The sequence below is a fragment of the Phytophthora cinnamomi genome (assembly GCF_018691715.1).
Source record: "Phytophthora cinnamomi strain GKB4 chromosome Unknown Contig0, whole genome shotgun sequence".
Classification (NCBI taxonomy): domain Eukaryota; phylum Oomycota; class Peronosporomycetes; order Peronosporales; family Peronosporaceae; genus Phytophthora; species Phytophthora cinnamomi.
The window spans coordinates 80-125,174 of NW_027150933.1; the positions used below are offsets into that span (position 1 = coordinate 80).

The 125,095-nt window shown below is 55.1% G+C and overlaps 21 protein-coding genes across 21 annotated transcripts; 9 read left to right on the forward strand and 12 right to left on the reverse strand.

The window, feature by feature from the left end:
• Positions 1-19,718: 19,718 nt before the first annotated feature.
• Positions 19,719-20,570, reverse strand: IUM83_01698 (uncharacterized protein; the record flags this gene model as incomplete). The annotated part of the gene is made up of 5 exons (XM_067925572.1): positions 19,719-19,747; positions 19,820-19,916; positions 19,986-20,201; positions 20,270-20,318; positions 20,389-20,570. The coding sequence occupies 5 exons, from the start codon at positions 20,568-20,570 to the stop codon at positions 19,719-19,721; spliced, it is 573 nt and encodes a 190-aa protein (XP_067800697.1).
• Positions 20,571-20,716: 146 nt separating this feature from the next.
• On the forward strand, positions 20,717-23,326 carry IUM83_01699 (CMGC/DYRK protein kinase; the record flags this gene model as incomplete). The annotated part of the gene is made up of 5 exons (XM_067925573.1): positions 20,717-22,099; positions 22,168-22,404; positions 22,485-22,766; positions 22,836-22,974; positions 23,052-23,326. The coding sequence occupies 5 exons, from the start codon at positions 20,717-20,719 to the stop codon at positions 23,324-23,326; spliced, it is 2,316 nt and encodes a 771-aa protein (XP_067800698.1).
• Positions 23,327-23,418: 92 nt separating this feature from the next.
• IUM83_01700 (cmgc dyrk protein kinase) lies at positions 23,419-24,317 on the forward strand (the record flags this gene model as incomplete). The annotated part of the gene is made up of 4 exons (XM_067925574.1): positions 23,419-23,484; positions 23,670-23,916; positions 23,994-24,078; positions 24,152-24,317. 4 exons carry the CDS (start codon positions 23,419-23,421, stop codon positions 24,315-24,317), a joined length of 564 nt encoding a protein of 187 aa, XP_067800610.1.
• A 179-nt stretch (positions 24,318-24,496) lies between these two features.
• IUM83_01701 (cmgc dyrk protein kinase) lies at positions 24,497-29,519 on the forward strand (the record flags this gene model as incomplete). The annotated part of the gene is made up of 10 exons (XM_067925575.1): positions 24,497-25,051; positions 25,122-25,259; positions 25,322-25,699; positions 25,770-26,107; positions 26,162-26,615; positions 26,687-26,880; positions 26,952-27,046; positions 27,140-27,594; positions 27,666-27,872; positions 27,939-29,519. The coding sequence occupies 10 exons, from the start codon at positions 24,497-24,499 to the stop codon at positions 29,517-29,519; spliced, it is 4,395 nt and encodes a 1,464-aa protein (XP_067800611.1).
• A 65-nt stretch (positions 29,520-29,584) lies between these two features.
• IUM83_01702 (uncharacterized protein) lies at positions 29,585-29,971 on the reverse strand (the record flags this gene model as incomplete). Its single annotated transcript, XM_067925576.1, has 1 exon — positions 29,585-29,971. One exon carries the CDS (start codon positions 29,969-29,971, stop codon positions 29,585-29,587), a length of 387 nt encoding a protein of 128 aa, XP_067800609.1.
• Positions 29,972-30,139: 168 nt separating this feature from the next.
• On the forward strand, positions 30,140-31,249 carry IUM83_01703 (zinc finger (chy type); the record flags this gene model as incomplete). Its single annotated transcript, XM_067925577.1, has 5 exons — positions 30,140-30,313; positions 30,394-30,518; positions 30,598-30,721; positions 30,790-30,878; positions 30,955-31,249. 5 exons carry the CDS (start codon positions 30,140-30,142, stop codon positions 31,247-31,249), a joined length of 807 nt encoding a protein of 268 aa, XP_067800811.1.
• Positions 31,250-31,478: 229 nt separating this feature from the next.
• Positions 31,479-31,835, reverse strand: IUM83_01704 (DNA replication licensing factor; the record flags this gene model as incomplete). The annotated part of the gene is made up of 1 exon (XM_067925578.1): positions 31,479-31,835. The coding sequence occupies one exon, from the start codon at positions 31,833-31,835 to the stop codon at positions 31,479-31,481; it is 357 nt and encodes a 118-aa protein (XP_067800614.1).
• A 1,337-nt stretch (positions 31,836-33,172) lies between these two features.
• On the forward strand, positions 33,173-36,706 carry IUM83_01705 (isoleucine-tRNA ligase; the record flags this gene model as incomplete). The annotated part of the gene is made up of 2 exons (XM_067925579.1): positions 33,173-34,384; positions 34,466-36,706. The coding sequence occupies 2 exons, from the start codon at positions 33,173-33,175 to the stop codon at positions 36,704-36,706; spliced, it is 3,453 nt and encodes a 1,150-aa protein (XP_067800700.1).
• Positions 36,707-36,982: 276 nt separating this feature from the next.
• On the reverse strand, positions 36,983-37,915 carry IUM83_01706 (Mitochondrial Carrier (MC) Family; the record flags this gene model as incomplete). The annotated part of the gene is made up of 1 exon (XM_067925580.1): positions 36,983-37,915. The coding sequence occupies one exon, from the start codon at positions 37,913-37,915 to the stop codon at positions 36,983-36,985; it is 933 nt and encodes a 310-aa protein (XP_067800612.1).
• A 2,311-nt stretch (positions 37,916-40,226) lies between these two features.
• Positions 40,227-41,525, forward strand: IUM83_01707 (molecular chaperone DnaJ; the record flags this gene model as incomplete). The annotated part of the gene is made up of 4 exons (XM_067925581.1): positions 40,227-40,379; positions 40,476-40,652; positions 40,726-41,136; positions 41,217-41,525. The coding sequence occupies 4 exons, from the start codon at positions 40,227-40,229 to the stop codon at positions 41,523-41,525; spliced, it is 1,050 nt and encodes a 349-aa protein (XP_067800613.1).
• Positions 41,526-41,629: 104 nt separating this feature from the next.
• Positions 41,630-42,948, reverse strand: IUM83_01708 (serine racemase; the record flags this gene model as incomplete). Its single annotated transcript, XM_067925582.1, has 5 exons — positions 41,630-41,773; positions 41,845-41,951; positions 42,029-42,458; positions 42,524-42,706; positions 42,790-42,948. 5 exons carry the CDS (start codon positions 42,946-42,948, stop codon positions 41,630-41,632), a joined length of 1,023 nt encoding a protein of 340 aa, XP_067800808.1.
• A 182-nt stretch (positions 42,949-43,130) lies between these two features.
• Positions 43,131-44,966, reverse strand: IUM83_01709 (subunit of the ccr4not complex; the record flags this gene model as incomplete). Its single annotated transcript, XM_067925583.1, has 1 exon — positions 43,131-44,966. One exon carries the CDS (start codon positions 44,964-44,966, stop codon positions 43,131-43,133), a length of 1,836 nt encoding a protein of 611 aa, XP_067800809.1.
• Positions 44,967-45,153: 187 nt separating this feature from the next.
• On the forward strand, positions 45,154-45,793 carry IUM83_01710 (putative Serine/threonineprotein phosphatase 4 catalytic subunit; the record flags this gene model as incomplete). The annotated part of the gene is made up of 4 exons (XM_067925584.1): positions 45,154-45,243; positions 45,322-45,371; positions 45,453-45,543; positions 45,617-45,793. 4 exons carry the CDS (start codon positions 45,154-45,156, stop codon positions 45,791-45,793), a joined length of 408 nt encoding a protein of 135 aa, XP_067800875.1.
• Positions 45,794-45,925: 132 nt separating this feature from the next.
• On the reverse strand, positions 45,926-47,246 carry IUM83_01711 (BolA protein; the record flags this gene model as incomplete). Its single annotated transcript, XM_067925585.1, has 3 exons — positions 45,926-46,252; positions 46,325-46,413; positions 46,493-47,246. 3 exons carry the CDS (start codon positions 47,244-47,246, stop codon positions 45,926-45,928), a joined length of 1,170 nt encoding a protein of 389 aa, XP_067800874.1.
• Positions 47,247-47,664: 418 nt separating this feature from the next.
• IUM83_01712 (putative histone acetyltransferase) lies at positions 47,665-55,385 on the forward strand (the record flags this gene model as incomplete). Its single annotated transcript, XM_067925586.1, has 11 exons — positions 47,665-48,322; positions 48,420-49,228; positions 50,672-51,841; positions 51,984-52,133; positions 52,219-52,941; positions 53,968-54,027; positions 54,092-54,217; positions 54,285-54,441; positions 54,512-54,679; positions 54,746-55,173; positions 55,251-55,385. The coding sequence occupies 11 exons, from the start codon at positions 47,665-47,667 to the stop codon at positions 55,383-55,385; spliced, it is 4,584 nt and encodes a 1,527-aa protein (XP_067800877.1).
• A 51-nt stretch (positions 55,386-55,436) lies between these two features.
• IUM83_01713 (Carbohydrate esterase) lies at positions 55,437-56,396 on the reverse strand (the record flags this gene model as incomplete). The annotated part of the gene is made up of 1 exon (XM_067925587.1): positions 55,437-56,396. The coding sequence occupies one exon, from the start codon at positions 56,394-56,396 to the stop codon at positions 55,437-55,439; it is 960 nt and encodes a 319-aa protein (XP_067800876.1).
• An 833-nt stretch (positions 56,397-57,229) lies between these two features.
• IUM83_01714 (Actin-depolymerizing factor) lies at positions 57,230-57,903 on the reverse strand (the record flags this gene model as incomplete). The annotated part of the gene is made up of 3 exons (XM_067925588.1): positions 57,230-57,389; positions 57,495-57,763; positions 57,901-57,903. 3 exons carry the CDS (start codon positions 57,901-57,903, stop codon positions 57,230-57,232), a joined length of 432 nt encoding a protein of 143 aa, XP_067800873.1.
• Positions 57,904-58,183: 280 nt separating this feature from the next.
• IUM83_01715 (uncharacterized protein) lies at positions 58,184-59,386 on the reverse strand (the record flags this gene model as incomplete). The annotated part of the gene is made up of 1 exon (XM_067925589.1): positions 58,184-59,386. One exon carries the CDS (start codon positions 59,384-59,386, stop codon positions 58,184-58,186), a length of 1,203 nt encoding a protein of 400 aa, XP_067800665.1.
• Positions 59,387-59,410: 24 nt separating this feature from the next.
• Positions 59,411-64,012, reverse strand: IUM83_01716 (putative vacuolar protein; the record flags this gene model as incomplete). Its single annotated transcript, XM_067925590.1, has 1 exon — positions 59,411-64,012. The coding sequence occupies one exon, from the start codon at positions 64,010-64,012 to the stop codon at positions 59,411-59,413; it is 4,602 nt and encodes a 1,533-aa protein (XP_067801125.1).
• Positions 64,013-64,241: 229 nt separating this feature from the next.
• IUM83_01717 (putative Ca2-dependent phospholipid-binding protein) lies at positions 64,242-65,314 on the reverse strand (the record flags this gene model as incomplete). The annotated part of the gene is made up of 2 exons (XM_067925591.1): positions 64,242-65,095; positions 65,179-65,314. 2 exons carry the CDS (start codon positions 65,312-65,314, stop codon positions 64,242-64,244), a joined length of 990 nt encoding a protein of 329 aa, XP_067800666.1.
• Positions 65,315-68,167: 2,853 nt separating this feature from the next.
• Positions 68,168-68,896, forward strand: IUM83_01718 (Retrovirus-related Gag-pol Polyprotein; the record flags this gene model as incomplete). Its single annotated transcript, XM_067925592.1, has 1 exon — positions 68,168-68,896. One exon carries the CDS (start codon positions 68,168-68,170, stop codon positions 68,894-68,896), a length of 729 nt encoding a protein of 242 aa, XP_067800667.1.
• Between the last annotated feature and the right edge of the window lie 56,199 nt (positions 68,897-125,095).

Sequence of the window (125,095 nt, forward strand, 5' to 3'; positions counted from 1 at the left end):
CGTAACACCATCCACTGTCCGAAGCTTGGCAAGGACTGAGGTCCCTCCGGTGACACAGCAGTACACGCATGTAGAACCGCTCCATGTCCCGAGGGGTCACATGAACCATCCGCCCAAGCGCCGCTTGGTATTGTTTGCGACGAACCCATTTCTTTGCCTTGTCATCCCATCGGAATAGCTTCGGGATGTCTTGGTACACCATGGTCTTTGCAACTTGGTTCTCCGGAGCCTCGCTCGCACACAATTCGAAGAAGCGGGTCAACATCGAGTGGCGACCGCGAGTGAGAACTCGATCCGGGTTGTCGCTCGAACGGAAGGTCACAATTGCTCGTTCTCCAGGTGGATCGTCAGCTGTACGATGGAATGCGTCTTGCCTTGAACGGAGAAGTCGAGAAGCCGCATACATGCCTCTATCGGAGATATATACCTTGCGTTCAGGTACCGAAGAATCTCGTTGGGATCCATCCTTGCACCGTTCGACTCCCCGCCCACCGTTTCCACAGTGATTACAGCCTTGTCGGACCCCTTGTAGACGTACTTGTACAGATATTTGACCGCCGTGAGGGCCGTACAAACCTCCACGTTGATATGGCAGTTGTACTTCTGCGAAGGTAGGGATTGTACGGGACCACCCATTGGTTAATGGTGGCGTTGTCGTACTCCCTTCCTTGAACTTGAGTACTCCCGGTGGCCGGCGGCGACGTCTGCAGACAGGAAACCCGTTCACGTTTCCTTGGGTAACCTCTACCAACGGCTTCGGGTATCCCTTCGTGCACTTTCCGTCCTTCATGCAGGGGCTGGAGGGGTTCGCCGCGCCACATGGACCATGCATCATGCAAGTGAGGATGGTCTCGTACAGCTGGGGGTTGATCTCGGCGTCAGGAAGCTCCGCGCAGCACAACTTGTCGATGATTTGTCTTGTACGCGGCTTGTCTTCGTCTGCGAGAATAATCAGAATGTGTGCGTGTGGGAGGCCCTCTTCTGGAACTCCACCACGTAGATCCTCGCCAGAACACGTCCCAGTACGCCTTCATCCAAGTCTTTCAGCATCGCCGCCAATTTCTGCTGCCAAACGCGGGCTACAATGTCCGGGCGGTCTTGTGCGCTTTGGTTTGGCTCCGGTATCTTTTCCTGGATCTCGTCCCACGTAGGGTTGCACGTCATAGTAACGAAGACGTCCGGTTTCCCGTACTCCCGCACGATAGCCATGGAATCTTGGTAAGACTTGTACATGGCCCGCGGACTCCCCGAATGCGTAGCTGGTAGAACGATGCGCTTGCCGATTTGGTCCAGGAAGTGTCCCGAGCGACGCTGCGGTTCATCGGGGTGCTGGAGCGCCCCAGTTTCGCGGTTGTACTCCGTCAATAGGGCTTCGCCCTCGCGCAGAACCGCCGTGTTTTCACTTAGAAGCGCGTCTCGAACCCCGCTGTACTGATCGGCGCGAAGTTCAGCTTGATGGGATGCCACCCAACGCAGTTGCTCTTGCTCGCACTTGGCTCGTTGATCTACGCAGTACTGCTGGAATAATCGCCCACCTTGGTGCAGTACCGACTCGTCACCGACTTTCTGGAATAACCGGTAGGCTACATGCTCTCGGAGGGACATTTCACGCTTCTTTCTGCGCACCACGTTGTTCGCATACACGTCTGTGTAGGTCCAACCCAGTTCTCCATGCGGAAGAAGTAGTGGGTACTGCAACGGGTCATACACAGAGTGCGTCTCGAAGAGCCGAAGCAGCGAGTGATCTTTAGTACGCAGAAGGATGTCGCGCGGGCTGTCCAAGTTGCCATCCTCGATAAGAGTCGCCCCAACTTCCGAGACCGTTGGTAGGTTGTGGGTTCGTGGGTTTGACCTCTTCTCGTGCAGCCGGAACACCATATCAACCACCTCCTTTCCGCCGCCTGGTCGGCGCGCAGCTTCTCCGCGAAGTTGAGATATTGTTGCGCGAACGGATTGCACTCCTCCATCATCTGCTCCATCTCCAGCAGCGTCCGGCGTGGAGGTCAGCGAAAATACCTCGGCGACGCTCCGCTCGCTGTTGCATGTCTGGATCGACGATGTAGATCTGGGCAAACTTGGGGGCATGGGCTCGTTTGTGAACGTATCGATACGCGGAAGTAGAGAGCCAAGTAGTGCCCCATGGCTCCTTGAATACGATACGTGTATACACCACGTTGTCCAGCAACGCTCGCGTCTTGGTTCACGTCCCTGAAGTTGGACCGGTTGCTACAGGAAGCCCCAATCGACGTGAAGGCAAAACTTGGTTGTAGGCACGAATGCGGCGCCGAAACTCGGCATCCGTGTACAACTGGTGCAGTCGCGGAGGCGCAGCTCGTAGTGAAGGTAGCTGCACCGCTCCCTCAAACAACAGCCTTTTTTGGACTCTGCAGGCCATTTCCACGCGTTGCAATGAGGGCAGATCGTAGTTGGAGGCAGTCTGTGGCGCCCATTAACGATGTTGTCGCCGCTGAGCATGGAGACTCTGAAATCCTCCTGGTTTGCGAGTGCATGACCTCTGCGAAGAGTGCTGCGCCGTATACGCTCCTGTTGTCGTCGTTCCTCTCTCACCTCCTCCTCTTGAGCGTCTCGAACCGTGGCTTGATACTCCCGAAGAGCCACTCGCTCTGCTTCCGCTTCTTCTTGCGTCAGATTAGCCCGACGTTCTTCCTGGCGAACGCGTTCGCGTTCCTGGCGTTCTTCACGTTCATCTGGCGTTTCTTGCTGGCGTTGTTGGGCGTGTTGTAGACGATCGGTCTCCTGCATGATCTCCGTTGTTGCTCGGTTTGGTTAGCTCTTCTAGCGGCCTGTAGTAAACGGCTTTGCTCGCGCGCTGTGCTTCGTTCGGCCTCTGTTAATAGAGCCCTACGTGTCCTTTGGCGTTCTGCATCTCTACGTCTTTGACGCTCGCGTTGGGATCCCGTCATGTTCGCCCTTCTAATTCGGGCTCTCTCTCTGTCTCGCGCGCGGCGTCGTTCTGTTTGAGACGCCGTCATTGCAGCGCGCCTCCTACGCGCTGCCTCCGCCGGGGTCGAGCCAGGAACTTGCTCCGTTGTGCTGACATCAGTTGCTACAACTGTAGAATCAACAGGCGCCGCTGCCTGGACCGGAGGTTCTTCTCTGCGGATTGGTGGAGGCCCAACAGACGTGTTTCCGGCCGCAACATGACTCTCGACAGCCGTGACAGTAGCGGCCGTGTCTGTCACGATAAGCGATTGAAATTCCTTGTTTAAGTTGTATCGTTTAGCCCTCCGACGCGCTTGGCGGCGCCTTTTAGCAGCAGGCTCCTCTGGAGCAGCCGGGGTTGCGTTGATACGCTCGTTGTCCCGCAAGGCCTGCTCGATCTCCTCGCGCGTCCATTTCCTTTTCGTTCGAGCCATTCTGGGCTGCGTACACGCAACAGAGTCACATGACGCGTTAGACATAAAGTCTAAGAACACCGTCGCCATTTCCAGGGTCCTATACACGCGCCCGCCGCGGACACAGAAGCGCAAATAGGTGCGTCCACCTAAAGCGCCGGTCCCATACACGACCACTGGCCCGGAGATGAGGCAGGTCACCCGGCTTCGCCGAGATCTGCCCATTTACCCCGGATTGGTATGAGATTTCCCACGCCGCTGGCGGGCGGACGTGGGCACCTCAGGGTCGCGGCTCCCAAGAGCGGTCGCTGCGGCAAGGGCACGCGCAATCCTACGTCGGCGGCGGGTGCCAGCTGCAGTCTTTCTTATCATCTTAAAATGGGTATTGCTACCCACTTTAGAGAAAGTAACGGTCAGTATAGTGGAGAGCTGCAGTACCCAAATGCCATTCTCCAAGGTAATTAAACCCGGGATGCAAGCAAGAGAGCAATGTTGCAGATTCGGGACGGCCTGCCTGGCATCTGTGCGCCAACGGGGAGTCTCGACTACATGGCCGTGTCGTGGAACCCACTGCAACTCCCCGTGGCCCCACCGGAGTAGGCACCAGGCCGCCCTTAATCCCACACTATAATACCTCGACTGCCCTGAAGGTACCAGTTATCCCAACAGGCGGAACTCCCGAAACCGACACTTCTATTACAGTTAGGAAACTATGTAGCTAAGCGTACCTTAGTCCTGTGCGGCGCTCGCGTCCTGTGGGGCTCGCTGCAGCGCCCGACGTCCGAGCGCTTCCTCGCTCCGCCGCGCGCGGAATTCAAAATGTGAGCGCTTCCTCGCTCCGCATGGCTATGTTGTAATATCGGGGCAGGTTACTAATGCGCTAATGCAGGGCGGTAGGACAATGCGCTACGGCAGGCTGCGACGAACTTACAGACAAACTTACAGGATACTCGGTTAGTTGTGGTAGACTAGCCGAGGCAAAATCGGCCAATCACAGCGTTATAATTATACGCATGGCGCTGCTATGTTGTAATATCCAGGCAAACATAAGCCAGTCCGGAAGATGGTGAGATGCCATAGGGCAGGTTACTAATGCGCTAATGCAGGGCGGTAGGACAATGCTACGGCAGGCTGATAGCGCTCGGTACTTGCCCAAGGGCGGAACACGACGAACTTACAGACAAACTTACAGGATACTCGGTTAGTTGTGGTAGACTAGCCGAGCGCCGCCGCTTCGCGGCGGTGCGATCGTGTGGGTTTGGCCACAGTAGTGTGGGCCGCCCGCCTCCACTCGCTCCGGCGGGCTGGTTGGCGAACTATGGCTAAGCGTACCTTAGTCCCTGTGCGGCGCTCGCGTCCTGTGGGGCTCGCAGCGCATCGCCGACGCGTCCGAGCGCTTCCCTCGCTCCCGCCGCGCGAACGATTCAAAAGGAAATGAGCGCTGAGGCAAAATCGGCCAATCACAGCGCGTTATAATATACGCATGGCTATGTTGTAATATCGGGCAAAACATAAAGCCAGTCAGATGTGGGATGCCATAGGGTGGGCTACTAATACGTCGCCAGGCGGGAAGGGCGCTCCCCGACGATACGGCAGATCAGTAGACTATTGAGCGCCGCCGCTTCGCGGCGGTGGGTGGGTTTGGCCACAGTGAACAATGAGCCGCCCGCCTTGCCCGGCGGGCTGGTTGGTTTTGCATACAACGCTTGACGTTGGGGTAGGTATGCCCTCCGCTTCGCTCCGGCGGGCGATGGTTTCGTCAAGGGATGCATTGCTAATGTGAAACGCACTTCCAAAAAGACATGTATTTATGTAATTATGAAGTGTGTACTGCTGAATGCCTACTCCGCCTAAGCATCTTCGAATATCTGCCTGTACACAATGTTGTCAGTGTATGCACCGTCGTCTTCCTCCAGCTCCGGATACTCGATCAAAGCCTTGAACTTGGACCTGGATGTAACTCTCGACAGCGCCACGTAGAGCTGTCCGTGGGAGAAGCAGGGTGTCGCCAGATACAAACCTAGGTTCTGGACGGTTTGGCCTTGGGCTTTGTTGATGGTCATGGCGAAAGCTGGTACAACTGGAAACTGCTTGCGTCGCAAGCGGAAGGGGAACTCGCGCGCGTCCCCATCGCTGACGAAGACGATCCTTGGAATTAGAACGTTTTGGCCTATGCGCTCGCCAGTCATGATGGTAGCATGAATAACGTGGGGCTTGAGCTGGACAACCCGTAGTCGCGTTCCGTTGCAGAGGCCCAAGTCGGGGTTCAGGTTTCTCATCATCATAATTGGGGCGCCTTCCTTCAATGTAAGTTTGTGTGGAGGAATACCGTTGATAGTCACCGAATGCAACACCTCCGGCTCGAAGAAGTTTCCTTCGTTGTCGTCATCCACTGAATCCACCGATAGATACTCGCGGGCCTCCCGGAGAGTCGTTCAGAGACAGCTTGGTTGATGCGGTGCACCACGGCGTTGGTAGTCGTCAAGATGGTCCTGTTGGCGAAGTACTCGTCCGTAGCAACCTCGGGATCGTTGATGTCGGCGTACATCTTATCAATAATGTTCTTCAAACCCCGTGGAACAGCTCCAGGTGTGATTTCTTCGTCTTCAATGTCGTCTCCTTCTTCGTAGATGTTGTCGATCAGCATATCGCGCGGAATCTTCACAAAGTCCCTGCCCAGGGACCTGTTGACCTCGTGTCTACCCTCTCCCACTTGTAGGAGAAACTCCGAGAAAGCTGCGAGCTCTGCGGCGGTGCTTTCGTTACTTGCCGATTGTACACGCATGTTTTCCGTGAGATGCAGCTGCTTGAAGTGTCGCCATAGCGTAGATGACTTCAGACACGCGCCGATGGTCTCCGCTGGTGTGCCGCGCACTACCACCGGCAAAATCTGGCGGAAGTCACCGGAAAGTACAAATACTTTCCTCAAAAGGCTCCTGGTCGTTACCCATGATGTCACGCAAAGACCTGTCCACCGCTTCGAAGGCGTGCCTGTGAGTCATTGGAGCTTCGTCCCAGATAACCAAACTGGCTCGCTCGATCAACATCTTGAGGCGCGATTGTTTGTAAATCGCACACGTCGACTTGTCGTTCAGCTTGAGAGGTATCTTGAACGTCGAATGCGCTGTGCGCCCACCATGAGCAACAGCGAAGCAATTCCACTCGAAGCCACAGCAATCGCGATCTTCCCGGACAGTCGCACCTTCGCCAGGATATGCCGCAGCAGAGTTGACTTTCCTGTACCTCCCGGGCCGTCAATAAAGAACAGCTTGTTGCCTTGAACTGGTGCTTCGGCCGCCTGGATGATTTCGTCGTAAATAGCTCGTTGGCCGTCGTTCAGCTGGCTTTCTTGGTCCACAATGGCTTGAAGGGTAGAGTGCTGGTACCCCTCCAGTTCGCGTCGAATGAGGTTGTTCCGCAGCAGCGAATCCAGCACCAGCCGCGGGTAGTCATCCAGCTGAGGGAGGTCAAAGTCCGCCACTACGTAGCCATTGATTTGGAGCAGGTCGTTAAGGTCCTTGAGTGTGTGGAACCTGATCATGTCTTCCTTCTCCTGTCCTTCCAAGCCCCGGTATGTGTGCGCGAAGTCTTCAGAAAGAACGTCGTAGAATCGATTCCACAGAACGCGAACCTCCGAAACTTGAGAATAAACAATGATCGTCGCGAAGAGCTGGCGGAGTTGGTACGGCATCTTGAAGGCAGCGGCTTCTTCCATACACGCAATCCATTCTGCGTCGTCTTCAAGGTAGCCCAGTTTGAGTGCGGCTTGGCGGTACGACGCATACGTAACACCATCCACTGTCCGAAGCTTGGCAAGGACTGAGGTCCCTTGCGGTGACACAGCAGTACACGCATGTAGAACCGCTCCATGTCCCGAGGGGTCACATGAACCATCCGCCCAAGCGCCGCTTGGTATTGTTTGCGACGAACCCATTTCTTTGCCTTGTCATCCCATCGGAATAGCTTCGGAATGTCTTGGTACACCATGGTCTTTGCAACTTGGTTCTCCGGGGCCTCGCTCGCACACAATTCGAAGAAGCGGGTCAACATCGAGTGGCGACCGCGGTGAGAACTCGATCCGGGTTGTCGCTCGAACGGAAGGTCACACATTGCTCGTTCTCCAGGTGGATCGTCAGCTGTACGATGGAATGCGTCTTGCCTTGAACGGAGAAGTCGAGAAGCCGCATACATGCCTCTATCGGAGATATATACCTTGCGTTCAGGTACCGAAGAATCTCGTTGGGATCCATCCTTGCACCGTTCGACTCCCCGCCCACCGTTTCCACAGTGATTACAGCCTTGTCGGACCCCTTGTAGACGTACTTGTACAGATATTTGACCGCCGTGAGGGCCGTACAAACCTCCACGTTGATATGGCAGTTGTACTTCTGCGAAGGTAGGGATTGTACGGGACCACCCATTGGTTAATGGTGGCGTTGTCGTACTCCCTTCCCTTGAACTTGAGTACTCCCGGTGGCCGGCGGCGACGTCTGCAGACAGGAAACCCGTTCACGTTTCCTTGGGTAACCTCTACCAACGGCTTCGGGTATCCCTTCGTGCACTTTCCGTCCTTCATGCAGGGGCTGGAGGGTTCGCCGCGCCACATGGACCATGCATCATGCAAGTGAGGATGGTCTCGTACAGCTGGGGTTGATCTCGGCGTCCGGGAGCTCCGAAGAGCACAACTTGTCGATGATTTGTCTTGTACGCGGCTTGTCTTCGTCTGCGAGAATAATCAGAATGTGTGCGTGTGGGAGGCCCTCTTCTGGAACTCCACCACGTAGATCCTCGCCAGAACACGTCCCAGTACGCCTTCATCCAAGTCTTTCAGCATCGCCGCCAATTTCTGCTGCCAAACGCGGGCTACAATGTCCGGGCGGTCTTGTGCGCTTTGGTTTGGCTCCGGTATCTTTTCCTGGATCTCGTCCCACGTAGGGTTGCACGTCATAGTAACGAAGACGTCCGGTTTCCCGTACTCCCGCACGATAGCCATGGAATCTTGGTAAGACTTGTACATGGCCCGCGGACTCCCCGAATGCGTAGCTGGTAGAACGATGCGCTTGCCGATTTGGTCCAGGAAGTGTCCCGAGCGACGCTGCGGTTCATCGGGGTGCTGGAGCGCCCCAGTTTCGCGGTTGTACTCCGTCAATAGGGCTTCGCCCTCGCGCAGAACCGCCGTGTTTTCACTTAGAAGCGCGTCTCGAACCCCGCTGTACTGATCGGCGCGAAGTTCAGCTTGATGGGATGCCACCCAACGCAGTTGCTCTTGCTCGCACTTGGCTCGTTGATCTACGCAGTACTGCTGGAATAATCGCCCACCTTGGTGCAGTACCGACTCGTCACCGACTTTCTGGAATAACCGGTAGGCTACATGCTCTCGGAGGGACATTTCACGCTTCTTTCTGCGCACCACGTTGTTCGCATACACGTCTGTGTAGGTCCAACCCAGTTCTCCATGCGGAAGAAGTAGTGGGTACTGCAACGGGTCATACACAGAGTGCGTCTCGAAGAGCCGAAGCAGCGAGTGATCTTTAGTACGCAGAAGGATGTCGCGCGGGCTGTCCAAGTTGCCATCCTCGATAAGAGTCGCCCCAACTTCCGAGACCGTTGGTAGGTTGTGGGTTCGTGGGTTTGACCTCTTCTCGTGCAGCCGGAACACCATATCAACCACCTCCTTTCCCGCCGCCTGGTCGGCGCGCAGCTTCTCCGCGAAGTTGAGATATTGTTGCGCGAACGGATTGCACTCCTCCATCATCTGCTCCATCTCCAGCAGCGTCCCGGCGTGGAGGTCAGCGAAAATACCTCGGCGACGCTCCGCTCGCTGTTGCATGTCTGGATCGACGATGTAGATCTGGGCAAACTTGGGGGCATGGGCTCGTTTGTGAACGTATCGATACGCGGAAGTAGAGAGCCCAAGTAGTGCCCCATGGCTCCTTGAATACGATACGTGTATACACCACGTTGTCCAGCAACGCTCTCGTCTTGGTTCACGTCCCTGAAGTTGGACCGGTTGCTACAGGAAGCCCCAATCGACGTGAAGGCAAAACTTGGTTGTAGGCACGAATGCGGCGCCGAAACTCGGCATCCGTGTACAACTGGTGCAGTCGCGGAGGCGCAGCTCGTAGTGAAGGTAGCTGCACCGCTCCTCAAACAACAGCCTTTTTGGACTCTGCAGGCCATTTCCACGCGTTGCAATGAGGGCAGATCGTAGTTGGAGGCAGTCTGTGGCGCCCATTAACGATGTTGTCGCCGCTGAGCATGGAGACTCTGAAATCCTCCTGGTTTGCGAGTGCATGACCTCTGCGAAGAGTGCTGCGCCGTATACGCTCCTGTTGTCGTCGTTCCTCTCTCACCTCCTCCTCTTGAGCGTCTCGAACCGTGGCTTGATACTCCCGAAGAGCCACTCGCTCTGCTTCCGCTTCTTCTTGCGTCAGATTAGCCCGACGTTCTTCCTGGCGAACGCGTTCGCGTTCCTGGCGTTCTTCACGTTCATCTGGCGTTTCTTGCTGGCGTTGTTGGGCGTGTTGTAGACGATCGGTCTCCTGCATGATCTCCCGTTGTTGCTCGGTTTGGTTAGCTCTTCTAGCGGCCTGTAGTAAACGGCTTTGCTCGCGCGCTGTGCTTCGTTCGGCCTCTGTTAATAGAGCCCTACGTGTCCTTTGGCGTTCTGCATCTCTACGTCTTTGACGCTCGCGTTGGGATCCCGTCATGTTCGCCCTTCTAATTCGGGCTCTCTCTCTGTCTCGCGCGCGGCGTCGTTCTGTTTGAGACGCCGTCATTGCAGCGCGCCTCCTACGCGCTGCCTCCGCCGGGGTCGAGCCAGGAACTTGCTCCGTTGTGCTGACATCAGTTGCTACAACTGTAGAATCAACAGGCGCCGCTGCCTGGACCGGAGGTTCTTCTCTGCGGATTGGTGGAGGCCCAACAGACGTGTTTCCGGCCGCAACATGACTCTCGACAGCCGTGACAGTAGCGGCCGTGTCTGTCACGATAAGCGATTGAAATTCCTTGTTTAAGTTGTATCGTTTAGCCCTCCGACGCGCTTGGCGGCGCCTTTTAGCGGCAGGCTCCTCTGGAGCAGCCGGGGTTGCGTTGATACGCTCGTTGTCCCGCAAGGCCTGCTCGATCTCCTCGCGCGTCCATTTCCTTTTCGTTCGAGCCATTCTGGGCTGCGTACACGCAACAGAGTCACATGACGCGTTAGACATAAAGTCTAAGAACACCGTCGCCATTTCCAGGGTCCTATACACGCGCCCCGCCGCAGACACAGAAGCGCAAATAGGTGCGTCCACCTAAAGCGCCGGTCCCATACGACCACTGGCCCGGAGATGAGGCAGGTCACCCGGCTTCGCCGAGATCTGCCCATTTACCCCGGATTGGTATGAGATTTCCCACGCCGCTGGCGGGCGGACGTGGGCACCTCAGGGTCGCGGCTCCCAAGAGCGGTCGCTGCGGCAAGGGCACGCGCAATCCTACGTCGGCGGCGGGTGCCAGCTGCAGTCTTTCTTATCATCTTAAAATGGGTATTGCTACCCACTTTAGAGAAAGTAACGGTCAGTATAGTGGAGAGCTGCAGTACCCAAATGCCATTCTCCAAGGTAATTAAACCCGGGATGCAAGCAAGAGAGCAATGTTGCAGATTCGGGACGGCCTGCCTGGCATCTGTGCGCCAACGGGGAGTCTCGACTACATGGCCGTGTCGTGGAACCCACTGCAACTCCCCGTGGCCCCACCGGAGTAGGCACCAGGCCGCCCTTAATCCCACACTATAATACCTCGACTGCCCTGAAGGTACCAGTTATCCCAACAGGCGGAACTCCCGAAACCGACACTTCTATTACAGTTAGGAAACTATGTAGCTAAGCGTACCTTAGTCCCTGTGCGGCGCTCGCGTCCTGTGGGGCTCGCTGCAGCGCCGACGTCCGAGCGCTTCCTCGCTCCGCCGCGCGCGGAATTCAAAAAAGGAAATGTGAGCGCTGAGGCAAAATCGGCCAATCACAGCGCGTTATAATTATCACGCATGGCTATGTTGTAATATCGGGCAAACATAAGCCAGTCCGGAAGATGGTGAGATGCCATAGGGCAGGTTACTAATGCGCTAATGCAGGGCGGTAGGACAATGCGCTACGGCAGGCTGATGCCCCAAGGGCGGAACACGACGAACTTACAGACAAACTTACAGGATACTCGGTTGGTTGTGGTAGACTAGCCGATCGCCGCCGCTTCGCGGCGGTGTGTGTGTCGGTTAGTCATAGGCGGTTACGCTCGCGGTTCCAGCTCGCTCCACTATTTGTCATAGCCCCCTCCGCATCGCTCCGGTGGGTTTACAGTTCGGCGCAACCCGTTACGCTACTTGGCAATCCTTTCGTCTCAACCCGTTACGCTCGCTGTGCCAGCTCGCTCCACTACTGAACATACCGTTGCTCGCAACCCGTTCCGCTCGCTGTGCCAGCTTGCTCCACTACTGAATATACCGTTCGTCCCAACCCGCTCCACTACTGAATATACCGTTCGTCACAACCCGTTACGCTCGCTGTGCCAGCTCGCGCCACTACAACGGATAGCGCTCGGTACTTGTAGGTCCTGCGGCCTTGCAGGTCCGAAGTGCTTGAAGGTCCGGCGTACTTCATCGACAATTTATCGCAACCCGTTACACTCGCTGTGCCAGTTCGCTAGGCCACTACTTACCATACCGTTCATTGCAACCCGTTGCGCTCGCTGTCCCAGCTCGCTCCACTACTTACCATACTGTTCGTCCCAACCCGTTACGCTCGCTGTGCCAGGTCGGTGCTTGAAGGTCCCGCAGGTCGCGCTTGAAGGACCATTCATCGTAACCCGTTACGCTCGCTGTGCCAGCTCGCTTCACTACTGGATATACCGTTTGTCCCAACCCGTTACGCTCGCTGTTCCAGCTCGCTCTACTACTACGCGATCGCGTTCGGTGCACGAATGTCCAACATGCTTGAAGATCCTGCGTGCTTGAAGGTCCTGTGGAAGGTGCTTGAAGGTCCGGGATCACCCCTGTCCAGCGCACGTCTTGTATTTCGCGCGCTGTATCGCGAAATGTGTGGCACCCCGAATAGCAATATATTCTAACAGAGAGGATTTCGGCCAATCACAGAGCAGTAATAATATATTATGTATTTAGCTCACGCCCAGAAGGTCGTCGTCTATTAACTTTATCGACTTTAGGGCGCATATACGGGTTGCTATATCGCGCACGCAGCGCACCGTCGTCGCTGTGCGGCGCTCGCGTCCTGTGGGGCTCGCAGCGCTCCGCCGTCCGCGCCCTGCGTCGCTCCGCCGCGCCCGAATTCGAATTCAAAACGGAAATTTTAGCGGGGTGGCAATTTCAGCCTATCACAGCACGAATAAATATAACGCAAGGCTATTTTTGTAATATCGGGCATAGATTAGCCAGTCAAAGGATGGTGGGATGCCATAGGGTAGGCTACTAATACACTGTCGCCAGGCGGGAAGGGCGCTCCCCGACGATGCTCTACGGCAGGCTAAGCCCCAAGATAGAGAACGGACGGACTTACAGACAAACATACAGGATACTCTGTTAGTTGTAGTAGACTAGCCGATCGCCGCCGCTTCGCGGCGGTGTGTGTCGGTTAGTCATAGGCGGTTACGCTCGCGGTTCCAGCTCGCTCCACTATTTGTCATAGCCCCTCCGCATCGCTCCGGTGGGTTTACAGTTCGGCGCAACCCGTTACGCTACTTGGCAATCCTTTCGTCTCAACCCGTTACGCTCGCTGTGCCAGCTCGCTCCACTACTGAACATACCGTTGCTCGCAACCCGTTCCGCTCGCTGTGCCAGCTTGCTCCACTACTGAATATACCGTTCGTCCCAACCCGCTCCACTACTGAATATACCGTTCGTCACAACCCGTTACGCTCGCTGTGCCAGCTCGCGCCACTACAACGGATAGCGCTCGGTACTTGTAGGTCCTGCGGCCTTGCAGGTCCGAAGTGCTTGAAGGTCCGGCGTACTTCATCGACAATTTATCGCAACCCGTTACACTCGCTGTGCCAGTTCGCTAGGCCACTACTTACCATACCGTTCATTGCAACCCGTTGCGCTCGCTGTCCCAGCTCGCTCCACTACTTACCATACTGTTCGTCCCAACCCGTTACGCTCGCTGTGCCAGGTCGGTGCTTGAAGGTCCCGCAGGTCGCGCTTGAAGGACCATTCATCGTAACCCGTTACGCTCGCTGTGCCAGCTCGCTTCACTACTGGATATACCGTTTGTCCCAACCCGTTACGCTCGCTGTTCCAGCTCGCTCTACTACTACGCGATCGCGTTCGGTGCACGAATGTCCAACATGCTTGAAGATCCTGCGTGCTTGAAGGTCCTGTGGAAGGTGCTTGAAGGTCGGGATCACCCCTGTCCAGCGCACGTCTTGTATTTCGCGCGCTGTATCGCGAAATGTGTGGCACCCCGAATAGCAATATATTCTAACAGAGAGGATTTCGGCCAATCACAGAGCAGTAATAATATATTATGTATTTAGCTCACGCCCAGAAGGTCGTCGTCTATTAACTTTATCGACTTTAGGGCGCATATACGGGTTGCTATATCGCGCAGCGCACCGTCGTCGCTGTGCGGCGCTCGCGTCCTGTGGGGCTCGCAGCGGCGCCCGCCGTCCGCGCCCTGCGTCGCTCCGCCGCGCCCGAATTCGAATTCAAAACGGAAATTTTAGCGGGGTGGCAATTTCAGCCTATCACAGCACGAATAAATATAACGCAAGGCTATTTTTGTAATATCGGGCATAGATTAGCCAGTCAAAGGATGGTGGGATGCCATAGGGTAGGCTACTAATACACTGTCGCCAGGCGGGAAGGGCGCTCCCCGACGATGCTCTACGGCAGGCTAAGCCCCAAGATAGAGAACGGACGGACTTACAGACAAACATACAGGATACTCTGTTAGTTGTAGTAGACTAGCCGATCGCCGCCGCTTCGCGGCGGTGTGTGTGGTTAGTCATAGGCGGTTACGCTCGCGGTTCCAGCTCGCTCCACTATTTGTCATAGCCCCTCCGCATCGCTCCGGTGGGTTTACAGTTCGGCGCAACCCGTTACGCTACTTGGCAATCCTTTCGTCTCAACCCGTTACGCTCGCTGTGCCAGCTCGCTCCACTACTGAACATACCGTTGCTCGCAACCCGTTCCGCTCGCTGTGCCAGCTTGCTCCACTACTGAATATACCGTTCGTCCCAACCCGCTCCACTACTGAATATACCGTTCGTCACAACCCGTTACGCTCGCTGTGCCAGCTCGCGCCACTACAACGGATAGCGCTCGGTACTTGTAGGTCCTGCGGCCTTGCAGGTCCGAACGAAGGTCCGGCGTACTTCATCGACAATTTATCGCAACCCGTTACACTCGCTGTGCCAGTTCGCTAGGCCACTACTTACCATACCGTTCATTGCAACCCGTTGCGCTCGCTGTCCCAGCTCGCTCCACTACTTACCATACTGTTCGTCCCAACCCGTTACGCTCGCTGTGCCAGGTCGGTGCTTGAAGGTCCCGCAGGTCGCGCTTGAAGGACCATTCATCGTAACCCGTTACGCTCGCTGTGCCAGCTCGCTTCACTACTGGATATACCGTTTGTCCCAACCCGTTACGCTCGCTGTTCCAGCTCGCTCTACTACTACGCGATCGCGTTCGGTGCACGAATGTCCAACATGCTTGAAGATCCTGCGTGCTTGAAGGTCCTGTGGAAGGTGCTTGAAGGTCCGGGATCACCCTGTCCAGCGCACGTCTTGTATTTCGCGCGCTGTATCGCGAAATGTGTGTGGCACCCCGAATAGCAATATATTCTAACAGAGGATTTCGGCCAATCACAGAGCAGTAATAATATATTATGTATTTAGCTCACGCCCAGAAGGTCGTCGTCTATTAACTTTATCGACTTTAGGGCGCATATACGGGTTGCTATATCGCGCACGCAGCGCACCGTCGTCGCTGTGCGGCGCTCGCGTCCTGTGGGGCTCGCAGCTCCGCCGTCCGCGCCCTGCGTCGCTCCGCCGCGCCCGAATTCGAATTCAAAACGGAAATTTTAGCGGGGTGGCAATTTCAGCCTATCACAGCACGAATAAATATAACGCAAGGCTATTTTTGTAATATCGGGCATAGATTAGCCAGTCAAAGGATGGTGGGATGCCATAGGGTAGGCTACTAATACACTGTCGCCAGGCGGGAAGGGCGCTCCCCGACGATGCTCTACGGCAGGCTAAGCCCCAAGATAGAGAACGGACGGACTTACAGACAAACATACAGGATACTCTGTTAGTTGTAGTAGACTAGCCGATCGCCGCCGCTTCGCGGCGGTGTGTGTGGTTAGTCATAGGCGGTTACGCTCGCGGTTCCAGCTCGCTCCACTATTTGTCATAGCCCCTCCGCATCGCTCCGGTGGGTTTACAGTTCGGCGCAACCCGTTACGCTACTTGGCAATCCTTTCGTCTCAACCCGTTACGCTCGCTGTGCCAGCTCGCTCCACTACTGAACATACCGTTGCTCGCAACCCGTTCCGCTCGCTGTGCCAGCTTGCTCCACTACTGAATATACCGTTCGTCCCAACCCGCTCCACTACTGAATATACCGTTCGTCACAACCCGTTACGCTCGCTGTGCCAGCTCGCGCCACTACAACGGATAGCGCTCGGTACTTGTAGGTCCTGCGGCCTTGCAGGTCCGAAGTGCTTGAAGGTCCGGCGTACTTCATCGACAATTTATCGCAACCCGTTACACTCGCTGTGCCAGTTCGCTAGGCCACTACTTACCATACCGTTCATTGCAGCCCGTTGCGCTCGCTGTCCCAGCTCGCTCCACTACTTACCATACTGTTCGTCCCAACCCGTTACGCTCGCTGTGCCAGGTCGGTGCTTGAAGGTCCCGCAGGTCGCGCTTGAAGGACCATTCATCGTAACCCGTTACGCTCGCTGTGCCAGCTCGCTTCACTACTGGATATACCGTTTGTCCCAACCCGTTACGCTCGCTGTTCCAGCTCGCTCTACTACTACGCGATCGCGTTCGGTGCACGAATGTCCAACATGCTTGAAGATCCTGCGTGCTTGAAGGTCCTGTGGAAGGTGCTTGAAGGTCCGGGATCACCCCTGTCCAGCGCACGTCTTGTATTTCGCGCGCTGTATCGCGAAATGTGTGTGGCACCCCGAATAGCAATATATTCTAACAGAGAGGATTTCGGCCAATCACAGAGCAGTAATAATATATTATGTATTTAGCTCACGCCCAGAAGGTCGTCGTCTATTAACTTTATCGACTTTAGGGCGCATATACGGGTTGCTATATCGCGCACGCAGCGCACCGTCGTCGCTGTGCGGCGCTCGCGTCCTGTGGGGCTCGCAGCGGCTCGCCGTCCGCGCCCTGCGTCGCTCCGCCGCGCCCGAATTCGAATTCAAAACGGAAATTTTAGCGGGGTGGCAATTTCAGCCTATCACAGCACGAATAAATATAACGCAAGGCTATTTTTGTAATATCGGGCATAGATTAGCCAGTCAAAGGATGGTGGGATGCCATAGGGTAGGCTACTAATACACTGTCGCCAGGCGGGAAGGGCGCTCCCCGACGATGCTCTACGGCAGGCTAAGCCCCAAGATAGAGAACGGACGGACTTACAGACAAACATACAGGATACTCTGTTAGTTGTAGTAGACTAGCCGATCGCCGCCGCTTCGCGGCGGTGTGTGTGGTTAGTCATAGGCGGTTACGCTCGCGGTTCCAGCTCGCTCCACTATTTGTCATAGCCCCTCCGCATCGCTCCGGTGGGTTTACAGTTCGGCGCAACCCGTTACGCTACTTGGCAATCCTTTCGTCTCAACCCGTTACGCTCGCTGTGCCAGCTCGCTCCACTACTGAACATACCGTTGCTCGCAACCCGTTCCGCTCGCTGTGCCAGCTTGCTCCACTACTGAATATACCGTTCGTCCCAACCCGCTCCACTACTGAATATACCGTTCGTCACAACCCGTTACGCTCGCTGTGCCAGCTCGCGCCACTACAACGGATAGCGCTCGGTACTTGTAGGTCCTGCGGCCTTGCAGGTCCGAAGTGCTTGAAGGTCCGGCGTACTTCATCGACAATTTATCGCAACCCGTTACACTCGCTGTGCCAGTTCGCTAGGCCACTACTTACCATACCGTTCATTGCAACCCGTTGCGCTCGCTGTCCCAGCTCGCTCCACTACTTACCATACTGTTCGTCCCAACCCGTTACGCTCGCTGTGCCAGGTCGGTGCTTGAAGGTCCCGCAGGTCGCGCTTGAAGGACCATTCATCGTAACCCGTTACGCTCGCTGTGCCAGCTCGCTTCACTACTGGATATACCGTTTGTCCCAACCCGTTACGCTCGCTGTTCCAGCTCGCTCTACTACTACGCGATCGCGTTCGGTGCACGAATGTCCAACATGCTTGAAGATCCTGCGTGCTTGAAGGTCCTGTGGAAGGTGCTTGAAGGTCCGGGATCACCCCTGTCCAGCGCACGTCTTGTATTTCGCGCGCTGTATCGCGAAATGTGTGTGGCACCCCGAATAGCAATATATTCTAACAGAGAGGATTTCGGCCAATCACAGAGCAGTAATAATATATTATGTATTTAGCTCACGCCCAGAAGGTCGTCGTCTATTAACTTTATCGACTTTAGGGCGCATATACGGGTTGCTATATCGCGCACGCAGCGCACCGTCGTCGCTGTGCGGCGCTCGCGTCCTGTGGGGCTCGCAGCGGCGCCCGCCGTCCGCGCCCTGCGTCGCTCCGCCGCGCCCGAATTCGAATTCAAAACGGAAATTTTAGCGGGGTGGCAATTTCAGCCTATCACAGCACGAATAAATATAACGCAAGGCTATTTTTGTAATATCGGGCATAGATTAGCCAGTCAAAGGATGGTGGGATGCCATAGGGTAGGCTACTAATACACTGTCGCCAGGCGGGAAGGGCGCTCCCCGACGATGCTCTACGGCAGGCTAAGCCCCAAGATAGAGAACGGACGGACTTACAGACAAACATACAGGATACTCTGTTGGTTGTAGTAGACTAGCCGATCGCCGCCGCTTCGCGGCGGTGTGTGTGGTTAGTCATAGGCGGTTACGCTCGCGGTTCCAGCTCGCTCCACTATTTGTCATAGCCCCTCCGCATCGCTCCGGTGGGTTTACAGTTCGGCGCAACCCGTTACGCTACTTGGCAATCCTTTCGTCTCAACCCGTTACGCTCGCTGTGCCAGCTCGCTCCACTACTGAACATACCGTTGCTCGCAACCCGTTCCGCTCGCTGTGCCAGCTTGCTCCACTACTGAATATACCGTTCGTCCCAACCCGCTCCACTACTGAATATACCGTTCGTCACAACCCGTTACGCTCGCTGTGCCAGCTCGCGCCACTACAACGGATAGCGCTCGGTACTTGTAGGTCCTGCGGCCTTGCAGGTCCGAAGTGCTTGAAGGTCCGGCGTACTTCATCGACAATTTATCGCAACCCGTTACACTCGCTGTGCCAGTTCGCTAGGCCACTACTTACCATACCGTTCATTGCAACCCGTTGCGCTCGCTGTCCCAGCTCGCTCCACTACTTACCATACTGTTCGTCCCAACCCGTTACGCTCGCTGTGCCAGGTCGGTGCTTGAAGGTCCCGCAGGTCGCGCTTGAAGGACCATTCATCGTAACCCGTTACGCTCGCTGTGCCAGCTCGCTTCACTACTGGATATACCGTTTGTCCCAACCCGTTACGCTCGCTGTTCCAGCTCGCTCTACTACTACGCGATCGCGTTCGGTGCACGAATGTCCAACATGCTTGAAGATCCTGCGTGCTTGAAGGTCCTGTGGAAGGTGCTTGAAGGTCCGGGATCACCCCTGTCCAGCGCACGTCTTGTATTTCGCGCGCTGTATCGCGAAATGTGTGTGGCACCCCGAATAGCAATATATTCTAACAGAGAGGATTTCGGCCAATCACAGAGCAGTAATAATATATTATGTATTTAGCTCACGCCCAGAAGGTCGTCGTCTATTAACTTTATCGACTTTAGGGCGCATATACGGGTTGCTATATCGCGCACGCAGCGCACCGTCGTCGCTGTGCGGCGCTCGCGTCCTGTGGGGCTCGCAGCGGCGCCCGCCGTCCGCGCCCTGCGTCGCTCCGCCGCGCCCGAATTCGAATTCAAAAACGGAAATTTTAGCGGGGTGGCAATTTCAGCCTATCACAGCACGAATAAATATAACGCAAGGCTATTTTTGTAATATCGGGCATAGATTAGCCAGTCAAAAGGATGGTGGGATGCCATAGGGTAGGCTACTAATACACTGTCGCCAGGCGGGAAGGGCGCTCCCCCGACGATGCTCTACGGCAGGCTAAGCCCCCAAGATAGAGAACGGACGGACTTACAGACAAACATACAGGATACTCTGTTAGTTGTAGTAGATTAAAAGAAGCAGCTGGGCCGCCATCCTACCGGTGGGCGTGATCCCCGAAGCCGTCTGGAAACCGGCAAACAAGTCGCACAGCGGCCCGAGCGCCACGAGCTGCTCCGGCGCCCCATCCTGCCCAGCCTGCTCCATCTCAGAACCGCCGGTCACGAATCTGAACGTTTCCATCACCGCAATAGCACGCGTCGTTACCTGCACGCGATCCAGCTCGCAGAGCAGCTCGTAGACGCTTCGGCACTGGCGGAAACGCACTCGGTGGAGACACTCGGCCGCTAAATCCGTCGGCACCGCCGCGGTGGGACTCGACACCGCCGCCGCCAGTCGTTTGGTCACGAGCTTCGGGTCTCGCACCAGGAACAGCACGCGACCGCCGTCCTTGGTCACCATCAAGGCGGCCGTCACGCATTTCTGGCAGTAGTGAACAACGTGTCAACAGCCACGAACGACATGCAGTCCAATGGCGGTAGCCTACACACCTCAATACTGCACGTTGCAGCCTGCTCCAGCAAGTTGCCCAGCTCCGACCTGCCCGTAGACCATGGTCAGCACCTCTCTAGCATCGCCTAGTACTCTTATGACCAACAGCAGCGTCGACCTCGTGTCATTCCGCCGCGCCGCCATGGTCTCCAACGGGGCACTGCACCGCGCCGCAGCCTGCTGTCGCTGCGCGCGCAGCTCCTGCGAGTAGATGCTCGACGCGAAGAGCTGCTCGGCCGTGGCGCTCGCGGGCGCGTCGCCCAGCTCCTCCGCGCGCAGCAGCCTCCGCAGCAGCGGCATCGTGTCGGAATGATTGCGCGCTATCGAGCCACCCCCTTTCCATTCCAATACCCTTAGAAAAGCGGGAACTAATGAATTTATACAATTATCAACATCGAGGGGTCATATCCGCTCCCAAGCGGTTGCGAGGTTGAACCAGTTCCGCCATGTCCTCGCCGCCTCCGCCGCCTCTGGCCGCCGCCGCTGGCGCGTTCCGCCCGCCCATGTCGTTCCTGCGGCGCGTGACGTCCGCGCCCAGCGCCGACGACCGCCACCGGCGCAAGGAGCTGGAGCGCAAGGAGCTGCTGGAGCTGATCCTCGAGTCCATCGCCAACGTGCCCAAGGCCGTGGAGCGCATCCACACGAACGAGCGGCTGCGGCAGGCGCTGCACCAGGAGATGGGCGACGAGAACTCGCTGCTGCTGCGCTTCTTCGACGCGGGCCAGCAGCAGCAGCAGCAGCTGCCGGAGGTGCAGGAGGGCGCCACGCTGCGCGGCAGCCTCTCGGAGGACAATCTGCGGCGCTGGAACCTCGGCCGCCGAGCCGTCAGCGAAGAAGAAGAAGACGCAGACGCCAGTCCGCCTCCTGCACGCCCCGCGACGTCGCTGGGTGTCTACGACAACTACCGGCACAGCCAGGAGGAGGACGGCAGCAGCGACGACGACAGCAGCGGCGACTACGGCGAGCAGTACGAGAACGACCTGGCCGAGGCCGTGAACCAGCTCTGCATGACGGACGAGACGCTCACGGCCATGGACGACATGATCTCGGACCCCATCGGCATCGTGCACGCGAGCTTCGGCGGCGGCAGCTCCGCCAGGATCTCGAACTCGCCCCGGTCGTCCTTCGGCCTCGGGGCGTCCCCCGGCACGACGTCCATGGACGGGGAGCCCGTGTCGGCGCTGTGGCCGCGACAGCCGAACCAGTTCGCGTTCACGCAGGAGGAGGATAACACGGTTCGAGCGGAGGACGAGGTCTACAGTGAAATGGTGAGCTCGGTCTGCGAGGACGACACTTTCCAGGATGAAGAGGACGGGGGCGGGGAGAACGAAGAGGCGGAGGGTTTAGAGGGTAAGACCGAGGAGAAGCTCTTTGAAATGGACGATGACGAGGATGCGGGGGGTGAAAGTGGCGGCGACGCTGACGATAGAGAAGGGCTGGTCGACAACATGGCACAGTTTAGCACTGACGTCGCGGAAGGTGGTGGTTTGGTCCCCAACGGCTTGGCGCACTTTGGCGATAAGGAAACGCTGCCGAACACGTTCGAGGTTGGCTCTCCGATTGAAGGCCAGGTGACGACATTCCAGCATGACCTTGATGGCAAAAAGAAACAGAAGGCTGACGCCGTTCACACGGTTGATATCAAAGAAGGAGACGACGTATGTGACGGTGAAGAGAGTGATGGGAGCCATGACGACGAGGATGATAGCGAGCCAAAAGATTACGAAGTGTTCCAGTTGCGAATTCTTCGCGAGAAGAATCGGACTGGATTTGAACCCAATCAGGACTGGCGTCCTCGTGCGGGGGCCCTGATCGGGAATCGATACAAGGTGTGTGGTGGCTTGGTGTGGCTCTGAACGATAGGTAATCTAATTTCTGAATTTTCTTGACCTTGTAGGTGGAAATGGCTATTGGAGAAGCTGTGTTCAGTCGGACGTACAAGTGTATTGACACCACCACTGAGCAGGCGGTATGCCTGAAAATCATCAAGAACAACAAGGAGTACTTCGACCAAGGTGTGGACGAGATTCGCATCCTAGAGTACATTGGCCGCAACTGCAAGGTGGACGAGAAGCATCTCGTGCGCCTTCTGGATGCGTTCTACTTCCGTGAGCACCTGATTATCGTCACGGAGGTGCGTTACAACAGTTGCCTACATCTTCGTGGTCCCATGCTGATGCATCCCTTTAACCGTGGTTGATTTCTATTTTGCAGCTCCTTCGAGACAACCTGTATGAGTTCTCGCGCTTGCTCCTGCAGCGCGGCGTGATCAACTACTTCAACATTTCTCGTCTGAAGAAGATCACGATCGAGGTGCTTGAAGCGCTTGATACCCTCCACTCCCTTGGACTTGTGCATTGCGATCTCAAGCCAGAGAACATCCTTATCCAAAACTTCAGCGCATGTACCGTCAAGGTGATCGACTTTGGATCTGCGTGCTTCACGACGGATGAACTCACGTCCTACGTTCAATCGCGTTCTTATCGTGCCCCCGAGGTAAGGTGTTGGAAGTTCATTTCACTGGAAAGAGCCAAACGTATCCTAACGCGTTCATCTTTTTCGCAGGTAATCCTCGGACTCTTGTACGATACAAAGATCGATCTGTGGTCACTCGGGTGTGTCATCGCCGAGATGTACACTGGCGAGGTTCTCTTCCGCAACGACTCGGAGCAGACTCTGCTGGCACGGATCCTCGCGACAATAGGTGCGTGGCTCCGCAAAACCCGCTCGTTCACTGCCTGCACCACTGATATCTAACCTGCTACTTGTTGTCGTGGTCAGGTCCCATTCCAGCGTCTCTGCTGGACGACCGCGAGGACCTGCAGAACCAGTTGATCGACACGGGGCTCTTCACCGTGGACCACCTGGGCAACGGCGTGCTGGTTGCAAGTCTCCAGATGCCTCCGCTGGAAGCGGCCGTGCACACGAAGGACCCGGAGTTCCTGGACTTCCTGCGCGCGCTGCTGCAGATCGACCCGGCGCGTCGGCTGTCGGCTCGCGAGGCGCTGGCGCACAAGTGGCTGCAGCACGGCGTCTTCGCCGAGAATCGCATGTGACTGACCGACCACTTCAACATCGGGATGGCTACATTTGGCCACCAATTGGTGTAAGCTCTTACACCAATTATCATTTTCAAAAGGCCGCCGCTATGCCGCAGGCGGGTAAATCGGCGGCAGGGATGGCGCCTCAGGACGGCAACGACGGCGTCTCGGCGGTGCGTCGGCCTCTGCGTGTTGCTTGCGTGTGTTGTGCTGGCCCAGAGGCGGCCTAGAATCCATAGAGAAAGCTGCTGGGGAGCCCCCTCACTGCTCCGTTTGCCCGGCGACTGAGTGTGGACCTCTCTCTCTCTCTCTTCTCTCTCTTGGCACTTGCCTCGCTCCGTGTGCGTTGGTTGCCCAGAGCCAGGAGATGCAGAACCAAGTGGAGGCCCTGAGTCTGGAAGCGACGCACAAGCAGGGCAGGAGGCTCAGCAGCTCCACGGCCTCGGCCTCGTCGTCGCCTGGTGCAGCGGACAACCAGGAGAGCACGAGCGGCGTCACGGCGGACGGCGTGGGCTTCTACACCAGCGACAAGTGGGCCAGGTTCTACCCGAACCAGGAGGTGGCGGTCGTCACGAGCATCGGGCAGCCGCCGATCCCCCCGGAAGGTGAGGGACGAGGTCCTTGCGGTTGGGTGCAAATAAGTAGCGGTGACGAACGGAACTTGTCGGGTGTCGACTTGTAGGGTATGTTCCGCTGCGTCATGGGCACCTGCGTGAGCAGTCGAGTCTGGAGGTCTCTCCGGCCGTTGGGGACGACGTCCCGAGCGGGTGAGTTTGTCCCCGATGTATCGTGCTGCACGAAAGCGATGAGGTTGATGGGCGTTTTGTGGTTGGTGTGAAGGTTCTCGGTGGACACGCTGCTGTGGAACGAGAAGCTGCTGGAGCAGCGCATCATGCAGTTGACGGCGTGGACTCGGCGGTCCCCGATGCCGCGGCGCCAGAAGATGGACCGCATCAACCGCATGGTCAACCAATGTAACACTACTACTAATAGCAAGACGTGCTGATCATGCAAAAAAGGCTACGTGATCGTTTGTGGCGGGCTGTTGACACATTGCCAAGAGAATGTTGCCGAGCTCTTTATGCCTAGATTATTTGATTCACAGTACGATCGCTTCCACTTGGACGCTGCAAAGCGATGGGGTATTTCTGTAGTGTCGGTTGAAGCTCACTAGCCGATAGGGCCATGAGCGCCTTGGTGCTGCGATGGCTGAACGACGAGCTCAAACTGCGCCAGAAAGTGGAGGTGCTGGAGCGGGATGCCAGCAACGGGTATATCATCGCGGAGGTACTGCACTTGCAAGGTCTGGAGCCTCACTTCGAGACCTACGAAAACTTGTCAACCACCGCAGCCAAGATTCACAACATGGAGCTACTTGGCCATAAGTTCGAGGCTCTCGGTGTTCCTTTCCCAGTGAATATCCGCCGGGCCATCATGATGGAGGACCGTTCTGCTGTGCTTCAATTTCTGTTGCAGCTCAAGGACTTCCTACGCCGACGCCCGAAAGGCAGACCCGACTCTGCCAAGGCAAAGGTGGCTTTGTCTGAGGAACCAGCGAAAGTGACGTCGTCTACTACCAACTCAGATCTCCCTCCGCGCGATGTTGAAGAGCGTTTCGTGGTGGCCACAACGAAAAAGTTCCACCCGAAAGAGGTTCGCTTTCACAAGGGCATCGACATGGCCGTGCACCTGCGCAAGTTTGAACAAGCTCAGTGGGAAGCTGAAAACGAGTTGAACGATGTACGATCGATTGCTCGTGGGAATTACTTCATGGTGACTACAACTTAACTAACTTAATGCCTGGTATTAGTTCCACCAGCAAGCGAAAGCCGATAATGGCGCGAACTCGGCAGCAGGGTATGCTGCTGCTCGCGCTCACCTGCAAGAGAAAGCGAAATTCATGCGTGATTGGGACCGCGAACACCAAGAAAAGTGGAAACAGACCCAGGTGAGTTAATGCATCGAGCTAAAGCGTGAGAGCATGACCGACAATTTATCTTCGTGCTGTAGCGTCTCTACCTGGCAGGAGAACGCGACGACTTGCGACTCGAGTTGGCCTTAGAAGCTCGGCGACAAATCTATGCAGAAGTGAAGTTGGCGGAAAGTCAGGAAGATGCGGCAGTTGGTGTTGTTGAGTTCGAGAAGAACATGAACAGGCTTGGGCTTGCATCGGGTGGTGCTGAACAAGCTCTGCGTGCAATCCCAGCAAATGATGCTGGTTCGCTCGCACATTTTCGCAGCCTCGAAAAGCGTGTTGATGATCTCGATTTCCGTCCTTCGAATAACGTCAAAATGATGAAAGAGCTGCGAAAACGGCGTAAGGCGCAACTGGCAGCGGAAAAGGATCGCCGCATGAGGAGACAGAAGGCACTAACAGACCAGAAGAAGGTATCGTCCTTACCTAAATGATATTGTGCTGAGTGGGTTTCAGCTTACGTGTGTTCTATGGACGCTGTAGTCAACTGAAGCTCACGACACAGGAAGACTGCAGGGTGGCGGCCCAGACAACATCAACAATTCCTTTGATGCAGACTCAGCATTGGCACCAGAGATACCTGTGGAACACGAGCCTATCCTAGATCCCCGTCAAAAATACCTAGATGACAAGCGAGCCGAGTTAGAGGAGAATTACGCTCGTTTACGGGAATCTGGAAGTGCGAAGCGTGAAGAAAGCATGAAGGTGCTGGAGGATCTTCGATCGGCGTCGCGGAAAAAGGAGCAGCTCCGCAAATGGGATGTATGCTCGGATGCAGTTGATGGATTGATTTCGTTAGCGATGGCTGTCGTGTCGTCCAGGTGAGCTTTGCAGTTTTAAAAGTGAATTAACTGATCTAATAAGTGTTGTTGCAGCGACAGAGAAACACTTAACATTACACAAGTGAAGAAGCAAACCTTTCTTCACGTCACTCCCTCACAACCAACACGCTGCGATCAGGGCGGTCAGGAGGTATGCTACGAGCTGGAAGCATCGATTCAAAACTTTTTGCTGTGCTCGGAAGTATGGACCACGCTTCCACTCCAATCCCGGCTCGCCACGTTCGACGTCAAATCCGATATTCTAGCTCTAGCAGAATGTTGGAGCCGCCAGGATGAACCGTTGAATACGTCTTGGGGTCGTTCTACTCCGTTCGTTTTCCTAAGTGTCTTCACGGAGGACGAAAGTGGCATCGAACTTGCTCGACGGGTCTCTACAGAGCACCGTCTGGCTTTCCTACAACTTGATCCACTTGTAGACGAATGTGTAAAGATGAGCTATGACCCCCAGAAAATTGGAGATCAGGTGGTATCACTCAGCGATCGTGAGGTATGGAATAGTTTGACTCCGGTTGAAACGCCGTGAAGGACTCATGAATGTCTGTGATGATTCGTTGATAGCGTGAACTAGGTGCTTTCGGCTTCAAGATCTCTGCTCTCCGACAGAAAAATACGGCGCTTCCCGACACTATGGCTGTCGATATCGTTGCGAAAGCCATCTCTCTTTGCAGACGCGAAGCAACAACTCCGCTCGATGATACAGTAAATCCACCACCTAACTTGGTGGGTGGTTGCGTGCTACACAATTTTCCAAGGTAGGTAAGCTTTCAGGGGATCGGTGTTTTCTTCCAGTGTAGACCTCGCTCAGCTGTCATCAATGATACAGAACTCTGGACGAAGCCAAACTTTTAGAAAAGGTTATCCTGGCAGACCTACCCAGCGAGGAGAGTGATCCAAATACCCCGGCTTCCCAGGAAAGAGGTTCCGGAATACCAGAGGAAGAACCAGTTCTTGCTGTCATCTCTGCATGGGATTGTGTAGTGTCAATATCCCTCGATTCACCTCCGCAAACAGAGCCTACAATCGATGGAGACAAAACTCTGCAAGCTTCAGATTCGACATCTGGACTGGTGAGACCTTCATCTTCGAAGCTTCAATCTGCCGAAATTCAGCGGAAACTGACACCAGAAGAGGAGCAGCGAATTCGTAACGAAGAGCAACGCGCGAACCTCGAGGCTTACTGGTGCCAAACCACTCGCCACATCCAGATCAAGCGAGTGGGGATGCACCGTGACGTGTTAGCAGAACTTTTTCACTTGTGCATCGACATTTACACTCAGAATTCGTACAAGACAATTCCTGCTGTGGTCGAGTGTGCCGTGGATGTGCTCCCTGAGCAGCTGAAAGAGGAACGCAAGAAGAAGCGCGAGTCGATGAGTTTTGTAGACCGAGTGATGTGGATGAGAGCCTCTAAGGACATTGACATCCCGGAAGATGCCTTTGTCAACCTCATGGGTATGCTGCAGAAGGTGAGTGCGACGGGCTGGCTTGGAATTGCTTTCCAATGCAGTACTCATTGTATTGTGCTTCCCTCCCGTAGTTAGATGAGAGTCTGCGCCAGAGAATCCGTGAGCCGATGGCAACAATTCGATCGGTTGTACAAGCTGTCTCAACACTGGCTATCACTGCCGAGCAGGACTTAGAAAATGAACTACTGAGTGGTGCAGACTCTTTCACGGCCCTTTTGAAGCAGACAGAGGCAAGGTTGGACGTTGCGAAAGGATCCGCTAGCCAGGGGCTTCGAGAGGTAGGCAGATGGAGTATTTCTGTGATCACATTGTGAGTTGTTCAGCTAACCTGTTTTCTGCTATAGCGCATTTTGACGGAGCTGGAAGTCTCTCTCGGCGACATGGCAGACTTCAACCGTGTAGCAGGCAACGACTTTGTGAACGCCTTCACACAAGACCCTTTCCCAGAAGTGATCAGCGCAGTGGACATCGTGTACCAGTGTCTCCCTTCCATTTGCTGTATTCTCAAGGACTACACCATGCAGAAGCTAGAGCTGCTCCGAACCAATTTGTACGATCGAGTACCGTTCCTCAGCGAGAGCTTACAAGATTCCGGGCGGAAGGTGGTTCTTTCGAAGGTGCTCACACGGGAAGCAATGACCGCCGCCACAGAGCTGGGCGGTGACAAGGCAGGAGGTGGAGATGTGGCCCAAACTGCTGGAGGAGAGGTGCTAAATATCCTCGGACAAGTGGCATCAGAGTATTCATTCCACATGGCTGATGAAGCTCCCGCGCAGCAGTACGCTCTGAGCGAAACCAACGTGACTGCGCAGGAGATCACTCGGTTGCTCCAGCAAGTGGCGTTGCTTTGTCGGTTTGCTGACCGGCTGAGGCAAGTGGCTGGGCAGCTTTACGCGAGTGATGCACGACGATTACAGCAGGCTGTTCAGGACGATATCCGCACGAAAGACAGGGCTATCGCCGATGTGATGAAGGCAATGAGATCACGCGGGCACTCCACCTGGCCGATTCGGGACTTGGAGCTTGATTCCATGCCAGGGATCGCAAAACGCTTGCCGCGAATTCAAAAGGAGAACTTCCTGACGGTAGTGCAGCTAAGTTCCCTAGTGAATGCCTGCCAAAACTGGGAGCAGTCGGATCCGATCGCAGCAGGGGCGTTTGGAGGCACAGCAATTGGCAGTGAAGTCTTCGTTGCGCTAGTCCTCGAGGTGGCAGCCAAGCAAGCATTCCCTTCGCGGTGGAAAGACGCAAGCGCGGTTGCGGCGCTCACCCTGCAGCAATGCTCCACGCGTGGGGCAGTGTCTTGGCGGAAGTTCGTGTGGCTTCTGCTGTGCATCCAGTTTGCAGGGATGCCTTCACTGGAAGACATTCTGGCGTACGAGAAGCGCGCCATGGCGCTACCAGCGACAAAGCGGCAGCTCGCAGCTCACCGCGAAGTGGTCCTGTCGGCTGCAGACTTTTTCCATCTCCCGTTGTGGTTCGAGGATCGCTGCAACACGCAAAACGGCCACAACGCTGACAAGCTGAAGGAGCTCGTGTTCCAGCTCTTCGCGGCTACGACCGACAGCAGCAGCACGTCCGCCCAGATAAATCTGTCGTCAATGCTGCTCGTCTGGTGCGTGCACCCGTCCTGCTCCTTCAGCGTCCGCCACGAGCTGGAGGAGTTCACCCCTCGCTATCCCCGCGGGTTGTTTCGCGCCTTCGAACTGCTCCACCAGCACTGCACAGCCAGCGCCAACGCGCCACAGTGCATCTCGTCCCTGTTGTCCGTCGCCAGCACCTCCTCTCCAGGAGAAGAACAGCAGCAGCTCCTAGCCAGCCTCCTCACGTCCTCCAGCTTCACCTCGTTCTACCACCACTGCCCCGCCGACCTGCCCCGCTTCTTCCTGCTGCAGAACCCGCTGGAAGCCTTAGTGCAGCCTTAAACCACCCAGCACCAAGGCAAAATAGTAGCAGAATACAATAATTATTGGTGCTTCTCCCTGCTCTCTCAGCTGCTGCAGTCTGTGGCGGATTCCTCCTCCTCTTCCTCCTCTTCTGCCTCTTCTTCTGCCTCCTCCGCGTCCCCTAGCGGCCGCTTGTCGCCCCGTCGCCGCCGCTTCTTGCGCAGCACGTCGGCGTACAGCGAGTGCGCGAACAGGCCCGAGAGCAGCCCCAGCACGCAGGCCGAGCGCAGGCTGCCGGCGTAGCGCATGGCCAGCAGCGCCGCCACGGCGCCGCCCGAGAACTTGACGCCTTCCTCCAGCGTGGGCGCACGCGCCAGCACGCCGCTGCTGGCGGCCAGGGCCGCGATGGACGAGAAGCGCGAGCGCAGCGTCAGCTGGCGGTCGGCCGGCGCCGCATTCGCCGTCGCCGCCTCCTGCCGTCGCTGCTCCATTTGTAGACGATAGTGAGACCAAGTCACAGACTGCAGTACCGTGGAGCACGTGGAATAGCGGCTGGTTGTGTTATAAAGTATGTGAGGATAGCCAATCACAACCACGGTACGCGTTGCCTGTAGGGTTCAATGTCAGTGCGCGATTTGATAGGCAAGAGGAAGACGAGAATGGAAGCGGACAAGTGTCCGCACTACGGGCGGCGCTGCCACGTGCTGGCCGAGTGCTGCGAGAAGTGGGTGGGCTGCCGCCTGTGCCACGACGAGCAGTTCGGCGAGCAGCACCAGATCGACCGCTTCGCCATCAAGCGCATGCGCTGCGACCTGTGCCGCACCGAGCAGCCCGTGCGTCCGTCCAGCCGTTGAGCTGTAGGCGAGGAGAGAGCTGACGCCGCTGTTTGCGTTCTGTTCTACGCACTACATAGTGCGCGCAGGAGTGCAGCAACTGCCGCGAGAACATGGCCGCGTACTTCTGCTCCGTGTGCAACCTGTTCGACGACAAGGGCCCGGAGAAGCAGGTCTTCCACTGCGACCAGTGCGGCATCTGCCGGTGCGTCCGCTGCTGGGCTGGCTGGGGCGTGGAGGGTGGAGGGGTTAATGAGGGAATGTGGTTGTACTGATGGCTGCAGCGTCGGGGGGCGGGAGAACTACTACCACTGCGTCAAGTGCTGCGGGTGCTACCCGCACTCACTCGAGGCCAAGCACAAGTGTCTGGAAGGCTCCATGCACCGCGAGTGCCCCATTTGCCTCGATGTGGGTGCTGCCTACTACTTGTCGGTGGCTTGGGCTGGTGCTCATGCTCTGTTGGGTTGTTGCTGCAGGTGACATTCGACTCGCTGGAGAGTGTGAACGTGCTGCCGTGCGGCCATGTCATGCACGCGAGCTGCTTCAAGGCATACGTCAAGCACCAGTACGAGCAGAGTGTGTTGCAGCTGCGTGTCTTGGTGGTCATGGTCCTCACGTGTTGTGCGATGTCCTTGTGGCAGTAATATCATATGCCCGACGTGCCGAACGCTGATGTTCTCCGAGGACGAGATCAACGGCGAAGGCGACGGTGAAGAGAACGAAGAAGACACAGAAGACGAAGAAGACGGCGGGGAAGAGGATGGCAGTGACGACGATGACGATGAGAATTCTAGCAGCAGTGAAGAAGAGGGGGAGGAAGGTGTCGTGGTCCAGGTTGAAGCTGGCGACGAGGACTCGGAGAACGACAGCGGCTCGGAACTGGACGCGGCGCACGACGCAGAGCGCAACGTGTGGCCGGCGGCACACCGGCCGTAGACTAGCTAGGCTGAACAGCAATGACAGGCGGCTTGAAAGGCTTTCATTTGTGTGTTAGGAAGTGAAGAGCTCAGGAGCGACGCGACACACGACGGGTCCGACTACACACGACGACTACAATACATGGCCGTGTCCCGACCGGCCCTGCGCTCCGCCTCCACATGTAAGTTAATAGTGGCCGCTCGGAGTATCATATTCTTCTTGTTGTTGCTGCTACTGTTGTGCTGGCTCAGGCGTCTCGGTAGCGGCCCCGGTAGACGCGCGCGGACTGCGTGTAGAGCGACGCCGACCTGCAGTCCAGCGAGCAGAAGCCCGTGTAACGGCTGGTGCCGGCCACGAAGCTGCGCGTGCACATGCCGCACTGCTCGTAGTTAGCGCAGCCCTCGCTCACGGCCTTCCGCCGGCCTTCGAGCTCTTCTCGGGTCACGACGGTCGCGGCGAACGAGCTGCAGAGCTCCGAGCGGTTCGTGCAGCGCTTGCTGGCGCCTGCGAGCGCCACGGGCTGCAGCTGTTCGACTTCCTCCTGCTTCCTGTCACGCGCGCCGAGCTTGCACAGGAGCTTGCGGGTGGAGTCGCGCAGTCCCATGGCGGAGAGGCTGGAGGAGATGCTGGGGGCTTGAGCGCGGCGATTCGAATTCTGGAGTGGCGACCGCTGCACGTCGGCGCTTGCAGTTGTTGCGCTGGACTCGGGGAAAGTCGGGACGCGTCCTGTCCTCTGTCTTGGCGGCGCGGCGGCGGTCTCCGCTACGATGGAGGGAAAGAGCGGCGCGGCTTTCCATCTGGCTGATGGTCCGCTGGGATCAGTCAAGCCGTGGTCGGCGTGCTTCCAAAATGGCAGCAGGCGAGTTGAACTCGGGTGCTGCTTCTGCTCGACAGCCGGCGGCGAGTATCCATCGCCATCGAGCGAGCTCAAGTGAGTTGGCTGGACGTCGACGTTCGTCATAAGGAGTGCCGTGCACCACCCAGCAGCCAGTTGGTCACTCGTGGCTGTTATTTGCACGAGACAGCTATCCGGGCTGTCCCGCCAGCACTGCTGTCTCGCACCGAAAATTGTCAAAGAGAAGCAAGCTGTGGAGCTCTCATACATCCACGGTGGATGATTGCAATGGCTAAGGCAAATGCGAAGGCAGAGGCTGGACCAGCCGCCATGTCAGGAGCAATGCACGCTGGAAGCGCGCAATGTGCGCCTAATCACTCGAGAAATTCTCACCACCGGCATAAGAAGCAATGCCGTCCATCTATCGGTCTCAGGTGCGAATCCAGCAACAGCGTTCTTGTCGAGGAACACTTATTAATACACGCTTGCCCTAATAAGTAGGGGTGATGGAGAACCAGCTTCAACTTCGGAGCCGAGTACCGGTAAAGGTTTTGCTGTGTTTCTGAAAAGGTTTGGCGGTGGAGTGAGTCGGCCTTTGGTCCTCTTGGCTCTTCGGTCCGTTCTGTCGGCTACAACACGCTATGTTTTCGAAGGGAAGAATGAGCACTTAAGTACATGTGACATTCTTCCATCGGAGACTATCACTCACGGGCTCGAAAAACGCTTTCACGCGCAGCAGCGAACGCCACCACGAGTTTGTTCGGAGAATGCAATGTGGCCGACAAGGACAAGGTCTCCGCATTGAACAAACCGGGAGAACGATGGCGGCGGAACACGCAGCACTCCACTAATCGCGGTGAATAATGCAGCTACAGTTCATGTAGGTATTAATAACGTTGTCAACGCAGTCGCAAAAAAGGCAAAGCAAAATGTAGCCATCTCGTAAGTGTATTTCGCAAACCAGGAGATCTTTCGCCAAGTGTACCCTAAAATCGGTACCGTTGTGCGTGCCCTCTTCCAGGCCAGCCAACGACGTCATCCCTCCTCTCATATCGCATCTGCCCGCGCCGTCCGCACCCCCGCACTGCTCGCCGCCGCCCGACACGATGGCGCACGACTCGGCCGCCGCGTCGCGCTCGCTGCCCGAGCGCATCTCGTTCCCCGACGAGGAGGTGAAGATCCTGGAGCTCTGGGAGCGGCTGGACGCCTTCCACAAGTCGCTCGAGCTGTCCAAGGACCGCACGCCCTTCACCTTCTACGACGGCCCGCCCTTCGCCACGGGCCTGCCGCACCACGGCCACATCCTGGCCGGCACCATCAAGGACACGGTCACGCGCTACGCGCACCAGACGGGCCACTACGTGGAGCGCCGCTTCGGCTGGGACTGCCACGGCCTGCCCGTGGAGAACGAGATCAACAAGAAGCTGGGCGTGACCACGAAGGAGCAGGTGCTCGAGATGGGCATCGACAAGTACAACGCCGAGTGCCGCGGCATCGTGCAGCGCTACACGAGCGAGTGGGAGCGCGTGGTCAAGCGCATCGGCCGCTGGATCGACTGCGAGAACGACTACAAGACCATGGAGCCGTGGTACATGGAGTCGGTCTGGAACGTCTTCCGCACCATCTTCGACAAGGACCTGGTCTACCGCGGCTACAAGATCCTGCCCTACTCGACGGCCTGCACCACGTCGCTCTCCAACTTCGAGGCCAACCTGGACTACCGCGACACGCCCGACCCGTCCGTGGTGGTCAACTTCCCGCTCGTGGAAGACCCGGACGTGGCCTTCCTGGCCTGGACCACCACGCCCTGGACGCTCCCCTCCAACCTGGCGCTGTGCGTCAACGAGGCCTTTGACTACGTCAAGATCAAGGACCTCAAGACCGAGAAGGTCTACATCCTCGGCGAGGCGCGCCTGTGCCAGGTCTACCCCAAGATGACCAAGAAGGGCTACAAGGGCGGCGAGTTCGAGGTCCTCGAGAAGTTCAAGGGCTCCACGCTCGTCGGCAAGAAGTACGTGCCGCTGTTCGACTGCTTCAAGGACTGGCCCAACGCCTTCCGCGTGCTCTCAGACAACTACGTGTCCGACTCGGGTGGTACCGGTATCGTGCACCAGGCGCCCACCTTCGGTGAGGACGATTACCGCGTCTGCGTGCGCGAGGGCGTGGCCGATAAGTTCACGCTGCCGGACCCGCTGGACGACAACGGTGTCTTCACGGACGCCGTGCCGCTCGTCAAGGGCCTGCACGTCAAGAAGGCCGACGACGTCATCTGCCAGGATCTCAAGAACCGCGGCCGCCTTGTGTCCAAGGGCACGGAGGTGCATAGCTACCCCTTCTGCTACCGTTCGGGCACGCCTCTTATCTACCGCGCTATCCCCGGTTGGTTCGTCAACGTGGAGCGCATCCGCGACCGCATCGTGGCCAACAACAAGCTCACGTACTGGGTACCGAGCTTCGTGCAGGAGAAGCGTTTCCACAACTGGCTGGTTGACGGCAAGGACTGGAATGTGTCGCGTGGCCGCTTCTGGGGCACGCCGCTGCCGCTGTGGGTGAGCGACGACTACGAAGAGGTTATCTGCGTGGGCTCGATTGCTGAGCTCGAGGAGCTGACGGGCGAGAAGGTGACGGACCTGCACCGTGAGTTCATTGACCACCTGACGATCCCGTCCAAGCAGGGCAAGGGCACCCTACGTCGTGTTCCGGAGGTGTTCGACTGCTGGTTCGAGAGTGGCTCCATGCCGTACGCCCAGCAGCACTACCCGTTCGAGAACAAGGAGAAGTTCGAGGCGAACTTCCCGGCTGACTTCGTGGCCGAGGGTCTTGACCAGACCCGTGGTTGGTTCTACACGCTGATGGTGCTGTCGACGGCGCTGTTCGACAAGCCGGCTTTCAAGAACCTGATTGTAAACGGCCTTGTGCTGGCCGAGGACGGCCGCAAGATGAGCAAGAGTCTGAAGAACTTCACGGACCCCGAGGAGATTCTGCAGAAGTACGGCGCTGACGCCCTCCGTCTGTACCTGATCAACTCGCCTGTCGTTCGTGCCGAGCCCCTTAAGTTCCAGGCTCCGGGCGTGCTAGGTGTTATCCGCGAGATCTTCCTGCCGTGGTTCAATTCGGCTCGCTTCTTCGCCCAGCAGGCCACCCGCCTCCAGCTCGAGACTGGCGTCGCCTTCGTGCCCGACCGTGAGGCTGCCCTGGCCTCGACGAACGTGATGGACTCGTGGATCATTGCCGCCCTGCACAACCTCATCAAGTTCGTACACGAGGAGATGAAGGCCTACCGTCTGTACACGGTGGTGCCGCGTCTGGTGAGCTTCATCGGCCAGCTGACGAACTGGTACGTGCGTCTCAACCGCCCTCGCCTTAAAGGCAGCGCCGGCAGCGCGGAGGCCGCTGTGGCCCTCTCGGCGCTGTACGAGGTTGAGTACAACCTCGCCAAGCTTATGGCTCCCTTCACTCCGTTCTTCACGGAGTACATGTACCAGTTCCTGCGTCAGTTCCACCCGAACGTTGTGAACGGCGCTGGCAAGGACCTGGCTGAGGACGCCGACGGTGTGTCTCCCAGTGTGCACTTCCTCATGCTGCCGGACTTCGACGCCAGCCGCGTGGACGAGGAGGTTGAGGTGCTCATGAAGAACCTGCAGAGCGTGGTCGAGATGGGTCGTGTTGTGCGTGAGCGCCGCACGATCTCGCTCAAGAACCCGGTGAAGAAGGTCATCGTGGTTTCGAACGACCAGAAGGCGCTGGATGGCCTCCGCCGCCTGGAGACGTACCTGCACGACGAGCTCAACATGCGTGACCTCGAGTTCTCGACGGACGAGAAGGAGTGGTGCGTGCTGAAGGCCGAGGCCAACAGCCGCGCTCTGGGTCGTCGTCTCGGCAAGGCGCTGTCGGGCGTGAAGAAGCAGATCGCCCAGATGACGCACGACGACGTTGCTGCGTACGTGTCCAGCGGCAGCGTGACGCTGGAGGGCCACGAGCTGACCGGTGACGACCTGCTGGTCAAGCGCGAGTTCAAGGGCGACAGCAAGATCTTCGAGGCTGACGTGTCGCCCGAGGGCAACCTCATGGTGATCATCGACACCCGTGAGGACGAGGAGCTGAAGATGCAGGGTTGCGCACGTGAGGTGATCACTCGCGTGCAGAAGCTGCGTAAGAAGGCCGGTCTGGTGGTCCAGGACAAGATCCACGTGTACTTCGAGGAGAAGGGCGGCGAGCAGGGCCCGATCTCCACGGCCATCCAGTCGTTCCTGCCCATGATTGCTGCCACTCTGGGCACGGCCCCCGCCCCGCTGTCGCTGCAGCCTGCGCACAGCGTGCCGATCGTGTCGGAGGAGGCCCAGTTCGCCGACTCGAGCGTGAAGCTGGTGGTGGCTCGTCCCGCCGTGCTGTTCGCGTCCGCAGATGTGCTGGCCAAGCACGAGGCGACCGTGCCGGTGGAGCAGTTCACGGCGTACGTGGCTTCGATGAAGTACGAGGACGTGAAGGCCGCGCTGGAGTCGGCCGATGCCTCGGTCTCGGTGCGCAACGCGACTGCGCAGGTGACGCTCAAGGCCAACGTGGAAGTGTTCCTGGACGCCAAGTCATTTGCTAAGTCGTCGGGCAAGCCGGAGCTGGCCTGGCTGACGAAGGAAGCGTAAGCGAGATCAACGCAGCCCTCGCATGACGACTTCCGTCATCTTTAGATAACTGCTCGTCAGAAAATACACTTTGATCTGCATTACCGCTCTGGATACGAAGCTCTTGCATTGATGGGATGGGATGGCTGGGTGGCTTTCGTGTTCACACGCGGCACTATGGCTTCGGTGTATTATTTTCTCATAGGTTAACATGAATAGTGTTCGTAATGATATGCTATCTGTGTGTGTGTGTGTGTGTGTGGAGCGGAGGCCGTAGCTGCGGCGTCAATTCGGTGTTCAGTGGTCGGCGTACGAGTCTGCGTCAGTCGCCTCCGGGAGGTGCTCAACGGCGGGGCTGAAGCGGTGCGACAGCCAGTCGAACGAGACCAGCACGATGCCGAACTGCGGCGCGATGCGGCTCACGCGCGGCCCCCAGCCGGAGAAGAGCGCGCCCAGGCCGCCCTGCGCCGTCACCTGCCTGTACGTGTTCATGAAGCCCTGCACCGTGGCGTCGCGCGACTGCATGCGCGTCTTGAGCAGGTCCAGCGGCGTCGAGAGGAAGGCAGCGGGGATGCCGGCCGTCGAGGCGGCGACCATGGACCAGCCGAGCGACGTGCCGTCCTGCACGCCGAGCTGCGTCTTGGCCAGGTCGTAGAGCGTGAAGTAGGTGGATGCGAACATGACGTCGCGCGCGAGGCAGGCCGAGTAGCCTCGGTAGAGCCCCTGCAGGCCGAGCTCGCGGACGACGCCCAGCGGCTTGAGCGAGCTGTCCAGCTGCATGCGCACCTTGACGACCTCGACGGGGTTCATGACGATGGACTGCATGACGCCCGAGACGGCGGCCGAGGTGAGCGAGGCCCGGAACTCGTTGGGCTTGTCGAAGAAGCTCTTGACGAACTCGCGCGTGGCGAGCGACACGGCCTTGTCCGGGATGGTGCCGCAGAGCTGCGGGCCCAGGCCCTTGTAGAAGGAGCCCACGCCTTCGGTGCGGAAGATGGCGGTGAGCGTCTGCACGGCGCTGGTGGCCACGCGGCTGTTCTGCATGCGCGTCTTGACCACGTCCACGGGGTACACGGCGATGATGCCGCCCATGCCGGCGGTGGCGCCGATCCACATGCTCTGGAACACGCTCTGCTGGTGCGCGCGCGCCACCTTGGGCGCGGCCACGAGCAGCTCGCGCGTCTTGTGCGGACGCAGGTGCGGCACGGCGGCGGAGTCCATCTTCTCCATGGCGGGCGCTTCCGAGGGGCGGGCGGGAGGGCGGGCGGGCGTGGCGTGGCTTGCGCGCGAGGCGGCCGATTCAAGAGTGAAGCGCTCGTCCTCGGATGCGGAGCTCGAAGTGCCGCCCATCGCCTCGAGACTGACGTTCTCCTGGCCCTTGCGCGTCATGCGCCGACGTCACCGCCGCATGTACTGACGTGTTATATCGTTCGGGTTACAGGGTTACCCCCTTCATATTCGTTTTTACCGATGAAAATTAATATGGAAGGACATTATATTTAGAGTGCTCGTAGACGATAAATTGAAAAAATATATAAACGGTTATGAAAGGGTATGTATTGAAAGGAAATTATAGCTACTGCAGTTGTAAAGTAACATAGTATACGATGCGCTAATATAATGTTAAGACAGTAGATTGGATGTCTGGTGCATCCAATCGCTGCGCTTATTCAGTGTGCGACACGCAATGTCTCTCGTTTAACAGTTCGGCCGCACCATGAAATGCTGTGTCTTGCCTTGCCGGCGCTCGGGGGCTCGAATGACGCGATTTGCACCGCGCTTCGCTGCTGTCCACGCGTCCGGTGACGCCAAGTGCCGCCCCGCGCTCTGCACGCTTTCCTGGCTCAGAGATCGCCACCGTCGAAATGGCGCCGGTGTCCGCCGCAGCGGAGGAAAGTGATGATGACCGCCCGCCGCGGAAATGCAAGATTTGGCTGGAGCATGCCGGCTGTTCCGCCGCTTCTCCGTAGGTTTTCTGCGTCTTTGAAGCCGCCAGTGCTGGGCTGCAATGAAAATGGAGGCTATCGCCTTGCACCTTCGGCCAGCCAGCCAGCCGAGCGAGCTCGGAGTGCAGCGTTCCACCGCCTTCGGGGCGTAAGCGGGCGCGGCGCAATGTCCATGCAAAAGACATTGCGACGAGCCCGGCGCGTGCACCGCCAAGCAGCCATCCAAGCAGCAAGCATCAACCGAGACCGGCAAGGATGCGCTTTCGGTCCGCCGAGAGGGCTGAAGCTGCTGATCGAGAGGCCTGACGCCTCCTGCCTCCTACATTTTGTGGTTTGCGCATCGGAGCCCAAGCGGTCAAGCAGCAGGCTGCATCCACCACCGCCTTGGACCAGAAGGGGTCAAGTTGTGTGACGCACCCCCGAAATGTCCTTGGGATCACGTTGAAGCGAACGTGAGGCTGCGGCGCGCCACCTGGGACTCGTCCTCGTCCTGGCGATCTACATCTTCTCGAGCCTGGGTTGCCAGCCCTGGTCCATCTATAGCTGCTGGGCTGAGTCTGGGCGAATGGCGGGGGTGACGCACGCGCAGCGCCAAGCAACTTTCACCGCCAGGTGGTGGCATAGGCAACTGGAGCCCGACGTGTAACGGACGTTTCGGTGCGCGAGTGGCGTTTAATGGCAAGTTGTTTTAAAATGCTGCTCGAGTACATGTATCGTGTTCGATGCAACCAAGCACTCCTAGCGTTGATCGGTGTCCATCGATTCGGCCAGTGCTAAAGGGATGGCGGCGGGATCCCTTGCGTGTTAACGTTCACGATCTCAGGGTGTCGCTGGGGTCAGCACTTTTGCTAGTGGCGTAGCGCTGGTTGCTGAAGGTTTGCCATCGGTAGTGGTCCATTACCTGTCGTCTGCGTGCGTCTACCTCCCTACCCGCGACGACGATAGGTCTGCCGAAGCTCTCAAATCTTGGGCCGTTCTCGACGAGAACTTCTCGCCTGGCGGGAGCATCCAAGCAGAGCAACCATGGTGGCACCTCAGCAGCGTCTCTGATGTCTCTAACGTCGTTGTCTCAGCCACGAAGAATGCATTCTGCACAACCACTCCAAGTGCCACTTCCTCCTGCACCTTTGTTAACTCCGAGTACAGATTCGCCGTCGCTCAAGTCATCGGAGACATTGAAAGTGTAGTTCAAGTTGTGGTTGGACCAGATTGTTTGGCGTCTACAGGTTGTTGTGCTGTACAAACCTTGATGAGACCTGCTTGAAATCAAAACTCGCGCCACGAGCGTCGGCATTCATCTCCACTCACTTCTGACGCCTGAAACGCACATCCAGCTCCTGTGCAACCGCGCCGTTCGTGTTGAAGTGCGACCGCACCTAGCCGGAACCTGGTCGACGACCACCGAGAACACCTTCCATTGGTTTATATTCGGTCCAATCACTAGGCTCGACTAACCCTCCTTTTCGGCCAATCGACGCGGCCTTGCCCATCACGCGCTTCATCACTGCCGCGGGCACAGTGCGAGAGTTCACCCAGGTGTCCACGTAGCCTCCAAGCTCCGCCGCCCAGCAGCCCCAGTCCGCCCCGCAGCAGCCATGGGCAAGTCCGACTCGTCCCAGGGCATCCTCGTGCAGATGTTCATCATCTCGCCCGCCATCTCGTGGATCCTCAAGCCCGGCCGCTTCCCCAAGCGCCGCGCCTTCTTCTACGCCGTCGCCTTCCTCGTCGCCATCGCCGCCGTCACCATCGTGCGTCCTGCGACCGGCGACAATTAATTAATTGCCAACCGCCTGATTCGTTATTCATTTATTGTGAATATTGTGGTGATGCTGCTGCTGACGCAGGGCATGGACCTGCACGAGCAGGAGAACAACTTCTACCACGTGGTGGGCATCGACCGCGAGGCGTCCTACGCCGACATCAAGCGCGCCTTCCGCCAGCGCTCCGTGGAGCTCCACCCGGACAAGAACCCGTCACCCACTGCCACGGAGGAGTTTAACCGCCTCCGCCTCGCCTTCGACGTACGCTCGCGTGCCTGGCTGCTGAGCTGTGTTGTTGATTGGTGCTGACGCGTTGTTGTTGTTGTTATTGCAGATTCTGGGAGACGCCAACAAGCGCCCGCTCTACGATCTGTACGGCGAGAGCTCCGTGGATAAAGACCTCTTTTCCCTGCAGATCGAGACGCTGGTCGGCTCGCTCACGTACTACGCCATCTGGGCCGTACTGACGTTCATCCTGACGCTGGGCGACAACGCCCGCGAGGCCCGCGCGTGGTCGCTGGCTGGAGGCGTGCTCTGCTTCGTGCTGGAGCTGAACTTCATCTACGGCGGCGCGCGTCTGCCCACGTACTTGTTCCCCATGATGACGATGCACGAGTTCATCCACGTGATGCACTCGACCTTCCCGCCCTTCCTGAACGGGTGCCGCGCAATTGGCGGATACTTCCACCATGACTTGGCCCGCGAGAACTTCGCACTGAGTGTCGAGCTGCTGAAGAGCAACCAGGTATGCGACGCATTATCATTTTTATTGCCGCACGCGATAGAGTATCTTATGGACGTTTGTGCTCGGTGTTGCTGTTGCAGGCTATTCTGTTGAACATGCGCGAACTGCAGGGAGAGGTTGCGTCGTCCTCACGCCGCCGCCCGGAACCGTCGAAGGCGGTGAAGGCTGACGCCATCCCAGCTGCTGCTAGGAAGCGCTTGAAAATGGAGAAGCACCCGGCTGTCTCTCAGTCTGATGCTGATGCGGGTGAGAAGGCTGCGGCGGAAGAGCTCCGCAACATCGCAACTCCCGAGCCAGAGGTACAGCAGGCTGAAAGCGGTCTTGGCATTCCGCGCTGGGCGTGGGGCGTCGGCATCTTCGTGGCACTCAACTACTTGTTCAGCGATTAGAGAACTAGACAAACACGGCAACGATAAAGCGAACAAACTCAGTTGATGTTGCGTGACAATTCTGTCCAAGCCAACGACCAGGCTGCTTCACAGCTCAGAGTTTCTTAGGCGGAGGTCTTCTGAGCCCACGGCAGTTTCTCAAGGTCAACATTGCCGCCCGAAAACACAATCCCCACATTGGTGATTCCTGCCGGAAGCTTGTGGGCGAGGACAGCGGCCGTCGCCACAGCTCCGCTGGGCTCCACAACCTAGCAAACCATATCAACTGCGGTGAGTTTCGATCTAGACAACAGCCAAAAGTAGTGAGCAATCCCCTTACCAGCTTCATGCGCTCCCAGATCAGCTTCATGGCCGAGACGATCTCGTCGTCGGACACGAGCAGGATCTCATCCACGAAGTCGCGGACGACGGGCCAATTGTTGCCACCTGGTCCAGTTGAAGAAAATGCTTTCATGTTAGATCTATGCCAACCAGAACTTCATTATTGTCGACACGATACTTACCCAGTGTGGTCCGGAGTCCGTCGGCCACGGTGTTAACGGGGCTAGTGTGGCCCGTCAACTCGCGCTTTTGGAAGGAGTTGTAGGCGTCGGCTGCACCAGTAGGCTCCGCCGCAAAAACCTTGATACCGGGCTGGACAGACTTCGCAGCCATCGCAACACCCGAGCAGAGGCCAGCTCCTCCAATTGGCACGAGAATCGCATCAAGCTCCACGCCATACTCCTGCTTCGCCTGCTCCAGCAGCTCCAGTGCCACCGTGCCCTGGCCGCTCATGACGTCCGGGTCATTGGACGGGTGCACAAAGCGAGCTCCTGTCGCCTCGACGGCATCGTTGGCAGCCTTTTCGCGTGCCTCGTTCGTCGGCGCACACAGCACCACCTCCGCGCCGTAGCCGCGAACGGCGTTCTGCTTGACACTCGGCGAGTTGTTCGGCTGCAACACATACGACCCTGTTAACGCTGTCATAACAACCCAGAGCTCTTGATGCAGCCATGCACCATGACGATCACCGCCTTGCAATGGGCGTCTCTGGCTGCCAGCGCCAATGCTTGCGCGTGGTTCCCGCTCGAGTGCGTGACGAACGTCGTGTCTCCGTCCTCCCCCTTCTCCTGCAGGTACTTCTTGACGGCATTGAGGGCGCCTCGATACTTGAACGCGCCCACCTTCTGCAGGTTCTCACACTGCTCACAGAGCAACAGGGAGGGCGTTCTACATCAATGCACGTGTACCAGCTGATGAGGACGGCGAACGGATTAGCGGATACCTTGAAGAAGAGGCGCTTGGGAGCTCCGTTCTCCCCAGCTGCGATCGCCTCGAGCGCGTGGCACGTGAGCACCGGCGTGCGGTGTGCGAAGCCGTTGATGCGCTGGGCGGCGGCCTGCACGCTGGCCAGCGAGATGGCGTAGTCGGTGGAGGAGGGCATGTGGCTGCGCGCTACGTCAGACTTTCGGGAATGGCACACGATTTGACAAGCATCGCGATTGAACTGGGGGGTATCATAGGACGAACAACGACGGTGATGAACATGGTTGACGACAAGAACGCGCCTGCGGTGGTGGAAGGAAGGGAAGCACGAGTTAACTTTACTGGCGGGGCCCACAGAGCTTACTGCAGCTCGTCCTCGAGGTAGCTGTACTCGAAGGTGAACTCCGTCTTGATGCGTTGGCACCAGCCGGTCTCGTAGTCGAAGTAGACGAAGGTGCCCTGCTCGTAGTCCTCGCCTGTCACCTGCGGCTCCTCGTGGCGCTTAAACCACGTCTTGTACTTCTTGTGGTAGCCCCATGTTCGTCGCTTCAGCTCGCGCGCTGCCAGGTACTGCTGGTACGAGCCCTGCTGGTAGTAGAAGATGAAGAAGAGCGTGTCCACGTCCAGTTTCTCGAAGATGGGGGCGCTGGAGAAGAGCGTGGACGGCGTTGCCGGGAAAGACGCTGGCGTCGGGTACAGGTTGCGCGGTACGTAGCGGTTGGCCTTTTCGGAGTCGCGGCTCTCGGGAATGAAGTGAAAGCTTTCGTCGATCAACCGCAGAACCTGCTTCTGCTCCTCAGTGAGTTGAGGCGATTCCTCCATGGGCCGAGGTTTGGATGCAGCAGCCGTGGGAGTAGGTGCTGCGGATCCCGTGCTGGGTGAAGATGCTGGTACAGATACTGCCACCGGTGCAGTAGCATTAGGTGCAGGGACCGGTGGGGGCAACGAAGCATTAGAAGGCGCGGGTGACGGAGCTGCAACCGATGGAGGCTTGATTGCTGTCGGGGACGTGGACGAAGATGACGAACTCGTTCCTACAGTCTGCCCCCTGCCGATGTTTGGAGACGGGGAGCGCTGCGGAGTAGGCGGAGACACCTTGCGCGCTGGCGTACGCTGCTCGCCCACGGCAGGAGACGACGGCACTGGGGTAGATGCCTTGTTTGAACTCTTATCTGACGACCCGCTCTTGGCCCGCTGTGGCGTGGTGCGGCCCTTGCCGATCTTGAGCTCATCCGTCTTGATCGCGTTGGGCGGCGATGTATCACTTTTAGTCGAGCTGCTGGAGCGACTCGGCGTGGACGTCTTCAGGTCAATAGGCTTCACCGCACCCGCGCGACCGATTCCTGTGATCATCGAGGACGTGGCACTCTTGCGCGGGGTCTTGCCACGCCCACTGGGGGTGGCAACAGCGGTCGCTGACGACGCAGACGTGGTGGAGCTGGCGTCGTCGATGCCCACGTCCTGCTCCGTGGGCAGCGCCACCTGTGCCGCGGCTCCGAGCGTGTCGAGGTCCAGCATCTCGTAGATGTCGTCGTCTCCGTAGGTGTCCATGAAGTCGGGCTCCTGGTTGGCCTCGAGGTAGTACTCGACGTCCTCCTTGAGCTCGTCCACCTGGTCGGGCTCGAGCGCCGAGTTGTCCAGCAGGCGGTTGATCTGCTCGAGCTTGAGGATGTGCCACTTGTGCCTGGACAGCAGCTTCTCCTTCTCGTCGATCTCCGACTTGTTGCGGTTGCGGCCCTTGGCCGAGTGCAGGCGCTCCACGTCGCTCTCCAGCGCCTCAATCTGCACGTTGAACTGGTTGAGGCAGTCCTGGATCCAGGCGTGGGACTGCTGGCGCGCCTGCTGCTCCGGGTCGAGGCGCTCGACCTGCGCGAGGCCCTCCTTGCTGTAGGCCTTGGTCTTGGTCTCCTTCTCGCACACCTTGAACTCCTCCATCTTCTGCTCGATGAGCTTGCGCGCGTCCACGAGCTGGCGCTTGTCCTTCACGTCCGAGTTGCCGATCCACGTCTTGATCTGGTCGCGGAAGCGCTGCAGCTTCTTGATCTCCTTCTTCAGGTCGGCCTCGTGCTTCTCCTTCTGGTTCTGGGCCGTGGCCGCGTACACCTTGTCCCAGATCTCGTTGAACACGTCCACGCCCTCGCTCACCTTCTTGAGCGTGCGGTCGATCTCGCTCAGCAGCTTGCGCTGGCCGGCCATGCTTGCTGCCTGCTGCGGTTACTCGCCCCCTATTGCCTCAGCTTCCTGTGAAGTGAAGGGGGATGGAAGGAGACCCGCTGGGATTGGCTGAAATGAGGTATCCCGGTTTTAACCAATGAGAGAATAGCAATGGCGCCGGAACAATGGGCCGCAGCCATTTTGCCAATTGAATTGAATCGAGTTGACCATGGCCAATGTGATGCTGACGAGCGAGGCCGCCAAGGACCCGAACAAGCCCTTCGCGTTGCGCGTGGAGGACGTCTGCGCTAAGTTCGACGTGCGTGCCGCTGATGTGGACTGACTGCTGGCTGTGTGGTTCGCCCTACTGACTGACAATGCCTGCGTCTCGATGCAGGAGCTGGTGTCCGAGTGCCTCACACTCGTGCAGTCCGAGGAGCAGTTCCCGTGCGTAGATGGCCATAGTCTATAGGGGATTGCTGTGGGTATATATCTGACTGCATGTGAGTATGTGTGCAATTGCTGCAGTGAGGGAGAGGGCCAGGCGGGCGTGGAGGACCAGGTGGTCAAGAAGCTCGAGCAGTTCAACTCGGTGTGCGACGAGCTGTACAAAGAGATAGTACGAACTAGAAACGTGCAGGGCTGAGACGGTGCGGCGGGGGACTAATTAGCTGCTGTTGCAATGTGTGCAGCTCCGGCGGAAGGAAAAGCTGCTGAACCTCATGGAGAAGAGCCCCAAGAACGTGGACTTGCACCGGCAAATCCAGACGGCGGGCAACCTGGCGCAGGTGGTGGGCGACTTCCGCCACTTCCTCGAGACGGGAGTCAATGCCACGCCCCAGCAGCAACCACAGCAGCCCAAAGAGTAAATTCACAATAAGAGAGAGCGAGCCACACACTCGCTGGTGTATTTTCGACCTAGCCGAGAGTTCTCGTACGCGAAAATGAGGCAGTACCTACGGTCTCAGCTACCTACGCATACATTAATGGGCTAACGCAGCTCAAATATCGCCGAATGGAAGCGTAGGTTTCGTCATCTCGCTGGAACGTACGTCCGAAAGAGTTGTCGTTGTCGTTGACGTAGTTGAGGGGGTCACAACTGGGTGGGGAACCGGCGCTGGCGTGAGGTCGACCTCCACGCCATGATACGGCTCGTCCGCGATTTCAAAGTAAGGCATGACCGCATTCGGAAACAGGTGTGGCTCGGGTTTCGGCCAAGGGCCCTCATCCACAGTATTGGACCGAAGCAATAATTCGAGGATTGAGCTGTCGCTAGGGGGACAATGCACCATCGGAGGCACTGGTGGCAGGTTATGCTTGGTCTCGTTCTGGGTACGCACAATGCGCACGTTCAGTAACCACGGATAAGCCCAATTCCATTAGGACAATGCCAAACCAACCTGCTTGTGGATCAACTGGATTAAGTGGTGAACCTGCGCTGAGATTCCATCAATCTTTCTGTTGAGCCGCTCTTCCATCGAGGTTAAATCTGCTAGTATGCACACGCAAACACAACTTGGTGATCACCATCATAACACCAACCTGTCAAGCACAAAACACATATTTACCTCGCTTCAGCACCTTCGGAGGAGGTTCCCGCACGCGAACGGACGAATCGGAATTGTACGAGCTCGGGTGCTTGCGCTTCGACAGCACGCAGATCGCATTTGTGAAGACTGGGGTGAGGTCTGCGACGTTAGCGGTACACTGCTCTTGATCCACTTCAATGCGTAGCTTGAATCGCTGGCCGTCCTTGCGCCGACTCACCTTCTCGAGGCGAAACTGCACCAAAGCCTTGCGTGTTGAGGCCCGAATGACCACGGAATCGTAGTCGTTGCCCACGAAGCGGAAGATCTCCTGGTCCGTGTCGTCCACGCGCTTCCCCGACTCGAAGAAGAGCAGGATGCGCAGCGGGATGTCGATGAACTCCTTGTCCGGGGAGCGTGCAGACTCTCCCAGCTCGTTAAACTCCACCAGCGTCACCTCCACCTCCAGCGCGTTGGCCTTGCCGCCCTCGTCCTTGTAAAACTCGGACGCAGGCTGCTTGGTGATGACCAGTCGACGCGTCCAATTGAGTCGCTTCGACGGGAAGCCAGGAAGCACCGCCGGCTCCGCAGTCGAGGCCGCACACGTCACAGTCGTCGGTGACGGCGTCGATGTCGGGCCAAGAAGGTGCGGCGGCGGGGCCAGCGGCCAGCCGACAGTGTCCGCTGCGAGATGCCCGGTAGCCGCCACGAGATCGGGCAGGTGGAAGCTCGTCTCCGTCGTCGGCGGCGGCTCGCGCTTGGGCACGGGTCTCGCAGCCGCGGCAGTGATGTGCATCTCTCCAGGGCAGAGCAGGCAGCGCAGGCGGAGCAAGTTGCAAAGTGAAGTGAGCCCAAGAAAGGCAAGCAAACGCAGCCAGCAGGCAGGTCGTTCTCGAGATGAGGCCCATCAAAAGGTGTCGTCACTGGCTGCCGGCGGTTGGGACGGGCGCCAAACATGCAGCTGAGACCCGCGGCAGGACGGGAAGCGACCGCCAACGCCCGCGTGTCAATGGCCCATCAACCTCGCGGCGATGGAGAGCGACGGCGGCATCCGCTCAATCATCCTGCGTGCCCCTTGGCGGCCGTGACGGTACTCACATGGCTACATTTGTTTTTACCTACGCCTGAAGATCCAGCCAATGGCGCGCGCCGGGCCCTCGCCAGTGAAAAGCACCTGTTTTTTGTATGCAAGTCTGGGCATCACCGAGCGAGCGATGGAGGTGCAGGAGGCCGCGAGTCGCCTCTTGGCGTGCCCGCGCCTGAGCCGCGAGCGCGAGGCCGAGCGCCAGCGCGCCATCCAGCGGCCGCTGGCCGTCAGCTGGCGCGAGAAGGTGGAGGCGAACGGCCAGGTCTACATCAGCATCAGCAGCGACGAGGAGGAGGACGAAGAGGAGGAGCAGCTTCAGCCACAGCCTCAGCCGCAGCCGCAGCCTCGGGCGCAGCGGCTGCTGGACGTCAAGACGGAGTTCATGGCGCCGCAGCCGGAGATCGTCACGATCGACAGCGACAGCGACGAGCAGCAGGAGGAAGAGGCAGAAGAAAGAGAAGAAGTTCCGTTCGAGGCGGAAGAGGCGGAGGAGCCTGTGCGCGTCAAGCGGAAGCTGGAGGTGCTGGAGATCGAGGACGAGGGGGAGGAGGAGAAGGAGGAGGAGGAAGAAGAGGAAGCGGAGCGGCCCGTGGCTGTGGAGGAGGAGACGCCCAAGAAGAAGAAGAAGCCGCAGCGCCAGGTGGCGACGCGGCAGAACGTGGTCTGGGAGCAGCACCATGTCGCGGGCGTGCGCAAGCGGCGGATGGACGAGGAGGACGCGGCCTTCCTGCTCTTCTACGGCGAGCGCGAGACCCCGAGCGCCAACATCCTCCGCCTCATTGTCGGTTCGTTCAGAGATGGCTACATTTGGCATTGAAGTTGATCGAGCTGGTTGGCTGACGTGACTGCTGACGATGCCTCGTTGTCTGTTGCTGTGTTCAGAGCTGATCTCCACGGGCGTGGGCGCGTCCGACGCGTTCCTGTCGGAACTCGTCAAGTACATGCTCTGGCGCAAGCTCAGCTCGGCGGTGGAGGCTGGGCTGGCAAGCGAGCGCGTGGTGCAGTCGGAATGGACGAAAATCGTCTTCAGCTGCCCGGTGCCTGCGCACCGCCGGAGGTCGGGCCCCATGCCTCGACCAGACCTGCTGCCGCGCCCCGTTACCATTACCGTGCGACCCTTGCAGTTTGCGCGCAAGCAGCCTCAGCGCCGCAATCTGTGCGTACCCACCGGCGTCGTGGACTTTGTTACGAAACAGGAGCCGCTGTCTCCACGCGCAACACCGGAGGAAACAGCAGTGGCGTTGGCGAACAGGTTAGCTGGAAAAGGAGTTCGATCAAAGTCAAGCGCCAAGAGTCCCAAGAAGAGCACCAAGACGGCCCAGACGAAATCTCCGCGGGGTGAGGTGCGGAAGCGCCCGCTTCCTGCAACGTACACTGCAGGCATGCCTACTAGCAATGGCTACGCGAATGGAGCAGAATTCTCTCCACGCAAGCAGCGGCGGCGTAACGGCGAAGTGGGCTTGCCACCCGTAACACCGCGTCAGGTTGTCCGTGCCAAGAGCAGCAATGGCCAAAGCATCAGTCAGAAACTCATGGAACCACTTCCGTATGATTGCCGGACGCTTGGTGACAACAGGAGTTTGCCCATTGGGTGGAAACCACCAGGACAACAGGCACAGATTGTGGATCCTGTAGAAGTAAATCCGACGCTGCAGATGACAGCGGACGAGATCGCACAACACATCGCATCGGTTCGTCGAGAGGGCCGTTTCACAAGTTTTGAGAAGGTGACTGATATTTTATTGAAGCTCATGTCTGACCCTCGGAATCGTCATGGTGTGTTCAACACGCCTGTGGACCCTGTGGCACTGGAGCTACCCACATATACGACAATCGTGCAGCACCCAATGGACCTCGGTACTATTAAACGCAATCTCGCTGCTGGAGAATACTTGGAGCTTGAAGATTTCGTTTCCGACGTCCGTTTGGTATTTGAGAACGCAATGCTCTTCAACCCCGAGTCACATTATATTCACGTTGATGCCGGAATTCTGCTGAATCGCTTCAATGAATCAGTAAAAGCCGAGCAAAACCGGCAAGCCAAGCGCCAGCGTGTGCAGCATGTATGCCTCGTGTGTCGTGGAAATACCTGCATTGTGTGCAATCAGCAGTGCTTAGACGTCACTCAGCCGCATTTACAGTGTGCAGCAGGCTGCAGCACTGACATTCGGAAGGGCTCAGTTTATTTTGTTTCGGAGGACGGCACCCGTGTTTGGTGTCAAAAGTGCAAAACTCGTCTGGCGAGGGATCGCAACTCCGCAGATCGTGAACCTGATGATGATACGGATGCTCTGCAAGACTCTCTCATTAAGAAGAAGTCCGAGCCCGGCGTCGAGCCGTGGGTCAAGTGTGGCGAGTGTGACAGGTGGTTGCACCAGGTTTGTGGTCTTTATAATCCGGTGGTTGGGGCCTATGAATCTGAGAAGGTCCGAAAAAAAGAAGCTGAGGGCTTGTCCATTGAGGCAGACCCTTCATATGTATGTCCTCTGTGTCGCTGCCGCCGTAAACGAGCAACACCACCTCCCGAGTCTCCAATGCGTAAGATCCTGAACGCTGATCCCGATGAGCACGCGCAAAACAGTTCGTGTCTCAATATCCCGAGTTGTGAACTAAGCATATTTATCCAGAACTTTTTGCGTCGTGGGCTAAACGAAATTGGCGAGCACGACGCTGCTCAAACCCTGTACGTACGAGCGCTATCATTTCCAGGCGAACGGATGACTGTTCCAGAGGCTGTGGTGCGAACATTTGACGAGAACTCCCAGTTGCTTTCTCAAGTACGTCCGGGGACTAACGCGATCGCACAGCGTATACCAGCTCATATTAGCTATCTATCACGTGGTCTCTATCTCTTCCAAAAGCACGAAGGAATGGAGGTTTGTCTCTTCACGATATACGCACAAGAATTTGGCGACGATTGCGAGTTGGAGTCGAATCGACGCGCTGTATACATCGCCTATTTGGATAGTGTGCGATATTTGAAACCTGCAAGTGCTCGGACAGCGGCCTATCACCTAATCTTGCTTGCTTACTTCGACTACGTGCGGCGTCATGGCTTCTCCCGCGTACATATATGGTCGTGCCCACCTCAGAAACGGATTAGTTACGTGTTTTGGTGTCGCCCGCCATTTCAGAAAACTCCTAGTGCTGAGCACTTACGTCGATGGTACAACAAGCTCTTAACCAAGGCTAAGGAGTATGGGATCGTCAAAGATTGGACTACAATGTATGATCGATACTTCAGCGACAGCGTCTGCGGTACGATAGCTAAGGACGATTCTAAACCGTCAGCCTCGTTCGTGTCTGTGAAGGAGGAAAACGGCGTGGGCGTGTCGACCCGCGGCACGACTGTGCAGTCTGTGAATCCGGATGAGCTCGTGTGGCCAGCTAACCAGCTTCCGCCTATCTTTGATGGAGATATCATCCCGTCTGAACTTGAGCGTATCCTTGGACGCATCATGTCGAGGAACGAGAAGCAAAAGCGAGCAAGCGAAAACAAGAAACTCGCAGCTCGCGGCAAGAACAGTTCGGTTGCTCGTGCAGGTGGCAAGCTGTCCTTGGGTGGCGTTTTTACGCGTATCAAGGAGGAAGTGCCTACCGTGCCGCCGTCTGCACCCCTATGCACGCAAAATGTCGATGTGAAGGTGCGCGAGGTATTCTCTAAATGCCAGTTTGCAGTCCAACGGCTGAAACAAGACTTGCTGGTGGTTGATCTGGTGGCGATTGACGACGACGAGGCAATTCAAGACGATGGTTGTGTTGGAGATAGGCCACAAAAGATCTGTCGTCCAGAAGCACTTGTGCCGTCATGGTGTAGTCAAGTGCCGCGCTTCTTCGGCAGCCGCTTCATGTTCCACCAGTTGTGCTCGTACGCGGGCTACCAGTTCGACTCTCTGCGCCGCGCCAAGCACTCGACGATGATGATGCTGCACCACTATTTCAACGAGCAGGTGGCTCAGCTGAACGTCTTTTGCCGCGAGTGCAACCTCCTGGTCACGCGCGCCAACTTTTGGTCGTGTCGAAGCTGCACGCGCTACGCGTTGTGTGACACGTGCTACCGGCGCCAGGGCAAGGAGCACGAGCACGCGCTGATCTTCGGCCCCGCCCCACTGCCGACCCTCGCCGCGGGTCCAGGAGATCTCCGAGCAAGCAGCTCACCCAGTCCAGCCCCATCAGCAGCAGCAACCACAGGCTACGCAGCCGCCACTCGCTCAAGTCCAGGTCGAGCAAGAGCAAGTCCCGCCTGGTCCGGCGGAACCGCAAGCCATCCACGTATTCGACCTGTGTCCATCCACGTCCTGAATGTAAGCCTCTACCTGATAATAAAGATATTGCCCTCCACTTCAACTTGCACTGGGAACTGCGTGTCGACTCTGATTGGCCAAAGCTTAGTAAAAATCGGCCACCCTCAGTAAAAAAATAAAAAAAATGGAGCTGACGCTGGAGGCCGTGGCCAAGGACTCGTTCCGCCGCGACTTCTTCCTGCGCTGCTTCACGGAGCGCGAGGCGCAGGCGCTGGAGCTGCGCTTCGCCTTCCTGCACCGCGTGCGCCAGTACAAGCGGCTGGTCGGGCGGCGCGACCTGCTCCCGCGCGCCGTAAGCCGCGCACAATCCCCAAACCAACGCAAATAAAATAAAAATCCTTCCATAACATTTTATTATTTTTATTGTATCTCTGCAGGCGAAGGACATCGTGGCCTCGTACCTGCAGCAAGTCGAGTCCACCAACCAGCTGCTGCTGCCGCCAGCCGCCGAGCCGCTGCGCGCGCGCGTGCTGGCCGCGGCGGCCGCGGGCCACTGCCCGCTGGACCTGTTCAATGGGGTGGAGACGCTCGTGCGCGAGCACATGACGCGCGACGCCTTCCCGCAGTTCCTGCGCAGCTCCGAGTACACGGAGCTGTGCGAGGCGCTGCGGGCCAGGCGGGAGCTGCCGCTGGCCGAGGTGCTGGTGGACGCCAGACGCACGCAGTTCCTCATGAGGTTCCTGGCCGAGCGCTTCCCGGGGGAGGAAGGCAACCTGCGCTTCTGGGTGCACGTGCAGACGCGGTTCCTGCCGCTGATCCAGACCACGCTCTTCTCCGTGGCGCTCTTTGAGGAGGTGCAGCGGCACGTGAGGCACGTGTTCAACAGGTTCCTGGTGGGGGAGAACGAGACCAGCAGCGCAGCCACGCGCGTCCCGGAGACCGTCCGCCGCGCGACGCTGCAGCAGATCATGAAGCTGCAGAGCGAGCCGTTCTCCCCGCCACGGTATGCCAACTTGTTTAGGGCCGCACAGGACTGCGTCTGGGAGTGGCTGCAGACGGGGGTCTACCCCAAGTTCCGGACGTCGAGCTTGTATGTGGTGCTCGTGGTGGATACGGAAGACCTGGAGACCGACCAGCAACTGCGACGACTGAGTGAGCATGTGCAGGCAACTGTGAAGAAAAGCGCTACAATTCGACAAGAAAGACAAAGCGAAACGATACCCAAACTATCGAGGAAGAAAAGCGAAGCGCAGCTTAAGGCCAACGCTGTGCTCGTCCCTATTAAGCAGCCTCCGCCGCCAAATTTGTGGGGCCAAGGGACGCAAAGCAATCGCCACAGTTTCGAGCGTGTGCTCGTAGTTCAAGAGCTCGCGCGCCATGGAATCCACAGTGTCTCGGTTGCTTCGGTATCACTTCCATCTGGCTCCGTTGAAAGTGCAAATCAAGCCACCTATGAAGTGTTTTGTACCGGAGAACAGCAGGAAGCTGCAGCAAAATCACATCCGACATACCTGGTAATGCATTTGGATCACTGCGCTGCGATGAGGAGCTGGCTCTCACGCATTGTTATCGTGCGAATTTAACCGTGACAGAATTACTGGATGAAGAATGTGCATTGTCTAACGAGTGCGAACCCTCTTTCTCCATCAGGACGTACTGGTATGTACACCTTCGTATTCTTGATACATCATTCTGAAGTACTAATCACGTTGTACATTAGCCACAACTCCGAAGCCTTCATTTCATGACTTTGTTGTACTCGCGGAGGATGAAGTTCTGGTTTCCAGTGACAAGGCAAATGCCCGATACTTGTTTGGGGTTTGCCTTACTCTGTGGCGACAGAAGTCCACACCCACGATGTCAACCAGTGATCTCGCTACCGATCCAACTGAGAAAGAGGCTTCCACGCAACACCACCCGCAATTTTTGACGGTCTTGGCGACCGAGCCGATGCAAATGAGAAGTCGTAGACTTCTGCTACAATTTGTGTCTGACGGATTGGTACGCTTGAAACGCACAATATCAATGTGCTGCACCTTACTAACTGGCTGCGATTGTACTGACTGCCACAGGATAACTTGACTGAGGACATTGTTTCCAAACTAGTGTCATCGATATACGTTGTTGAGGTTTCTACCAAAACCCACCGATTGCTTAGCCCCAAATACAGGGGGTTTTGTTTGCAGCCATATCTCCGCACGGCTGATTTGCCCTTGAGTACGGTATTCAAGGAGATCAGCTCTCAGGTACGCGTTGTCTTGTTCTTGCTTTGAAGTGACGCTTTTGACAAAGTGTTTCTTGTATTCATAGACGCTCATTAGTATTATAGCGACAATTCTTGTGGGCAAATCCATCCTACTGGTGTCAGAACGCTCTGCAGCTCTTGTCGCTGTTGCGGAGGCCACAAGAGAACTCCTCAAGCCATTCGAGTGGATTGTACGTTGAAGTCGAACTGATCAATTCGCTGCTTACCTCTAACGTTTCATCCTGTATTTGCGCGTAGCACTTTTACATCCCATTTTGTCCTGTACGAACATGCTCTGAGCTGAGTGCTGCGGGTCTCTTCTCCGATGTGAACACATCGCCATTTTTTATCGGTTGTGAAGGAGCGATAGTGTATCAAAAGAAGGACTCCGGAACGGATCAGCGTTTTCGAATCCGTACGCTATCATTATACATTTATCTGTATTGGTTTTCAAGCTAACACTGTTGTTTGGTGCAACTAATCAGGAAACAGTATTTATACCACTCACAAGGTTTCGCTTCACGTCCAGCCTCCGGCTACGGCGACACCAAGTGAATACCCAGCTGAGATTCTCCAGACAGCGGCGATCATCATCGACATTGACTCAGATGACATTTTCGTTCCGGAGAAAGTGGATATCCCCGAACTTCCCCGTGAGTTGCGTAAATACCCACGATATCACATACCGTGCTAACGTGATTGTATATCGTGATTGATAGAGTCGCTTCTTCGATCTCTAGAAAACATACTAAGTGATGCGCTTCACAGCTCGCGGATTACTCAGGCGGATTCGCACCTGTTTGGTCCAAGCAAAACTCCTAGCTTTGTCAGTGAAATGCTTCAGCAAGCAGACGAGGATGTTCAGCACGTTACATCGGACGAACCAAGCGTGGAGATAGAACCCAACCAACCTGAGCAGCCGACTCCGTCACTTGACGACAAAGCTCGCCTTGCGCTCGTGTGGTTCCTCGAGGCCCTCTTCGGTGATGTCGTGTACTACTTTTGCTCTTTCCACCAGAACTTCGCGGTCGAGTCTCCGACAGCAGTCGACGCCGATGAGTTTCTTCTGTTCGAAGTGGACTCGTTCCTTGATGCCCACACCGAGCTTGGATGCCGCGACTTCTTCCGCCAGTGCTTCCACACCGAGGTGAGCTAGCTTCCTGCAGTTGAAACTGTACGCCAACTAGCGACTGAAGCCCGTCTTGTTTATCGTTCTCCATGCAGCTTTTCCGTAAATTCATTCTAGCGCAGCACATGCAGTTTGCTTTTTCCGCCGCCAGTGAAGCTATCGAGTCAAGCGAATCGCTGCAAGTGGATCCAGAAGTGCAGCGAGACAGCGCGCCCGACGCGTTCATCTAGCCGACGAGTACCCGGGTCTAATGTACAGACAGCATCTCGGTCGGCCCCGCCTTATATCGTCACTTTGGTTGCCGGTTTGCGCTCGTTGTACGTCACGAGCTCGTCCAGACTCACGAACGAGAACTTGCGCGTGAGCTCCGGCAGCGCCGTCTTCAAGACGCCGACGGTCCACGAGCGGTCGTGCACAATGATGACGGAGCCGCAGCTCGTGCGCGCGCGCAGGTGGAGCGAGTTGACCGTCTCGGAGCGGATCTGCGCGTCGTGCGGATAGACGCTGCCCAGGCAGATGCGGTAGCCGTGGCGCGCCGTGATCTCCCTCATGGGCGTGGTGAACCAGCCCGAGGCGGGGCGCATCCACTTGCCTCTGGGTCTGTTGGCGCCCACGTCGTGCTCCTTCACGTCCAGCACGGGCTGCACGGCGTCGGGGCCGAGCGCCTTGTGCTGCAGCAGCAGCTGCTGCGTCTCGAGCGGCTCCTGGTCGTCGGGCGACGGCTGGAACTCGGCGATGGCGCGGTCGCACTCCTGCAGCTTCTGCTCGAACACGTGCAGCTCGTCCAGCACGCTGGCGCGGTCCTCCGTGAGGTGGTTGGCCAGCGCGTGGCCCTCGCGCACGATGCGGCGCAGCACGTCCTCGTGGCCCGGGATGCGGCCCGAGATGACGAAGAAGGTGGCGCGCACCTGGTGCTCGCGCAGCACGTCCAGGATGGCGGGCGTGGCGGCCGACGGCGCGTCGTCGATGGTCAGCGCGCACACGCGCGCCGACGTGCGCACGCTCCAGAGCACGGACGGGTGCGAGTTCCACTCGACCAGGCGCAGCAGCCAGCGCGGCAGCAGGTACACGGAGGCCAGGAAGGCGCCCGCGGCCGCGAACACGCACAGACCCGCGATCTGCGCGGCGGCCGGGCCGGACATGGCGCTGCTGGGCGCGTCCACGGGCCCGGCGACGCACGTGCACGCGGCCAGCGAGAGCGACAGCAGCAGCAGCGGTGGCGCAGGTGAAGAAGTCGCCATCTTGCGAGTTGAAGGCGGTCTGTCGGTTGCGCGGCCGAAGAAGCCCGAAAATAATGGCTGGAACACTTATTTTCGGATATCAAGTCTCAAGACCCCGAAAAAAAGCGGTCGGCGCCCGAAATTAGGAGTTAGCAAATGGCTCGGTTTCGAAACTCAAAACCTAATTCCCGAAAATCAGAAATCCGAAATTAGGCAAGAACTCTCTCAAACAGGCGGACACAAGATCTCGCCAAAGGTCTTTCTGGATCCGGAAGAAACTGTTTTGCATACTTCCGCCGATATATAAGTTTGTGCGTAGTGATGAAAGATTTTTTCGAGTGATATCCGTTTGTAAAGGTAGGTGCTAAATCGAAAGTACCCGGTATCGGTAGATACCGGTATTATATAAGATAACACAGCTATTTTTGCCTGAGTATGCTTAGTGAGAGAGGTAGTTGAGTAGATATTCTGATTGAGAACTGATTACGGATTTGTTTGAAGACACCGGTTTACCGGCATCAATGACAGAGATTTTGCATCCCGGTAAACCAGTATTTGGATGGAGGTTGCAAAGGCACGCAGCGCGCCGGATTGTCGCGATAGACGCTCTCGCGCGACAACCTGACGAGGTGTAGCGTCGAGAGGGAGGGGCTGCGTTTGCGCTGTGTATCTTGGCTGCAATGGCTGCGACGGTCTCACTTGGCTGCACACTAGGACGAAACAGCAACGGGTAGGTGGGGAGGGGGGCGGACGCAGCTAGAAAGAAATGCAAACGTGCTGGGATTACTCGAGCATCACTTCGCGCGACGGGGACGAGGCGAAGCCAATCTACCAAACGCATCCATGCGCTCTGTCTACAGGAACTTGGCCACGCCGTCCTCGATGGACTCGAGCGAGAGCTCCGAGGCGTCGGTGGCCGTGAGGTGGATGCCCACACCCATGAGCACGCGCTTGATGGCCTCCTTGGACGAGGCGTAGAGCATCTTGGACTTGATGCGGGCCGTGTCGGGCGACCTGCGAGGAAAAAAACAACAACAACACGTGGCGGTTGGTTAGAGGCGGCTGCTCAGTGTGAAGGGGGCAAACGGGGCTCTGTTGCTGCTGCTTTGAGGCTCGTACCAGGAGAGGAAGACGATCTTGCTGGTGGGGCGGCCGTCCTTCGTGGTCAGGTCCAGGTCCACCAGGGCGTACCGGCAGTCGTTGGTGATCTGCGCCAGCTTGTCGGCCATGTCCTGGTACGACTCGCTGCTGGGGCCCGTGGACTCGATCACGATCTCCGAGTCGTCCACGATCTTGTAGATGAAGTAGCGGAAGTCGTGCGGCGCGCGCTTCAGCTTGAAGTCGTTGAACTGCGTGATGACCTCATCATCGACACCGACACCGGACGACTGCGCACAGGAGACAAGTGGCAAATGGGGGAGAGCGAGGAGAGGGACAACGTCAGCGTCTGCCTGTCTGTCTATCAACAGCAGCTACTGCAGCTAGAGGGGGAGGGGGAGGAGAGGAGAGCGGGGGATGAACGCACCATGGCTGACTGACTGAGCGACTGGGGGAACTGGAGCTGGAGCTGCTGAGCCTTGAGCTGAGTTTTGGTGAGTGGGGAAGCGGAGGCGGGAGAAAATCAATCCCCCCGCTGCGCGGTATGGGAAGTTTTACACTGGGTTAAAGTATGCAAATCAGATGTCAACCCTCCCGCAATGGTGTGCGCCACACGAACGTATCCATCTCAGTTTCGTTGAATCGTCTGACGTGGCCGCAGCATTAGTCGAGGTCTCCGCTATCAGTCCCTCGCTCCTAGTCCTCAGCCTCTAGGCGCGCCACTGCACCGCGGCCAGCGCCACCTTGGCGCTCTTGGCCAGCAGCGCGTTCTCGTCCTGCATGAGCGTGCGCAGCCGCAGCGTCGTGGCCGGCACGTCCAGCAGCCGCCGCGCCGCCGGCAGCGCCGTGACCACCGCCACCAGCTTGGCCGTGTGCAGCTGCAGCGGCACCTTGTTGGCCTGCAGCAGCTGGTTCACGGGCGCCAAGCCCTCGTGGGCCACGATCTGCCGCTTCACCTCGTCGTGCGCCGCCAGACTCATGAGCGCGCCGGCGCTGGCCGACGCCACCTGCCACTGCGCGTCCGTCAGCAGCGCGCACAGCTTGGGCACCACGCCGCCGTGCTCCACCACCGCCTTGCGTGCCTTGTCCGCGAAGCCCAAGGCCGCCAGCGCGTCGCACGCCGCCGCGCGCACCTCGCAGTTGGGCGAGTGCAGCCGCTTGGCGCACTGCGCCACCGCCCCCAGCTCCAGCGCGCGGAACGTCGTGGCGTCCACGCCGTCGTTCACCAGGTTCTTGAGCAGCTTGAGCGCGCGGATCCGCAGCGCGTCGTTCAGGCGGCAGCCTTTGAGTTGGTCCAGCACCACAGGGAGGTATCCGGCACTTGTGAGCTGACGGGCTCCCGCGAACGAGGCAGACAGGAGCAGCAGCGCGTCGTACAGGTGCTGGCACGTACGCTTGTTGGCAGCGGCCGCGAAGACGGGCTGGATCCGCGTGATGGTCTCGCCCTTTAGAAGCTCCGCCTGGCCGCAGGGAGACTCTGCCATGACACTCAGTACGTGCGCAGAGAGCGCTTGTAGCTCAGCGTCACTGTCGCTGAGCTTCGCGGGGGCTGCTGAGCTGACCCCTTCGTGGGAGCCGCCAGTGATCCCGCTTTCAACTAGCTCCAGAAGACCGTGCTTCATCGACACAACGAGGTCCTGCGGCAGCTTCAGCACAGAAGTCAATGCCTCCAGCACGCGGCGACGAAGCACAGGCTCGCCTTCTTCCAGCGCGTGCAGCAGATGCGGGTGGTTCTCGACGCCGAAGGCCTCGCTGACGCGTTCGTACGGCGCCTCCTTGACGTCATCTTTCACGGACACGAGCGTCAAGTGCTGCGGCGTCGAGCGCTTGTACAGCAACGAGCCCTGCGCTCGCAGGTGCTTCACAGTCCCGGCTGAGGCGGCAGCTACAGGTGTCTGCGATCGCCGCTGCATGTTGGTCTGTCTGCTTGCGACGCTTCACCTGGAAGGTTTCAATGAGCTTGAATTGCTAGGGCTCATGGCACGTGACCCGGCGTCCATGGAGACAGCAGCAGACGCGCGTGGAGGCAATGGGGCCACCAACTTAGAGTGCCGCGCTTTGAGGGGCATCGGGCTTTTGACCTGGCCAGGAGTTCCGCCGGGCACAGCTAACGCGGTGAGAGATACCAATGACAGAGGCGTGAAAGGGGTCTTCATCTTGGGGAACATCGGTGGTGGCGTGAACTCCGCTGATTGCAAGCGAGCATCAGCTTCCTCGGCCTGATCATCGTCCAGTGCGTCACTTGGCGGTAGGATCGGCTCGATGGTTCCCATCTCGATGTAGCTGGCACTCGGGCTCACTTCAACGGCATATCCAGGGTACGAAATCGTTCTTGGTGCATGAGGCATCACTGGAGCAGCACTGCGTGTCAAGACGAGCACGGAGGAAATTTGTGTCGGGGGTAGCGCTCCGCCTTGTTCACGATGCAGGAAGCTGCGGTCGTTCTGCCAAGACTCGACACCGGTTGAACGAGTTGTTTTGGGCAGTGAAGTAGCAACGTTGGCGTCCTCTTTCTCGACAGCTCGGAACAGCAGCGACGACAGGCGTCGTTCACGCGGGTCGCTCGCATTGGCGAATTGGGCGAGCTTGGAGAGCAGATCTACGCACATGCTCTCGACACATGAGCCTAAGATGGCATCAACGTGCTGTTGCTGCTCCAAATGCTCAAGAAACTCTAACACCGAGGCTAGTACGCCCTGTGACGCCAACAGAGGTGGAACGCTAGGTTTTTGAGCCAGGAGACCGAAGGTGGCGACGCAATTCATCTTCACGAACAGCGAAGAGCTAGCGCCCATGAGCAGCACAAGGTGGCGGACAGCTCCACCACGCAGAAGTAGCTGGGCGTTTCCTGGAGCAATGGCCAGCTTTCGCAGCACGGCCGAGCACATCGCGTGGTCTTCGGAAGAGGCCAATTCAGGTAAACACAGCGAAAGAACAAGCTGTAGAACACCCCGTGACAGCAGCACGTGCGAATTTACCCGCCCGAGGAAGAGGTTGCACGTTGCCAGCGCCACATTCTCTCGGCACAGCCTCCCTCCCAGTGTAAAAAGCTCGCATAATAGCATCGTCGCAGGTTCGGAACTCAGCACGTCGTGGCAGTCGGTAGATGTCGATATATTGCGTAGAATTCCCGCACAAAGGGCTGTCGTCGTCGGTTCATCTTCTGGTTTTGCACGGGTACTTGACTCATCCTGTTGGCTGGTTATCGCCACCTTCAGTGCTGGAATGACGACGTTCATCGGGATGTGTGCGAGCAGATTCGAGTCACACGTGAGGTTGTACAGGCATCGCAGCAGCAATGTCTGCGCGCTCCCCTTCGCCTGCAATAACAGAGCAGGAAGTGCAGTACCTAGTGGAGGGTGAACAAGCAGTAGTGCTGGCCATGTGACCTTGTCCAACGATAACAAGTGCAGTAAGACCGCACAGCTCTGGGAACAGCTCGCAATTTCATTGCTGCTAACGGCACGGCTCTCATCGGCACGGTGCAGCTCTTCTTGCTCGGCAACATGTACAAGATACGTGATGGTGCGCATTGTCGCTGCCTCAGCATACGCTCCCGCTGCTGAGTCGTTATAGTCTGGTGGGCAGTTCTGAAAGATGAGCACAAGCAGCTCGGCCACGATTCCACACATTTCCGCCTCCTTTTCAGCTTCAATCAGTGCAACGAGATGAGGCAGCACGCCAATTTTGAGGAGAAGTACTGCACTGGCTGAGTCTGCGAGAAGGTTGACTAGCCCTTTCAAGACGGTAGTCTTGGAGGAGCATACATCGTTGTGGCGAAGTATTTGCAATAGCGAAGCAACTGTACTAGGCTTGGCAATCAGTCCAGCACGCGCTGATGAATGCATCGCGAGCACGCAAAATGCATCTGAGAGGATAGCGTAGTCTCGGGGCTCCATTGAATCCGTGAAGATTCCAAAGGCCCAAAGCAGTCCATCATCGCACAAACGCTGTATCGCTGGTGGCTTGGCAACGCGCAACAGGTTTAATACGGTTTTCAGACACACACGTCGTGTCTCGGGGTCGTTGGATTTGACACACGCAAGCACAAGCAGAGCCCGAAGAGCGCCAAGCTTCACCAGGGATTCCACATGTGCGGCTTCGGCAGACAGGTTGCAAAGGGTAACCGCACACGCTCTTCGCACAGCCTCCTCAGGAGCGGCAGCCAGCAGCGTCAGAGCCTTGATGACACCACCGCGCAGTAGTGGGGTACCAACCGCTCTATCCTGCGATAATAAGGCGTACGTGTGCACACACAACCGTAGTGTTTCGTCATCCTCCGATCCAGCTAAAACTGCTAAAGCGTTGAGAAGACCGTTCTCCACCATCACAAGCCGGTACTCTGCCACGCTTGCGAAACGAGTGAGGCACGCAGCACACGCTGCTTGAAGCGCTACTCGGTTAGAGTTAGCATCCTCGTCCTCTGCGATATCATTCCTCTTGGCGTGGTTCTTGCGAGTACAAACCTCGACCACAACAGGGAAGATGCGATCGATGAGCTTCAGCAACTCGTCCCGAGTAAGCGAACGGCCATCGAAAAGAATGCAGACCGTGTTAAAGCACATACTTTGCGCTTCAACGTCTCCATCTCGAGCCAAGCGTTGCAGTAGAAACCCGCCTTTGTCATCTGTAGTCGCGTAGGCAGCAGCGAGGAGCAAGTGGTGCACCTCGTATTCCATGCAGAGGCTGAAGAAGCTTCCACCAAGCAAGGTGAGAATGTGCCGGTCTTTTGAGATGGCACCGACTTGGCTTAGTCGTTCATGGGCTAGCTTTGCAACATCCGCCTTCGGGTACCGGAACGATAAGTTGTACAGGAGCACCATCTGTAGACGCACTTGTGCACTGTCAACCGGAAACCCTGGATATGCTACGTGTCTGTAAACTTGTTCCAGGAGCTGAGGCTCGTCTAGGAATTCATCCAGTTCCAACGGGCTTGATCTAGTCGACAACGGTGCATTGTGATTGCTCTGTGAAACAGTGGCCTCCAGATCTGACTCGTCCTCTTCGTTCCACGACAAAATGCTGGCTAGTGCAAAGAGCACATATCGGGACATGGCTGCGGACGAGGTATTCGTGGTAGGAGAGATACTTCCAGCATCTGCGTGCTCGTGCTGGAAAGCGAGTAGGAACTGGACAACACTTTCGTTCACAGCCTGGATGTTGTCGGGCGCTGATAGCAGAATGGCGATTAAACGGTATATCAGCAGCAGTACTCCTGGTTGACGTTTAACACCCGTGCCAAGTGCTGCCAATGCATCCAGAGCCCCAGCGTTGCCCATTAGTTCTCGAGCATGTGCCTCTCGTGTAAGACAGATCAGGGTTCCTAGCGCACAGATCACGTATTCCTCACTGGCAGCTAGACCCAGACGAGGAAGCTCCTCCACTACAACGCGCACACAATCGCCAGTCCGAACCAGAGCACGACGGCACGCTCCACTTTCGACAAGGTTCCACAACGCAGCGAGCGAATTGAGACGCGCAGCCTCACTCTGCTGACAGCTAATAAGAACGCGCAGCAAGGATGCAGCCTCGGGCTCAACCAGCTTTATATGGTTCATCCTAGTACACGCTAGGTTGTACACCGCGCGGCTGATCGTCTCGCGGTCACGCGAATCTTTTCCGTGCTCCGCGAGTGCATGAACAGCGTCGTCCACACGAGGGTATGCGTACTGTGGACACGAAAGGTTGAAGACGGCGAAGGTGCAAGCACGCTCAGCTAAGGCCGACGTTCGTCGCTGCTTCAACAGGCAGTCGAGTGCCTTGTCCTTGATAAAACCACCCTCGCTTCCATCCTCGATGGTGAGGTTAGCCAGAGTACCCACACAGTTCGGCAAAAGTATCTTTTCGTGAGTGCGCGCTGACGAAAGCGCAAGTGCTGACAAGAGCGACAACGCGTTGTGTGATAGTAGCATAGCTCGACCCTCAGGCTCGCAGGACAAATGACCCAGCGTGGCCACGCATGCCCCAAGCGTAACTACGTCCTTCGAACGGCACAGCGCCATCACACTCGGCACAACGTTGTCACTGAGAAGCGTCACATGAAGAGAGTGATTGGCCGCCATAGCCTCCACAGCCAGAGCATACTGTCGCTTGCGGTTGTTCTTGGGCTTCAACTTGTTCGAGCTCGCATCTACTGCCTTCGGGCTAACAGGTAGCACCATCGGGCTGCTTTCTCGTTCGGACTGCTGTTGCGATGCTGGTTTCGTCGGCGTCACAGGTGCTAACTTGACGGGGTGGAGCTTATAGTTCACCCCAACTCGGGCAGACAAAGGCTGCTTCTCCTTCCGAGACGCCGGCAGCCGTGACATGTAGAGACCTGCGTCAGTGTACTCGCCATGCTGTGCAAACACGTCTCCATGGTACTGGAAGGGCAACTTGCGCTGGAGTTCGGGCTTTGCGCGAGGCAGGTCTTCATCTGCCACGAAATAGTCGCGCCTGCGCTGCGGAGAAGGCTGTTCGAGCACGGGTTCGAGCGAGTGGCGGGAAGGCGGCCTGAAGGAGCTAGTGCCCGGCGTGCGCGTGTGCCCGAGCTCGGCCATGGCGTCAGGTTAAAAGCTGTTTGCCTCTCACCGCAGCAACACTCAAAATAGTCAACCACAGCGTGGGGAATGACAAGCATCGGGGAAATACAACACGCAATGCTATTTAATCGACGTTACCTCGTTTGGTCTCGTGGTCAAGTAAGTCTGCGCCAGCACCTGACAACATGTCGAGGGAGTACCCGTTCAGCCGGCGAGAGTGGCAAGTTTTGTGTGGTCTTCACGCAGCTTAGTCGAAGACGTCGTCCAGTGCCTCGCCCAGCAGCATACCACCCAGCACGCCGGCACCGACACCCATGGCCACCTGGCCGGTGCTCATGCCGCCACCGCCGCCGCCGTAGCCGCCGCCATAGCCACCGCCATAGCCACCGCCGTATCCACGCGGAGAGCCGTGGTGGTGATGGTGGTGGTGGTGGCCGTACGGAGATCCCTCCACGACCATGACCGGAGGGCCTGCGGCGTAGGCCACAGTGGTCGGAGGAGCGTAGGCGTACGCCGGCTGCGGAGGCGGTGGGTAGTACGGCTGCTGGGCGTATTGCGGCGGCGGAGGCTGGGCGTAGTGCGGCGGGGGAGGCTGCGAGTACTGCGGGGGCGGCTGCTGGTAGTACGGCTGCTGCGGCGGGTACTGCTGGGACGCGGACGTCGCGGCCACGGCGGCGGCGGCCACGGCAGCTGTGGTGGCGGCGCTGCTGGCGGCCGGGTACCCGCTGGAGGCCGCATACTGCGGCTGCTGTGCCGCTGGGTAGCCGGGGGCGGCCGACTGCTGCGGGTACGGGTAGGCCGACGCCTGCTTGGGGGCCTTCTCGACGGAGGCCACGGGCGCGGCGGCGGCGGCGGATGGCTGCGCGCCCGGGCCCTTGTACTGCACGCGCAGGTTGATCTCGCCCGCGCGCTTGGAGCCGTTGTTGAGCGTGTACCACTGGTCCACGACGCTGCCGTTCAGGAACATGCTGACGGGCAGGCGGCACTCGCCGATGAGCGTGCTGGACGTGAAGTTCTTGTCCTTGACCTCGACCACGAGCTGGTCCAGCTGCGGGTCCACGACGGAGAAGACGAACACCTCGTTCCACACGGGCGTCTTGTCTGCAGGAGGGAGGAGGGAGGAGAGGGAGGGGTGAGAGCTCAGAGCTGAGAGACAGAGAGGCAGGCAGGGGAGGCGCACGCACGGCCGTTGTCGTGCACGCGCGTCTTGAAGCTCTTGCCGCGCAGCGCCAGCTTGCAGTACGGGTCCTGCTTGCCGAAGGTCTGCTTGTCCAGCAGGTTGCGCGCCGAGCACGCGCGCACGTGGAGCTCCATGGCCATGGCGGTGGGGCGGAGGGGGAGGAGAGAAGAGAGGGCTGCGCTTCTGTTCAGAGTGTGAGTGAGAGAAACTTGCGCCCGTTGTGGGTACGCGGAGGTGTGTGCCATAAGCAAAATCCGGCTGCAAGGGCACAATTGCGAGAACGAGGTCACAATTCCGAAACAACGATTTTCTTTCCTATTAAATATCCTACCCCTAATATGGGTAGTCAATGTCCGCAGCAGCAGCTTACTTTTTTTCGATTCAGCAAGTCGGATTTTTTTCCGGGGCTGTGATTGCCCAGAAAAAACACCGCTAACGGAACGAAAAGTAGTTTCGGTCGATCGGCAGCAGCTGCTCACTTTTTTTTTTCTAGCAGCCCAAAGGTCCAACAGGACCGCAATGGCAACGTGTAAGGTGAAGACATGCCGCCGTGTGGAGAAGATCACCGCTGAAGACTCCTGCGATGTCAGCAGTTGTGAGCAGAGCATTCATAAGGTCTGTCTATCCATTCTACACGTGTCATTCGACGCCAAGAGCTCGGTTGATCGGGTTGTGTGCAGCTAGCGTTGCTACAACGCGATTCTAAAGGCGCACCGCACGGCCTCAGCGCAAGCATCCGAAAGAGAGTCCTCTGGCACAACGACTAAAACTACGCGCAGCTCTCGCAGCGCCTTCTGGCGCGCTGTTGGGCGTGGCATCCGAAATCTTGATCTGCTGCTGCGCAGAGCAAAAAGGGGTGGTCAAAGCTCTCTGCTCGCGATTGGTCAATAAACATTTTGACAATTTTTTTAGCTGCTGCTGCGGATATTGACTACCCCTAATAGCGCAGTGTGAGGCATAAATTTCTGATTTCAAGTGCGACATTTTACAACGAGTGTTGGTAAATGAGACTGCGGCGAACATCTGATTACTAATCAACCTAGGTACGAATCGCGATTTAGACACACCGATGGAATAAGGGGAATCTCCAATTACTTTTGAGCCGACACAGCTTCTTGAAGTAAACTCCACAAAAGTTCTGGTTCTTTAAAAAAAAAGATTATCTATCTCAAAGTTGGAAACTCATATGTAGTGTCGGAGCTTGTAGTGGCAGATCGAGCTCCGCTGTTTGGCAGAGCTTCAATGGTTGACTGTACTTTAGTATGGAACTGCCAGTTGGAGCATTGGCTCTCCTGAACAACACGCCCGCTTTTTAGATCACCGGTTTCTAAATTTTCAAAAATAAGAAATAGCATTTAGGAGATTCTTATTCATTTCTGATTATCTATGTAGCTAAGCCTGGCAGATACGAAGCTGCGTTGGCACGCACTGGGAAAAAACAAGAGCGCCATATAAACTCGTCCAAGCGATTCTTCGTCATACCGCGCACGCTTGATGTGGCGCTTGATGCGCGTTTCCCAGTGCCATGAAGGCACTCCATAGCCTAAGCTTGGACTGCTGGAGAACGAGTTGGTCAGCAAGCCCAGACGACCCACCTTGTCTGTAGCATGGTGCGTACGGCGGCGGCAGCGCCACCGCATTCGCTCGAAGCTGAGCCACATGGTCCATCCTGCGCAGTGGAGAGATCTTGTGGCTAGCCGAATTTGCTCTTGTCTATCAACCCACTTCCTTGCATCACTCCGTACAGTCATCCTCCTAGCTCGTGATCCCCATCACCTTTGCGAGTGAGAGGAGGCTCTAATTGTCGACATGGTGCTGATGCGCGGAGGACAAGGAGGCGGGAGGCGGGGCTTCTGCGTGGGGTGGGGTGGGGGGGGAATGGCACTTGGTGGTCGCGTGAGGGCGGTCGCGTGAGGGCGGTCGCGTGAGGGCGGTCGCGTGAGGGCGAGGGCGCGACAGCTACAGTGAGACTGTGCGGAGGACAGGACTCAGCGGGCGTGTATTTCCATTGCATAGTAAAATCTAGTATAGCGCAAGATAGCTCTGTCCGGAAATTGGCACAAAAGCGGGTGTATCGTGCCTGGTGAGTGGCGTGGAGACGATATCTGGCTGTGTTGTGTGCGAACACATCGTATTGTGTTTATACACAATTTCAGTTCCGCCCGTTTACGATGGTTCAAAGTTAGATCTGAAGATTCAAATTAGAAAAGCGGGCATGTTGTTCAGGAGACCCGGAGGATTGACTCACGCTCACACTGAGCTTAGTATAGTATAGTCTAACTAAGAGGGGGTTGTCACCTGCGAGGTTTCCTCCTCCTCAATCCCATTCTTTCCGTGGACAAGCAAGCTAGTGTTCCTGCATTCTCGTGTCTAGTCTTCCTCGGCCATCGATACTACGTGTTCGGAAGCACTACAGTCCTACTGCGCAAGCCCTCAGGTTATGAGCCCAACCCGTTGGGGCTTCACGAACTACATTCGTCGAGCTCTGAAGAACTATGGCTGGACCGAATTCGTCGTCGTCTACCTCGAGTGTGACCTCGAGTGGCCAAGGTGGATTGACGGCTGGTGTAGCTGCGTTAACTACGGCTGGTGTTACCACGGTGGCCTCCGCGGCAACTACGATGGTGCCTTCTACGACAGCTCCTGCGTTGCCTACTGCGACTAGTGTTGTGAACCCTGGTGTCGTCAGCTCTGGTGCTGTGGCTGGTCTCGCTGGTACTGGTGCTGTACCTGGAGCAGCAGGAAGTGCTGGTGGAGTTGCTGGCAGTGTTCTAAGCGCTGACATGACTTCTGGCGTGGGCATTCCAATTGTACCGAACCTAACTGTATGTGGAGGTGGCTGCAATTCTAGTGGCTTCAACTTTGGTGCTTTTCCGCTTGGAGCTGGATATGGCTACCCTCGCGCAGGAGTACCCGTAAAAATGGATAATGTGCCACGAATGAAGGGAAGTTTTGACCTCTATGCAGTACAGCTTCGGACCTTCTTGACTCGCATGGATTGTTGGAGTGTTGTGGATGGAACCTTCGACCAGAATGACCTGATGCTGAGATCGAGTTTTGCACTGAAAGATAATGTCGCGTGTGAAGCAATTTTGTCTGGTGTGCCTGCACATGACGCCGAGATGATCTGCCAAGAAGACACGGCACAGGCGATGTGGAATCGATTCGTCGATAAGCAGACGAAGCGAGAGTACTCTAATTACATATTTGCTCGTGCTGAGTTCTACTCTAACGTGTATACATCGGAGAAAAGCATGGATCAGTGGTTGAGTGAGATGGAGTCGCTGCACCGACAGCTACTTCACTACGGCAAACGCGTGACTGATGATGACTATGCGGAAACGCTTTTGGGTCATGTGGCTCGTACCCATCGCGATGTGGTTCGCCAATTTTCGAAGCATTACGTTGTGCGGCGTGATCGTGGGGCAGATCGCCCTGTGCCTACAGCTACCCAAGTAATGAACGCTCTACGTGCTGAATCGGCGCTGGATGAGAAGATAGGTGCTGAAGAGCAAAACCCTGCTGATGTTGCTGCGTGCGGAAAGAAGTCTGCACCGCAGAAACAGCAGAAAGATAGCCAAGGTCGTAGCAAGCGTGAGAGAGCTGGTCGCGGCAAGAAGAATCAGAACGAAGGAAAGCAAGGCAGCAAATCGAGCTCGAAGAAGAGTGAAAAGGAAGAGACTCGGACTGCTTTCACTGCGGTGAAGTCGGACACGACCTAACTGCCCTGATCGTGCTGATTCTTCTGATAATGAATTTGCTGACAAAGGTTTTTCTACGTCTGAACGAAAGCGTTGGCAAAACAAGTCCAATAACCAGAGTGACAATAAAAAAAGCGAGTGAGTGCTGTTGGCTGTATTTCTCGTGAGACGTTGGTGGTTAGTTCTGTAAGTGATTCAGATGGAGGTGATGTCGAGTGGGCATTGGACTCTGCAAGTGATGTACACGTATGCAACCGGTCAGATGTGCTCTCACAATTGCAGAATGACCCAGCACATGTCTTTCAAGGCTACGATGGTGGCATTTCGGGTGGTGAGAAGGTTGGAAATGTGTAGATTCGTGTCCGCAATAACAAGCAGCCACACCAGGATGTGTCGTTGCAGTTGACACAAGTTCTGTACAAGCCTTCGACCCCTGACAATTTGTCAAGTCTTGATAAGATGGTTGGAATATGAAAACTGGTTTTCGCGATACTCAACGTGTTGCCTGGTTATCTAAAGGACGTGTACAATTGTTGCTGTTGAAGTCTCGCGGCAGATACCGCTTGGTGACTACAGCTAGTACTGTGTATCGCGTACCATCGCTGCATCAACGCACTGGGCATGCTGAAACTACCGCTGCCCGTGATGCTGGTAGTGTCGCTGCTCGTGATACGGAGAGTGCTGTTGCTCGTGGAGCTGAACGTGCTGTTGCTGGCGGTGCTGAGCGCGAAGCTGCTCGTGGTCGTAAGCGTGGTGGTGCTTCTGATGCTAGGTGCTGTGATGCAGATTCGTTGGTGCGTTGGCATCTTCGATTCGCTCACTTGAATTTGCCTATGCTAAAACAGATGGCCCATCAACAAGTGACTACTGGAATGAGCGACGATTTGAGTAGCGACATCGACACTCCGTGCTGGAGTTGCGAAGAGGCAAAGATGACCAGAATGTCCTACAAGAAGACGAAGACTCGTCGTGCCAAGAGACCATTTCAAAAGATTATGTCAGATATGTGTCATATGGGCATTCGCACGTACGATGTGGGGATTCCTGATGCGAAGAAAGGAAGATGCTTCAGATGTCGTGTTAACCCTTTCGTGACCCTCTTACCTAAACTATACTATACAAAATATAGTTATTTTCATGTAAAAGGGCGCAATAAGCGCCCTTTTAGTAAATCACTGTACTTTGGCAACTGGACGATGTCTTAAACAATCCTAACGGAGCTGTGATATAGACAGCCAGAGTTCTAATAGGGCGCTCTCCGCGCCCTTTAAGAAATTGACTGTACTCTCAGAGGTGTTTTTTTATTGGTTTGATTTTTTCATTATCGTGCGACTAGCAAAACTATTTAGGTACCACGTACCAGCGTCGATATTTTACGGGGTAAGATACTACCTCCGTTCGGAAATAGATAACCATCTGTTTTTTTTGCGCAGCGCTCCGCCTCGTTCATTTTCCTGATTATAAAATTGTGGGAGTGCTGGAGATCTAGAGTTGACACCAAGCGAGGCACAGTCCAGAGAGGCGCAGGCGTTCTTGTTCCGCCGCACTACATACACAAAAATGGATCTAAGATCTCACTACTACTAGTAGTACATACTTGAGGGGCACTTGATTTGGCTTCGGGTGCTACGAGGATCCCACTTGCTGAGAGATGTTGCATCGCATGGCAATGACGTTGGAAGACTGTCCGTTCGCATCAGTTTGTACTTAACAAATGTTCGAGCCGGTAATCATTTCCACCATTAGAGTTCATGATATGCTCCATGGGCGCTGGCAGCGGGAAGCGCGAGTCCTCCGTCCAAGCGTCGCTCTAAGCCTTCGCCTCACGCTCATCGTCCCTCTATCGTCGTCGGATCCCGCATCGCTTCCAGCACACGACGCGCACCAAGTCGAGCGTTCGGCACGTAGGGCATGTACACGCAAGACACGGGGGCAATCGGTCCGGGCACGAAAGGCGGGCGCTCCTCGTCCACCCAGGAGAACTCCAGCGGCAGCCTCAGGTTCAGCTCCATCGTCTCCGTCGAATCCGTCGAATCAGGCGTTCCAGGCCTCGGCGCAGCAGCGTCAGCGCGTGGCGTCGGCGTGGTGGTGGTGGTGGGGGGGGGGGGGGGGGGGGGGGGGGGGAGAGTCGTCCGGTCGGTTAGCAGGGCAGCAGGGCGGCGGTCCATCTTGCACTCTTTCTTGACTTGACCACAGCTGCTACTCGATCTCCCATCGAGTTAATTCCACGCTTCCAAATGCGCTCGACAACTTGGCGGCCCACGTGGAAGCACATTGCAACCCGGACGATCTCCCCACGTGTAAGAACGCCTCCTACGTTGCGAAGCAGTAGGGTTTCCCAGACGGCCTGGCGTTCACTACCCGTATCCGTAATCTCCCTCAGCCGCCAACTTTCGAATTGAATCCAGAAGCCAGTGTGCGGTGGCCAGTGAGCGGGGGAGAGCGCGGGAGATTCAGAATTCAAACCCGATTGGTTTAGAAGGGGAATTATTTTGAGTAGGCTGACATATGATGGGAAACGGTTATCTATTTCCGAACGGAGGTAGTAATTATCTTCTTTTGTAGCTGGTTCCCGTCGCTGCGCTCGTGCTTGACCCTTCGGTAATATCTTCGCGAACACTATCGAGTTCGAGTTGTCCGTCGTCATTGCGCTTGCGGTCGTAGACACCAGTCGCCGTACGGGTTTCCTTCAGGCACTCTTCCATATACATGACAGCACTCCATCAGTGATGACAGCACAGCGAGTAATAAGCGTAGGAGAATTCTGAGACGAACAGCAACAACGAGAAACATACCTGAACGTATCACTACTTCTTTTCCACACGCGAGACACTCACGAGGTGGTACAGCAAAGACTCTGCCGCGCGATCGATCTTCGCACGCGGAACACGCGCCGGTGATCCCTTCCATGGATAGCAAACTGCAGCTTGGACTCGACGAAAATCTAATGGACTTCATACTGGCGGAGAAGATACGAAGATTCGCCAACCGCCGGGTGATGAGAAGGAGGCTGCTTCCCCAGCTGAACTCTGGTCCTGGTGCAGGGTCATACTAAGACAGCCGTTAGCCTTACCCCCAGCAGCATGTTGTTACCCTGTGGACGCTCCATATGCTGCTTTAGGCGGCCCACGGCGTGGCAGATCGTTCGACTCTCGTTCACCCCTCGCTCAACGAGCGTTGCATCAGTGTATCTCCATGATGCCAGTTGGTGGGCCTTCAGGTTGCAGGACACAGCCTCGTTCTGCTTCGTAGTACTCTCGTATCCTGTCGGTCCAGAGGTACGTTATTGAGTGAGTCATTTAGCAAGGATTTTTGTACTTACAAACTCAATCCCCTCTCTAATTGATAAAAAGATGAATGTTTCATTATAAGATGTTACCTTGAAAAAACATATAAATCCGGGTGTGCAATACCACAAATTCCAAGGCAAGGCGGCAAGGTACAACACACCGAGGAAATGCCTGGCAAGCGGCGGCGCGAAGACGTGTCCCTCTCGGATCGGAAGCGTCAGCGATTGACCCGGGCGGATGCCGCAACGATATCGGCTAATATCGAGGAGTCAAGTTCCCGCTGTGGTGTTATTCAGTTTAAGGAAGCCTGGGCTTTACTGCGCAAGGAAGGTTGGACGCAACCCCCCCTCCAATTTGTAGTCTAGATGGTCGCTATCGCTATATCGAACCGGGCGGTGACGCGACCGACACCGAAGGCGTCGATTTTTTAACTGGCGAAGAAGCGGTGGTACGATACGTTTGTGCTCTGCTCGACGGGCAACCTATACCTTCTGGTACGTGTGGTGTTGCATTATGTAGTACTGTTGTGCGTGCGCGGTGTTTTTGAGTGCGATATTGACATTATAGTGGATGTCTGTGTATTTGGGTAGGTGCTACGAGAGTGGGGGTTGAAAAGGTGGGTAGTTCAAGTATTGAACTTTGTGGTGGTGGATATGGTCATAGTGGACCTGGCGTGACAGGCAATATGAATGACACAATCGACGGTTTGTTGGGGATGGGATTTGACACTGCACATCCAATCACCCCAGCTAGCTCAGGTGAAGCTGAAAGGAGACACATCGACTGCTCGACTCAGGAGGGCACCACTGGTAACAGAACACCGCCGGTGCTATTACAAGATGTGTATCTCGATCAGTTAGTAGCGTTTGCACCTGAAAAGGAAGCTTGAATGAAAGCGAAGGTGTACAAGACGATCGGATCTGCTTATATAAGTGGTCGTGTGTGCCGTCGGCCGAGAAAAGGGAAGTTTGCGTCACTTTTTCAAGTACGGTGGTTGGACTCGCAATTTCAGTCGTCCGTCGAGCACCTTGGGGTGGGATTAATTCAGAGCGGAATTGAGAATTATCGAGCTTTGGTGAGACTAAAGAACAACCCGGCGTGGAAGCGGTTGGTCCAGCCGGATGAGCTTGCCGTCGACGATCCTTTGAATTTGGAAACAGCAGAGATTTGTGAGGAGTATGAATTTGAGGCCGATCCTGCTAGCAGCTTGCAAGAAATGGAAGCAATCAGGAATATGCGTTTCGATCCAGAGGGACAGATCGACGGTCCGCAAAATCTCTTCGAGCACCATGACGGATCCACAGTAACCTTCGTGCGCCCGGAATTCAGGCATTTATTCGAGCATTCGGCTAGCTCCGCTTTTTTCGCCTATCTACCTTTGTATTTTTGGCGTCAAGTGTTGTACCAGACGAACGAATATGCCGTTGTAAAGGGCATTCAAATTACACAGCCGTTTACACTACGGGAGCTGATGGTATTTCTCGGTATATTTTTTTTATGCCACTAAATGACAAAGGTGAATACTCGAACTATTGAGGGCCCCAGCCTGAAGACTTGATATTCGGTGGAAGAACGACAGCGTTAGATGACATTATGAGTCTCAACAGATTCAAACTGCTGCGAAGATGTCTGAGTTTTAACGTTAGCCCCACGACTTTGGACATTGACGCAGCAGCACGAATCCGCTCACTACTGAATATGCTCAAAGTGACGGGCAATAAGTACGTAGTCGTTGGACGTGATGTTGCGCTGGATGAGGCAAGTGTGGCGTGTCGCTCGCGTCAAGGACGGCATCTCGTTGTGTTTAACCCCATGAAGCCAACAGGAAAATACCACTTTCGGCTATACGATGTTTGCTGTTCGTCTACGTGGATTGTCCTCAATTTCCGACTGCACTGCAATAGAAGCGGTATTGCGGACCGCCTCGGCGGAGTTGTAAGCGTCCAAGAAGCCCAAGGATTGGCACAAGAGCTTGGAAGCGTGTCGAAGATTAGGCAACTTGTTCTGGAAGTTGTTCGACCTCTTTTTGGAAGTAACCGCGTCGTGAATATGGATAACTATTACACATCTGTACAGCTCCTGCAAGAACTTCGTCTGAAAGGTCTGTACGGCCGAGGAACAATCCGCGCCAACAGCAAGCATTTTCCTGGACATACGATTCTCGACAAAGACCTCGATAGTTGTGTGCGCGGAGATCTTCGCAGTGCGTAGACCGGTTGGACCAGCTACGAGGGCAGTTTTCAATCTCGGATGGGCACTCATTCAAGCGCTGGCACAAGAAGCTGGCATTAGCGCTGATAGATATTGCTCGAGCAAATGCGTATTCGACTAGAAGACTCGTAAGTCGTGATTCGAAAACCCGGGACCCACATCGATCATTCATCACAGAACTTGTCGGTGAGCTGATCAATGGAAAGTGGGCTGAAGCTCCTGGCGAGGGGCGTATGCTGTACACGAGCGGAGAGTCGCGCGCGGAGGATCCGGATGGGGAAGCCTTTGCAGGAACAGTCCGGTCAGATCGTAATGAAGGCACCCCCGTAATACCGTGCGCGTCCATTGGATCGAAGCAGACCCATGCCAAACAAAATCGTAAGAAGCGCCGCTGTATCGTGTGTCGTTGGGAGGGTCGTTACCCCACTGAAGTGACAACCTACTGCTTGACGCATGATGTCTGTCTGTGTCGAGTTGTTCATGCACAAGCCGGATCCCCGTGGATATGCCCGGAGACGACATGGACTTGCTGGGAAAAATATCACCGCTATTACTGGGAAAATAATTTGTTCTCATACAAGGGCAACATTAACCGTGGGTCAGAACTTGCGAAGCTGGGCCTAGAGACTACTGCAAACATTACGAGCGTCAGTGTGCCCGATACATCTGAAGTGGAGCACAGGTGAGGCATCATTGTGATGTACGATAACGTCATCTCTATTGCGTGGATATTGCAGCGCTTAGAGCTTGTAGCAAACTACATGTCTGACAAAACCATACGTAACACTCACCACACGCATGTTCCAATCGACTTTGTCCATTATTGTACCTCAGCGGACCGAGCTCGTGCGTGGCCGCTCCTGCCACTGTGTCACTAGAACGCGCAGTTAGCATTGTGTCGCTAACCGAGCCTTCGTTCACAATGATGCTAGTGAGCACAGAGTCCCGCAGTCTCGTGGGCCGATTAGATGACAGCGACGACGTCTTGGATGCCGACCTCCTTCGGTTCATTACGGGATGCTCGATCGTCGTGTCGAAGCTGGCATCACTGACAAACGAGCGATTGCTGCTAAGGCTGCCGTCACCGTCTCCCCGCGTCTCCTCGGGTGGCGTGAATTAGTTGCTGAAAGATCGGTTGAGTCTGTTTCACTCGAGGCTGCTTCCACTTCGCCTCCGACGTGAGCGAGACTCCGCCTTCCGTTCATACTGAAACGCTGTTATCATCGCGACTTGATCGAACATTCTGCGAGCTCAAACTCGCACTGTTTATCCTTCTCGAGAATAGTTTATCATCCTGAGTGATCTCCGACGCAGGGAGAGGAGGAGGAAGGACCGGAGACGCAGCCGTACATCGACATACCATCTTGTTCTCCGTGATGGAATTCCTCGACACTGTCTTCCAGAAAACCCGTAGCAACGCGATGGAGTTGGCCCCAGAGTCCTCTTGCTCCACCCACTGCACCATAAAGCGTTCCGATGATTGGTGGGTAATCAATTTCCGCGGGTCTATCACGACCACCTGCAAGATCGCGCCGGGCGCCAGCACCCCGCGGATCGGGCTCACTTTGAACGCGTCCTGGTAGCCTGTCCGCACGCGGAAGACGTTGTCATTATGCGACGAAAGGTTGCTCAGCGTGAGGCAGCAGCGGCGACACCACTCCGACGCGGCGTCGGGCAGCGGGAACAGCAGCGCACGCGCAGGACCCAAAGCCCACACCCACAGACGCAGTGATCATCGTCAAATACCCTCACAACGCGATTCGTGGGCTTCTGGACTACACATGTCTTTAGCCGTTGAAAGCTTTTGTCGTCACTGTCTCCGCACACCAGGCATGTTCGTTCTCTCGGAAACAATGTGACTGTAAGAGGAAAGCAACATTTGCGAGTGCGGTTTGTATAAGTTCGCTTACGTTTATTGATTCAGAGATAGCACTACTTACCTGTTCGCTTTTGGGCTGGAGACGTCTGTATTCTCTCAGTAGCAATTGGTATTCTTCAGAGAACCTGGGTGACTCCTTGATTTCCTTCGTCATCCGTGGGGAATTGCCATAGCAATATGGGCAATCCTTCTTCAATTTGGAAACCGTCCGGTTAACCAACCTCAGACAGAGGAAGAGTCATCATGGCTTGACATGCCACCAGAACTTGGTGAAGAAGAAAGTAAAACCGAGGACGCAACTCCTCCACAGCTGAACCCACTAGAAAATATTAAAGCACCAACGAGCAACACAGATGCCCAGCCAATTGCAGTTCTAAACCAGTCAGGTCTTCCAGAGGGTGGTCGACAAGAGTCGAAGAAAATTAAAGAACCAGGTGGACCACGAACAAAAGAATCGCTAGAGTTCTCGAATGTGGGAGCGTTTGGCCTTGCTCCAGTAGTACAAAAGTTACTGCTACAACTTGATTGGAATAACACGTCACAGAGACAGGCTTTGGAAACAATGACGGGTGCCGACGCTGAAACTTTACAACACTGGCAACAACAACTTCATGCCAACGGAATATCTAGCGCAAGCACACCAGAGGACAGCGACGTTGAAATGGATGAATCGCAAGAATCATTATGGTCGCCCCCACCGGAGATGGCAAGAAGCGACGCAAAGCACGACCCAGTCCCTCCAGATATACACCGAGACCATTTAACCACTCCAAGAGGAGGAAGATTGACAAGCCATCAGAAAACGGCTTCTGCTGGTCGGCGGGGGGAGATTAGCCAACGGGAGCAATGGAATGCGCTGGAACCTGATTGGAAGCAGATAAGCAGCCTGAATTTTCCGGGTCTTCCAGCAGACACTACCACATGGAAGAGTGCGGTTAAAGCTCACCCTGTGAAACTATTGCAAAGCTTGTAAGCAGTAGACTCACCCGAATATATTATTCGCTCAATAAATGCAAGTGTTCTACAAGACTGGACGAGAGGATTTCGAATCGACTGTCTAATTCAAGGCCTAATCGAGGTTCGCACTGCTCAACATGACGAACTGGCACAAACTGAACTAGACAATGAGATTAATTATCTGAAGACGGAACGCGACGAAATGATAAATGATTTCTATATTCATGGGCGGGACTACTGGATCAAGCTTCGAAAGTATGACGCTGACAAAAATGAACTACTCAAGATCTGCAAAAAAGCTCAGGCAGCACACCTCACTCGATTGATAATTGCAGCCTTCGCTTACGGTCCTGAGCTAGCTAGAATCAGTGGGAGGCCATTCCCTACAAACGCCATGGTAGTACCCTTGATCAAAATCTTACAGGGTGCACTCAAACAGGATTCCAGGCTAAAAAAGGCATTCTATGGGCAAGATTCCGACTGTGACCTAGCTAGCTTGGAATCGACGTTAGCGCATAGGTCAGTCGACCCACCGCAACAAACCCCGAACATCCAATAATTATTCCAGCTCAGTCAACCAAGACGGTAACAGAATTATTCCCGGATCTGTATGCAGACCTGCATAACGTTGCAGAAATGTTTTACACTCCAGGGCATTTGAAGCGAAACGGAATAAAAGGGAGAACAGCACTTCAGGTTATTACACAAAATTTACAAGGATTTATTAGCAAGCGTCGGGAGGTATGGTTGCGCGGGTGGACACAACGCACCGACGTAGCTCCCGCAGAAATTATTTTTGTTCAGGACACACATTTGAAGACGAAGGCAGACATTGCAGAGATGACCGAAATGTGGAATCACGTTTGTGGAGCAAAACAACCGCCTCATCCTCTTAGTTACTGGACAACTACAGCAACCAACTCAGGAGGAGGAGGAATACTATTACTACCACACGTTGCCGCACGAATTCATCCATGGCAACAGAATGATTGGAATGACAGAAGAATTGCGGTACAATTTGATGACTGGTGCTTGGCAAACATATACGCACGACAAATAGAATCAAAAGAAATTATTTCTTCTCTGACTTGAACGATTGGATGGACTCAAATATATCGACATTACTTGGTGGGGACTTCAATGCGGTACTAAATCCTCGGGTGGATCGTCTTGTTGATGGACTACCGAGTTTAGGTGCCTGTGAAAGCGAAGAACTTCATCATCTAATTGATAATCTTAATTTGATGAATGCCGTGACACTTTCATCTCACGCAGATGAAGACAATATCTTAGACCCCCTTACTCACTACACATACTGGCGAAAGCTCTCAGCTAGCAGGATCGATCGGTTCTACGTTAGCGGTGATATTGCCGGAACAGCGCAGTGGGTTGAAGCACGTGAACCAGTTGGCTACTCCGACCATCAGGAGCTCCGGTTGTGGCTAATGATGCAAAATTCACAGACTCGAAAACGCAAAGGGGTTACGCGATATCCATTCAGTTGTTCGAGGCCAGAATGGGTGCAAACTCAAATACAAAAGCGACTAAAAAGTTTGACCACTGAATTCCAGCGCCAAAGTAGTCCCGCCGTAGCCTGGGATACTTTTGCGAGGCAACTTTCGTTAATGATTGGTGAAGTAGCCCGTATGGACCGTGAACACACCGAACATTATTATGACCGTTTACAGACAAATCTCTGATCGCCACCATCAACAAGAACTGAAATACTACTAAAAACACAGCATCGCCGAGTACGACAGAGTAGTCGATCTTTTGGTCGATCTATACAACCTACTGCTTCTAATTTGAAGAATTTTTACAAGAAACACGCTAACTGGCAGCGGGACCAATACGTAACAGGCATTGATCCATCTCCGGGACACTTCTATACTGAGAATATGTCTACAGCAGAAAGAATGGCATCAGAATGGAACGATATATTAGGAGCATCTCATGCAAAAGTTAGCCCCGATAACATTCAAGATGCTCTGAAAAAATTCCACGAAGTACCAGAACAAAACCGACTACAACCAGAGGAACAAACGAAATTGACAAGACCAATTGAAGAACAGGAAGTTCTAACCGCAATAGATCAGCTTCCACGGGATAAATCTGGAGGCTCCTCAGGACTATCTCACGATTTCTTCAAGGATTTCAAAGACGAACTGGTAGGAATCCTCACAGCGGTTTACCAGGATATTCAGAACGGTGCCGCAGTCCCGAAATCGTTCCTGGATGCGGTGGTAGTACCGCTTCGCAAAAAAGGTGATTCAAAAAGCGCAATGGACTATAGACCAATATCTCTGTTGAACACAGCATACAAGATATTGGGAAGAATTTACGCTAATCGAATTCACCCCTTCTTACCACGACTAATTAGTAGTGGGCAACAGGGATTTGTGAGGGGAAGATTACTAACAAGGAGTGTAACAATGGTTCAAGCGCTGTTACGAACAGTAATAGATGATCCTACTATTGATTGGGCAGATTCCCCTGCGATTCTTTGTGTTGATCTCCAGAAGGCGTACGACACACTATGCAGAAACTTTATGGCGGCTGCGCTGGAGCAATATGGATTCCCCCAGCAATTTCTTGATGTATTTCATAATCTTCACAATGGAACCATGGCTAGCTATACAGTAAATGGAGAAGAATCAAGTAAATGGGCTGTGAACTCCGGCATACGACAGGGTTGTCCGTTAGCACCTTTACTTGTCGTCCTTGCTGTTGATTTTCTAGGGAGAGCAATCCAAGTACATCCTGCCATCAAAGGAGTGGAAATTCCGGGATCAGGAGGAAGACGAAATACATTCAGCGGATTTGTAGATGACAGTACAATATTTCTTTCGGCAACGAGAGAATTAGCACCTGTCAACGCAATTTTAAATCGTTTTGGTCAGCTCTCGGGGTTGAAAGTCCAACCGAGCAAAAGTATATTGATACCGCTCAATACAGCTTGGCATCAGACTAAACGCCACGGATATCCAGTATTGGCTCAAACGGCTACAACACGGATATTGGGGTACCATTTCGGAGTAAAAGATACTACTGACCTAAATTGGGAGCTTCGAGTGGAAAACATTAAAAAACGACTGCAAGTGGCAACACAAGTAACCAACTCTGTTAAACAACGAGTGGTTTTATTTAACACGATAGTACTGCCAGCGATCCAATTTACAGGCCAGCACATTTTGATCACTTCAAAAATGCTTCGCCAATTAGAGCAGCTGCAGAAACGATTCATTTGGAAAGGAACAATAGGAGAGGAACAAGCTCGACATAAGTTAGCCCCCGGATTGGTATTTGCTCCTGAAGAACAAGGCGGTTTAGGTCTACAAAAGATCGAATTGGCGCTCCAAATCACACGTATGAATCAGGCAGAATATTGGATGCAATCTACACCAGATAGCTACACAGCGGCGTGGCACTCCCTTGCTCATCCCGACCAAATCAACTCGCCTGACTGCTGTGTATTTACACCTACGTTGAGGAATCGGATACGTTCTTGTCAAAGAAAATGGAATAAAGGAACTAGAACAACTGTCCAAGAACTGGGACGATATGAGGCTTGGGCAGATCAAACAGAACGGCTGCAACTTCATCCATCTTCAGGAACTGCTGATAGAGTCGCAAGCAACAAAGGTACTATGATCTGCTATTGGCATCACAGCGGATCTCTCCAATGTGCGCTACAGGCACCTACTCCAGGGGAACCGGAAGGCGGGACTGTCGGGTTTCTACGAGCAGGAAGCTGGTGCGACAGTGCGTGTGTTGTTGATCACAAAGGAAAACCACTGCAAGCGAGAGGTTTTCCGTTGATATATCCATGCTCATTATTACATCTCCAAATATCAAGCTTAGGACCTGGCGAATTTATTCTGATTCCACCTATTCGCTTCCGCCCATTCAAGATACAGCACCATCGTCAAATACGTAAGTGGTGCGCAAGCATATTTTCGAGTATTCCCGATAAGGTTTGGTCCCAACTACCAAATCCAGTAACCCGATGGTATCTCCCCACTTTGAACAAAGAGTATCAATGGGTATCAACGTGGTATCATCAGGTGACGGCATTTTCTCTCACAGTACCACGAGGAGAAGCTTTTCAACCTAGTCAATACAACGATGGATGGACATGGAAAATCACAGAGCGAAACCATGACACTCGATTTGATGAAGATTTCGCAACGCTGCTGTATGTCGAAAGAACTAGCGGGATTGCCTTCCAAGACAACCCAAGTCTGTATGCAACACCATGGGAAGCCCCGCCAAAAACATGGGCACGAAATCTACGTCAAACTATCCGAAAAATCCGAGCTAAACGCCTTCGGCGAAAACCCAAATTCTCTGTACAACATATCCTCAATCGAATGAGAGATGCCGCGGAAAAACACCCATGGATAGAAGCTACACAGCGGCAAAGCCCAGCCGTAATTTGGAAACATGATGGTATCTTGACAGACTACCAGCGATGGACGATCTACAGAATTTGCACTAGAACTTTGAATTTCTTTCATGCCGGATGGCCCAGTAATCGACGTTGTTCGTATGAACACTGCACAACATCACCGGAGACTATTGAACACATCCTCTGGGATTGTGCAAGAGCGCAAGGTGTTTGGCTAGCCTGGATTCCATCATGGCTTGGCCACCATCCAACGCATCAGGAGATGACCGAGTTGCGGAGCTTTACAGCAGATAGATCGACCCCATCAACCACTCCAGACTTTTTGGCAGCTGCAAGAAGCTCAATCTCTGAATGGTCGCACGAGCTTACCGAGGCGATGCAAACGCTGTGGCGTATTTGGACGACAAGCACACAATGCATGTTATGGAGAATACGTAACAAGGAAATCTTTGAAAATGTCCAGATACATCAGAAAGAAGCCGAAAAGATAATGTGGAAGGCAGCAGACTTTCAGACAACAGCCGTAATTCTGGCGTGGACATCCAATACGGCAACCTATAATCAAGGATTTGGACTGGTCCAATGCTACAGTGTATTCAAGGGAGTGTCTCCTTTGCAGCAAGCGATATTTCTACAAACATGGATTATTCAATATCACATAGTAAAACAGCCGAATGAATATCGCGGGGCCTGGATACTCCTAGGACCCAGCCAAGTGAGCAGGATCACAATCGAAGTCATTGGAATACAAGAACGACGTGTTTACTGTTCGACTCAGGAGTGGATAAGAGAAATCCTTCAAGTAGCCCTGCAGAAGCTCCGTCAAATCACACTCTCCAGCACAGTACATGTCACGATTCAAGGTGCTGTACCGGCGACCCAACGCCCAGATGATCCAAGCATCTTCAACAAGTTCAATTCATATATGTGGGAAACAACCAGAATTCAAGAGGTGTCAGGCCCGGCGAACTTAATCAAACTGTCGCGACGAGGTATAATTACCCCAGGGATGTATGAGTTCAACAGCTTACCTCCAAGGCTTAAGGAAACATTAAGTCGGCGTTGTATTCGAGAATCTAGCCCAAAATGGCCACCGGATAACGCAACAATTAGGCAAAGCCTACAAAAATTCCAGGACTCTATAGTTAATTCCTAACAAAATAGAGGTTCTCTGACCCCCCCCCCCCTGCGCTTGTCAACTCACGTTAGATGCAACCGGGTCTACTACCGGACTGGATATCCACTGCTAAGCACATAGCTCACAGAAATGCCGATGTCGATATGGCTAATCAAGAAAGGATTTATGCCGCGGCCGCAGCTACAGTGCACATTGCCTCGCAGCACTTTGTGCAGCAAAACCGCTTGGCCTCGAAGCGAGATATTCCTGCCTGGTACTGTGCTGCATCGAAATGGACGAAACGCCCGCGTTACTTTTAAACGACGCGAAAACTCCAAATTCAGATCATGATAGAGTCGTCGCAGACGCGTTAACGCTGTGGGATGGAGCCCCTGCAACCTTAACGTTCAACATGGCCCAAAGTGCTGGTCTCTGCAATGGTACAAACGGAGTGGTCTACGATTCCATGTTTTTATCTGACAGTGCACTGCCTATTGTGCTTATTCAGGTGACAGATACGTATTTAGGGCCATATCTGCTGAATGGACTTGCGAGTATCGTTCCTACTGCCCCTAAAGAAGTGTCATGGGAAAACAGTTCGAGTGATCTACGCGTTGTTCGAAGAGGGGTCCCATTAAGACTGGCTTATGCGATGACAGTTCATTAGGTGGAAGGACTAACGTATAATAAATTTGTTATCCATTCCAATTCAATTCCTAACGTGGAGTTTGCGTATGTGGCTTTGTCTCGCATCACGCACAGGAAAATCGATTGTTATCACGCATCGCCTCACCTTAGATAAGCTTAATATTACACCTGAATAAACAGAAGAGTTCAAGCGCGAAAATGAACGCGTCGAGGAGGTCGTTGCCAAAACATTTGCAGCTACCGAGTCAACCGTGACGCCATGCAAGGAATTGCACTAGCGCACAATAGAGCACTCTCCTCTAGGTAGATAGTCGGTGTTGTATTAGCCTCCGGCTACGACAGCAAGAGCCATCGAAGCTGGAAGCTGAGAAACTACAGCGTTTTTAAAGATCTGTCGTGGAAATGCCCAGCTTCAACTTACCCAACAGAGTGGCCCGTTACCGCTTTGCTGAACGAGAATCGGTCTTGATACCTGTCAAGACGGACACTAGAAACCATGTGCTCAAACTGGATCCACGTTGTGTGGCGACAAATTGGTGTGTTGCCACTTGTTTATCTGACAAGCGTGAGGACGACCACCAGCGAGCTACTGCTGTAACTTAAGCTGCTTTGAATCGATGCTTTGCATCAACACGAATCCGTTCCCAAGTACAAAAGCTCTTCCGTCGATGCTGCCAGCACACACCATGCTAAGCTACCGTCAGCGAGAAGTAAAACCCAAGGAGTGAATCTACCAAACATTAATGTTAGTGTGACGTTTTTTCTTAGAAGTTCAAAATATCTGTGTTATGTTCCAGTAGAATTTGTAGCAATGTGTTTCATCCTACCTAATACGAGCTGCGCTTCTGCGTTTGGCCCATGTCGTATGAAGAACTGGCTTGAACTTGTTGCACTGCGAGTGCCTCGGTGATCGCCTGAAAAACAGTGGAAGTCACAGTGTTTTCTGCCGTTGGATACGGTCGCTGTAACCCCTCGTCAGTGATGCCGGGAACGGGAGTCGTCTGGACCACCACAACAATGGTGTGGAATGCTTGTCCCGTCGAGGATTCCCCACGGCCTCGATTTGTCGCTGATGTGCACTTTGCTGCCGTGGTGCTTGCAATGCCAGCTGTCGTCTTGTACCGGATCAGTTCCGCGCAACCTTGAGAAACTCCAACACTATTCGAACACTCTCCGAACCCGTCCGCTTCGGCGTCCGTGCTGCCAGGTGCACTTGCAGATGTCAATTTCGCTGTGCTCAGACATTCACGGCTGGCAATACCTTTGGGGCACTGCGACATTGAAGCTTCTACCCTCGGGTTATTAAGCTGTGATGCTGGTGGCAGATTTGACTTATCTGTCTTGGAGGTCTCCTGGGTTTTCGGATGTGTATTGCTCTATTTCACACCTTCATCATGCTTTTGCAACACAACTTTATCGGGCTCCTCGTGTTTTTTCCAGCTTGGCGCTGCTTTCGCCATGCTTTTCTTGCGCTTCTGTTTGTGTGCATGTGTCACCGGCGCCACTGTGCTTGAATGAGTCATGAAATTTGTCGATGCAATCTTTTGCTTCTTCGCCTCCGAGATGCGCTGGTGCCGATCTCGCTGGGTGGCATTCTAACGTTTGCGGTGACTCTCGCACAGCCAATGCCGGTCTCCGTTCGGCTTAATAGCTCGCTCATTTTCGCAGACGCCCGGATATTGGCACATTAGTTCCCCCAGCTCGCGGTGTTTCCGCCGAGCACGCCTCCCGTGATCCCTATCCTCCGAATATTAGGTCGCACTCCTCGCGTCGCCACGAGTATCGGCGCCGACCTGGGGATTCCTACGTGTAAAATGACAGCGTCGATGAGATACTATGTCGCTAGGGTTGCGTGCGTCGGTACTGGAGTGCGGCGCAACGTACATGAGTGCGCAGTCCGCGGTGGCGCTCTGCTGTTGCTTTCTCTGTTGATGAGGCCGTAGCCAATTGATGCAAGCAAAAAAATACGAGCAAAGCTGCGGTTGAAGCACGTAAACCTGTGTAATGCCATTTTATATTCGATTTGGGGGGCGTCTCGGAATGTATTTTGACAATTATTGTGAAAAGCACTCAGAATGTCTAATCGGATAGTAAATCGGCTGATTTAGTGCCTTATTTAGATACGGGAACCCTTATTTATTTCGACCCATCCCTTATTTAGAATTGGGTACCCCTAATTATAATTGGTCTTATGCCGCATCGCGTCAAAGCTATTTTAAAGTCGGAATCGATTTGGTCTCTAAATAGGCTGAAATGTCAGCTCCAACCTCGGCATTCCGAGGAAGTCCGCACAAAAAAATCCACCGAGCAAGCGGCTATGCAAACACTAGCCAAGATATCAGTCAAAATAGGAGGAATCAACAGGACGAACAGAACCAGCGTCCGTGTCGAGGACGCGGAGTTTCGCTTCGACCCAGAGGGCAGCTTTGATGACGTCGCCGTCACGTTTGAACTGCTGATACCATCGAAGTACCGTCGCGAGCTGATGCCAAATATGTGGCCGACACGCTTACATGGCACACCATACGCGTAGTGCAGTACCACAGCTCTCCATCGAAATTCTGCAGCATACATCGTGTCTCCGCTGTCTCTCTCCCTCACCACTCTGTTCCGACAAGATGGCTTTAGAGCCCAGTTCCCAACTCCTATTTAAGCCGACTTGCTCAGATTAGTACCCACATTAACTTCCTATCCAGTACAAATTACCACGATTGTCATAGAACCGTACGAACCGCTCAATATGCGTTTTATCATAATACGCATTATCCCCTAACTTTCCAAGCTATTCAGTGACGATCGAAGGAGGGAGGTGGCCGATTAAGTACGAACTGGGCGAGTAGCTGAACCGTGGGTTTTCGAACCAAGCTAGCACGCAATCTCGACCATTCGCAGATTGCCCGCCAGAGCTTAGAGCTCCAACGACCAGATCAAGAAGTAAATAATACCGACAGAGCCCAGGGCTCCATGAAGACGCAGCCAGGCTGCCTGTGAAGATTCTTTTTTTATTTTCTTCTCGTCTTCACGAGACTTGATTAGCGGCTCAAGTAGATCCCTTCTACGACGGGTTTCCCTCTTTGATAAGGTTTTATCCCGTGCTAGGACCTAGGATTGGAACTCCAGCAAGCATAACTCTCCAGACTACGCAAGTCTCTGTGTACAAGCATTATACTGTATAGGTAATGCGGCCTCCGACGAAGCTCATGACTCGTGAGTCACAAGTCGCTGGTTGGTGACGCCGCACACCATACCACACGATAAAAACTCTCTGTACTACTACAGGCGACAAGAAGTGGCTGCAAACGGGCTCGACCATTTTGTCATGCATTCGCGCGCGTCACACGACGGCGACGCGTGCTACATTTCTATTGCGAGTTACATAGGATTTATCCGGACACTACTGGTGCGCACGCATGTTCCGTGAGCATGCCTACTCATTGGATGGTCACGATAAAGCAGGCTCCAGTCAGCTACAGACACGCACAGCAGAGCAGAGTAGAGCAGCGCAGTGCAGCACAGCACAGCACCACACAGCACCACACAGCACAGCACAGCGGACGGGCGGGGTTCCCGTCTTACTGGGGACGCCAGCCTCTCTTGTACGCACTGAACGCCGTCGCGAGGCTCATGTATTTCTGGTCCAGCGGCCCGTTGAGGTTGACACCAATGTTAGTGGCGACGTGCTGCAGGCTGTAGTTGTTGTCGTCCCACTGCTTGAGCAGCTTGCCCAGTTTGCTGTTGTTGTTGAGAGCCTTGTTGAGCCGGTCCGCGGCGAAGGGCGGCTTGCCTCTCTCTTCCTCGGCCGCGTCGAAGCTGTCGACATCTTCGTCGCCGTCATCGTACACGACCTTGTAGCCGCGCAGGAGCCGCTGCGAGTTGACTGCTTCGTCGGCTCGGGTCGCCTGAACCGCATCGGGAGAGGCCATCTTCGACAGCGTCGACTGAGCCGAGTTCGTCGCAACGGCAGCGTCGCTGGCGACGAGGAGGGAGGTCGCAGCCACGAGCAGCACGGAGAAGGCACGCATGATGTAGATTGGCTTGGTAGTTTGACAGGGTGGGGATAACTTGGGTGCTCCGGAGCAAATTCGGGAATGAAGAGGTTTCGGTCAGTGCGTGCAGGCTCGCGTCTTGTACTTGGGACTGGGGTCAATGCAGTTTTCGCTGTTCGGGGATCTTGATTTTCAGGCTCCCTAGGCAGCCAGCCAGCCAGCCAGCCAGCCAGCCAGCCAGGCAGCGCGACCGAACTACCGGTACCAACCAGTTGCTGTCGTATCTATCCCATCGCTGTGGAATCTCATCCACCTGCCAGTGCTTAGTAATACATGTAGCTTGTAGCCGAAGTGTCTCGAGTCCGGATCTTCGGCTGTACGTGTAGTGACAGGGAAGCAAGAGTAACATGCTGTCTACGACGGATCTCAAGTTGACGAGCCTCTTGTTTACGAACCGTGAGCGTCAATAGAGGTTTTGTATATGTGGGCATGGAAAAGTCTATGTAGATCGGCGTAACACAGCTACACGCCGAAAACCCCGTGATTTCCTGGGAGATCGATTTAACCAGGATACGTTTGCTCTCTCGAGAAAGATGTGTCTCCTCAGAGAGCTACCACTTGTTCGCGCAGTTACAGGTATTTCACCATCTACCAGGTATTCCGGTGGGTTGATACTCGGTCCCAGTAAAAGACCCAGTCTTTGACCAGAAAATGCGCTCTCCGTAAAATTCGACAGGCTGTACATTGTGCTTCAGATAACGAATTGCTCCGTTCCGTACATGTTTATATTGCATCCGTCAAGACAGCTGGTGAAGCAAAACATGTATTGCAAATAGCAGATCTTTCGTGGCGAGTTGAACTGCGAATGATGGTGCAGTACACAAGCATAAGTTTACGCGGTGTTGCTGCTCAATGCGTTACATCTACTCCCCGCTCGACGCCAGCTGGCTCAACTTCAGCACGCAGCCGCGGAAAACACGTAAAATAACCCTGTCAACAACACTACGGGGCAAAACCGAAGATTTGCCATGCTTTGTAGCATGCGACTGTAAGCTTCCATGTGCGCTTGTCGGATCACTGGATAGGAGAATACGACTACAATCGATGTGATGCAATGCTGCATAATATGCATGGGCCTGACTACTGTGTCAATAGGTTCACCGGTGTTCGTTCATCCACCAGCGACATGTACATGTAGTTGTATACCATCGCTAGCGCTTGTTGAAGAATACATGCAATAGTGGCACCGCCACATCGATGCCGGGCTGCTGCAAACCCATACCCTGCTCGCTGCGCTAATATGTTGCCTAACCGCACTACAGTAAGTACGGTATGTATTAGGTAGTACTGTACAAGCATTATACTGTAGAGGTAATGCGGCCTCTGACGAAGCTCATGACTCGGGAGTCACAAGTCGCTGGTTGGTGACGCCGCACACCATACCACACGATAAAAACTCTCTGTACTACTACAGGCGACAAGAAGTGGCTGCAAACGGGCTCGACCATTTTGTCATGCATTCGCGCGCGTCACACGACGGCGACGCGTGCTACATTTCTATTGCGAGTTACATAGGATTTATCCGGACACTACTGGTGCGCACGCATGTTCCGTGAGCATGCCTACTCATTGGATGGTCACGATAAAGCAGGCTCCAGTCAGCTACAGACACGCACAGCAGAGCAGAGTAGAGCAGCGCAGTGCAGCACAGCGCAGCACAGCACAGCACCACACAGCACCACACAGCACAGCACAGCGGACGGGCGGGGTTCCCGTCTTACTGGGGACGCCAGCCTCTCTTGTACGCACTGAACGCCGTCGCGAGGCTCATGTATTTCTGGTCCAGCGGCCCGTTGAGGTTGACACCAATGTTAGTGGCGACGTGCTGCAGGCTGTAGTTGTTGTCGTCCCACTGCTTGAGCAGCTTGCCCAGTTTGCTGTTGTTGTTGAGAGCCTTGTTGAGCCGGTCCGCGGCGAAGGGCGGCTTGCCTCTCTCTTCCTCGGCCGCGTCGAAGCTGTTGACATCTCCGTCGCCGTCATCGTGCACGACCTTGTAGCCGCGCAGGAGCCGCTGCGAGTTGACTGCTTCGTCGGCTCGGGTCGCCTGAACCGCATCGGGAGAGGCCATCTTCGACAGCGTCGACTGAGCCGAGTTCGTCGCAACGGCAACGTCGCTGGCGACGAGGAGGGAGGTCGCAGCCACGAGCAGCACGGAGAAGGCACGCATGATGTAGATTGGCTTGGTAGTTTGACAGGGTGGGGATAACTTGGGTGCTCCGGAGCAAATTCGGGAATGAAGAGGTTTCGGTCAGTGCGTGCAGGCTCGCGTCTTGTACTTGGGACTGGGGTCAATGCAGTTTTCGCTGTTCGGGGATCTTGATTTTCAGGCTCCCTAGGCAGCCAGCCAGCCAGCCAGCCAGCCAGCCAGCCAGGCAGCGCGACCGAACTACCGGTACCAACCAGTTGCTGTCGTATCTATCCTATCGCTGTGGAATCTCATCCACCTGCCAGTGCTTAGTAATACATGTAGCTTGTAGCCGAAGTGTCTCGAGTCCGGATCTTCGGCTGTACGTGTAGTGACAGGGAAGCAAGAGTAACATGCTGTCTACGACGGATCTCAAGTTGACGAGCCTCTTGTTTACGAACCGTGAGCGTCAATAGAGGTTTTGTATATGTGGGCATGGAAAAGTCTATGTAGATCGGCGTAACACAGCTACACGCCGAAAACCCCGTGATTTCCTGGGAGATCGATTTAACCAGGATACGTTTGCTCTCTCGAGAAAGATGTGTCTCCTCAGAGAGCTACCACTTGTTCGCGCAGTTACAGGTATTTCACCATCTACCAGGTATTCCGGTGGGTTGATACTCGGTCCCAGTAAAAGACCCAGTCTTTGACCAGAAAATGCGCTCTCCGTAAAATTCGACAGGCTGTACATTGTGCTTCAGATAACGAATTGCTCCGTTCCGTACATGTTTATATTGCATCCGTCAAGACAGCTGGTGAAGCAAAACATGTATTGCAAATAGCAGATCTTTCGTGGCGAGTTGAACTGCGAATGATGGTGCAGTACACAAGCATAAGTTTACGCGGTGTTGCTGCTCAATGCGTTACATCTACTCCCCGCTCGACGCCAGCTGGCTCAACTTCAGCACGCAGCCGCGGAAAACACGTAAAATAACCCTGTCAACAACACTACGGGGCAAAACCGAAGATTTGCCATGCTTTGTAGCATGCGACTGTAAGCTTCCATGTGCGCTTGTCGGATCACTGGATAGGAGAATACGACTACAATCGATGTGATGCAATGCTACATAATATGCATGGGCCTGACTACTGTGTCAATAGGTTCACCGGTGTTCGTTCATCCACCAGCGACATGTACATGTAGTTGTATACCATCGCTAGCGCTTGTTGAAGAATACATGCAATAGTGGCACCGCCACATCGATGCCGGGCTGCTGCAAACCCATACCCTGCTCGCTGCGCTAATATGTTGCCTAACCGCACTACAGTAAGTACGGTATGTATTAGGTAGTACTGTACAAGCATTATACTGTAGAGGTAATGCGGCCTCTGACGAAGCTCATGACTCGGGAGTCACAAGTCGCTGGTTGGTGACGCCGCACACCATACCACACGATAAAAACTCTCTGTACTACTACAGGCGACAAGAAGTGGCTGCAAACGGGCTCGACCATTTTGTCATGCATTCGCGCGCGTCACACGACGGCGACGCGTGCTACATTTCTATTGCGAGTTACATAGGATTTATCCGGACATTACTGGTGCGCACGCATGTTCCGTGAGCATGCCTACTCATTGGATGGTCACGATAAAGCAGGCTCCAGTCAGCTACAGATACGCACAGCAGAGCAGAGTAGAGCAGCGCAGCGCAGCACAGCACAGCACAGCACCACACAGCACCACACAGCACAGCACAGCGGACGGGCGGGGTTCCCGTCTTACTGGGGACGCCAGCCTCTCTTGTACGCACTGAACGCCGTCGCGAGGCTCATGTATTTCTGGTCCAGCGGCCCGTTGAGGTTGACACCAATGTTAGTGGCGACGTGCTGCAGGCTGTAGTTGTTGTCGTCCCACTGCTTGAGCAGCTTGCCCAGTTTGCTGTTGTTGTTGAGAGCCTTGTTGAGCCGGTCCGCGGCGAAGGGCGGCTTGCCTCTCTCTTCCTCGGCCGCGTCGATGCTGTCGACATCTCCGTCGCCGTCATCGTGCACGACCTTGTAGCCGCGCAGGAGCCGCTGCGAGTTGACTGCTTCGTCGGCTCGGGTCGCCTGAACCGCATCGGGAGAGGCCATCTTCGACAGCGTCGACTGAGCCGAGTTCGTCGCAACGGCAACGTCGCTGGCGACGAGGAGGGAGGTCGCAGCCACGAGCAGCACGGAGAAGGCACGCATGATGTAGATTGGCTTGGTAGTTTGACAGGGTGGGGATAACTTGGGTGCTCCGGAGCAAATTCGGGAATGAAGAAGTTTCGGTCAGTGCGTGCAGGCTCGCGTCTTGTACTTGGGACTGGGGTCAATGCAGTTTTCGCTGTTCGGGGATCTTGATTTTCAGGCTCCCTAGGCAGCCAGCCAGCCAGCCAGCCAGCCAGGCAGCGCGACCGAACTACCGGTACCAACCAGTTGCTGTCGTATCTATCCTATCGCTGTGGAATCTCATCCACCTGCCAGTGCTTAGTAATACATGTAGCTTGTAGCCGAAGTGTCTCGAGTCCGGATCTTCGGCTGTACGTGTAGTGACAGGGAAGCAAGAGTAACATGCTGTCTACGACGGATCTCAAGTTGACGAGCCTCTTGTTTACGAACCGTGAGCGTCAATAGAGGTTTTGTATATGTGGGCATGGAAAAGTCTATGTAGATCGGCGTAACACAGCTACACGCCGAAAACCCCGTGATTTCCTGGGAGATCGATTTAACCAGGATACGTTTGCTCTCTCGAGAAAGATGTGTCTCCTCAGAGAGCTACCACTTGTTCGCGCAGTTACAGGTATTTCACCATCTACCAGGTATTCCGGTGGGTTGATACTCGGTCCCAGTAAAAGACCCAGTCTTTGACCAGAAAATGCGCTCTCCGTAAAATTCGACAGGCTGTACATTGTGCTTCAGATAACGAATTGCTCCGTTCCGTACATGTTTATATTGCATCCGTCAAGACAGCTGGTGAAGCAAAACATGTATTGCAAATAGCAGATCTTTCGTGGCGAGTTGAACTGCGAATGATGGTGCAGTACACAAGCATAAGTTTACGCGGTGTTGCTGCTCAATGCGTTACATCTACTCCCCGCTCGACGCCAGCTGGCTCAACTTCAGCACGCAGCCGCGGAAAACACGTAAAATAACCCTGTCAACAACACTACGGGGCAAAACCGAAGATTTGCCATGCTTTGTAGCATGCGACTGTAAGCTTCCATGTGCGCTTGTCGGATCACTGGATAGGAGAATACGACTACAATCGATGTGATGCAATGCTACATAATATGCATGGGCCTGACTACTGTGTCAATAGGTTCACCGGTGTTCGTTCATCCACCAGCGACATGTACATGTAGTTGTATACCATCGCTAGCGCTTGTTGAAGAATACATGCAATAGTGGCACCGCCACATCGATGCCGGGCTGCTGCAAACCCATACCCTGCTCGCTGCGCTAATATGTTGCCTAACCGCACTACAGTAAGTACGGTATGTATTAGGTAGTACTGTACAAGCATTATACTGTAGAGGTAATGCGGCCTCTGACGAAGCTCATGACTCGGGAGTCACAAGTCGCTGGTTGGTGACGCCGCACACCATACCACACGATAAAAACTCTCTGTACTACTACAGGCGACAAGAAGTGGCTGCAAACGGGCTCGACCATTTTGTCATGCATTCGCGCGCGTCACACGACGGCGACGCGTGCTACATTTCTATTGCGAGTTACATAGGATTTATCCGGACACTACTGGTGCGCACGCATGTTCCGTGAGCATGCCTACTCATTGGATGGTCACGATAAAGCAGGCTCCAGTCAGCTACAGACACGCACAGCAGAGCAGAGTAGAGCAGCGCAGTGCAGCACAGCGCAGCACAGCACAGCACCACACAGCACCACACAGCACAGCACAGCGGACGGGCGGGGTTCCCGTCTTACTGGGGACGCCAGCCTCTCTTGTACGCACTGAACGCCGTCGCGAGGCTCATGTATTTCTGGTCCAGCGGCCCGTTGAGGTTGACACCAATGTTAGTGGCGACGTGCTGCAGGCTGTAGTTGTTGTCGTCCCACTGCTTGAGCAGCTTGCCCAGTTTGCTGTTGTTGTTGAGAGCCTTGTTGAGCCGGTCCGCGGCGAAGGGCGGCTTGCCTCTCTTCCTCGGCCGCGTCGAAGCTGTCGACATCTTCGTCGCCGTCATCGTACACGACCTTGTAGCCGCGCAGGAGCCGCTGCGAGTTGACTGCTTCGTCGGCTCGGGTCGCCTGAACCGCATCGGGAGAGGCCATCTTCGACAGCGTCGACTGAGCCGAGTTCGTCGCAACGGCAGCGTCGCTGGCGACGAGGAGGGAGGTCGCAGCCACGAGCAGCACGGAGAAGGCACGCATGATGTAGATTGGCTTGGTAGTTTGACAGGGTGGGGATAACTTGGGTGCTCCGGAGCAAATTCGGGAATGAAGAAGTTTCGGTCAGTGCGTGCAGGCTCGCGTCTTGTACTTGGGACTGGGGTCAATGCAGTTTTCGCTGTTCGGGGATCTTGATTTTCAGGCTCCCTAGGCAGCCAGCCAGCCAGCCAGCCAGCCAGCCAGCCAGGCAGCGCGACCGAACTACCGGTACCAACCAGTTGCTGTCGTATCTATCCTATCGCTGTGGAATCTCATCCACCTGCCAGTGCTTAGTAATACATGTAGCTTGTAGCCGAAGTGTCTCGAGTCCGGATCTTCGGCTGTACGTGTAGTGACAGGGAAGCAAGAGTAACATGCTGTCTACGACGGATCTCAAGTTGACGAGCCTCTTGTTTACGAACCGTGAGCGTCAATAGAGGTTTTGTATATGTGGGCATGGAAAAGTCTATGTAGATCGGCGTAACACAGCTACACGCCGAAAACCCCGTGATTTCCTGGGAGATCGATTTAACCAGGATACGTTTGCTCTCTCGAGAAAGATGTGTCTCCTCAGAGAGCTACCACTTGTTCGCGCAGTTACAGGTATTTCACCATCTACCAGGTATTCCGGTGGGTTGATACTCGGTCCCAGTAAAAGACCCAGTCTTTGACCAGAAAATGCGCTCTCCGTAAAATTCGACAGGCTGTACATTGTGCTTCAGATAACGAATTGCTCCGTTCCGTACATGTTTATATTGCATCCGTCAAGACAGCTGGTGAAGCAAAACATGTATTGCAAATAGCAGATCTTTCGTGGCGAGTTGAACTGCGAATGATGGTGCAGTACACAAGCATAAGTTTACGCGGTGTTGCTGCTCAATGCGTTACATCTACTCCCCGCTCGACGCCAGCTGGCTCAACTTCAGCACGCAGCCGCGGAAAACACGTAAAATAACCCTGTCAACAACACTACGGGGCAAAACCGAAGATTTGCCATGCTTTGTAGCATGCGACTGTAAGCTTCCATGTGCGCTTGTCGGATCACTGGATAGGAGAATACGACTACAATCGATGTGATGCAATGCTGCATAATATGCATGGGCCTGACTACTGTGTCAATAGGTTCACCGGTGTTCGTTCATCCACCAGCGACATGTACATGTAGTTGTATACCATCGCTAGCGCTTGTTGAAGAATACATGCAATAGTGGCACCGCCACATCGATGCCGGGCTGCTGCAAACCCATACCCTGCTCGCTGCGCTAATATGTTGCCTAACCGCACTACAGTAAGTACGGTATGTATTAGGTAGTACTGTACAAGCATTATACTGTAGAGGTAATGCGGCCTCTGACGAAGCTCATGACTCGGGAGTCACAAGTCGCTGGTTGGTGACGCCGCACACCATACCACACGATAAAAACTCTCTGTACTACTACAGGCGACAAGAAGTGGCTGCAAACGGGCTCGACCATTTTGTCATGCATTCGCGCGCGTCACACGACGGCGACGCGTGCTACATTTCTATTGCGAGTTACATAGGATTTATCCGGACACTACTGGTGCGCACGCATGTTCCGTGAGCATGCCTACTCATTGGATGGTCACGATAAAGCAGGCTCCAGTCAGCTACAGACACGCACAGCAGAGCAGAGTAGAGCAGCGCAGTGCAGCACAGCGCAGCACAGCACAGCACCACACAGCACCACACAGCACAGCACAGCGGACGGGCGGGGTTCCCGTCTTACTGGGGACGCCAGCCTCTCTTGTACGCACTGAACGCCGTCGCGAGGCTCATGTATTTCTGGTCCAGCGGCCCGTTGAGGTTGACACCAATGTTAGTGGCGACGTGCTGCAGGCTGTAGTTGTTGTCGTCCCACTGCTTGAGCAGCTTGCCCAGTTTGCTGTTGTTGTTGAGAGCCTTGTTGAGCCGGTCCGCGGCGAAGGGCGGCTTGCCTCTCTTCCTCGGCCGCGTCGAAGCTGTCGACATCTTCGTCGCCGTCATCGTACACGACCTTGTAGCCGCGCAGGAGCCGCTGCGAGTTGACTGCTTCGTCGGCTCGGGTCGCCTGAACCGCATCGGGAGAGGCCATCTTCGACAGCGTCGACTGAGCCGAGTTCGTCGCAACGGCAGCGTCGCTGGCGACGAGGAGGAGGTCGCAGCCACGAGCAGCACGGAGAAGGCACGCATGATGTAGATTGGCTTGGTAGTTTGACAGGGTGGGGATAACTTGGGTGCTCCGGAGCAAATTCGGGAATGAAGAAGTTTCGGTCAGTGCGTGCAGGCTCGCGTCTTGTACTTGGGACTGGGGTCAATGCAGTTTTCGCTGTTCGGGGATCTTGATTTTCAGGCTCCCTAGGCAGCCAGCCAGCCAGCCAGCCAGCCAGCCAGCCAGGCAGCGCGACCGAACTACCGGTACCAACCAGTTGCTGTCGTATCTATCCTATCGCTGTGGAATCTCATCCACCTGCCAGTGCTTAGTAATACATGTAGCTTGTAGCCGAAGTGTCTCGAGTCCGGATCTTCGGCTGTACGTGTAGTGACAGGGAAGCAAGAGTAACATGCTGTCTACGACGGATCTCAAGTTGACGAGCCTCTTGTTTACGAACCGTGAGCGTCAATAGAGGTTTTGTATATGTGGGCATGGAAAAGTCTATGTAGATCGGCGTAACACAGCTACACGCCGAAAACCCCGTGATTTCCTGGGAGATCGATTTAACCAGGATACGTTTGCTCTCTCGAGAAAGATGTGTCTCCTCAGAGAGCTACCACTTGTTCGCGCAGTTACAGGTATTTCACCATCTACCAGGTATTCCGGTGGGTTGATACTCGGTCCCAGTAAAAGACCCAGTCTTTGACCAGAAAATGCGCTCTCCGTAAAATTCGACAGGCTGTACATTGTGCTTCAGATAACGAATTGCTCCGTTCCGTACATGTTTATATTGCATCCGTCAAGACAGCTGGTGAAGCAAAACATGTATTGCAAATAGCAGATCTTTCGTGGCGAGTTGAACTGCGAATGATGGTGCAGTACACAAGCATAAGTTTACGCGGTGTTGCTGCTCAATGCGTTACATCTACTCCCCGCTCGACGCCAGCTGGCTCACTTCAGCACGCAGCCGCGGAAAACACGTAAAATAACCCTGTCAACAACACTACGGGGCAAAACCGAAGATTTGCCATGCTTTGTAGCATGCGACTGTAAGCTTCCATGTGCGCTTGTCGGATCACTGGATAGGAGAATACGACTACAATCGATGTGATGCAATGCTGCATAATATGCATGGGCCTGACTACTGTGTCAATAGGTTCACCGGTGTTCGTTCATCCACCAGCGACATGTACATGTAGTTGTATACCATCGCTAGCGCTTGTTGAAGAATACATGCAATAGTGGCACCGCCACATCGATGCCGGGCTGCTGCAAACCCATACCCTGCTCGCTGCGCTAATATGTTGCCTAACCGCACTACAGTAAGTACGGTATGTATTAGGTAGTACTGTACAAGCATTATACTGTAGAGGTAATGCGGCCTCTGACGAAGCTCATGACTCGGGAGTCACAAGTCGCTGGTTGGTGACGCCGCACACCATACCACACGATAAAAACTCTCTGTACTACTACAGGCGACAAGAAGTGGCTGCAAACGGGCTCGACCATTTTGTCATGCATTCGCGCGCGTCACACGACGGCGACGCGTGCTACATTTCTATTGCGAGTTACATAGGATTTATCCGGACACTACTGGTGCGCACGCATGTTCCGTGAGCATGCCTACTCATTGGATGGTCACGATAAAGCAGGCTCCAGTCAGCTACAGACACGCACAGCAGAGCAGAGTAGAGCAGCGCAGTGCAGCACAGCGCAGCACAGCACAGCACCACACAGCACCACACAGCACAGCACAGCGGACGGGCGGGGTTCCCGTCTTACTGGGGACGCCAGCCTCTCTTGTACGCACTGAACGCCGTCGCGAGGCTCATGTATTTCTGGTCCAGCGGCCCGTTGAGGTTGACACCAATGTTAGTGGCGACGTGCTGCAGGCTGTAGTTGTTGTCGTCCCACTGCTTGAGCAGCTTGCCCAGTTTGCTGTTGTTGTTGAGAGCCTTGTTGAGCCGGTCCGCGGCGAAGGGCGGCTTGCCTCTCTCTTCCTCGGCCGCGTCGAAGCTGTCGACATCTTCGTCGCCGTCATCGTACACGACCTTGTAGCCGCGCAGGAGCCGCTGCGAGTTGACTGCTTCGTCGGCTCGGGTCGCCTGAACCGCATCGGGAGAGGCCATCTTCGACAGCGTCGACTGAGCCGAGTTCGTCGCAACGGCAGCGTCGCTGGCGACGAGGAGGAGGTCGCAGCCACGAGCAGCACGGAGAAGGCACGCATGATGTAGATTGGCTTGGTAGTTTGACAGGGTGGGGATAACTTGGGTGCTCCGGAGCAAATTCGGGAATGAAGAGGTTTCGGTCAGTGCGTGCAGGCTCGCGTCTTGTACTTGGGACTGGGGTCAATGCAGTTTTCGCTGTTCGGGGATCTTGATTTTCAGGCTCCCTAGGCAGCCAGCCAGCCAGCCAGCCAGCCAGCCAGCCAGGCAGCGCGACCGAACTACCGGTACCAACCAGTTGCTGTCGTATCTATCCTATCGCTGTGGAATCTCATCCACCTGCCAGTGCTTAGTAATACATGTAGCTTGTAGCCGAAGTGTCTCGAGTCCGGATCTTCGGCTGTACGTGTAGTGACAGGGAAGCAAGAGTAACATGCTGTCTACGACGGATCTCAAGTTGACGAGCCTCTTGTTTACGAACCGTGAGCGTCAATAGAGGTTTTGTATATGTGGGCATGGAAAAGTCTATGTAGATCGGCGTAACACAGCTACACGCCGAAAACCCCGTGATTTCCTGGGAGATCGATTTAACCAGGATACGTTTGCTCTCTCGAGAAAGATGTGTCTCCTCAGAGAGCTACCACTTGTTCGCGCAGTTACAGGTATTTCACCATCTACCAGGTATTCCGGTGGGTTGATACTCGGTCCCAGTAAAAGACCCAGTCTTTGACCAGAAAATGCGCTCTCCGTAAAATTCGACAGGCTGTACATTGTGCTTCAGATAACGAATTGCTCCGTTCCGTACATGTTTATATTGCATCCGTCAAGACAGCTGGTGAAGCAAAACATGTATTGCAAATAGCAGATCTTTCGTGGCGAGTTGAACTGCGAATGATGGTGCAGTACACAAGCATAAGTTTACGCGGTGTTGCTGCTCAATGCGTTACATCTACTCCCCGCTCGACGCCAGCTGGCTCACTTTCAGCACGCAGCCGCGGAAAACACGTAAAATAACCCTGTCAACAACACTACGGGGCAAAACCGAAGATTTGCCATGCTTTGTAGCATGCGACTGTAAGCTTCCATGTGCGCTTGTCGGATCACTGGATAGGAGAATACGACTACAATCGATGTGATGCAATGCTGCATAATATGCATGGGCCTGACTACTGTGTCAATAGGTTCACCGGTGTTCGTTCATCCACCAGCGACATGTACATGTAGTTGTATACCATCGCTAGCGCTTGTTGAAGAATACATGCAATAGTGGCACCGCCACATCGATGCCGGGCTGCTGCAAACCCATACCCTGCTCGCTGCGCTAATATGTTGCCTAACCGCACTACAGTAAGTACGGTATGTATTAGGTAGTACTGTACAAGCATTATACTGTAGAGGTAATGCGGCCTCTGACGAAGCTCATGACTCGGGAGTCACAAGTCGCTGGTTGGTGACGCCGCACACCATACCACACGATAAAACTCTCTGTACTACTACAGGCGACAAGAAGTGGCTGCAAACGGGCTCGACCATTTTGTCATGCATTCGCGCGCGTCACACGACGGCGACGCGTGCTACATTTCTATTGCGAGTTACATAGGATTTATCCGGACACTACTGGTGCGCACGCATGTTCCGTGAGCATGCCTACTCATTGGATGGTCACGATAAAGCAGGCTCCAGTCAGCTACAGACACGCACAGCAGAGCAGAGTAGAGCAGCGCAGTGCAGCACAGCGCAGCACAGCACAGCACCACACAGCACCACACAGCACAGCACAGCGGACGGGCGGGGTTCCCGTCTTACTGGGGACGCCAGCCTCTCTTGTACGCACTGAACGCCGTCGCGAGGCTCATGTATTTCTGGTCCAGCGGCCCGTTGAGGTTGACACCAATGTTAGTGGCGACGTGCTGCAGGCTGTAGTTGTTGTCGTCCCACTGCTTGAGCAGCTTGCCCAGTTTGCTGTTGTTGTTGAGAGCCTTGTTGAGCCGGTCCGCGGCGAAGGGCGGCTTGCCTCTCTCTTCCTCGGCCGCGTCGAAGCTGTCGACATCTTCGTCGCCGTCATCGTACACGACCTTGTAGCCGCGCAGGAGCCGCTGCGAGTTGACTGCTTCGTCGGCTCGGGTCGCCTGAACCGCATCGGGAGAGGCCATCTTCGACAGCGTCGACTGAGCCGAGTTCGTCGCAACGGCAGCGTCGCTGGCGACGAGGAGGAGGTCGCAGCCACGAGCAGCACGGAGAAGGCACGCATGATGTAGATTGGCTTGGTAGTTTGACAGGGTGGGGATAACTTGGGTGCTCCGGAGCAAATTCGGGAATGAAGAAGTTTCGGTCAGTGCGTGCAGGCTCGCGTCTTGTACTTGGGACTGGGGTCAATGCAGTTTTCGCTGTTCGGGGATCTTGATTTTCAGGCTCCCTAGGCAGCCAGCCAGCCAGCCAGCCAGCCAGCCAGCCAGGCAGCGCGACCGAACTACCGGTACCAACCAGTTGCTGTCGTATCTATCCTATCGCTGTGGAATCTCATCCACCTGCCAGTGCTTAGTAATACATGTAGCTTGTAGCCGAAGTGTCTCGAGTCCGGATCTTCGGCTGTACGTGTAGTGACAGGGAAGCAAGAGTAACATGCTGTCTACGACGGATCTCAAGTTGACGAGCCTCTTGTTTACGAACCGTGAGCGTCAATAGAGGTTTTGTATATGTGGGCATGGAAAAGTCTATGTAGATCGGCGTAACACAGCTACACGCCGAAAACCCCGTGATTTCCTGGGAGATCGATTTAACCAGGATACGTTTGCTCTCTCGAGAAAGATGTGTCTCCTCAGAGAGCTACCACTTGTTCGCGCAGTTACAGGTATTTCACCATCTACCAGGTATTCCGGTGGGTTGATACTCGGTCCCAGTAAAAGACCCAGTCTTTGACCAGAAAATGCGCTCTCCGTAAAATTCGACAGGCTGTACATTGTGCTTCAGATAACGAATTGCTCCGTTCCGTACATGTTTATATTGCATCCGTCAAGACAGCTGGTGAAGCAAAACATGTATTGCAAATAGCAGATCTTTCGTGGCGAGTTGAACTGCGAATGATAGTGCAGTACACAAGCATAAGTTTACGCGGTGTTGCTGCTCAATGCGTTACATCTACTCCCCGCTCGACGCCAGCTGGCTCACTTCAGCACGCAGCCGCGGAAAACACGTAAAATAACCCTGTCAACAACACTACGGGGCAAAACCGAAGATTTGCCATGCTTTGTAGCATGCGACTGTAAGCTTCCATGTGCGCTTGTCGGATCACTGGATAGGAGAATACGACTACAATCGATGTGATGCAATGCTGCATAATATGCATGGGCCTGACTACTGTGTCAATAGGTTCACCGGTGTTCGTTCATCCACCAGCGACATGTACATGTAGTTGTATACCATCGCTAGCGCTTGTTGAAGAATACATGCAATAGTGGCACCGCCACATCGATGCCGGGCTGCTGCAAACCCATACCCTGCTCGCTGCGCTAATATGTTGCCTAACCGCACTACAGTAAGTACGGTATGTATTAGGTAGTACTGTACAAGCATTATACTGTAGAGGTAATGCGGCCTCTGACGAAGCTCATGACTCGGGAGTCACAAGTCGCTGGTTGGTGACGCCGCACACCATACCACACGATAAAAACTCTCTGTACTACTACAGGCGACAAGAAGTGGCTGCAAACGGGCTCGACCATTTTGTCATGCATTCGCGCGCGTCACACGACGGCGACGCGTGCTACATTTCTATTGCGAGTTACATAGGATTTATCCGGACACTACTGGTGCGCACGCATGTTCCGTGAGCATGCCTACTCATTGGATGGTCACGATAAAGCAGGCTCCAGTCAGCTACAGACACGCACAGCAGAGCAGAGTAGAGCAGCGCAGTGCAGCACAGCGCAGCACAGCACAGCACCACACAGCACCACACAGCACAGCACAGCGGACGGGCGGGGTTCCCGTCTTACTGGGGACGCCAGCCTCTCTTGTACGCACTGAACGCCGTCGCGAGGCTCATGTATTTCTGGTCCAGCGGCCCGTTGAGGTTGACACCAATGTTAGTGGCGACGTGCTGCAGGCTGTAGTTGTTGTCGTCCCACTGCTTGAGCAGCTTGCCCAGTTTGCTGTTGTTGTTGAGAGCCTTGTTGAGCCGGTCCGCGGCGAAGGGCGGCTGCCTCTCTCTTCCTCGGCCGCGTCGAAGCTGTCGACATCTTCGCCGCCGTCATCGTACACGACCTTGTAGCCGCGCAGGAGCCGCTGCGAGTTGACTGCTTCGTCGGCTCGGGTCGCCTGAACCGCATCGGGAGAGGCCATCTTCGACAGCGTCGACTGAGCCGAGTTCGTCGCAACGGCAGCGTCGCTGGCGACGAGGAGGAGGTCGCAGCCACGAGCAGCACGGAGAAGGCACGCATGATGTAGATTGGCTTGGTAGTTTGACAGGGTGGGGATAACTTGGGTGCTCCGGAGCAAATTCGGGAATGAAGAAGTTTCGGTCAGTGCGTGCAGGCTCGCGTCTTGTACTTGGGACTGGGGTCAATGCAGTTTTCGCTGTTCGGGGATCTTGATTTTCAGGCTCCCTAGGCAGCCAGCCAGCCAGCCAGCCAGCCAGCCAGCCAGGCAGCGCGACCGAACTACCGGTACCAACCAGTTGCTGTCGTATCTATCCTATCGCTGTGGAATCTCATCCACCTGCCAGTGCTTAGTAATACATGTAGCTTGTAGCCGAAGTGTCTCGAGTCCGGATCTTCGGCTGTACGTGTAGTGACAGGGAAGCAAGAGTAACATGCTGTCTACGACGGATCTCAAGTTGACGAGCCTCTTGTTTACGAACCGTGAGCGTCAATAGAGGTTTTGTATATGTGGGCATGGAAAAGTCTATGTAGATCGGCGTAACACAGCTACACGCCGAAAACCCCGTGATTTCCTGGGAGATCGATTTAACCAGGATACGTTTGCTCTCTCGAGAAAGATGTGTCTCCTCAGAGAGCTACCACTTGTTCGCGCAGTTACAGGTATTTCACCATCTACCAGGTATTCCGGTGGGTTGATACTCGGTCCCAGTAAAAGACCCAGTCTTTGACCAGAAAATGCGCTCTCCGTAAAATTCGACAGGCTGTACATTGTGCTTCAGATAACGAATTGCTCCGTTCCGTACATGTTTATATTGCATCCGTCAAGACAGCTGGTGAAGCAAAACATGTATTGCAAATAGCAGATCTTTCGTGGCGAGTTGAACTGCGAATGATGGTGCAGTACACAAGCATAAGTTTACGCGGTGTTGCTGCTCAATGCGTTACATCTACTCCCCGCTCGACGCCAGCTGGCTCACTTTCAGCACGCAGCCGCGGAAAACACGTAAAATAACCCTGTCAACAACACTACGGGGCAAAACCGAAGATTTGCCATGCTTTGTAGCATGCGACTGTAAGCTTCCATGTGCGCTTGTCGGATCACTGGATAGGAGAATACGACTACAATCGATGTGATGCAATGCTGCATAATATGCATGGGCCTGACTACTGTGTCAATAGGTTCACCGGTGTTCGTTCATCCACCAGCGACATGTACATGTAGTTGTATACCATCGCTAGCGCTTGTTGAAGAATACATGCAATAGTGGCACCGCCACATCGATGCCGGGCTGCTGCAAACCCATACCCTGCTCGCTGCGCTAATATGTTGCCTAACCGCACTACAGTAAGTACGGTATGTATTAGGTAGTACTGTACAAGCATTATACTGTAGAGGTAATGCGGCCTCTGACGAAGCTCATGACTCGGGAGTCACAAGTCGCTGGTTGGTGACGCCGCACACCATACCACACGATAAAAACTCTCTGTACTACTACAGGCGACAAGAAGTGGCTGCAAACGGGCTCGACCATTTTGTCATGCATTCGCGCGCGTCACACGACGGCGACGCGTGCTACATTTCTATTGCGAGTTACATAGGATTTATCCGGACACTACTGGTGCGCACGCATGTTCCGTGAGCATGCCTACTCATTGGATGGTCACGATAAAGCAGGCTCCAGTCAGCTACAGACACGCACAGCAGAGCAGAGTAGAGCAGCGCAGTGCAGCACAGCGCAGCACAGCACAGCACCACACAGCACCACACAGCACAGCACAGCGGACGGGCGGGGTTCCCGTCTTACTGGGGACGCCAGCCTCTCTTGTACGCACTGAACGCCGTCGCGAGGCTCATGTATTTCTGGTCCAGCGGCCCGTTGAGGTTGACACCAATGTTAGTGGCGACGTGCTGCAGGCTGTAGTTGTTGTCGTCCCACTGCTTGAGCAGCTTGCCCAGTTTGCTGTTGTTGTTGAGAGCCTTGTTGAGCCGGTCCGCGGCGAAGGGCGGCTTGCCTCTCTCTTCCTCGGCCGCGTCGAAGCTGTCGACATCTTCGCCGCCGTCATCGTACACGACCTTGTAGCCGCGCAGGAGCCGCTGCGAGTTGACTGCTTCGTCGGCTCGGGTCGCCTGAACCGCATCGGGAGAGGCCATCTTCGACAGCGTCGACTGAGCCGAGTTCGTCGCAACGGCAGCGTCGCTGGCGACGAGGAGGGAGGTCGCAGCCACGAGCAGCACGGAGAAGGCACGCATGATGTAGATTGGCTTGGTAGTTTGACAGGGTGGGGATAACTTGGGTGCTCCGGAGCAAATTCGGGAATGAAGAAGTTTCGGTCAGTGCGTGCAGGCTCGCGTCTTGTACTTGGGACTGGGGTCAATGCAGTTTTCGCTGTTCGGGGATCTTGATTTTCAGGCTCCCTAGGCAGCCAGCCAGCCAGCCAGCCAGCCAGCCAGCCAGCCAGCCAGGCAGCGCGACCGAACTACCGGTACCAACCAGTTGCTGTCGTATCTATCCTATCGCTGTGGAATCTCATCCACCTGCCAGTGCTTAGTAATACATGTAGCTTGTAGCCGAAGTGTCTCGAGTCCGGATCTTCGGCTGTACGTGTAGTGACAGGGAAGCAAGAGTAACATGCTGTCTACGACGGATCTCAAGTTGACGAGCCTCTTGTTTACGAACCGTGAGCGTCAATAGAGGTTTTGTATATGTGGGCATGGAAAAGTCTATGTAGATCGGCGTAACACAGCTACACGCCGAAAACCCCGTGATTTCCTGGGAGATCGATTTAACCAGGATACGTTTGCTCTCTCGAGAAAGATGTGTCTCCTCAGAGAGCTACCACTTGTTCGCGCAGTTACAGGTATTTCACCATCTACCAGGTATTCCGGTGGGTTGATACTCGGTCCCAGTAAAAGACCCAGTCTTTGACCAGAAAATGCGCTCTCCGTAAAATTCGACAGGCTGTACATTGTGCTTCAGATAACGAATTGCTCCGTTCCGTACATGTTTATATTGCATCCGTCAAGACAGCTGGTGAAGCAAAACATGTATTGCAAATAGCAGATCTTTCGTGGCGAGTTGAACTGCGAATGATGGTGCAGTACACAAGCATAAGTTTACGCGGTGTTGCTGCTCAATGCGTTACATCTACTCCCCGCTCGACGCCAGCTGGCTCACTTTCAGCACGCAGCCGCGGAAAACACGTAAAATAACCCTGTCAACAACACTACGGGGCAAAACCGAAGATTTGCCATGCTTTGTAGCATGCGACTGTAAGCTTCCATGTGCGCTTGTCGGATCACTGGATAGGAGAATACGACTACAATCGATGTGATGCAATGCTGCATAATATGCATGGGCCTGACTACTGTGTCAATAGGTTCACTGGTGTTCGTTCATCCACCAGCGACATGTACATGTAGTTGTATACCATCGCTAGCGCTTGTTGAAGAATACATGCAATAGTAGCACCGCCACATCGATGCCGGGCTGCTGCAAACCCATACCCTGCTCGCTGCGCTAATATGTTGCCTAACCGCACTACAGTAAGTACGGTATGTATTAGGTAGTACTGTACAAGCATTATACTGTAGAGGTAATGCGGCCTCTGACGAAGCTCATGACTCGGGAGTCACAAGTCGCTGGTTGGTGACGCCGCACACCATACCACACGATAAAAACTCTCTGTACTACTACAGGCGACAAGAAGTGGCTGCAAACGGGCTCGACCATTTTGTCATGCATTCGCGCGCGTCACACGACGGCGACGCGTGCTACATTTCTATTGCGAGTTACATAGGATTTATCCGGACACTACTGGTGCGCACGCATGTTCCGTGAGCATGCCTACTCATTGGATGGTCACGATAAAGCAGGCTCCAGTCAGCTACAGACACGCACAGCAGAGCAGAGTAGAGCAGCGCAGTGCAGCACAGCGCAGCACAGCACAGCACCACACAGCACCACACAGCACAGCACAGCGGACGGGCGGGGTTCCCGTCTTACTGGGGACGCCAGCCTCTCTTGTACGCACTGAACGCCGTCGCGAGGCTCATGTATTTCTGGTCCAGCGGCCCGTTGAGGTTGACACCAATGTTAGTGGCGACGTGCTGCAGGCTGTAGTTGTTGTCGTCCCACTGCTTGAGCAGCTTGCCCAGTTTGCTGTTGTTGTTGAGAGCCTTGTTGAGCCGGTCCGCGGCGAAGGGCGGCTTGCCTCTCTCTTCCTCGGCCGCGTCGAAGCTGTCGACATCTTCGTCGCCGTCATCGTACACGACCTTGTAGCCGCGCAGGAGCCGCTGCGAGTTGACTGCTTCGTCGGCTCGGGTCGCCTGAACCGCATCGGGAGAGGCCATCTTCGACAGCGTCGACTGAGCCGAGTTCGTCGCAACGGCAGCGTCGCTGGCGACGAGGAGGGAGGTCGCAGCCACGAGCAGCACGGAGAAGGCACGCATGATGTAGATTGGCTTGGTAGTTTGACAGGATGGGAATAACTTGGGTGCTCCGGAGCAAATTCGGGAATGAAGAAGTTTCGGTCAGTGCGTGCAGGCTCGCGTCTTGTACTTGGGACTGGGGTCAATGCAGTTTTCGCTGTTCGGGGATCTTGATTTTCAGGCTCCCTAGGCAGCCAGCCAGCCAGCCAGCCAGCCAGCCAGCCAGCCAGCCAGCCAGGCAGCGCGACCGAACTACCGGTACCAACCAGTTGCTGTCGTATCTATCCTATCGCTGTGGAATCTCATCCACCTGCCAGTGCTTAGTAATACATGTAGCTTGTAGCCGAAGTGTCTCGAGTCCGGATCTTCGGCTGTACGTGTAGTGACAGGGAAGCAAGAGTAACATGCTGTCTACGACGGATCTCAAGTTGACGAGCCTCTTGTTTACGAACCGTGAGCGTCAATAGAGGTTTTGTATATGTGGGCATGGAAAAGTCTATGTAGATCGGCGTAACACAGCTACACACCGAAAACCCCGTGATTTCCTGGGAGATCGATTTAACCAGGATACGTTTGCTCTCTCGAGAAAGATGTGTCTCCTCAGAGAGCTACCACTTGTTCGCGCAGTTACAGGTATTTCACCATCTACCAGGTATTCCGGTGGGTTGATACTCGGTCCCAGTAAAAGACCCAGTCTTTGACCAGAAAATGCGCTCTCCGTAAAATTCGACAGGCTGTACATTGTGCTTCAGATAACGAATTGCTCCGTTCCGTACATGTTTATATTGCATCCGTCAAGACAGCTGGTGAAGCAAAACATGTATTGCAAATAGCAGATCTTTCGTGGCGAGTTGAACTGCGAATGATAGTGCAGTACACAAGCATAAGTTTACGCGGTGTTGCTGCTCAATGCGTTACATCTACTCCCCGCTCGACGCCAGCTGGCTCACTTTCAGCACGCAGCCGCGGAAAACACGTAAAATAACCCTGTCAACAACACTACGGGGCAAAACCGAAGATTTGCCATGCTTTGTAGCATGCGACTGTAAGCTTCCATGTGCGCTTGTCGGATCACTGGATAGGAGAATACGACTACAATCGATGTGATGCAATGCTGCATAATATGCATGGGCCTGACTACTGTGTCAATAGGTTCACTGGTGTTCGTTCATCCACCAGCGACATGTACATGTAGTTGTATACCATCGCTAGCGCTTGTTGAAGAATACATGCAATAGTAGCACCGCCACATCGATGCCGGGCTGCTGCAAACCCATACCCTGCTCGCTGCGCTAATATGTTGCCTAACCGCACTACAGTAAGTACGGTATGTATTAGGTAGTACTGTACAAGCATTATACTGTAGAGGTAATGCGGCCTCTGACGAAGCTCATGACTCGGGAGTCACAAGTCGCTGGTTGGTGACGCCGCACACCATACCACACGATAAAAACTCTCTGTACTACTACAGGCGACAAGAAGTGGCTGCAAACGGGCTCGACCATTTTGTCATGCATTCGCGCGCGTCACACGACGGCGACGCGTGCTACATTTCTATTGCGAGTTACATAGGATTTATCCGGACACTACTGGTGCGCACGCATGTTCCGTGAGCATGCCTACTCATTGGATGGTCACGATAAAGCAGGCTCCAGTCAGCTACAGACACGCACAGCAGAGCAGAGTAGAGCAGCGCAGCGCAGCGCAGTGCAGCACAGCACCACACAGCACCACACAGCACCACACAGCACCACACAGCACAGCACAGCGGACGGGCGGGGTTCCCGTCTTACTGGGGACGCCAGCCTCTCTTGTACGCACTGAACGCCGTCGCGAGGCTCATGTATTTCTGGTCCAGCGGCCCGTTGAGGTTGACACCAATGTTAGTGGCGACGTGCTGCAGGCTGTAGTTGTTGTCGTCCCACTGCTTGAGCAGCTTGCCCAGTTTGCTGTTGTTGTTGAGAGCCTTGTTGAGCCGGTCCGCGGCGAAGGGCGGCTTGCCTCTCTCTTCCTCGGCCGCGTCGAAGCTGTCGACATCTTCGTCGCCGTCATCGTACACGACCTTGTAGCCGCGCAGGAGCCGCTGCGAGTTGACTGCTTCGTCGGCTCGGGTCGCCTGAACCGCATCGGGAGAGGCCATCTTCGACAGCGTCGACTGAGCCGAGTTCGTCGCAACGGCAGCGTCGCTGGCGACGAGGAGGGAGGTCGCAGCCACGAGCAGCACGGAGAAGGCACGCATGATGTAGATTGGCTTGGTAGTTTGACAGGATGGGAATAACTTGGGTGCTCCGGAGCAAATTCGGGAATGAAGAAGTTTCGGTCAGTGCGTGCAGGCTCGCGTCTTGTACTTGGGACTGGGGTCAATGCAGTTTTCGCTGTTCGGGGATCTTGATTTTCAGGCTCCCTAGGCAGCCAGCCAGCCAGCCAGCCAGCCAGCCAGCCAGCCAGCCAGGCAGCGCGACCGAACTACCGGTACCAACCAGTTGCTGTCGTATCTATCCTATCGCTGTGGAATCTCATCCACCTGCCAGTGCTTAGTAATACATGTAGCTTGTAGCCGAAGTGTCTCGAGTCCGGATCTTCGGCTGTACGTGTAGTGACAGGGAAGCAAGAGTAACATGCTGTCTACGACGGATCTCAAGTTGACGAGCCTCTTGTTTACGAACCGTGAGCGTCAATAGAGGTTTTGTATATGTGGGCATGGAAAAGTCTATGTAGATCGGCGTAACACAGCTACACGCCGAAAACCCCGTGATTTCCTGGGAGATCGATTTAACCAGGATACGTTTGCTCTCTCGAGAAAGATGTGTCTCCTCAGAGAGCTACCACTTGTTCGCGCAGTTACAGGTATTTCACCATCTACCAGGTATTCCGGTGGGTTGATACTCGGTCCCAGTAAAAGACCCAGTCTTTGACCAGAAAATGCGCTCTCCGTAAAATTCGACAGGCTGTACATTGTGCTTCAGATAACGAATTGCTCCGTTCCGTACATGTTTATATTGCATCCGTCAAGACAGCTGGTGAAGCAAAACATGTATTGCAAATAGCAGATCTTTCGTGGCGAGTTGAACTGCGAATGATAGTGCAGTACACAAGCATAAGTTTACGCGGTGTTGCTGCTCAATGCGTTACATCTACTCCCCGCTCGACGCCAGCTGGCTCACTTTCAGCACGCAGCCGCGGAAAACACGTAAAATAACCCTGTCAACAACACTACGGGGCAAAACCGAAGATTTGCCATGCTTTGTAGCATGCGACTGTAAGCTTCCATGTGCGCTTGTCGGATCACTGGATAGGAGAATACGACTACAATCGATGTGATGCAATGCTGCATAATATGCATGGGCCTGACTACTGTGTCAATAGGTTCACTGGTGTTCGTTCATCCACCAGCGACATGTACATGTAGTTGTATACCATCGCTAGCGCTTGTTGAAGAATACATGCAATAGTAGCACCGCCACATCGATGCCGGGCTGCTGCAAACCCATACCCTGCTCGCTGCGCTAATATGTTGCCTAACCGCACTACAGTAAGTACGGTATGTATTAGGTAGTACTGTACAAGCATTATACTGTAGAGGTAATGCGGCCTCTGACGAAGCTCATGACTCGGGAGTCACAAGTCGCTGGTTGGTGACGCCGCACACCATACCACACGATAAAAACTCTCTGTACTACTACAGGCGACAAGAAGTGGCTGCAAACGGGCTCGACCATTTTGTCATGCATTCGCGCGCGTCACACGACGGCGACGCGTGCTACATTTCTATTGCGAGTTACATAGGATTTATCCGGACACTACTGGTGCGCACGCATGTTCCGTGAGCATGCCTACTCATTGGATGGTCACGATAAAGCAGGCTCCAGTCAGCTACAGATACGCACAGCAGAGCAGAGTAGAGCAGCGCAGTGCAGCACAGCACAGCACAGCACCACACAGCACCACACAGCACAGCACAGCGGACGGGCGGGGTTCCCGTCTTACTGGGGACGCCAGCCTCTCTTGTACGCACTGAACGCCGTCGCGAGGCTCATGTATTTCTGGTCCAGCGGCCCGTTGAGGTTGACACCAATGTTAGTGGCGACGTGCTGCAGGCTGTAGTTGTTGTCGTCCCACTGCTTGAGCAGCTTGCCCAGTTTGCTGTTGTTGTTGAGAGCCTTGTTGAGCCGGTCCGCGGCGAAGGGCGGCTTGCCTCTCTCTTCCTCGGCCGCGTCGAAGCTGTCGACATCTTCGTCGCCGTCATCGTACACGACCTTGTAGCCGCGCAGGAGCCGCTGCGAGTTGACTGCTTCGTCGGCTCGGGTCGCCTGAACCGCATCGGGAGAGGCCATCTTCGACAGCGTCGACTGAGCCGAGTTCGTCGCAACGGCAGCGTCGCTGGCGACGAGGAGGGAGGTCGCAGCCACGAGCAGCACGGAGAAGGCACGCATGATGTAGATTGGCTTGGTAGTTTGACAGGGTGGGGATAACTTGGGTGCTCCGGAGCAAATTCGGGAATGAAGAAGTTTCGGTCAGTGCGTGCAGGCTCGCGTCTTGTACTTGGGACTGGGGTCAATGCAGTTTTCGCTGTTCGGGGATCTTGATTTTCAGGCTCCCTAGGCAGCCAGCCAGCCAGCCAGCCAGCCAGCCAGCCAGCCAGGCAGCGCGACCGAACTACCGGTACCAACCAGTTGCTGTCGTATCTATCCTATCGCTGTGGAATCTCATCCACCTGCCAGTGCTTAGTAATACATGTAGCTTGTAGCCGAAGTGTCTCGAGTCCGGATCTTCGGCTGTACGTGTAGTGACAGGGAAGCAAGAGTAACATGCTGTCTACGACGGATCTCAAGTTGACGAGCCTCTTGTTTACGAACCGTGAGCGTCAATAGAGGTTTTGTATATGTGGGCATGGAAAAGTCTATGTAGATCGGCGTAACACAGCTACACGCCGAAAACCCCGTGATTTCCTGGGAGATCGATTTAACCAGGATACGTTTGCTCTCTCGAGAAAGATGTGTCTCCTCAGAGAGCTACCACTTGTTCGCGCAGTTACAGGTATTTCACCATCTACCAGGTATTCCGGTGGGTTGATACTCGGTCCCAGTAAAAGACCTTTGTCGGTCGATGCGTTCGTCGAGTAGCCTGTCGGCGATGAAAGACCATGACTCACCCTGGCTTCGATAGTCGAATCCGCATCGGGTTTTTCGACACAACCGAAGGGATTGTAGTGTAGATGCCACTTATTAGCCGCCTTTTGTGCTACAACAAGGTATGCTCCACTCTGCTGCCCACTTCGAACGCTTCTGATTAAGTCGTTGTGCATGGTTGAGGCGGATTTATGATTCGGCACGGGCTTGTTATACGGGTTTCCCTTATCATGGAAGACGTGCTGCACTCCTCGAGTAGCTGTGCTAATGAGCTGGTCGAGGTGGTCGTACCCTTTCAGGAGCCATTCAAATAAAGTGATATTTAATGCCTTGTTGGGGATAGGCGAGGTAGGAGTCTGCCCTCGCCACAGACGAATCACAACTTCCATGGTGAGGTTGTCCTGGGTGACCAGCATTGAGGTGGCCTTACAAGTCCGTGGTCCAATAGAAACTGTGGCGGTGATCCGGCCGTGGTCGCTGCTAGTGGCACACTAGCTGGGGCTCGAATACCAGCACTATGGAACGTTCTGAGGAGCGCTTGGTGGCGCTCGATTTCTGCCGCTTGTAATTGGTGCTCCAGGGCCTCGATAACTTTGCGCACCACTACGCTCGAACCAGTGTTAGGCCGCAGAATTTGTGCGGCCGGTGCTGTTGGAAGTCATTATTGCCTAGGGAGGTCACGGACACCTCCATAGGTATCTCGGACGTAGTTTGCCACGATGTCAGGTAGTGTCGGGGGATCGAAGTGTGTTAAGAAGCTCACGTAGCATCGGTCCTTATTTGACAAAAGACAGCCTTGTACGGATATGTACCGAAGGCATAATTGGCGGCATTCTTTCTTCATAATGACTCTGTATACTTCTTCAGGGAATTTGCGCTCTCTCCATTTGGCTTTGGCACCTGCCTGAGGAAGGTTGCTGAGTCTGGCAGGACCTGCAGACCCGTGAGGTTGGCGTGTCTCGTATCATTGGCCTTGGTTTTGCGGGCATCTACGAGACGCTTTAAATAAGAGTCCCGCGAGCTCTGCATCTTACATGTTGAATCGTGATCGCACGGTACACCGCGTGTTCGCTCCAGTTCTGATGTCATTGATGACGGCTAAACGATAAGCCCCGAGGACGTTCGAAAACCAAAACGCGAAGATGTTGATCTCGTAAGGGCTCCAAGGTGCGAAATCTTCCAGACGTTCTCCGAAGTCCTTCGACGCGGCAAAAAGGTCTTAGATTTCTTCATTGAAGAATTCTTTTGCGAAAGCGTAGAGTACACTAAGGGCTTCGACGAGGTCACGATACGCGGGCCGCTCAGGAAGTTCCGGAAGTTCTGTTTTTGAAGGGAAACTACGCATGTCGATTGCTTTTGCCTTCTTGCGGTCGAGTTGTACATCCAAGTCAAAGCGAGGGAAATGCAGTACGATAGATCACACACACCGAACTCGATGTCGAATAGTCTCGTTGTGATCGCTGGATGGGCCATAGACTTTGTCGCGTCTGAGGTCCTTACATAATCCATATAAACGTCAGTATCCTTACCTATGTATGCAGGTGATGATATTGCGTCGTGGGTTTCCTGTTGAACCCGTGAGGGTCGGAAGGCTGCCTGCCTTCTGTCATTTGTGTCGTGGAACGGTATGATGTCTGACGTACTGGACAGAAGTGCAACTGGGTGTGACGCGTCTGTTGGTTTTTCGGCCGCACTCCTTCTTGGTGGTAGGGCTCGTTGAGTAGCGTTTTGCTGCTGCCGCAGGGCGCACGCTGACAGGGCGGGTCCTAACAGTTGCAATAGTGCTTGTACTAGATCTGGCTGCGTGTCGTTCTCTGCTGGGACGTCTGGGACGGCTGTATTGATCGGATTCGGAGCTCATGGAGACTCTTTGAGGCGACGACGGTTTGTAGTTTGTAGTCGGTTGATCTTCACTCAGGGCAGTGAGTAAATCGGTGAAACTTGTCGAATCCATGGTGGTGGTGTTATTATCTTCTTCCTCCGATGAATCCTCCAGCAGCGTTGGGGATTCGTCGGTTGGAGCGTCGTGAGATTCGGTAGCACTGCCATTTGATCTTGATCGGTCTGGTCGATTGCTATGAGCTAATTCTACAGTAACGTGTCTCTGGCTTGTGGACGTACGGTGCCTGCTTCGTGACGTCCTGGCCGTGCGTTCCGGACGAGTTGCCGGACCACCGACAAAGGTCTCTCCAACCTGAGTGTTGGAGGGGACCGGGCGGTTGGCGTCGGTGTCGAATGCATAATTGATGACGTCCCCAACGCTGACCAACTTGTTTTCGCCTGTTCTGGTGCGCTTCCATGGAACCAACGAAGATGGTTGAGGTATAGACTGCCGAGTAGTGACACCACCGATGAGTCTGGGGATGGATTGGGTTGCGCGTCGGTTGTTCTGACTGAGAAGACGATCCAAAATTCGACTGTGGATAGCTTCCTGAGCGTCTGACGAGGGAATTTGTGGTTGAACTAGTTCTGCGTGCCACAGGAGTACGGCAATCGCCGGAGCAATTTCGATCGGAACGTTATGAGGTACATGAATAGATTCGTCCTTTGTTCGTATGGTGTATTCGCTGTCAGTGTATGTAATTTGTCTGTGATGGAATTTGTCGTCAATCTGGACATATACGGGGAGGGATAGCCTGAGGCCCGGCATCCCATCCTGTAGCTCGGATCTAGGAACCGCGCGCGACCTCGCAGTAGATGGACTAACGCTTGTTGGCACTGGTTGCTTGTCGTTTGACTGTGGTAGAATCGCCACTTGGGTTCTGCCACTACGCCTTGCCGTCACTTCCGCGTAGCGTGGCCTGTAACGGGGTTACACGCACAAGTGGCTGCAAGCCACTTGTGAATTTAACAGATAGGATATCTGTTAAAAGTTTTAGATACTTCCTCACCTTGGTGTAAGTCACACCAATGGATACATTGAAGTGGACCACCACAGTGAGTGGTCCACACCTACCCAAAGATCCTATTGATAGCTAGCAGCATCTTTCTACCAATTAGAGACGTGCATATTAGCGGGGCTCTGACAGCCAGCCGCTGTCAATCCCTTTCATAGATGATAAACAGTTTTAGCAAGTTTAGGAGGAAGATCAATTCACAAACAATACAGTTCTCATTTTACCTTAAACTAGCTACTTGGAGTCTTATCTGATTTAAAATATATTTGTGTATTCAAATATAATTAACCTAAGTAATTACTAAGTACTTACGCTTCCTCATACACGTAGCGCAACGTGTAAGCAAAAGTAGTGAGTCAAGTTAGACCCACTACACCTGGTAGCACTTTGTAGTCCGTCCAACGACCGACTGCTTGACGTTCGTACGCGGTGTACGAACGCGGAGCCGAGAACCCCATGAGCACGGAGGTGCCCATGGAGAGCTCCAACACGCCTGCAACGCATGTTGCACGCGCGGACTGCCCCCACCTGTCTGACCCAGAGTGGGAGGCCCTCCAACGACTGTCAACAGTCATTGGAGAAGCGGCGATAGCTACAATGCTGCGTACGCTATCGCCGACGGAGCAACATGGTGTTGCTCTGGGGTTCATCATGAAGGAGCAGCGTGACGCTGCTTCCTCAGTGACGGCGTCGTCAGGGGCGACACCGCGTGCTCAACCATTAAAGTTGAGCGTAAGCAATTACGTGGGAAGAGAGGGCGAGCCTCTCCTCCGGTGGCTTGTCGAACTCGACACAGCCATAGCGGCTCGACGCATCGTCGAACCGCTGTCGAAGGTCGCGTACGCTATGTCTTGCCTTGGCGGACGCGCAAGGGGTTGGGCGTATGGGCGTATGGGCGTATGGGCGCCGACTCTCCGATCCTACGTGCTTCAGCACGTACGAAGTATTGAAATATGAGCTCAGACAAGCGTTTGAGCACCCGCAAGACGAGTTCCGGTCGAGGGCGGAGTTCCTCGACCTTCAGCAGGGCAAGCATGACGTTCATGCTTACGCGCAGCGCACACGATATTTGGTATCAAATATCGTGACCAACCCGATTGACGAGGCGACTAAGGTCATTACGTTCATGAAAGGGCTTAGAGATGGGCCCGTGAAGACCTATCTCTTCCGAGAGTACCCGAGTACTCTCGAAGCTGCAATCACCCTTGTCATGCAAGAAGCGTCTAGCCTGCGGCAGGCTAAACTCTACGCAAACGTGCCGAGGCCACAATCGCGCCCGGTAGCGAGGACGGGAGGTCCGGAGCCTATGGACCTCTCGAACGCAACAACTGCTGGTTACCAGCAGCAGGGAGGTAACGTGCGATGCTTCCGTTGCGGAAGGATCGGTCACTTTGCACGGGAGTGCACAGCTCCCATGCCCCCTGGAGGTGGCCGTCGTGGCGATGTTAGGCATCGCCGCGGACCAACAAAAAACGCGAACGTCCAGTAGGCGCGGGGCGCTCTACTCGTAATGCAGTCACGCGTGCCGACATCGGGCACGCGACACTGAGGACTGCAGCCCCCAGTGAGTCTAGCTCTCGCTGCAAGAAACAAGATGACAGGCAGAACTTAGTCATCTTGAAGGTTTACTCGAAGAGAGCGAGTGACTCTCGTCAAGCATTGGTAGATTCAGGCACGTCGAACAACTTTGTTCGACTACGGAGCCTGCCGAGTCTTGACTTCGAGGAGGTAAATGTACCTCGAAGTCTTCTGGAGGTACGACTGGCAACAGGTGCCATCGTGAAGACTGAGAAGCGCGTCGTGAACGTGCGCTTCTCGTACAAAAACGAGTGTTTGTCGAACACTTTATCGTCCTGGACCTGGACGATAAGTTCGACGTAGTAATGGGCATGCCGTGGCTTGCACGGCATGATCCGGTGATAGACTGGAAGAAGCGCACGCTCGTGCGCTTCGGACGCGACAGCGGAACAGAGAGCGATGGCCCTGTTACCGCAGCGCGCGCACCAGCAGGTGCGCGCGGCTCACCAGTCGAGACAGCGCTTTATGCTGCTGTCCCGGAATGCCCAGGAAGTGCGCGAGGGCGCGCACAAGTGAGACCCGCGTCGGCAATGCTGCCGACATCAGAATAAATGATGTACTGGTTCCGGGAACCAGTACCCACGTTCAAGCGTGTAAGGGACAGTCCCTGACCCGAAGCGGTCAGGTCGACAACGACGCGTCGGCTCCGCGAGCCGACGCACCCTCGGGCATGAGGGGCTCCGCCAATGAATGGCGTCGAGGTGATGAAGGCGTGTCAACTCCGGGAGTTGACGCTGCAAACAGTGCGGACGGTTGCAAACGTACCGCACTGACGCAATTTGCATGCTATCGTGCAGCCGGGCTGCACGACGAAGCGCCATGCGATCAAGACGGGCTTGATATCGCGCTCCGGCAGACAGGGTCTGCCGGCGAACAACTGTCCACGGCCGGGCCTGGACCAGAAGAACAACTGTGCGGAGCCCGGCTCCGCACAACAAGAAGACGGCGCAAGCGGAGAACGCTGCGCAAGTCTCGATCCGGGACCGAGACGCAACAAGAGCAGTCTGCTGGGCAGACTGCGGCGGTGACGCCGGATGTCAAGACGCTAAGCGTCTTGACGCGCACCGATACTGGATTCCAGTATCGTGACATGGAACTCGCTAGTCCTCCGACGACGGCGTCGGAGTTGACTTCGCTTCGAGCCATGAGCTGGAAGCGCTTCACGCGCGACTTGCACGATGGACGCATCGAGCAAGTCTGCGTTCTTTCGGACAGCGAAAGAACGACGAGCGAGAGCGAAGAGCTGAGGCAGCTCTTCATGGGAAGTACCACTGAGAGTGAAGACACTCTCAGTGCGAAGACGAAGCGAGAGCGCTTCAAGGAACAAGGTTGGGACTCGCTGAAGTCGAGTCCCTATTACGAATTGTTGAGGGAGTACAAAGACGTACTCCCGGAAGAGATTCCTGCGGAGCTTCCGCAGGATAAAGGCATTCAGCACGAGATTGATCTCGTGCCGGGCACGAAGTACTGTGTCACGCGGCAGTGGCCACTGCCGCGAGAGCAAGTAAAAGCAATCGACGACTTCTTTGAAAGTCGTCGCAAAGCAGGACAAGTGCGGGAATCAAAGTCCCCGCACAGTGCTCCGACGTTCTGTGTAAAAAAACCACAGGGCCGATGGCGCATCGTTCATGCGTATAACAAGCTGAACGATGCGACGGTACCGGCGCAGACGCCGATACCGCGAAAAGATGTTATCATCGATTCGATGGCCGGGAGCACCGTTTACAGTGCTCTCGACTTGCGAGATGGATTCTATCAAATCCTAATGCGTGAGAGCGATATCCCTCTCACGGCAGTGAGCACGCCAAGCGGCATGCTCTGGGAATGGCTGGTAATGCCGCAGGGGCTTAAGAACGCCCCTGCGACCTTCAACAGGTGCGTGACGCACTTGTTGCGCTCGGTGCGCGACTTCGCACCGAGCTACTTCGATTATGTATTCATCCACAGCCGGGCTGTGGACGGGAAGACCGACGTAGAGATGCACAGAGTGCATCTCCGGCAGCTACTTGAGCTTATGTGGAAGCATAAGCTCTATACGAACCTGAAAAAGTGTATCTTCGGGGCGAGCGAGATACCCGTCCTCGGGTGTCTCGTAGGGGAAAATGGCGTTCGCCCTGACCCAGAAAAGGTCAGAGTGATTAATGAATGGTGTAACGGGGTTACACGTACAAGTGGCTGCAACCAACTTGTGAATATAACAGATAGGTTATCTGTTAAAAGTTTTAGATACTTCCTCACCTTGGTGTAAGTCACACCAATGGATACATTGAAGTGGACCACCACAGTGAGTGGTCCACACCTACCCAAAGATCCTATTGATAGCTAGCAGCATCTTTCTACCAATTAGAGACGTGCATATTAGCGGGGCTCTGACAGCCAGCCGCTGTCAATCCCTTTCATAGATGATAAACAGTTTTAGCAAGTTTAGGAGGAAGATCAATTCACAAACAATACAGTTCTCATTTTACCTTAAACTAGCTACTTGGAGTCTTATCTGATTTAAATTATATTTGTGTATTCAAATATGATTCACCTAAGTAATTACGAAGTACTTACGCTTCCTCATACACGTTGCGCAACGTGTAAGCTAAAGTAGTGAGTCAAGTTAGACCCACTACACCTGGTAGCACTTTGTCGTCCGTCCAACGACCGACTGCTTGACGTTCGTACGAGGTGTACGAACGCGGAGCCGAGAACCCCATGAGCACGGAGGTGCCCATGGAGAGCTCCAACACGCCTGCAACGCATGTTGCACGCGCGGACTGCCCCCACCTGTCTGACCCAGAGTGGGAGGCCCTCCAACGACTGTCAACAGTCATTGGAGAAGCGGCGATAGCTACAATGCTGCGTACGCTATCGCCGACGGAGCAACATGGTGTTGCTCTGGGGTTCATCATGAAGGAGCAGCGTGACGCTGCTTCCTCAGTGACGGCGTCGTCAGGGGCGACACCGCGCGCTCAACCATTAAAGTTGAGCGTAAGCAATTACGTGGGAAGAGAGGGCGAGCCTCTCCTCCGGTGGCTTGTCGAACTCGACACAGCCATAGCGGCTCGACGCATCGTCGAACCGCTGTCGAAGGTCGCGTACGCTATGTCTTGCCTTGGCGGACGCGCAAGGGGTTGGGCGTATGGGCGTATGGGCGTATGGGCGCCGACTCTCCGATCCTACGTGCGTCAGCACGTACGAAGTATTGAAATATGAGCTCAGACAAGCGTTTGAGCACCCGCAAGACGAGTTCCGGTCGAGGGCGGAGTTCCTCGACCTTCAGCAGGGCAAGCATGACGTTCATGCTTACGCGCAGCGCACACGATATTTGGTATCAAATATCGTGACCAACCCGATTGACGAGGCGACTAAGGTCATTACGTTCATGAAAGGGCTTAGAGATGGGCCCGTGAAGACCTATCTCTTCCGAGAGTACCCGAGTACTCTCGAAGCTGCAATCACCCTTGTCATGCAAGAAGCGTCTAGCCTGCGGCAGGCTAAACTCTACGCAAACGTGCCGAGGCCACAATCGCGCCCGGTAGCGAGGACGGGAGGTCCGGAGCCTATGGACCTCTCGAACGCAACAACTGCTGGTTACCAGCAGCAGGGAGGTAACGTGCGATGCTTCCGTTGCGGAAGGATCGGTCACTTTGCACGGGAGTGCACAGCTCCCATGCCCCCTGGAGGTGGCCGTCGTGGCGATGTTAGGCATCGCCGCGGACCAACAAAAAACGCGAACGTCCAGTAGGCGCGGGGCGCTCTACTCGTAATGCAGTCACGCGTGCCGACATCGGGCACGCGACACTGAGGACTGCAGCCCCCAGTGAGTCTAGCTCTCGCTGCAAGAAACAAGATGACAGGCAGAACTTAGTCATCTTGAAGGTTTACTCGAAGAGAGCGAGTGACTCTCGTCAAGCATTGGTAGATTCAGGCACGTCGAACAACTTTGTTCGACTACGGAGCCTGCCGAGTCTTGACTTCGAGGAGGTAAATGTACCTCGAAGTCTTCTGGAGGTACGACTGGCAACAGGTGCCATCGTGAAGACTGAGAAGCGCGTCGTGAACGTGCGCTTCTCGTACAAAAAACGAGTGTTTGTCGAACACTTTATCGTCCTGGACCTGGACGATAAGTTCGACGTAGTAATGGGCATGCCGTGGCTTGCACGGCATGATCCGGTGATAGACTGGAAGAAGCGCACGCTCGTGCGCTTCGGACGCGACAGCGGAACAGAGAGCGATGGCCCTGTTACCGCAGCGCGCGCACCAGCAGGTGCGCGCGGCTCACCAGTCGAGACAGCGCTTTATGCTGCTGTCCCGGAATGCCCAGGAAGTGCGCGAGGGCGCGCACAAGTGAAACCCGCGTCGGCAATGCTGCCGACATCAGAATAAATGATGTACTGGTTCCGGGAACCAGTACCCACGTTCAAGCGTGTAAGGGACAGTCCCTGACCCGAAGCGGTCAGGTCGACAACGACGCGTCGGCTCCGCGAGCCGACGCACCCTCGGGCATGAGGGGCTCCGCCAATGAATGACGTCGAGGTGATGAAGGCGTGTCAACTCCGGGAGTTGACGCTGCAAACAGTGCGGACGGTTGCAAACGTACCGCACTGACGCAATTTGCATGCTATCGTGCAGCCGGGCTGCACGACGAAGCGCCATGCGATCAAGACGGGCTTGATATCGCGCTCCGGCAGACAGGGTCTGCCGGCGAACAACTGTCCACGGCCGGGCCTGGACCAGAAGAACAACTGTGCGGAGCCCGGCTCCGCACAACAAGAAGACGGCGCAAGCGGAGAACGCTGCGCAAGTCTCGATCCGGGACCGAGACGCAACAAGAGCAGTCTGCTGGGCAGACTGCGGCGGTGACGCCGGATGTCAAGACGCTAAGCGTCTTGACGCGCACCGATACTGGATTCCAGTATCGTGACATGGAACTCGCTAGTCCTCCGACGACGGCGTCGGAGTTGACTTCGCTTCGAGCCATGAGCTGGAAGCGCTTCACGCGCGACTTGCACGATGGACGCATCGAGCAAGTCTGCGTTCTTTCGGACAGCGAAAGAACGACGAGCGAGAGCGAAGAGCTGAGGCAGCTCTTCATGGGAAGTACCACTGAGAGTGAAGACACTCTCAGTGCGAAGACGAAGCGAGAGCGCTTCAAGGAACAAGGTTGGGACTCGCTGAAGTCGAGTCCCTATTACGAATTGTTGAGGGAGTACAAAGACGTACTCCCGGAAGAGATTCCTGCGGAGCTTCCGCAGGATAAAGGCATTCAGCACGAGATTGATCTCGTGCCGGGCACGAAGTACTGTGTCACGCGGCAGTGGCCACTGCCGCGAGAGCAAGTAAAAGCGATCGACGACTTCTTTGAAAGTCGTCGCAAAGCAGGACAAGTGCGGGAATCAAAGTCCCCGCACAGTGCTCCGACGTTCTGTGTCAAAAAAACACAGGGCCGATGGCGCATCGTTCATGCGTATAACAAGCTGAACGATGCGACGGTACCGGCGCAGACGCCGATACCGCGAAAAGATGTTATCATCGATTCGATAGCCGGGAGCACCGTTTACAGTGCTCTCGACTTGCGAGATGGATTCTATCAAATCCTAATGCGTGAGAGCGATATCCCTCTCACGGCAGTGAGCACGCCAAGCGGCATGCTCTGGGAATGGCTAGTAATGCCACAGGGGCTTAAGAACGCCCCTGCGACTTTCAACAGGTGCGTGACGCACTTGTTGCGCTCGGTGCGCGACTTCGCACCGAGCTACTTCGATTATGTATTCATCCACAGCCGGGCTGTGGACGGGAAGACCGACGTAGAGATGCACAGAGTGCATCTCCGGAAGCTACTTGAGCTTATGCGGAAGCTACTTGAGCTTATGCGGAAGCATAAGCTCTACGCGAACCTGAAGAAGTGTATCTTCGGGGCGAGCGAGATACCCGTCCTCGGGTGTCTCGTAGGGGAAAATGGCGTTCGCCCTGACCCGGAAAAGGTCAGAGTGATTAATGAATGGTGTAACGGGGTTACAACGCCTTCAAGTGTCAATGAACTGAGGCAGTTCCTTGGCAGCCACGTACTTGTGCAAGTACGTGGAGGATTACGCGGGCAAGATCCGCCCGCCGTCACAACTTCTTAAGAAAGAAGCTGTGTGGAATTGGACACCCGATTGCCAAAAGGCATTCGATGCAGTCAAGCGGGGCTTGACTGAGGCACCGATCTTGGCAGTGGCTGACCAAGATCGTCCATTTCACGTCGTATGTGACGCATCCGACTTTGCAATCGGATGCGCGTTGATGCAGCACGATCACGAGGGCCGTGATCGTGTCGTCTACTACCAATCGCGTCAGCTGAAGCCAGCTGAGCGCAACTATCCGGTGCATGACAAGGAACTCCTTGCCATGAAGTATGCACTCGCAAAGTTCCGAGTGTATTTGCTTGGAAGTAGACCATTTGTGGTCTACACCGACCATGCTTCACTGCGTACCGCAGTGAAGTCGCCACACATTTCACAAAGAATGGCGAGATGGCTCTCATTCTTTGCGGAGTATAACTTCCGGGTCGAATACAAACCCGGAAGATTGAACGTGGTGGCCGACGCGTTATCACGTCGGCCGGACTACGCAGAAGCTGTTGACGTCAATGCCATTGACGCCATGCGATCGAGCAAACCCACATCGTCTCTGTTCGACGATGTGAAGGCCGCGTACGCGCACGACGCGGACGCGAAGCTCTTGCTGGCCTATGGCACAGCGCCTTCTGACAAGTCCCGTCAGAAGCTGCCCAAGCACCTTCGAGCGCGTGCACACCGCTTTCGTGTGCACGAAGGACTACTGCTTTACAATGCAGTCGACGACAACGCGGATCGCGTTGTCGTGCCAAATGACCATGACCTGCGACTCAGGATCATGGACGAGTATCACGATGCCCCGACTGCGGGACATCTCGGACGTGAGAAGACATACGTCCTTCTCACGCGCGACTTCTACTGGCACCACCAGTATAAGTGGGTGCGCAAGTACATCCGTGCTTGCGAGGTATGCCAACGCGTAAAGCCTGCGCCATTCGCGCAGGCTCCACTGCAATCACTACCGACTCCGTCGGAGTGTTGGAAGTCCATGTCTTTGGACTTCATCTTTGGTCTTCCCCCGGATAGCGGAGGGAACACCGGTGTTGTGGTCTTTGTAGACCGTTTCAGCAAGGTGGTACATCTTGCTGCGGTGCCAGCAGAGGTGACCGCGAAGCAGACGGCCCGTCTGCTCGTCGACATGTGTTCAAACACCATGGCATGCCGACCGACATCGTGTCGGACAGAGACCCGCGCTTCACAGCGCACCTGTGGCAAGAAGTGTTTACACTTCTTGGGAGACAGCTTTCAATGTCGACTGCGGACCATCCGCAGACGAACGGCCAAACCGAGCGCGTGAATCGCGTGCTCGTCGATATGTTGAAGAGCTACGCTCACTCGTTCCAATACTGGAGCGAGTGCTTATCGATGGCAGAGTTTGCCATCAACAACTCAGTGCATGCCTCGACCGGGCATACACCGTTCTACGTGAATGCCATGCGGCATCCACGTCTACCGAGTTTACTCGGAGTGATGGCTCCCACTTTAAGTGGGGGAGGATCTACGACTGCAATACAGCAGCCGCAGAAAACCGCTGACACTTGCGCAGTGTCAGCTGCAACAATGGACAAACCACATGTCCCTGCGCAGACTCCTCCAACAACGAGGACAAAGACAACGGGTCTGCGCAAGGTGCAGACACCGCAAAGAACCACGCAGAGGCCGGGCCTCTAGCGGAGAACGAGCTGAATGACTTCAGCTCGGATGCAATCAGTTTCATCACCAAAAGACAAGCCGTAATTCGGTTTGTCCAAGATGCAATAGCAGCTTCTGTTGATCAACAGAAGCTGAACGCAGACAATGCGGGCAGAGGCAACACAAATGAATTCAAAGTTGGTTCATTAGTTTTGTTAGCTACACAAAACCTGCCTAGACATGCAGTTTCGGATTTCGGAGCAAGCAAGCTTGCTCCGCGCTTCATCGGGCCGTTCACTGTGTTGGCACGGCACGGCAACGCTTACACGCTAGACATACCGTCTAGCATGCGCCTCTATCCGACTTTTACGGCGGACGGCTGAAGCCATACCTGCAGCACGAGCCATCTAGCTCGGCAGAAGCGGAAGCCTTGGCCTCGGCGACGAGCAACCTCTCCTCCAGCGCGCGGACGCGCTGGAGCAACCCCTTCATCTGGGTCCCCAGCTCGACCTGGATATTCGAGGCGGTCTGCGAGACCGCCGCGACTTGGGCCTTCTGGTTCACCAACTCCTGTTTCAGGGCGGCGAACTCAGCGCCCTGAAAACGCTCCACGACGGTCACCCGGTCGTGGAGAGGCGCATACTGATCAGCCCGGGGCTTATCA